Below are 128085 nucleotides of genomic sequence, written 5' to 3'. Positions count from 1 at the left end.
TGTTTGGAATCTTTGTTTGGACTTTATTAGGCGGCAACACACAAAGAGAAACAACCGTATTCTAACCATGGTGGTCAGTAGAAAACTTGTTGAAGGCCGTTGGTATGGTATGCTTCCTTGCTTTGTTCCGGTTTTTCCTTGCAACTCAGATCAGAATATTTTACGCCACAATCCCTAGGTAGAAATTAACCCGCAATAAATAATTAATAACTGCGTTAAATTCTTAGTCTCAGCATGAATGGTCCCTTTTTACTTGGTAAAGATATTAGTAAAAATATTACATTAAAAAGAATACTTTAAAATCAAAGATGGTTTTTTCTTTTACCCTATGTTTGTTTATTTACACATATTGAACAGAAGAAAATAGAAAGGAGAGGAAATAAAAAACTATATATAAATATTATTTTTTTTCTTATACCAGTTGTTTGGTAAGAAAAACAAAAAATGAGAATAGTTATTTTTAAGTTTAAGTTCATGGATTAGCTAAGCTATATAAGAAATTAAGATAAGCATTGCTTCATCTTAACGTCCTCTCCTTTTCTTTTTACCTCTTTCCCTCTATTTTCTTTTACTTTTATGTTCTCTTTATCCGTCATGGAATTCTAAGGCTTTGGGAATGAGATTTTGAGGTTACATAGAATCAAATTGTATGTTTTTTTATTCTTAATGTGATATATATATATATATATATATATATATATATATATATATATGTTTCATATCTTAGTCTAGTAAACCTAATGATTTTTATATTATATCAAATTAGTATGATTTTTACGATAACAATATTATATGAGTTAAAGGATTTTCATTTTTAATTGAGAACTCATTTTGGTTAAATTTCGTAACTTTCATGATGTGATGGATGAATTTTTGTAAATAATTCAAAAATTACTTTGATGAAAGGTCTTTAACTAAAATTAATTAAAAAATCACTTTAGTTAATTAGTTCTTTACTTGATAAAAAATTTAAAAGAATATACATAATTATAAATAATAATGTTTAATTGAGAAGCTACAATTAATCTAAAAAGTTGTTACTTTTAATCATAATATTATCTTACTGAATTTGAGAACGAGAACAAATTTAAGAAGTTAATTTGAAATCTAAAATAATAATTAATTTAACATAATAATTGGATAACCAACTAGACATCATAATTACGAAAAGAGAGTAGAATTACGTATTTAATTATTATTGTTTAAGTCATTATATTTTTATTTGTTATTTATTTAATCTTTTTTATTTATTAATTATTTTGCTATTTATTGTTACTTTTATCTTCTTCTTTTTGCTTTATTTCTTTTGTTGGTTTAAAACCTTCCCCTGTATTTCTAACACCTAATTTTACACTTTTATAAAAGTTATTATGAGTGAAGTTCTTGTATCAGATTTCTTGGAAAACGACTTAGGTTAACTAGAAATCCATAAATGAAATGCATGTGGAGCGAATTGATGGATGAAAGAGTTGTATTACTCATCAAGTATAGCATAGGTAATTAATTGTATTTCCAAAATGGTTTTGAAATATTACTTTGACTCGATTAAGTGGTTGTGTAACACTCTTCTTAGGATGTCACTTCTAAACTATAAAACCTTCAATAACTTAAAAAGAAAAAAACATCTAATACCATCACTAAATATTGAACAACAAAAAAAAAACTTTATTTAATCGTTATAAAAGAATTTAAAACCATTCGTAAACAACTTTAATCTGATTCCAAAATTTCATACTTTTTCAAAATTGCAATTAAAAAACATAAACTATTGTTCCAAATTCATTTCAAAATTCCCCAAAAAATTTCTCAACTTGCATCCTCATTCTAAGCATCTCCAACATCATTTGTAACAACATCTTTTTTCGTATAACAACATGAGTTATATGATCATTGAACAAACACAAACAAATAAGAGTGAGTTAACCAGTAAAACAATACAAGATAATAAACAATAACCATACTCACCTACACTACTCAAATAACCAATTCCATCTCAAAAAATAAAACTGCATCCATGAAATTCACCAAATCCTATTATCACCAAGTAATATTCAACCAATATGTCTCTTCCTCTCCGTAACCTATCGTCACTTTGTCTACTCACCAAATAACAAACTCGACACAAAGTAACATAACCTCAAAACAACACAGCCTAGCACAAAGTAGAAAGATAACACGACAACATAGCATAACAACATGGCTACTTACTAAAACAATATCGCAATGCACTAAAACAACATGACAATGTATTAAACAACTCCACATTGTACTCAAGCATCATGGCATCATATAAAACACCATGACATCATATTCGAAAAAACACGACAACATAAAATCACAACACGACAACAATACAAAACAACATGGTTTTGATCAAGGAGCATGGTTAACACTTAGAATAGCCCAGATTATGGTAAAACAATACGATTCAAGCCTAAAAGTAGGGTTCAACATTGATTAGCACAGATAAAAAAATAAAACAACATAGTTTCAATGTAGACAACTCGATTTCTAACCCTGACATCATGGTTCCTATATAGAAACTAAACACATTAAATTTTAAACATATGTTTTAAACTTGAAACAACATAACTTAAATGAAGCACAACTCGGTTTTTGACTATATACCTGCTCTACACCATATCTAACACCACAGATCAGACAACAAAACCCACATACTACTGATAGCATTTATCATAAAGTCAAGAAGTATATTCCAAAATTTCCACAATAGTCATACATCATGTAATAATTCATATACCTACGAAAAATACATTCTAATGCAATAAACCATATTGCCACGTCAACTTTACCCCAAGAAAGTTATCAAGACCCAAAAGAACATTAACTGGTTTAATTAAAATCATAAAAGGATCCCCCCACATACACTTATCCATGGACCACAATGCATCCTTCCTAATGGCATACCCCTTAGTTATGAACAAGCACTTTGAAGAGGAGTTGAAGTCATATGTGGAAGATGGGCCGCCTAGACTCTCTCTCTTAGGCTATCTTGGGCCATAATGAAGCTTCTAGTAGAGTGAGAATAATTTTGGGCCTTGTATTTTAGGCCAAGTAGTATATGATTTAATTGGGCTTTGTATTATGGGCTTAGTGATGTAGGATATATTTTGGGCCTTGTATCTTTGGGCCAAGTAGAATAGGGTTAAGACCACTCAAGTCAACAAAAGGCCAAGGCCCAATGTTGACCAAAGTGGGACATGAATTTTGGGTTTGTTAACCAAGGTTTCATTTAACTTGGTGGACAAGGAGGGGTGGGCCATCCATGTCGTGTGTCACCTTCCCTTTGGAGAGTTTTTCCTCATAGTTAATGACCACATGTCACTCTAGGAATGGAGAGGACTCTAGAGTAACCTAAGTGGCCTCCTCTAGCCACCTTTCGCCAAAAGTTGGCTCAACCTCTCTCCAAGAGTTGGCTCAACCTCTCTTAGAGAATCATCAACATCACCTTTATCACCATAAACCGCAAAAAACTGTGAGCTTAGTTGTCATTTCTACTAACTTTCGCAAATACTCACCCTTCACCATGGCTTTCTCTTCTAGCTTTGGCCCAATCTAGCTAAGGAGATTGCCATGACTTCCTAAACCAATCACGAACCAAAGAAAGCATGGTACACCACAACATTTCACAATACACACATTAACAGAAAATTAACAAGATGAAACGAGAGCATTCACCCCAAAAATTTCTTAATAACACAATAATTACAAAATTGATTAACGTGAAATAAACCATGCTCCACGAACATTTCATGACAACACCAAAGCATCATCACTAACAAAAGAATATTCCAACATCATGTAAAATAAAAGGAAGACAACTCAGATTGTAATATAACAACATGGTTTGCTGTAACATACACAACTAATGCAACCATCAACACATAAAACAAGTATAAGGATAACTCCTCTTACCTTGGTTTCCACTACTTCTTATCCTTGATCAGAAAATGCTCTTCTAAAATAGCCACAAGCTCTCACGAACCTTCAACACGAATACTATTTTTCTCTCACGGAACACTCACATTTCTACCTCTTTTTCACAATTTCTAGGGTTTCTATCTCAATATATCTTAAATAAAAGGCATGTCTAACCCTAATTCGAGAGTGTCTAGGTTTATCCCTTAAGCCTTGGTAAAGCTCATTATTACAAAATAAACACAAAATAAAATATATTTTTAATTCTGATTAATCCCTAAATTAGATATTCCATTTCAATTTTTCCTTAGCTACCTTAATTTCTGATCACAAATCTAAGAAATGTCACGTTCATACATTAACTTTCCCTTCCTAGGTTTCCTTAGGTTCAAATAATATAAATAAATAAAAGAAAAAAAACATTTTTTATGCACACAACAAGAATCAAACACATGACCTCTAACCCATAACAAAAAACTCTAACCAACTATTCTACACTTTGCTTCTATATAACTTATCTTTTCTTATTTTAATTAAAGACATCCTTCCCCACCACTTTTCTAGGTATTTTATTTTTCTTAGGTCTTACGGGTTGTTTATTTTGAAACAACTTCAATATATTCAATTTGGATCTAATTAATGGAAATGTTAAATAAATTTTATTTAAGTAAACATGCGATCACTTGGATCCAAGCTTTAATGGATTTTATCGTGTAAATAGCTTGCGAATTTATGAGCTTCTAACTCTAACAAGCTTGCATATTTTTATAGATTTGAGCTTTAACGAGTAATTTACAAATATTTGTGGATTTAAGCTTTAACCAATAGCTTGTTAATGTTTGTGGATTCGAGCTTTATAAATATGTGTCATGGTTAAACACTCAAGTAGTTGATGGATATGTGTCCATCTGAACTTAGTGAACATGTGTAATGGGTAAATGCTAAAGTAGTTGGCATATGTGTGTTTATTCGAGCTTAGTAAATATGTGTTATGGAAAACACTCAAGTAGTTGACGAATGTGTCATTATCTAAGCTTTATAAATATACATTATGAGTGACCACTCAAGTAGATAATAAATGTTTGTCCATTCAAACTTAGTGAATATGGATTATGGGTGAATGCTTAAATAGCTAGAGAATGTGTGACCTTCCGAGCCTAGTGTGTCCATCTGATGGCAATTCCCCTAGCCATGGCTAAACAGATTCAAGAAGAGTTGGAGTCATCTGTGGAAGGTGGACTTATGCTCTTATCATCATGTGTAAGACCCCAGGAAAAGGTGGTAATTATGGAATAATGTGGTTACGAGACTTAGACCTTATTTTTTGTTAATTGGTGTTTGATTATTAGATGTTTTCTAGAATTATAATTATTATGTTTATTATTATTATTGATTAGGTGAAACACATGATTGATATGTTGTTATTTAGATGATTTCTGTGGTATGTGTCAGAGCGGTGCAACGAAATGGTTAGTGTGTACAACAAACCAAGAGGGGGTGAATTGGTTTCTTATCACAAATCGTTCTTATAATAGTTTTCTCATAAATATAAAATTTTCCTTAAAACAATTTAAACAAATATAAAGAGTAAGGAAGAGAGAAAATTGCACAGATAATTTTTATACTAGTTTGGATCATAAAGATCCTACATCCAGTTGTTAATCCAAGGATCTTTCCCTTGCTGTTGTCACCATATGTGACATAACCTTGTTCTTTCTTTTGGAAGTATGTAAATTTCTTGATATCACCTTTCATGTGCCTTGAGCAACCATTATCAAGGTACCACATGGACTTCCTGAATTTAGAACTCATCTGCAAAATAAAAAGAGAACAAACTATTTTAGGTACCCAATCATTAGGTCCTTTGGGTTAGTTAGACAAATATTTTAAATTATTTTATAACCCAAGTAAGTTTTCCACAAGGAATACCATAATGTTTTATCTTGCATTTATTTGATGTATGATCCTTATTCATGCAATAGAAACAAGTAGCAACATTTGGTTTCCTATTATTTTTAGTTCCATGTTCTACCCAAATTTTATGGGTTCTATTATTTTTAATTTTATAATTATAGTCACAATAGTAATTCCGATTATATCTAGAAACATATTTTATTTTATTTTTATAATTATAATTATATTTAGGAATATTTTAAATTTTATTACCATAATTACAATTGTAGTAATTATAATTATTTTTTGGAACATGTTTAACAACCTTTTTTATTTTTGAATTATTTCTACATTCAGCGTTGGTTGTTTTATTTAGAGACATCTTTTTATTTAAATAAGAAATACATTTTTCATTTTTAGCATATTTACCTTTCTCATAATATAAAATTTTATTTTTCAAATCTTTATTTTCTTCATGAACTTTTTCATGATTTGATTTGAATTCTTTAATTTCTAATGAGCATTATCTAATTTCTTTGATTCAAATACTAATTCCTTATATGTGTCAAACAATTCACTTTCACTATAATATGAAATTTCAGAGTCGCTAGAGATACTTATTTGATTTTCCGAGATGTCATCACCAGCCATTAGACAGGCTTGCTCATCATAGTTGTTTGAGCTTGTTGTAGAATCATTATCTTTCTCCCAAGAAATATATTCCTTCTTTTTCTTGAAGAACTTCTTTTGGCCTCTTTCTTCACCCTTCTTTGAATTTGGAGAATTTGCCTTCATGTGTCAGTTTTTACCGTAGTCATAACAATGATAATTTCGCGAAGATTCCTTGTTTTCCTTCTTTTTACCTTTGAATCTTCTTCTTCCTTTGAGCTTTATGAACTTATTAAATTTCTTAACAAAGAGACTCATTTTTCTCATCTTCTTCAGAGTCTTCTTCTTCTTTGAAACTTTTATCAAGATTTGCTTTAAACGTCAAAGTCTTTTTCTTTCTTTTTGTCTTCATCCTCATTCAATCTCCCAGGATTTTTCTCCACACTAACCCGTCAATTTATGATTCAATTTGATTATGAGGTATTAGGAAGAAATTGGAATTTAATAATTTTGATTCATCAAGATACGAACTGTTGATTCAAATATGTTCTATTTGTCATGTCTAATTGATGTGTTCTTTACTAATGATTGTCAAAAATCTTGAACCAAATAAATTTTTATATTATTGGTTTTTTACACATTCATACAATAATCTCAAAAACATTGGATAAAGTAACATATAAGACAATAAAATCATTAAATGTCACAATATGATTATTTGAATGAAAAGAGTTTTTTTTATAGAATGTGCCTCATTCAAACTTTGCTCAAAAAATTTCTCGTTAGACATAAAAGCTAAGGTAAGAAAAAAACGTACATCATTTTTATTCATAATTCAACTATAGCACATTGTCATAACATTTATGGTCAAAGAACAATTTTATCTAAACCACTTAGTGAGTGTCAAATATTTTTATAAAATTTGGTTCAAGTTTCTTAAGGTTACTTATGAGGCTCTCAAGAATCTATGAGTTGTCTCCCAATGAGAAAGCTTTAAGTTTAATGAAAACACACAAAAAAAATCATACAAAAAAACTCGTCTACACTAAAACCAATAAGAACTTAAAGGATCTATATAAAGTACAAAATAATCTGAGAGATATGGAATACAAGAATTGAGTATTATTCCATGTAGTAGAATAATGTGTGTGTGCGCGTGTGTGTGTATATATATATATATATTAAAGGGTTAAATATGCTTTTAGTCCTTCAACTATCAAGCGATTTTGTTTTTCGTCCCTATTTCAAACTTTGTACGATTTGATCCCTCTCCTTAAAGAAATCATAATTTTTGGTCCTCCAAAACTAACACCGTTAAATTTAATCTGACGTGGCTAACGGTGTGCCACATATGATACCAGCTTTTACAGTAATCTTGTGCCACTATTCACCACCCTCTTCTCCTTCTCTCCTCCTCCATCACCACCTTCCCCTTCAACTTCGTCCTCACGCAAGCCCGCTACCACCAACCTCTCGCGCAAGCCGCCGTCGCCAACCATGAGGCGGCGAACGCTGGTCCCGCCGGCACCATGAAATTTGCAACAAAAAACGCTACCGTGTTTGGGTCCTAAGAAATTCATACTCTGGTTCAGTGCACGCCAGATCTATCAAGCGAAGATTGCAGTGAGTGTTTGGGTGATATTATGAAAGATATTTCTTTGTGTTGTCTCGAAAGGATCGGTGGAATGGTTCTATATCCCAGCTGCACTTTGATGTTTGGGTCCAGTTTTATGCCTTTCACGAATTGGTTTCAGTGTCATATATCGGATGGTGTAGTTGGAATCATATCCATAATTGACTCTCGCTTAAAGGTTTGGTGTACCAATCCCATTTACATTTGACAATGCAAAATATTAACAATGGTATCATAACTATCTGATTCATCCAGCAATAAAAGAAATCTTATATTATTTCTTTCATCACTTCCTTTTTAGATTATGAAACAATGGACACTCTGTATCTTTTTACCTCTCTTTACTGAAAGAATAAAACGTAGTAATGTGGATATTTTGATGTGAAAATTTTATGTTAGTAGCAAACTGGCAATTCTCAAAAGTACAGGTTTTACATTCTGAAAATTTCTTTGTTCAAATGTATGCAGAGAAAATACATTTTAGTATATGTTTATTCACTCAGAATGATCATTTTATGCTTGCAACCTCTGTAAATATTAGTCATTATTTACAACAATAAATATTTTATATCAACATAATAACAAAAACTAAGATAGAAGAAAATAGTAAAATCAAATACAGCCTACAAATATTACTGATTTCCAAACCATTTTCTTTCTATTACTCTTAATTTTTTATCACATATCTGCAGGGATTGCATCATTGAGAAATTGTCAGAATAGGGAAGGAAGAACCTTGTAACAACTATCAAACTGCAGAGACATGATTGCTCTTTCTATTTTAGAGTAGTTATTGTAACAGCTATCAAACTGCAGGACAAACACTTTTTTCTTTTTCGATAAAAAACTATTACAAAACTTAGTAGCAGTATCTCTTTGCTTCACAATTGACGATTCCTAAGTAATTTATGTATACTTATATATTTTTACTACATTAAAAATTATTAAGATACAATATAACAAAATGAGTATATATATATATATATATATATATATATATATATATATTGCTATATTGAAAGAATTTATTTGAGAATTTGAAAGATAGTATCAGAAAATAGGGATTAATGATGTTTAAATCAGTCTAAGGAAAATGTGTATATATTAAATGCCTTTTAACCTGTCTTTACACTTCCATCTTAAGTCTAAAACTTTTATTTAAAAGGTTTCTTTCTCAGTGCTTCAAAAACCTTTCATGCCCTTTTCTTTTCCCTTAACCCCCTGGCAATAAATTTCCCTTTTTTTCAGATTTTCTCCCTGAGGTATGATAAAGATCACCTTAAAAATCGAGGTAGTAACGTCTCTGTCTCACCACCTTGTTTTTATCATCTTCTTCAACTCTCTTTATTACATTCCAATTAATACCATGAAATAAAGACAGTTTCATTCCGCAAAATTGATAGAAAAAACGGTGCAATTTCTCCCTTCTATGTACTTATACCTCTTGTAAAAAACAGCTAACGAAGAAATATATATATATATATATATATATATATATATATATATATATATATATATATATATATATATATATATATATATATATATATATATGGGTTAAAAATGTAGACGGAGAGAACGAGAATGAGAGGCTTTCCGGAGAGGTGGTGGAGGGCAACGGAGGTCGCCGAAGGGCGGTGGAGGACAACGGGGCTGAGGTGAAACGCCGAGGCAGAGGTGGTGGTGTCACGGGTGGAGGTCGAGAGAGGGAGGAGAGTCGTTAGTCAGCTCAGACTATTTTTAGAGATTTTCAATTTTTACCATGACAGAAACGTGACATACCGTTAGCCACGTCAGATTAAATTTAACGGTGTTAGTTTTGGAAGACCAAAAATTATGATTTCTTTAAGGAGAGGGATCAAATCGTATAAAGTTTGAAATAGGGACGAAAAACAAAATCGCTTGATAGTTGAGGGACTAAAAACATATTTAACCCTATATTAAACAAGTTATCTTAAAGATAATTAATTATTATACTACAAAATAATATCAATATCTTAAAAGATAACAAAATTATTATATAGTAAGATATTATCTTTAAAGTTTTCAAAAATATATCAGAATCTAATAATCAATTAATATATTATAAGACACTATCAGAAAATATCTTTAAAATATTTTATAATATTTTTAATAGATTTTCTTAATATCTTGAAAGATAATACAAAAACCACAAAGAGACACTAATTAATGTTTATTATTTTTATTTCATTAAATGTCAAAATATAAGGGTTGAATCACACAACATATACTTTCACCTAGAGCCTACCCTTGTCGGTCTGACTACGGTTCAGTTTCCAGTTCCCCAGTATTTTAGCATGTTCCAAATATTTAATTTTGAGACTACGTTCGAGTCTTCAGAGTAAGCTATACACTTTTTGTTATTGTACTTGTACAACATGGTTGACTGTTTCTAAAGCCTTGGATTGATATAAAACACATCGTAACACTTTGTCAAACTCCTTCAATCAAAGGTCTAGAAACTGCCCTTACATGTTGCGCCAGTACAGCAGTTGAATATAGATTTTCCCGGTTGTTCATATTTGTACCACTGGGATTTTACATTGCATAAACATTTCACCAAGAAAGCATCCCAGCACTACCCAAAACCAAAGACATGAAAAATTCTTCCAACGCTGTAATATCACACAACATTCTTATTATCAACTGTCCCAATCCTTCTGCACTTCTCATTCCCTCTTCACAAATCGTCCCTGCAAAATGTACCAATATGAAATTCATTTTACTAGAGTTTAGCATGACCACAATGGGATTAACAAGTTCTGATATTGTAAACCCACTTTTTACGGACAAACATGCAAACAAGAATTATACCAAAAATGTTTGTTTATAGTAATTGCAACGCATCATCTGATCTAATCTTACAAAACACGCTGACCCAAATAAATCTCACCAAATATGAAAATGTGTTTGACAGAAAGTGATGACAGCATTTCTAGTCTTCTACTACTGCCCGTTCACTCACAAAAAATCATTAATCGCAGCTCATTCTTGACCGTACCAAAGCTAGTAAATAAATGACATTATTTTCAAAAAGTATAAAATACATATGAATAACGGTAAGTTCGTTCAATATCACATTAGACATATGCTTTTAGATTTTACTCATGTATTTGGATTCTGCTTATAAGCTTCCTGATTATGATACTAGATCTCAGGATTTTATTTGGTGGGGCAAAATTTCTTATTCTAGAGTTATAAAAGTAGATTTGTTCTACTTTTGTTATAGGATTGTTTCACAGTGAGTTTTTATTTGTTGTCCCCACTTTCTTTTATATTGTTCATCTTTTATATTTGCAATGACAAAATAGTTGGGCTAACAAAGTTAGAAAAAGTTATAGTTAACAGGATTGAAGGATCAAGCAAAGTATGTGGTTTGCTTCAACTTGATCAAATTTGCATTTTTATTCACAAAAGGATGTGCTCACTACTATATGAGATCCAGATCACTAATGCTAGTACTGTTAGACTTATAGGCTACTGACAGCAAGATATTTCTAATCCTGAGCACTATGAAGTGTAGTTGAAGTATTTCACGGGGTGGCACGATGTCGACTTACCACCGTGTAATGACAATGACATTACCACAAACCATCGTAGGGCACGTGAACTTAATGTAGAACCATTGTGAGTGAGTCCAACATCAACTTTGTAATGATCGAATGCCTAAGACATTATAAAAATGAGTATAGGGAATAGTACCTTCATCCTGGGCCGTTTCTCAGCATTGAGCTTGCGAACTTCATAACGGATCTTCTTGGAGAAGAGTCGGCTTTGCCTCTTCTCTTTGTATCTCTGAACACTTGCCTCTCTCTGCCCCAACTTCCAACCGTTTTCTTCCTTCACATTCGTCTTGTTACCCCCACAATCTTCAGTAACATTCCATGTGTTCCCAACCACACCATTCCCCCAACCATCCCATGCAACCTGTTCAAAAACCAACTCATCAATTTAATTACTAGAACAATTTCTCTGGCCCATGTATCAATTCGTGGCCACCATCTACCTTTCTGAGGTTTAATATCTATTCACTAATGATGATTGATAAAAAAATGGCATCAACAGTACTAAATCAGGCAAAAAAAAAAGAAAGAAAGATCAGACAAAAATAAATAAATTGAAATTTTACAAAGACAAAATATAATTATTAAGGAGAGAAAATTACATGGGGGAGGAACGCATTATGAAGGAGGAAACCATTGAGGAAGTCAGGGACAATGTGTGGACCTCCATCCCCCGCGACGTATAGCGAGCCTTTATCAGACCAAGCATTCAATATCCCCTGGTGATCCAGCTTCAAGGACAACAATCCAAAGGACGTTGTCGTCGCCGTCGTCGTTGTCCCCATCATACAATAACTCGTCACCTCCTCCATCGTCTCCTTCTTCTCCTCCACCACCTCCGAATAGCACACCCACCGTTCCTCGCTCCCCTCCTCGCTCTCCCTCCGCCGCATCGCCTTCCTCACTAGCCAATTCCCGGCGTCCTCCTCCGGACACGTACGCGCCGACAGCGACCCCTCTGTAGTCGCCGAGGACGGCGACATCGAATCCTCCTCTAGCAGCCCCGTCAGCGTTGCCCCGCCCTCCGCGCTGAAGAGCAGAGCCACGTTCTGCTCCTCCTGCATGTCATGGTGCTCCGGATGCAGAGGGAAGAGGTTGAGCTGCGGCTGCTGTAGGGCCTTGGGTTTGGGCTTGGGCTGGGACCCCATGTTCTTGGGCTCGGATAGCTGAAGACGCAAGCTGACGAACTTTGGCCTCCGCGTCTTGGTCCGGTTCCCGCGCCGGTGCGGCTTAAGCGAGGAAGAAGACGAAGAGGAGGAGGAAGAAGAGTGATACCGTCTCGTCGGTTTCCGAGTCCTCTTCATAATAGAGGTTGGTTGAATGTTTGGAGAAGAAGGACTGTTCTTGTTGCACATCACTGAATGAATGCGCACACACCAAAACACAAACACTCACTGACGCTCTCTCTTTCTCCGTTGGAGTTTCGGTTTCTCACTCTTGGGAAGGCAAGAAAAAGCGAGCCAAAAGGTAAGGACTTTTTCCAGAGGTGGGACCGGGACGAATGAAGGGATGATGTGACGTGTTTCCCATTGACACGTGGGCACTTATTATTGGCCCCCGCAGTGGATTCTATTGTTATCTGGATTTCGTTTTTGGAAGAGATGAGGAGATAGATTGGGTTTGGAGCGAATTGGTGCAATTGTTAAAAAGTAAAAAGCTTTTCCATCCTTATTGGCACTCTAGATTACTCCCTCCCAACACTCTTGATCAATTCCAATTTTTTCTATTTTAACAATCAAAAGAAGCTCTTAGAAGAGTCTCGATGAACACGTCTACTAAGATAATACCACACACACACACATACACATGAAACTAAGATACGTAAAAGAAATTAAATAAAAATATTCTTGGATTTAAACATATAAAAAAGTTATAATAAAAAAATATTTACTTAAACTTTAAATAATCTGCTTACAAAAGAGAGTGATTTTAATATTCAAGTATTATTCACATGTCTAAAACATTTACTGTTGAAAGAGTGGTAATGATGATTACGTGATGAAATTAGGCTACGTCAAATTATACTTAAATAGGATGTTTATTAAACTATAGTTGTTGAAAAGTTTGGGTTAACATTTACAACATTTAAATTATTGTTTAATGCGGAGATGTTATAATCTCCTGCTGTTTGAACTGTTATCGCTGCCATTATTATAGATATTAAGTTGTTATTGGTGGAGGTGGAGCAGGGGTAAGAGAGAAGTCATGTGATATGAATAATGAAGCATTTGATAAATGAATTTGTTTGCATGCAATTAGGGAGAAAGTGATAAAGAGTTTACAGAGCGAGTGAGGAGGATTTACACGAGAAAGTGCAGGGAGGGTCCCACCATCACACCCTTTCCTCCTTTACCTTTTGGTTTGCCGTGGGTACCCCGCAGCCACCCGTGTACAAAACAACACTTGATATGTGTCACAACACCATTCACAAGTATCTTCCATTGACTTCTCTTATTATTTAATAAACTACACAGTTTTATCATACGTAAATTTACATGCATAGATATTTTTAATTATTTTATTATTATTCAGATCAAATAGGGATTTATAAGCAATAAAAGAAGACCACACCAAATTTATGGCAGAGAAAAGCAAAATAAAAGACATACACTTTCCTAAACCTAGGCAAATAATATTTATCATTAAGCAATTATGGTAAGTAAAAAGTTGAACCTCAATTTTTCTTTTTTAGGTTGACACGAACCTTATTAAGGACAATTAGAATTTTTTGTATGGAAAAAAGCAACACAAATATGTTTTGAGAGTTGTAGACGCATAGTCTTGTGATTTTTTTTTCTTCTTCAAGTCGGAATAAGTTTGATGGAAACATTAAGTTTGATGGGAAGCATAGTCCACTTGGTAATAGTTTAGAGCGATGATCAAGAAGACATATTTTGGCAATATAAGAACACTTAACTAGTGTGTGGTGTGTCATAAAAAGTTAAAGTTATAAGGTTTTGAGGGCTTGGTGATGCAAAATAGTGTTGGGATTGCATATATTTTTTGGATGAAATTTGCCGTTTTGAAGGTGGCGTTTTGCTACTTTGATTTTTTTTTTTTTTGTAATGCTATATATATAATCGGTGTAAGATTTTAGGAATATGGGGTCTTATTTCTGTATTAGATTAATTTTATTTGATTATTAAGCATATGGGTGTTTGGTGATGCGGAGGTGGTATTAGTATTTTGGGCCTGATGATTTGTTTGGTTTCGTGGGAAGACTTTGGTGGGGTGGGTTTTTATCTTATTAGTTTTTTTAGGGTGTTTTTTCCCGTACTATATTTTTTTTCATACACTCCTATAAAAGGTGGAATTCCAAAACTACCTCTCATCAAAATTATAATAAAAAAACACTCCTATAAAAGGTATTTTCCAAAACACTCTATCTATCTTAAGGTATAAAAATGTATTACGAACGAGTGTTTCGAAAAGCAATTTGGATTCAGAAATGTTTTTCGAAATACTCCACCATCTAATCTTTCCGAAAATGTTTTTTTATCCAAAAGTCATTTCTCCTCCTTCGAAAACGAGAACATAGTTATCCCGTTAAAGTTCCTTTCCTCACCATCTTTGTCACATAACTATTGTTTTTGGCTATAGACCTTTTGACGGGAGACATTGTCGTCATGGTAAAAGGAGCTAGACTTTTCAAATTAGTCCATTTTATAAGATTTAACCTTAATCTAGGTTGGGATCAAAAAATAATCCACAAAGTTAAAAAAAAAAATTATTAAAAAAATCCACAAGATTAAATATCCATAAAGTTTTATGGATCAGAGTCGTCCATTGACTTTTCATTTTACCATCAGAAAAATATAATAATAAACTAAAAATTTGGAAATAATTAAATATAAGTCCAAGAACATAAAATTATAATAAATTGTTGATCCATATCATAAATATAAAATAAAATACATTATTCATAGTATACTAAATAAAATAAATTTATTCCAATTTTTTCTTTTAGTCCAATTATTGAGAAAAATGATTCACATTCAAATTGTCAATATCCTCATGCTATCAAATGGAAGAAACATCTTTGCAACTTTGATAGATTTGACAAGAGATCGTGCAACACATATAACAGCTCCTCTAGCAATATGACTCCAAATAGATCTAAAACTATTACCTACTAGATCAACAGAATTAAGAGAAAGAGAGAATTGTGCAACATGTTTCTCAATGATGTTAGCACTTTCTTGAAGACCTCTTGTAAGACCACTATAAGCAAGAGATTTTCTCAGCACAAGTCATGATGTCTATGGGCTCACCAGGAATAAAAGCAGGTGCTTGGCTGCAACAACTACCTCTTCACTACATAGTAAAAGTATTCTAAATAATCAATAGAAACCCATACAAGAATCTTAAACTCACTAAGGAAAAACTATGATTTCAGAATTAAAAGTTTCCCTTCATTTGCAAAATTGATGGATAGTGACTGAGTTCATTATTTCTGGAAACTCTTTCACGAAACTTTCCAAATCTCAAATTTATGTTAATTATTCTTTATATTGCGAGAGTGAACTTTGACTATTTAACCTCTTGTATATGGAATAGATTTCTTATAGGAAAAAGAAATGTATCTCAATATTGCCTTGTTGATTGTTACTGTTCTTTATGTTTCAATTATGTTACGGGTGGATCAACATGAAAAGTTAAATTGTGCCACAATGTTAGATTCTCCTGTGTAGTACATACAACTTATCCATGAAGAAATTTTGAAAACTTGAGGAGGCTTTTGACAGGAATGTGTATATTGTAATTTTTCTTGACAATGTATCCAAGAAACATTTGCTTCTAACTTTAGCCCATATTTTTTACTTTGTTAATTTATATATTTTTCACCCTTGTAATTATTACATTATATCTATATAGAAATATGTTTGAAGTACTCAACTTTAACTCCAATAAATGAATGTTATTTTTGTTTTCAATACTTAAAATGTTAGTTTTTTTTAATGAATGGTTTGGTGTTGAATGAATGGTATTCTAGTGGTTAATTATGTGTTATATAATGAAGTCAATGTCCAACACTATAATGGATTAAACAAGCATCATATTTTAATCAAAACTGATAGATGATTACATACGAATTTATCCGTAAGTAATTACATACAGATTTATCTGTAGATAATTACATACAGATTTATCTGTAAATAATTACATGTAAATTTATTCATATATAATTATCTATAAATTTATCCATATGTAATTACATACGTATATTGCCGTATATAATTACATACAGATTTATATACGAATTTTTTCGTATGTAATTACATACAGATTTTTCTATATGTAATTACATACAGAAAAAGGCATATGTAATTTTACCTACAACTATTTTAGATACGAATTTTTATCCATATGTAATCTGTAGGTAACAATGCATTATATGTGAATTTTAGAGTTTACATACGAATTTTGTCTGTAGGTAATAATGTTTTTTCTTGTAGTGGGTTATACTAATGGCGTAAGTTATACTGTACCCAATGGTATTCAGTTGAACTCTCAAGAAGCAAAAAGGTGTCGAGACAAAGTTTTTGACCAAACTCTCTAAAAGCCTTAAACAAAGATAAAAAACTTATAAAAGAAGAAACATGCTAAACGCTCAAGCCCTAGAAAGCAATATTCCAAAAAACATTTATAACATATTAGACGATACCATGAGCTAAATTCTTTACTTCGTCCAACAATGAAGTTCTTACTCAACAAATGATATCTTAAGGAAAAACTTAAATGATAAACAATACCTCAACGATAGAAAATATAAAATGCACTTTGTTGTTTTGAACAAACATTAAATGTCATAAAATGCTTAACGTTCAAAAACAACAAAAAGTGATAAGAGATAAGACATATTTTTTGCATGCACAATCTACTCTATTTTATACAGATAACCTACTACATGCATTCACTGCTTTATTTGAAATATATCATAAGTGGATGTTTGAGACAAAGAAGACATGCACGAAATATTCTCTTCATAAGAAGAAGTGTATGAAAGAAAGTACAACCTACTTCAAGCAAAATATTGAAAAAGCATGTCTACTCTGATAAGTTGACTTTAACCAACGACTTCTTCACACGTAAGACAAAGAAGACACAAGAATCAAGACCAAGAGCTCAGTCTAACGGATACCTTTTGAAAAAGCCTTTAAAAGGAAGATCATTCAAAGAAAGAATCAAGAGGATAACTTACAATGTAATTGTCAATCCTATGAAAGGCGTTTAGAAGAGAAGCACTGAGAAGCTCAAGAAAAAAGAGAATATCTAAGAAGAGATAAAGAGAAAAGTCAAGCAATACTCAACTGTAATCTTGTTGAAGATTATAGTGGAACCTTTAGTTGATAGTGGAGATTGGACGTAACTTAGTTTGAACGAATCATTATAAAAAATATTTGTGCATTTATTGTTTAATTCTGTTTAAATGCTTCTCTTATTAAACTTATAGTTGTATTTTAGTTTTAAATACAATATTTATTCATACTAAACAATTGTTCATTAAAAAGAAAGCTCTTAAAAAACTATAGTGAATATCCTACATAGTATGAAGAAAAGAATTTGTTGATTAACATCATTTACAAAGTCGAACGTTTAACAACTACCTAAAAAAATTTGTACTCGACGAAAGTGCTATATAAAGAGGGTTGCGAAAAGTTTTCCAAAGACACTATTAAACCACCCGTCCCCCACCACCCCCTTTCTCCCATCCTTTCTAGTGTTTTTCAGGTACTTTAAAAAAATACCTCAAACGTAGGGTCACTGACCTTAACGATGACAGTCGATGAGCTTAGGATCGAAACATTAAGACCCATTGTGGAGTAGATAATGTAAGATTCGGGAAAATAAGGGTTTTAAAAATAAAGTAGTTTTGAGACTTTAAGTTTTTGTTTGGAAATTAGTGTTCCTGAGTGTATATTTTTGTTAGAACATAATTGTTATGTTATTTCTTTATTTTTTAATATTTTTGCCTAAGGGCAAAAGGGTCTTTTATTCTTATGGGTTCGGCTACCGAAAAGCAAATGCATTTTGGTGATATGAGTAGCCAAATCAATCCCTTTAAGTTATCCTTCAACTGTATAGTCCCATACCTATACAGTCTCTAGATCCCTCTCATTCCGGTGTATGTTCGATTCATCCATGTGTCTCTTCCACTGGAAGCCTGCCAGGAGCCGCTCATTGTTTGTGCCCCTTGCACTTCGTGCCTCTTGCACCGGCGACCACTCCCCGCCCTCGTTAGTGCCTGGGTGTCACATTTAGAAACCCTATAAACTCTAAATCAAAGGGTGAAAATAGAGGAAGAGAGGAGATTCACGTTTTGGGAAAAGAAAAGAGAGAGCGATGAAAAACTCTTAGTATAAAGGAAGATTGATGATGTTTTAGGGTTGTAGATAAAGCCTTATGATTGGCCAAGGTATGGGGAAACTTACTTTTGTTTGTTTATTGTTTTATGTTACATGTGTTCTTGGTTATTTTGATTAATAATCCTTGTTTGATATATGTTTATATGATTATGGTTGTACGTTGTTATTATTGGGCAAGGGTTTGTGTATGCATGGGCATAGGGTTTACATAATATTTGTGTTGGGTTTTTCCTATGAATGTATTGTGTATGTTTTGTTGGGTTATCCCAATAGAGGGTTTAATGCTAAGAGAGAACAAAGTTATGATGCTTAGGGATTTCGATGCAAATATATGTTGTAAGTGTTGGGTTATTGGGTTCCCTTCCAATATGGAGAATAGGTCAAATAATGTGGACCATTATGTCTCACTTTGTTTTAGTGGAGATGGGTGAGATTAGTAGGGCGTGTTAGAGTCATTTGAAGATAGGGAAAAGCCAAGTGAGAGAGAAAGGAAGAGAAGAAGTCATTTTCGCATAATATAAAACCTACACTGGTGTTTTCGTCGTTGTGAAGTCGTTCCTTGTTAAATCGGGTTGATTTTTGGACAATGGGTTCCAGAAGTATGATTCTTCATTCTTACGGTTTGGATCGTCAATCGAGAGTCTAGTTTGGGAGAAAACAATCGTGCATCAGCATCTTTGTTTAGAAGAATTTTATGAAATCTGCACTGGTATTTTCGTCATTGTGGAGTCGTTCCCCATTGGTCGGGATGATTTTTGGAAAGTGGATTCCAGATGTATGGTTCTTCATTCTTACCATTCGGATCGTCAATCGGGGGTGTAGTTTGAGAGAAAACAACCTTGTATCAGCAACTCTGTTTTAGAGGATTTTCATCTTCATGATTCTCATTTGTAAGCATTATGCTTAGATAATTTGGCTAATAAAAAATCTATTTAGTGTTTTTATCAGAGACTATTTGCACCCTATTATAACATGTCAATGATTGGATCTGGATGATTCAAGTGATGTATTATATGTGTTTGAGTATGTTTACATGGATATGTGATGGTTGAATGCATGTATGATGTGTTAACTATGTTTCCACGTGATCTAGGGTTGATGTATTTATGTTTGAATTCTTGAATCATGTCTAGGATGTGTTTCGATTCGGCAATAATCGATTATAATTAGTTATAATCGATTATATGTGCGTTGGTTTTGAGTGTGATTTTAGGAATAATTGATTATTTGGGATGATAATTGATTATCCCTTCCTGCATCATGTTTCTGGGTAAATTTCACTAAGATAATCAATTATCTTAAGTGATAATCGATTATCACAATGCATTTTGGTGAAAAATGGTGAGTTTGATGAAGAGTGGACGTGAACCAAGCCAGAGTAGTTGTGGAACATGATGATAATCAGAGTTTAAGGTTAGTGGTTATGGTTAGGGTCAGTTTGACTTGTGGTTGAGAGTGGAGCATGAGTGAGTGTTGGGATGTACCTGAGTATGTAATAGATGAGCATGAGAGTGGAGAATAAGTCTACTTGTTGTACCTCATAAATCTTGGTTATAACTACAGGATAAATGCTTCCTTTTGTCTTGTGTGCAATGGAAAGAGATGATCGGTAGGGGAGGCTACAAATGTTTATTAGGGGAGGCTACAGTCTGTGAGGTATGATACATGAGTGAGATAAACTCTTTCCACTATGATATCATGGTATGGTGATGCTCATGGTGTTGTTCATGACTAGGATAATCATGATGGATGGTGTATTTATGATGATGATCATGGTACTTGAGATGCTTCAAGTTATGTTATGTTGATAGTGATGTTACTATAATGGTTATAGTAAGTAGTTAACATGGGTGCTAATGAGTGGATAAACCAAGGGTCTATGTGTGAGATGGTAGTGATGACATCAATGGTTAGAGATCAAAGATCGATGATCGAAGTTCAAGGATTGGGGATTGAGGTAACAAATAATTCAGTATGATTGAATTGTTTATGTTAGAGGATTATGAATTCCTATTATTATTACTACTATGTATGGGGTGTTGGATTATGGTTGGTATAATCAGTGTGTATGTATCTTGTCGTTCTGATTGTTTTATCGATAGCTTTACCCCATACATGCTTGTGTTTGTATGTTTGCGAATGAAATTATCGGCGATAATTGTGTAATGTGTTATACGTGAGCAGATAATGTTACAGATGTTTCAGAAGCGTGATTGACTCGAGAAAGGATGGGGAATAACCTTGGGATTCATTTAGAGCTATTTTGTTTTACAAGTTAAGACAATATAATTGATGTATTTCATGCGTTTAAATATTTTTTTTTCTCGTTCTACTTTTGAGACACCGTTTAACTGACAAAATCTTGCTGGAACACAAATTCAAAAATGGACAAATACCTCGGATGAGGAGTGATTACCCTTATATCACTAGACGGATTTGGAATTAATATATGTGTGTGCGTGCGCGTGTGTGCGTGTGCGTGCGTGTGTGTGTGTGTGTCCACACGTGTGTGTGCGCTTGTGTGTGTGCGTATGTGTGTGTGCATGTGTGTGGGTGTGTGGGCGTGTTTGTGTGTGAGTGTCTGTGGGTGTGCATGCGAGCGCGCGCGTGTGTGGGTGTGTGCGTGTGTGTTTGTGTGTGTGTGTGCGTGTGTGTGTTTGTAAGTGCGCGTGCGTGTGTGCACGCGTGAGTGTGTGTGCATGTGCTCGTTCATGTGTGTGTGTGTGGGCGTGTGTGGTCAAGTGTTTGTGTGCGCGTGTATGTGTGTACGCGTGTGCATGTGCGCTTTTGTGTGGTTGGATGCGTGTGTGTGAAGGTTTGTGTGTGTGTGTACGTGCGCGTGTGTCTGTATTTCTGGGTGTGTGCGTGTGTGTGTGTGACCGTGTCTATCTGTGCGCTTGTGTGTGTGTGTGCACGTGTGTGTGGATGTGTGTATGTGTGGGTGCGCGTGTGCGTGTGTGTATTTGTGCCCGTGTGTGTGGGTGTTCCTTGTGTGTGTGTGTGTATGAGTGTATGTGCACGCGCGCGTGTGCATGTGTGTATTTGTGTGCGTGTGTATGTATGCATCTGTTTGTGTGCACGCATGCGGGTGTTTTCCCGTGTGTATGTGTTTGAGCATGTGTTTGAGCATGTGTGTGTGCGCGCGCATGCGGGTGTGTGCCTGTGTGTACGTGTTCGAGTGTGTGTATGTGTGTGTTCGTATGTGTGTGTCTACGTGTGTGTATGTATGTTGGTGTGTGTGTGTGTGTGTGTGTGTGTGTTTGAGCGTGTGTAAGTGTTTGGATGTGCACCCGCATGTGTGTGTGTGAGTGTGTGTGTGTGTGTGCGCGCACATGTGTGTTTGAGCATTTGTTTGTGAGCGTGTGTATGTGAGCGTGTGTGTGTGTGCGTGTGTGTTTGTGCGCGTATGTGTGTGTGTGCTCGCATGCCTGTGTGTGTTTGTTTGTATGCGTTTGTGTGTGTGTGTGTATGTGTGTGTGTGTGTTTGCGTGTATGTGTTTGTGTGGGGGCATGTGTATGTGTGTGGGGGCGTGTGTGTGTGTGTGTGTGTATGTGTGTATGTGTAAATGTGCTTGCGTGTGCGTGTGTGTGTCCGCATGGATATGTGTGCTTGTGTGTGTGTGAGTATGTGTGTGTGCGCGCGTTTGTATGTGTGCGCCCGTGTTTGTGCGTATGTGTGTGCGGGTGTGTGTGTGTGCGTGTGTATGTGTGTATGTGCGCGCACGTGTGCTGTGTGTGTGTGATTGCAGTGTGTGTGTGTGTGTGCGTGTGTGTGTGTATGTGCACCTGCGTTTGTGGGTGCGCGTGTGTGTGTGTGTGTCTGTGGGTGGGTTTGGGTGTGGGTGTACAAGTGTGTGTATGTGTGTGCGTGTGTGTGTTTGTGTGTGTGCGTGTGTGTGTGGGCGTGTGCGCGCATGTGTATGCGTGTGAGTATGTATGTGTTGTTGTTTGTGTGTGCGTGTAAGTGTGTGTGCGCGTGTGGGCGTTTGTTTGTGCGCGTTTGTGTATTTGTGCGGGTATGTGTGTTTGGGCATGTGTGTGCGTGCGTGTGTGTGTGTTTGTCCGCGCTTGTGTGTGTGTGTGTGGGTGGGTGTGTGTGTGTGGGTGTGTGGGTGTATGTGTATGAGTGCTCTCTTGTGCGTGTGTGTGTGTACGCGTGGGTGTGTGCGTGTGTGTGTACGTATGTGTGTCTACGTGTTTATGTGTGTGCGGGTGTGTGTTTGAGCGTGTGCATGTGTGCATGCATGTGTGTATGGGCGCACGCGTGTGTCTGTGTCCGCGCATGTGTGTGTGTGTGCGTGTGTGTGTGTATGTGTGTGTGTTCCTGTGTATGGGGGTGTGTGTATGTGGGTGTGGGTGTGGGTGTACGAGTGTGTGTGTGTGTGTGTGTGCATCTGTGTGGGTGTGCGCGTGTGTTTGCATTTTTGTGCGTGTGCATGTGCGTGTGTGTATGTGTGTGTGCATGTGTGTGTGTGCGCGAGTGTATGTGTGTGTGTGTGTGTGTGCGCGCTTGTATGTGTGTGCGTGTTTGTGTGTCTGTATGTGTGTGCGTGTGTGCGACCGCACGTGTGTGTGTGTGTGTGTGTGCGTGCTTGTGCATGTGTGTGTGTCTATGCAAGCGTGTGTGGGTGTGTATTGGTTCGTGTGTATGTGCGCGTGTGTGGGTGTGCGTGCGTTTGTATGCGCATGTGTGTGTGCGTGTATGTTCGCACGCTTGTGTGTGTGTGTTTGTGCGTGGGCGCGTGTGAGTATATATGTGTGGGCGTGTGTGTGAGCATGTCTTTATGTGTGCGTTTGTGTGTGTATGTGTGCATGTGTCTGTGTATGTGTGGGTTTGTGTGTGTGTGTGTTTGTGTGTGTGTCTGCAAGTGTGTAAGTGTGCGTGTATGTGTGTGTGCGTGTGTGTGTGGGTGCGTGTATGAGTATGTGCGCTTCTGTGTGTGCATGTGTGTGTGCCTGTGTGTGGGTGAGCATGTATGTGTGGGCGTTTGTGTGGGCGTTTGTGTGGGAGTGTATGTGGGAGTGTGTGAGCGCGTGTGTGTATGCGTCCGCGCGTGTCTGTGTGCCCATGTGTGTATGCGTGCGAATGTTCGAATGTGTGCGTTTGTGTGTGTGGGCGTGTGTGTATGTGCGTGTGTGTATGTGTGTGTGTCTCTGTGCGCGTATGTTTGTGTGCGCGCGCGTGTCTGTGTACATTTGTGTGTGTGCGTTTGTGTGTGTGTTGTCTGTGTTTGGGCGTGTGGGGGGCGAGGGGGTGGGGGGGCATGTGTGTGGGTGTGTGTATCTGTGCTCGCTTGTGCATGTGTGTGTGCGGGTGGGTGTGTGCGCATGTGTGTGCTCGCATTTATGTGGGTGCGCGTGCGGTTGCTTATGTGTGTGTCTGCGCATGTATGTGTGTCTGTATAGGTGTTTTTGTGGGTGCGCGTCTGTGTGTTTTTGTGCGCATGTGTGCGTGCGTGCGTGCGTGTGTGGGTGTGTGTGTGTGTGTGTACGAGTGTGTGTGTGTGCGTGTGAGACGATGTGCGCGTGTGTGTATATGTGCGCGCGCGTGTGTGTGTGCATATGTGTGCGCGCGTGTCTGTCTGAGCATTTGTTTATGCGTGTTTCTGTGTGTGCACGTGTGTATATGGGCGTGTGTCTGTGCGCGTATGTGTGTGTGCTCGCGTGTCTGTGTGCGTTTGCTTATATGCGTTTGGTCGTGTGTGCGTATGTGTGTCTGTGTGGGGACGTATGTGAATGAGGGGGGGGGGGCGTGTGTGTGGGTGTGTGTATGTGTAAATGTGCTCCCGTGTGCGTGTGTGTCCGCATGGGTATGTGTGCGTGTGTGTGTTTGTGGGGGGGCGTGTGTGTGGGGGCATGTGTATGAGTGTGTGTATGTGTATGTGTGCTCGCGTGTGCGTGTGTGCGTGCGCGTCAGTGTGTGTGTGCGTGTGCACGTGTGTGTGTATATGTGTGCGTGCGCATGAGTGTGAGCATGTTTTTGTGTGTGCGTTTGTGTGTGTCTGTGTTCGTGTATGTCTATGAATGTGTGTGTGTGTGTGTTTATGCATGTGTGTGTGTATGCATGTGTGTAAGTGTGTGTGTGTGTGTCTGCGTGTGTGTGTGCACGTGCGTATGTGTGTGCACGTGTGTGGGTGTGCATGCGTTTGTGTGCGCGTGTGTGTGTGCGTGTGTATGTGTATGTGCGCGCGCATGTGTGTGTGCGCTTGTGTGTGTGTGCTTGTGTGCGTGTGAGTATGGGCGTTTGTGTGTGAGTGTATGTTGGTGTGTGTGCGCGTGTGTGTGTGAGTGTGTGCTTGTGTGAGTATGAGTATGTATGTGTGGGCATTTGTGTGTGAGTGTATGTTGGTGTGTGTGTGCGTGTGTGTGTGTGTGTGTGCCCATGTGTGTGTGTGCGCTTGAGCGTGCATGTGCGTATGTGCGCATTTGTGTGTTTTTTCGTGTGTGTGTGGCGTGTGTGTGTGTGAGTGTATATATGTGTGCGCACGTGTCTGTGTACGTTTGTGTGTATGCGTTTGTGTGTGTGTGTGTGTGTGTGTGTGGGGCGGCGGGGGGGGGGGGGGGGGGGGGGGGGGGGGGGTTGGGGGGTCATGTGTGTGGGTGTGTGTATGAGTATGTGTGCTCGCGTGTGCGTGTGTGTATGAGCGCGGGTCTGTGTTAACGTGTGTGCGCGCGATTGTCTGTGTGCGCGTGCGTGTGCGTATGTGTGTGTCTGCGCGTGTATGTGTGTGCTGGTCCGTGTGTGCGCGCATGTGTGTACATGTGTTTGTGGGTGCGCGTCTGTGTGTGTCCGTGCGTGTGTGTGTGTGTGTGAGTGTGTGTACGCTCGCGTGTGTGTGTGAGTGTGTGCGTGTGTATGCGCGCGTGTGTGTGGGTGTGTGTGTTCGAGTGCGTGTGTGTGTGTGCGTGCGTGTGTGAGGGTGTGTATGTGTTTGTGTATGTGTGCGTGTGTGTGTGTTTGAGCGTTTGTTTGTGCGCGTTTATGTGCGTGTGAGTGTGTGTGTGGGCGTGTGTTTGTGCATGTTTGTTTCTGTGCGCGTATGTGTGTGCTCATGTGTCTGTGTGCGTTTGCTTATATGTGTTTGGTCGTGTGTGTCTGTGTGTCTGTGCGGCGACGTGTGTGTATGGGGGGGGGGGCGTGTGTGTGGGTGTGTGTGTGTGTAAATGTGCTCCAGTGTGCGTGTGTGTGTCCGCATGGGTATGTGTGCGTGTATGTGCGCGCGCGCATATTTGTGTGCATGCGTTTGTATGTGTGCACGTGTGTGTGTGTGTGTGTGTGTTTGAGCCTGTGTGTGCGTGTGTCTAGGAGTATGTGCGTGTGTGTGTGTGTGTTGTTGGGTACGCATGTCTCTGTATCTGCACATGTGTTTGTGCGCGTGTGTGTACGTGTGAGTGTGTGTGTGTGTGTGCGTGTGTGTGTCTGTGTGTGGATGTGGGTGTGGGTGTACGAGTGTGTGTGCGTGTGAGTGTGTGTGTGCGTGTGTATGTGTATCTGCGCGCGCATGTGTGTGTGCGCTTGTGTGTGTATGCTTGTCTGCGTGTGAGTATGGGCGTTTGTGTGTGAGTGTATGTTGGTGTGTGTGCGCGTTTCTGTGAGTGTGTGCTTGTGTGCGTATGAGTATGTATGTGTGGGCGTTTGTGTGTGAGTGTATGTTGGTGTGTGCGTGTGTGTGTGTGCCCATGTGTGTGTGTGCGCTTGTGTGTGCATGTGCGTATGTGCAACATTTGTGTGTTTTTGCGTGTGTGTGGGCGTGTGTTTACGTGTGTGTGTGTGTTTGTGAGCGTATGTATGTGTGCGCGCATGTCTGTGTACGTTTGTGTGTGTGTGTGTGTGTGTCTGTGTGGGGGCGTGTGTGTGTGTGTGGGGGGGGGGGGTCATGTGTGTGGGTGTGTGTATGATTATGTGTGCTCGCGTGTGCGTGTGTGTATGCGCGCGGGTCTGTGTTAGCGTGTGCGCGCGCGATTGTTTGTGTGCGCGTGCGTGTGCGTATGTGTGTGTCTGCGTGTGTATGTGTGTGTTGGTGCGTGTGTGCGCGCGTGTGTGTACGTGTGTTTGTGGGTGCGCGTCTGTGTGTGTCCGTGCGTGTGTGTGTACGCGCGCGTGTGTGTGAGTGTGTGCGTGTGTGTGCGCGTGTGGGTGTGTTTGTTTGAGTGCGTGTGTGTGTGTGTGAGGGTGTGTGTGTTTGTGTATGTGTGCGTGCGTGTGTGTTTGAGCGTTTTTTTGTGCGCGTTTGTGTGTGTGCGCGTGTGTATGTGGGCGTGTGTGTGTGTGCATGTTTGTGTCTGTGCGCGTATGTGTTTGTGCTCGTGTGTTTGTGTGCGTTTGCTTATATGCGTTTGGTCGTGTGTGCGTGTGTGTGTCTATATGGGGACGTGTGTGTATGGGGGGGGGCGTGTGTGTGGGTGTGTGTATGTGTAAATGTGCTCTCGTGTGCGTGTGTGTGTCTGCATGGGTATGTGTGCGTGTGTGTGCGCGCGCATATCTGTATGCGTGCGTTTGTATGTGTGCACGTGTGTGTGTGCGTATTTGTGTGTCTGTGCTTGCATGTGTGTGTGTTTGAGCGTGTGTGTGCGTGTGTCTGGGAGTATGTGCGCGCGCGCGCGTGTGTGTGTGTTGTTGGGTACGCATGTGTGTACGTGTGAGTGTGTGCGTGTGCGTGTCTGTGTGTGGATGTGGGTGTACGAGTGTGTGTGTGTGTGTGTGTGCGCTTGTGTGTGTGTGTGTGTGTGCGTGCGTTCGTGTGTGTGGGACTGCGCGCATGTGTGTGCGTGTGAGTATGTAAGTGTGGGTGTTTGTGTGTGAGTGTATGTGGGTGTGTGTGCGCGCGTGTGTTTGTGCGCGTATGTGTGTTTGCGCATGTGTGTGTGTGTGTGCGTGTGAGTGTGTGTGCGCGTGTGCCTGTGTGCGCGTTTGTTTGTGCGATTTGTGTGTGTGCGCGTGTGTGTACGTTTGTGTGTATGCATTTGTGTGTGTGTCTGTGTGCGTGTGTGTACGTTTGTGTGTATGCATTTGTGTGTGTGTCTGTGTGCGTGTGTGTGTTTGTGTGGGGGTGTGTGGGGGGGCATGTCTATGGGTGTGTGTATGTGCGCTCGCGTGTGCGTGTGTGTGTGCGCGTGAGTGTGTGTGCATGTGTATGTGTGTGTGCGTGCCCGTTTTTGTGTGTGCGCGTGTGTGTACGTATATGTGTGTTTGCGCGTGTATGTGTGCGCGTGTGTGTGTGTACACGTGTGTTTGTGGGTGCGCGTGTTTGTGTGTCCGCACTTGTGTGTGTGTGTGTACTCGTGTGTGTGTGTGTGTGTGTGGGTGTGCGTGTGTGTGTGGGCGTGTGTGTGTGTGTGTGCGCACGTGTGCGTGTGCGTATGTGTGTGTGCGTGTCTATATGTGTGTATGTGTGTGTGTGCGCGCTTGTGTTTGTGTGTGTGTGCGTGTGTACGTGTGTGGGTGTGTTTTTGTGTGTGTGCGTGTGTGTGTGTGTTCGCGTGTGAGCGTGAGTGCGCGCGCGTATTTTTGTGCCTGTTTGTGTGCGCGCTCGTGTGTGTGTGTGCGTGTTTGTGTGCACGCGTGCGTGGGTGTATATATGTGCGCGCGCGGGTGTATTGTGTGTGCGCGTGTGTGTTTAAGAAATAAATGTATTTTAAAGTATGATTTTAGAAATTAACAATTAAAATTATGATTCAATCATTCAGGTAGTTTATATTTTTGGTGATTTTTCACAAGTAGGTCTCATTCTTTCTTATCTTAATTGGGTTTCTATTTTTGAAAATATTTATGCAATTAGGTCTTTGTCTTTAGTTTTGTACTAACATTGTTAAAGAAAATATCATATGTCAACTCGAGGTTTTTTTGAATTTTTAAATTATTTTTATTTTTATTTTAATCATTTAATTTTTATGACAATACTAAATTTCATATATCAACAATAAACTAATGTAAACAATCAAATAATACTTATAGAATAATATTTAAATTTTCTAATTAAAATAACACTTAATAAAGTTAAACTATGGTGATGACCATTTTATCATAAAACACAATAGCCATTTTGTTAGTTATTTCTTTACACATTTCACATTAACAAAACTTTTTGAATTTTTTATTTCAAAAAAAAGTGAAATTTTTCGTCATTAATTTGTTTTTTTTTTTAACTCTTATAAGTATATTTAAAAAACATAATTAACATTTATATAATTAACTAAATATAAATATAAATAAACTTAATTTTGTTAAAAATATTTAATAAAATTATCAGTTTTAATAAAAATATTTGTATATAATTATATACAATTTAAATTTTGTTTGAATTTGGAAATGGACAAAATTGTTTAATTTGTTTTAAAAAATAAGACTAAATTGAGACAAAATAAAAGTATTATGACGAAATTGAAACAAAATAAAAATATAGGGACTAAATTGAGGCAAATGCAATGACAAGTGACATTGTTAGTGTCATATCATACTATCATTATCACGTGGCACAATGTCAGCTTGAAACGTGACAAATTTTTTATTTTTAAAATGAAAATTAAAGAAATGAAAAAATAATTAAAAAAATCACGAGGTGACACGTTGCACCTCTTTAACAATGTTAGTGAACTAACGGCAATTACCTAATTGTTCCAATTTTTCAAAAATAGAGACCCAATTAAGACACAAAACAAGTGAGGGACTTATTTGAGAAAAATCACCGAAAATATAAACTATTTGAACAATTAAACTTAAAAATAAATAAAAAAACATACAATTTAAAATAAAAATAAAAAATGTTATTTTAAATTGTTTTAAATAATTGAAAATAACATTTTTTAAATTTTGTTATTAAAATAATTTTTTTTGTTTGAAATTACATTGACTGTTTTTATTTGTTTAATTTAATTTTAGTTGATTTTTTAAAATATTTCAATTGTATTTGGTTGTGATTTTTTATTTGAAATTTTGTTAATTGTTTTTTTTATGTTTTGTTTGTTTTACTTTGATTTTTTAAAATTTATTATTTGTTATTTTAATTTTTTTTATTTTAAATTTAATACATTTTTTCTTAAATGAATTATGAAATAGCTTTAAGGAAGAATATGTGGAAATACATTTATTCTTTAAATGTATTTTTAAATACATTTCTTCCTTAATGAACTTTCGAAAATTGGTTAAGAGTTTGTCGACTTTCAAAAGTTGGTTAAGAAAAAAAAATATTTTAAACCTTAATTGGCTTATCATTCAACTCTTCACAGATTTTCGAAAACTGGTTTAGGAATAAAATGAGTGCAACATGTTGTTGGGTCTATCGAGGAGGAGGTTTCATGTGGGTTACACAAACATCAGTAACAACTTAGCTAACTATATAAGGTATTGACACCACTCTTTTATCCAAAACCTTAAGACAATGAGTTATTGGGTCTTTCATCTTTATATATTGTTCTATTTTCTCATTTTTATCTAATGTGAAACTTAGACTCACACTTGATACCAAGAGAGAAAAAAAAGTTAAAAAAATAATTAAAATTAAAAGTTATATTTATAATTTTGGAGGTATAGGAAAAAGGAAAAGAGATTGAGGAAGAATCACCCTAAAATCAATCATTCCTTAAAAAAAAAGATTTCAAATATCAATAGATTTTTTGGTTCTCTAGATAGAAACAGGATCACTAAACGGAACAAATAAAATGATTCCGTAAGCGAACAAGATCCAAAATTCCATTGATTTTGCTTCCCATGAAAAGAGGATCCTTCTCCATGCTGGGGCCTCTTCCATGGCTGACCACAAAGCTTCCTCATTATTATCATCAATATTAATAGTACTAAAAATAAGGCCATAAATAAATATAAGTTCGAATAGTTCTGAATGGTTGTTAGATGAATTTGATTTGTTGGCCATGTAATTTTAATTTAAAAAATTATTTTGGAGATTAACAAACATTCGCGTCTCAAGAGATGCAGATTGCTCTAAGATCTCAAGCCATCATCTGCAAAAATCCTTTCCTCTATTATTATATTGTTTATTCGTAAAATTAACAATATATAATAATCTTAATTATTTCTTACCTAATAATAAAATTAAATCATTATGAGTAATCATTTATATATTATTATGAAAATCATAATATGTTTATTGAATTCATGAATTTTTTATACTATAAAATTTGAATAGCTTAAAATAAAAACATTCTGAATAAATTTAAAAATATCACTATAATGAAAGTAACCCTTTAATCGACAAATTAAACTTTAAAACTCATAATCTGCCATCTTTTCTGGAAAAATTGTCCCAGCCTTAGCAAAGCTTCCCTCTTTAGCTTTATCATTGTTAATTAATCTACTTTTTTCGGCGTGCACGCGTGGGTTCATGAACATACATATAGGACATATACAATCATGATAAGAAAATTGTTAAGTAAGAGAAGAAAACAACACTCCACATCATTCACAAAACTACGCATAATGACTAGGCATTTCATCAACTAAAACATTTTTAATGAAGCCATGACACCAAACAACACATAACATAATTAGGTTCTTACACTCTAACGTAAAAGTGCGAAAAACACGCGTGCCTCACTAGATTAAACTTCATCAAAGTTTACTTCGAGGTTAACACTAATTGATATTAACGAGTTTGGTTAATTAATTAATCACACAGAGATGGTACGACTTGGATTGCTAATGGGTCGGTCTCTTAAGCCAAGCATTTTCTTCTCCTTTATAGCTGGATCCTCCAATAGAAGAACCTTGTCCTTGTCTCTCACCCCAACCATATGTAGATATTCATCGTCTCCTCTCTCTTTACCCTTGAACAGAAGCCTTTGCTCTCGGGGCTCAAAACTTGTGACCAATGACAGGATAATTTTCAATTCTCCTGCAAATTATTTCGGAAAAATATATTTGGTGATAAATAAAAACAAAGTAGAACTAATATTATAAAATAAAAACAAATTTTGAAAGATATTCATTTCAAAATTTAGATTTAGACTAATTTAAATCTAATATGTGAGGAAGACTATCAATACAGGATCATTATACTCTTCTGAACCAGTCACCAAAACAAACCATTAGCTTTGATATCACTTATTAAGGAAGAGATTTATCGAGGAGACACAATATCAATGAGATATGAGTCATATCATATAAGGAATTGACACTACTTTTTACTCAAAACCTTAAGATAATGAGTTAATGAGTCTTTCACCTTTATATAATATTCTACTTTCTCATTTCTATCAATTGTGAGACTTGCACTCACACTTAGATTCCATCATCTTAAACCTAATTTATAGCAAAAACTAGAGCCATTTTGAAAAGAGGTGTGGTAGAATAGACATACCAAAAGTTGACGTGGACTCAATAGAAATTTGGTGTGAGTGTGAGACAGTTGACACCGTAATTGTGATCAATCCTTCCCCTGAACTTAGGTTGCTCTCCCTTTTCTGAACAAGCATGCCGCCAGGCCTAAGTTCCCATTGGATTTGACAAATGCCCCTACAATCATTTTCTGTGGGTGTTGCTTTGTTCCCATTTCTAAGCTTGGAGCCGCTTCGGCTGAACCTCATTGACCTCAACATAATCATCTTGCTTAATTTCTTTCTTCCCTATTGCTGTATTCCTTTGAAGAGGTGAAAGAGTAGTAAGAGGAGCTGAATCGGTTATATAATACTAGAAAGCGTGCATATGGACGAAGAAAACATGAATAAAATATAAGTTGGCTTTGTGTTACTAAAAAGCAAGACTTAATTGAACAGAAAAGCCAATGAGTTTGCAACATGTGTAAGATAATGGAGGCATTGGGTTTTTCTGCTGATTTTGAAAATCACTGTGGCACATGGGTGGTGGGTACCCGAGAACACGCTAGCTTGATTAGTGGGCCAAACTCAACAGATTATAATAGCTACTTGCTTCCTTGTCCTTTTTAAGTCGAAATCGAAAGTTTTGTTTGAGGAAAATGATAGTTGTAAGAACTGGGATTTCCTCTAAATTATCACCCACTTCAGATATAACAAAGAGTCTCAATTACCACAATAAATATAATAATTATGAATTTCTGAAATTTATCTCTTCAAATTCTTGACAAACAATTTCCATGTTTCTTTTTCCTAATTAAATTAGATAATGAACATATGATGAAGCCTAAAATTTAAGATTGAATTTGAAAAAAAAAATAATGTACTGAAAACTAAATAAAAAAAAAATCAATGATAGTGAAATGATTACTATTATCATAAAAAATAATGACCTATTATATTAATTAATTACGTAAAAATTGATTGTTTTGAATTTTTTATGTTTATACATTTTATATAAAGTTTAATTACCTTTTGAATGTCATTACTTATTTTATTTTATTCAGTTTAATCGTTAATAACAGATTCAATAAGTCCCACAATTTAAAAAAAATATAACAATATGATTATTTTCTATTTAGTTAGCATTGTAATGTTAACGATAACAAACAAATGTTAATGGTCTAACTCTATGTGAAAGAGAACACTAAAATGATCATTTACGTTTGTTATATTTTTTGGTTTTTTAGGCCTATTTTATGTTTATCATTAATGTACATTTATGTTCGATTACTAAACGTTTGAAGTAAAAGTGACAATTTACATCACATTACATCATGTTTGACGAAAAAAGAAAAAAAGCTTGCATCCAATAAAATTAAAATGAAATGAGTGTTTCTAAGTTTATTTTAATTTTGCATGTGTATGATTTTGATAAAGTTAAGTTGGTGAACAGAGAAATCAAACTTAGGACATATATTGGATCACATGATTACATGAGAAGAAGATTGAGTTTTACATGCATTGAAGCCAAAGGAAGACTGAGTCTAAATTTGAGTTCATCCCAGCTTCAATACATCAACTAATTTTTTTTCTTGGATGACTCAACTTTTGCCCTAAATTTGACTTCTCTACTCATTAACTCTTCTTCAACATTATAAAAAATCTTTCATTTGATACACAACACACCAAAATGAAATCCCCATCTCATTGAGCCTTTTTCATTTTGTGGTAGAAATGAACCAAGTGAGAACCAAGATTTAGTTTTGATTTCAAATGTTATGAAAGTTCAAAAGATGCAAACTTGTTTTACTATTACAACATATTCTTACAATGACAAACATAATATACAAACAAAGTGAAACAATGTTGTCCTAGCCTTGTCTTCTTGTAGATATCCTAGAATGTCCAAATCAACCTCCCTTACACACAAAACAATGTTGGTAGCAAATGTCTACGATGTTAAAATTTAAACTGCATCTAACTTAGAAGTTAAAAAATTACATGCTTGTAGGAATATGAAATTCCTTTGATTCTAGTTTCCAACAAATAAAGAATCAACTCATTTGGAGTTCTATGAAGAAAGTTATGAGCAAAATAGTCAGCAAATGTCACAATTGCCAGAATGTTGTCATCAACGTTTTCTAGGTTTTGTTTTGGTAGTTTTGGCTACTATGTTGTACCTTCTAAATGATCCTAAATGTATTAGGTAACATGTTTACATGTGCTTAGCTTTTTTGAGTCCTTATTGTTTCACATTCAGTCATCATATGTTGTTGGATCATTTTTATTTTCAAATAAATCTATGTTGTCTAGAGTCATGTGTATCTGTTTTATGTCATTTTTTCTTAGTTTAGCTTTTTGAAATAAATAAAAAATATATGTTCATTTTCAAAAATACACCATATAAGTTCTTGAGTGCTTTTATTTTGCATATTTGAGTCCATAATTGTTATTATTTCCTTAACAAGTTCATAGAGATAGGTTTCCATTATATTTTGTGGAGTTTCATAATCTATCTTTTGATTCTAGTAGGTTTCTTTCCATGTTCACTTGGTTTCCTTAATAAAAATTGTGCCTTTTAAAAATTTTCTCGTTTTATAAACTAATTTTGTAACAAAAAAGGATTACTTTAAACGAGAACAATAAAGATAAAGAGTGTAGGGATAAAGAAAGTTGCATAGGTAGTTTTATACTAGTTCAAATGAAAAGACACTACGTCCAATTGTTAATCTCTCTACGGATGGATAAACTAATCACTAAAAATAACAAGAACTAATAGCAAAGAATAGAGTAAAGGTTAGAAAGCACCTCTCTTAAAGACAAAAGAGATGAATAACACTTCCTTTGACACTCAAAAGATGGACAACTTTTCCTTGTCATGGTAGACGTACACAATCACTTAGACACACTCAATGAAAGCACTCATGATGGAACCTTTTTCAAGGAGCTTGATGAAAGTTAAAGAGTAGCTTTGTGGAAGACTAATTGATGAAGGAAGTGCTTGAGTGATGAGTGACTTGGGGAGAGCTTTTGAAGGAGGTTGGACCAACCTTGTGATGGACAAATTTATGAACACCAAAATATGATGTCACAAACTTGTTTTTCAATCGGCAAGTATGACCGAATCGTTCAAGTAATAAACTTGGTAAGACCAAGTATCGTTCTTCCCAAAGGACTCACGGCCTAGTTTAGTTGTGTGGTTCCTTGATTAGCTAAGACTTAAAGACGAAATATTTGGATTTTATATGCAAAAGACGAAAATTAAATATGTATGCATGAAGTTTTGATCAATGGCAAAAAGCAAAAGATAAACACTTTCAATGAAATATATGTATGAATATGTTGTTGGGGGTCAATTTCATCTTATCCACTCTCATATATTTTAGGAATTCAACATTCAAATCATCATTGTTAATGCCACTCTCTAAAGTACCTTTCAAGAAGGCTTCTCCCTAATCACGAGTTCATACAATTCCTAGCATTCCTAATGATCAGTTCATAAGTGCAGGAGCTTAACGACAACCAATATCATATTGGGAGAAATTCCCCGGATCTAGACTTCCCCGTACGCGCCCGTATCGACAAAACCAATAATCATGCATCGAATGAGTTAAACAATGCAAGCATTAAACAAAGAGGAAAAACCCTAACTAATGATGAAAGAAAGCATAGATCTTAAATAAAAGATGTAAAAACAAATTCCATATATGAGAGCTTCAAAAGATTACATTGATTCCCCAACAAACATACAGAGTTTAGTTCACCATATTCATGGTGAACTTAGATGAATTACAATGAAAGAATGAAAGATAAAACCCTAAAAAGGTGAAGAGGAAGCCTCAGCATCCAAGATCCTCCTTCAAAGGGGTGGAAGAGAGAGTGTTTGCTTCGTTCCAGCCAAAGATACCTAACCCTAGGAAACCCTAAAGCTTAAATACCATTCGTAAATTACAAAAAAATTAGGTCCAAGCCCATTAAAGTTCCGCTCAGCGGTAAAATACCGCTCAGCGGTAAGTGCGTGTCTTGTTTTCTCCCCTCAGCGGCCATTTTGCCCCTCAGCGGATCTCCCGTAAGCTCCTGAGTGCCGCTCAGCGGTAAACTGCCGTTGAGCGGTGACTTCGGCTTCTCCTTTTGCACTTTTTGATGTCTTTTCTGATTTCATCTCTCTCCTTCTTCACTTCTTTCACCAAATTCACCTTAAAACCTGCACAAAAACACTGAAATCAAGCATAAACCTGTCCAGCTCTCTTATTTATGAAAATATGCAGAAAAGCATGATTTCAAGCTAGTTTCTAAGTGTAAAGGTTGCTTTTAGTGTCAATTTTAAGCATGAAAATAACAGTTTTTCAACTGTTATCACCTTGCAAGGAAGGAGTTAAGTAGAGTCTTAGAAGATGATGACCAACTTCAAAGTGCTCGAACAACCACACTCTAGATAAAAGTGAATTGAAGCAAATGAGTTGAATGCAGCAAAAAGATGAGTTTGTGAATGAAGCAAAAGTGGAAATGAAGGTGTAGTGTTTGGTGCTAACAAGCCTAGGTAACCAACCTAACTAAGGAAGGAGCCTAGAGGGGACTTAGAAGGACTCAATTAAGGTGACTCTCAAGCAAGAAAGAAGTTGGAGTGATCTCAATAACATATCTTTACTAAGCATCAAAAAATGAGTAATATAAAGGGTCAGGTGCTAAATTTATAATGGATTTGCACGAGCTTCGACCTTTGTTGATCACTAGCCACTTCTTACGGATCATATGCCACGTGGAAACATGTTTTTATGGTGTGTGTGTGTGTACATGTCTGTAAAAGAAGAAGAAGAATGTGACTACTTTAGAAGCTCTATTGGCGTTGGGCGCCCCCAATCATCGCCAAGCACAAGTCTGGTCCACAAGGCAAGTGGTGAAGCACCATGTGGCTTGCGCTGAGCGACTTCAAGTTGCACTGAGTGGTTCTCTACTTGCCAAATTACCTTGATTTGCAATGACTCTTCAATATTCGGTGCCTCCTCTTCTAGTTCTTCTTGCATTCTCCTAACCATTCTAGTAAGAGGTCCATTGGTTGGCCCTATTCCATCATCTCCTCCCTCTTGAGAAGAATTTATCCTCTTCAGCATCATCATTTGTAAAAGAACAAAGGTCAGATATGTTGAAAGTAGTATATACTTCATAGTCCTCAGGAAGATCTAAATGATAAGCATGATTGTTAATCTTCTAAAGAAAGATGGAATAGACCATCTCTCCGAGGACTAAGTTTGGACTTCCTTTGTTTAGGAAATCTTTCTTTCCTAAGATGAAGCCAAACTAAGTCTCCTTCCTTTAGGATCAATTCTTTTCTCCACTTACTTGTTTTTCATATCTCTCAGATTGTTGTTGGATTTGTGTTTTGACCTTCTCATCAAGTTCTTTGATAAATTGAGATTTGAATACCCCTTCCTTATGAACATAGTCAAAAGAAATAAAAAATATATATGAAACCTAAAGCTATGAGAGGATTAAACCCATAAACAACCTCAAAAAGAGATAATTTAATAGTCTTATAGACTACTCTATTGTAAGCAAACTCAATATGGGGAAGGTACTTATCCTAAGACTTGTGATTAGCCTTCAAAGTTGACCTCAACAAAGTAGATAAGATTTTATTAACTACTTCTGTTTTTCCATCCATTTGGGTATGACAAGTGTTGAAAAAGATAACTTAGTCCATAATTTAGACCACAAGGTCCTCCAAAAGTGACTAAGAAATTTGGTATCCCTATCAGAAATTATGGTATGAGGTAAACTATGAAGTTTAACCACATACCTAAATAATAACTTAGCTATATTGCTTGCATCATCTACTTTGTGGTAGGGTATAATTAAAATGAGTAATTTTACTAAAACGATCTACTATCACAAAGATAAAATTAAAACCCCTGGTAGTTCTTGGAAGACCTAGGACAATGTCCATGCTAATATCCTCCCAATGGAATGAAATATTAGGCAAATGAGTATTTAGTCCATGAGGCATTGTTGTAGATTTAGATTGTAAACATGTAATACATCTATAATAATGTCTTTCGACATCTTTCCTCATATGGGTCCAAAATAATTTTTCCTTGTCTACCTCAAATTTCCCCATCAACCCTAATGAATCATTATTTTATACTATTCACTTAGCTTTCTCCATCGAATTTAATTAGTGAATTGTGCTTAATTGTCCAATAATTCCTCATTTTTTTCTAATTGGTTTAATTTGGTCAATAATTCATATTTTAATTAATTTGGATATCTAAGTTTAATTATTCTTATTATTATTTTTAGGGCATTATTTGGGATTATATTTTGGGACATAAAGAGAATTTTCACATCATCAGTTAAATTCCACCCCATCATTTTGTTTCCATTTCATTTGTAATTTCGTTTTTAATGTGTATTTTGGACCAGATTTACATTTGGGCCCACTTTTGAGCAAATTTTGTTGAAGCCCATTTTAGGGGCTGATTTGGCACCTTAGGTTTAGTACCTAAAGGAGGAAAAAACGCTACTCCTCTTCAGATTCTCATATTTTAGCATTGAGACGTTTTCAGCTTCCTATTTTTGGGGTTTTAGGTTTTGTTTTCTTTCCCTTTCAATTACTGAATCAATTTTGTTTCAATTTCAATTGTGTTTCGTCTTTTTGCTTCATTTATGTTTTGTAATTGTAATCTAGTTTAGCTTGCAATGCACTTTAAATTCCATCCCTAAATTCATTGGAGTTTTGTTTTCCATCGTTGTTTGCCTTTTGATTTGCTGTTTGCGTTTTCCATTGCAATGCGTTTTTCCATTTTGTTCTCCAATTGCATTTGGTAGTTGCATTCCCATTTCAAATTTTGCATTTTCGTTCTAGATTTCATGACGTTTTATACTTTGTTTTGTTGTGTTGAACGACTTTTAATGGTAGCTTAAATCTGTTTGGTTCGTCATTAGCAACATTGCATCGTTTCAATGAGGTTTTTGCATTGTCATTGTGTTTTCGCTGTCTTGCCTTGCATAATATGGAATATATATTGTGCTTCTGATTGGGTATATACTTAGTTGCCTAATTTGTGTTTAATCCTCGCTTAGTTGGTTAAATTGTATGGTGCAAAATTGATTGAACGTGTGCATTGCGTTTTCTTAATTCACTTTTATGAAAACATGATTAGTCTTCACTTAGTTGGTTAACTTGTGTTGGATTAGGGGTTACGGGAGTTGGTAATTGTTGTTGATCTGTGATTAGAACAATGCAATTGAGCTAGTGACCAACCTTTAATTAGTGTTTGAATTCATGTTTTAGTTGTTCAATTTCAATTCGCAATTCTGTCCAAAAACCTCCCCAAATTTTGGTCCTTGAGAGACGACTTAAGAGTCATTTTGTAGTATATTGCATTTCTAATTGCTCATTAATTTGACTCGTGTACGACCTCAATGAAATTTGGCACTATTGTCGGGGACAAATGGTTTGGCCTTAGGTTTTGTGTTGTGTTAGTTGTGTGCATATTTTGTTTTGTATTGTGTTGTGTTGTGCTGCAGAACTAGCGTTGAGCGGCAGGGGTCGAGTGGCGTTGGGCGGCAAGCGTGAATAGTGTTAGGTTTTGTATAATTAATTGGCATTTTTCATTTCGATAGCTAGAGGTCTTATTTTTTGTTGAAATTGGGTGTGTGTTGTTCTTTTGGTCCATATTTTGATAGAAAAATCCCAGAAGCACTTGTAGTAGTCCCAGTTCTGTTTTGTGAAAATCGGGTCGGTCAAAACTTCGTGCCAACGTAACTTTTGCTCACGATGTCAGAATTGGACGTATTATATATGCTTTTTGGGTAGAAAAATACGAGTAATCCATTCCAGCTTGCTATGCTAGTTGCCCCCGCCTCCAATCCAAACATAGTTCATTTTCTATTTCTTTTTTATTTTTGAAGTTTTATTTTTCCCGTTTTTCATACTTTCTTGCATTGGTTCACATGGTTATACTTTGAATTTTGATTTAAAATCTTTTGTGCTATCTTTTCATGATTTTAGGATGTTGCTCACAAAATTTCAGCTTATTTGGATAAGATTTTCATATACTTGCAGGGAGAACAATATGGCCCAACCTTAACCTCGTGAGAGGACTCTCAGGGAGATGGCTGCACCTGATTTCACATATGAAAGCTTGTGCATCCAATATCCTGATGAGGACGTGTCGTATGTTTTCAAAACTAGACTGATCCATTTGTTGCCCAAGTTTCATGGTCTTGTAGGTGAATGCCTACACAAACATCTGAAGGAGTTCCACATAGTTTGTTTGACAATGAAGCCTCCAGATGTTCTTGAATATCACATCTTCCTGAAGGTGTTTCCACATTCATTAAAGGGCGTGACAAAGGATTGGCTGTAGTACCTTCCGCCTAGGTCAATCACGAGTTGGGATGATCTTAGGAGATTGTTTTTGGAGAAATTCTTCCTGGCATCGAGGACCATGGCTATAAGGAAAGACATTTCTAGGATTAGGCAGCTCGATGGTGAAAACTTGTACAAGTACTGAGGAAAAGATTTAAGAAGCTATGTGCAAGCTCCCTATACCACCATATTTCTGAGCAACTCCTTCTTCAATACTTTTATGAAGGTTTGAACAACATGAAGATGAGTATCATTGATGTTTCCAGTGGTAGAGCCCTTGGTGACATGACACCTGCTGAAGTTAGACATTTTATTGAGAAGATGACTTCTAACTCCCAACAATTCAGCACAAGGAATGATGTTATTGTTGTTAAGGGAGTTCATGATGTGGGTGTTGGTTCTTCATTCGCAAATAGGAAGATAAAGAGCAAGCTTGATGCTCTTGTCAATTTGGTGATTCAACTTGTTGGGAATCAGAATCAGAAGTCTGCAACTGTTTCACGTTTATGTGGTATTTGCCCTTCTAGTGACCATTACACTAATGCATGTCCATCTTTGCAGCAACATGTTGGCCCAGATGCTCCTCAAACTTATATTGCAAACATTTACAACAACAGGCAGTCACAACCACAACAACAGCAAAACTATGACCTCTCCAGTAACAAATACAACTCAGGTGGAGGAATCACCCTAATCTAAGATGGTCCAATGCTTCGCAATAGCAACATCAGCAACTTTCACCACCACCACCAGTCTAGAATATTACTGGTTCGAGTAGACCGTATATGCCTCCACCATTCCAGCAATACTAGAGACCACAATAGCAGCATGATATGCCTACACCACTAGTGCAGTTAGGGGAAACGACAGCGGTTATTTTCACCTATAGGCAGCGGTTCCTGAACCGAGGCATATCCAGGCGAGGTAAAATGTGGTAGACTTTTGGCCTCGGTTCAGAACTGAGGCATAAAAGGGTAGGATATTTCTTGGTTCAAAGTTACCCGAAGCAATAAGGTTTTTTATTTTTATTTTTCGTAGGAGTTTATACATCGGTTCGCTTTGAACCGAGGCAGTTTGTCCCTGTATGTAAGTTCAAACCCTTTGTTAATTCTGAAGATATATTTAATTTGGATTTCAGTGATGATATTATGTTTTAATTTATATGTAAAAAATATTACTCATAACCATGACATCCCAAAAATTGGGATAACCTCCACTTCGCGGTCTCAAACCTGCAAAGAAGATACAACAGAGAATATCAAAAAATGCAACGATCGGAAACCTAATTCGCAAATCTCAAATCGCAAAATCAAGAAAAGAAGATCAAAAGCCTCCAATCTGTACCTCGAATCTGCAAAGAAGAAATAGAATCCCAACCCAATTTCGAAATCAAAGAAGAAACCCAAAATTCGCAAACCCTAACCCCCAAATTGCAAGAACAATTTGCAAGCACAAAAACCCCAACTTTAGGCCACCCATCTGTAGAGAAGTACAGAAACCCAGAATCCCAAAATCAAAAACCCTTGCCGTGAAATCGCCTCCCTCCTTGCGAGACCGAACCAACAACGAGAAGAGAAAGAGAGTCTCCCCTCCCTGTGAAAACCGCGTCTGAACGGGAAAAGAAAGATGGGAAGAAGAGAGCCTCCCCTCTCTTGTCAAAGACGAACTCAAAACAGAAAAAGGAAAAGGAAGAAGAACGGTTAGTGCACCACTGCGAGTCACCACGAACGAACGTCGCCTGGTCGCGCCATCTCCCCAACGTTGTCTTCATCACCACGAGGCCATTACACGAGCCAGAGATAACCCCCAAGATTGGGTGGTCCGCAAAAAGAAGAATAAGAAACCAAAATTAGGGAAGAAAAAATAACATGAAGGCCAAGGGTTTCCAAAGTTCTGATGGCTCTTGGGAGGAAACAAAGAAGATTACATAGGGTTAAAGAGATCCAGAAAAGTCCTACTACCTCGACTCTTAGCTTGACCGGTGCCTAAACATTTCAATAATGCCATTTTCAAAATTTAATTTACCCTATATGCCTCGGTTAGGCGTCCACCCAAAGCCTAAAGACCATATATGCCTCGGTTTCAAGCAACCGAGGTCGTATCTAATTATATTATACTAATTTAAAAGGTAGTATCTCAGAGGAAGCAAGTTTTTAGCAGGCATATATGCCTCGGTGACTGCAAGAACTGAAGCAGTAGCTTCTTTAGTCATTTCTTTAGTCATTTCACATTGTATGTAAGACCAACGCTACCGTACTCTTTGAGGGTAGCCCCTTATTAAGGACTTCTGCTACCTGTAGTTGTGGGTCTGTCAACACTAACCAGCTTTTAATATAAATGACCTACAATCCCACAAATATTGTTATGGCATAAGCTAAAAAAACACTTTATATGCTTCTTTAAGTATTTTTAAAAGCAAACTAAAAAAAAATCAATTTTATTTTTCATAGATTAAATTTAACTTGTACCCAAATTAAAAACTACTTGTTAAATAAATTAAGAAAAAAAATCACAAATAGATTCATCCTTGGTTTATTTTTAATTTATAAAGAATGTTTGTATTTTAATTACAAATATAATGTTTTTTAATTAAGGAAAAAAATCACAAATTGAATTTTTTGATTACTAGTTAAAACTTATTAAAAGTTAAAATAGATGAAATAAATTGAATAAATAGGAGGTAAGAGACATAATTCTATAATTTTAATAAATTTTAACCCAAAAAAGTTCAATTGATGAGAGAGTATGTGTAAGATAAGATATGAGTAACATTTCTTGGGTGGCCTTTTTGTTATGAATAGCAATTATGAATTGCTCGTACGTAAGCACTAAGTACAAACTAAAAAGCACCAAAAGTTGGTAATGGTCACAGGCATTAGGTGGAGGAAACAAAAGCCGAGCTCTAGGGTCAAAATACATTCTCCAAGCAGCAGGGTATAGCAGAGGTGTTAGTCGAAAAGCTTGAGTTATAGGCCCCGGCTTTTTGTGATAACCGAGTTAGTACCTCTGTCTCTCAAAACGTGACAGTTGAAAGAGGGGTTATATGCTTCGGTTAGCCCTAGAAAAATCGAAGCAGTATGGGTTTTAGGTTGCGGGTATCTGGGAACCGACACATATAGAGTGGTCAGAATTACAGGATTGCCACCGCGTTTTGATACGCTTCGGTTTTGGTGAAACCAAAGCGTAATGTACGAGTTTGAATCCCCTTTTTTTACTAGTGCACCAACAACTCCTCAACCTTCTAAGCCTCCATTGGAGGAGTTAGTCAGGCAGATGACTATGCAAAATATGCAATTCCAACAAGAGACTAGAGCTTCGACTTAGAGCCTAACAAATCAGATGGGGCAGATGGTCACACAGCTAAATCAAGCACAATCACAAAATTTGGACATATTGCCTTCTCAGACAGTGCAAAATCCTAGAAGTGAAAATGTCAGTGTCATCTAGGTTTACGCTTATTGTTTGAATTTAAATAATGTTTTTAATTGTTTTAAAATAATTAATAGTTTTAGCGAAAATTTATTGAGCACTTAGAACATTTTACATTATTATTTAATCATAAATCGTAATTTCCATATTAAAACCAAATTAAGAATATTTTATAACTTATTGGTAGTTTAAAATTCTTTAATTTAATTATTAAGTTTCACAAGTGTATCATATGTTTAGTCGAACTCTCTAAAGTCGAGCTCATCTAGGTTGAACTCTCTAGGCTGACCTTCATTATGTCAAGTTTTCCAGGACAACTTCTCCAGGCCGAGCTCTACTAGGCCGGCCTCCCCAGGTTATCCTCCTCAGATTGTCCTCCTTAGGTTGAACTCCTTCAATCGAGCTTCAACACAGAGTTTCAGGATCAAGCTCTTTTAGGTCAATCTCCAAGACCGATCATTCTCGAGCAAAACCTCTTTGATTGCTCATGACCGATCAGTCATAGCATGGTTGATCAGTCTTAGTATGGTTAGAACTAAACAACATGGTTGACTAATGAGAGCATGGCCAGATTAACAATAGTAATGACAAATTAACCTTTTAATGTAGATTAATGTCTGATTTAACTGTCACTAGGCCGACAAAAAATAAAGATCCATTCATAATTACTATATATATAAAAGTCTCATAAATGACTTTAAATCACATACACATAATATGCATTGTTAATCAAACCATTATCTATTAATTTTAGTATCAAAATATATTTTGTAACAATCTAAAGAGAGCTTAAACAATGTTGACACTAAAAACGGAGTAACTAAAGACCCAAATCCCGTCCGACACACGAAACTGAGCGGATAAAGACCTAGAGTTCGCCTAATCTATAGTACAACAATGATAATGGAAAACTTCAACTCCTAAGAAGTTTTAACTTCATCTGAGAATACACACTTCAACTTCTAAGAATACAGTAAAGTCAGAAATGTAAAGTTGCATTTTGCATATCATAATTTGCGCACTCACACAGCGAGATATTCTTTATAAACAAAGGAACGCTAGAAAAATTCATTGCGAATAAACTTAGTATAAATATATAGGAAACATTAATATATATTTTTAAAATTTATATATTTTAACCGGTCGCTATTTTTGTAAATATTATTAAATAATACCATATATTAATAACACTTTTGGAAAATTAAATAATAGAGAAATATGTTTAAAAGCCATAAATATAATAAAACATAGCATATTACGAATTTATAAATACAATAAAACATAACATATCACGAATTTATCGTCCATACAATAACAACTTTAATATCATCATTTAGACGGTTCCAAATTTGAAAATACTGGTCTGGACCTCCTTCATACAACAAACTCGTAAGGATAAAATGTCTAGCATAAGTAAATGAACAAGATGTCATTGGAAAGGAAAAGTGAAGCAGGAAAGGAATTTGAGATGCCAGTGCAAATGTATTGCATTGAACTTAACCGGCAATATGTATAAAATGGTAGACATATGTATCAATAAGATTGTCGGGAAAAAATAATAAATCAGGAATCTTCATTAAGAAAATCATTGCCGCATCGTCTAGACATACTATGTTTGATAATGTTGACGACTTAGGAAAAAGGTTTATCTCAAGGCTTGTTCCTGGTCACAACTACAAGTATATCGCAAATTCACTATTGTCATCACAGCCAGTATTAAGCTACAAATTAAACTCAACTTTGAAGCAAACATCAACTTCAAGAACGCAGCATTTTTCCATTGCACACTATTCTACTTCAGCCAAATAGTCATCAATTTCAGCTGGTGTCAATACCCTGCACCATAAACACACTATTATTAAGTTAACCAGTTAAATAATTGAAGTATACAAGGATGATAAGTCTGAGGTCCAGATAGGTTGAGATGCAGATAACTTGGATTGGAAGCCTCGTTTTTGTGATGCAATTTCCATGTACTTTGAAGTACTCGTAATTTATCAATTGAGACGGAACAGACCAAAATCCCAAAAATCAACTCAATTGGATTACAGTAACAAGAGGAAGCAAGGTTCATATAACATAATATGGAAGGTGAAAAGCAAACTAGGTAATATTTTAGGAACACATACGCACCTGAACTTTTTATCAGCACCAATTATGCCAATTTCAATATTTTTCCCTGAGATCTGTCCCTCAAACCTGAGAAACACCCACAAAAGAAAGCAGAAGAGAAAAGTTGAGAATGTTTTAGGTTCTTCGTTAAGAAATAAAGAACACAAACCAAACAACTTCCGCATGCAAAGGAAGGTACTTCCTTTCACACAGGGTATTCCCTGGTTACACAGCCAAAGACACCATTTTCAAAAGCTACCCTAACTCCTCCCTAAAGGCAACAATATAAAGACTTTCTCAGAAAGCTCTCCCCCCAAAACAACTAACTACACAACTACCTTTTATTTTTGAATCTCCTTCCATAATACACATTCCATTTTCTCTCATTATTTCCCTGCCTAACGGAACGTTTCAAAAGACTAAACAAAGATCGCATGTTTGTTTGAAAGAACACAAAAAAAGGTACTTCCTTTCACACAGGGTATTCCCTGGTCACACAGCCAAAGACTCCATTTTCAAAAACTACCCTAACTCCTTCCTAAAGGAAACAATATAAAGACTTTCTCAGAAAGCTCTCCCCCAAAACAACTAACTACACAACTACCTTTTATTTTTGAATCTCCTTCCTTAATACACATTCCACTTTCTCTCAATATTTCCCTGCCTAACGGAACATTTCAAAAGACTAAACAAAGATCACATGAATATAGAGCATATCGCAATAAAAAACAATAGAATGAAAACTATCAATGTTTTTAATGCAATAAACTTCGTAGATAACTTGCAATAATAAAAAAGACATGATGATGGTTTGGAGGAATGTGCCGTAGGTAATTGTCAAGTCAAGTCAAGACCAATAAGCCAATCTTAGATGGGTTTTCCTCCTCCAAACTATAATTATGAGACACAAGCTATTATGCACTGCTATTTGTTGTAGCAGAATAACATTGGACCAAAAAGAGATGAAAATGACGCAAAAAGGTAAAATAACTATTGCACCTCCTAATCAACAGTAATCGTTAAACATGTCATTTTCACTATGGTTTTCAAATTTTAGTGCATAAACTTGTATATTATGTTCTCCTACCCTTCCTTCAGAGTCAATATTGCTGTGTGGACTGCATCATCAAGCTCCATATCATCTGTGTACCTATAAGTGGACAATCAAGTCAGCCATACAAATGATATATATATAACTTCTCAAGCGTGCATTCCCAAGAAGACTTCAGCTACTACGGTTTAGAAGTCCTTTTAAGATATCAGTAGCTACCCTCAGCCATTTCAGCATATTTAAAGGATTTCTTAGCTCTCATTATGTGACTTGAGTATCTCTACAGATATTAATCATTATGCAGTCCAAAAACAAATATAGATGCATTCCACACATTTTTTGCTTTGAGTAATTTGATGAAAAGCTTACCTCTTCTCAAGAAAAGTCTTTGCATTAGATACATTTTTCCCCATTGCAGAAGCTTTCCAAGAAAAATATGAACCTGACGGATCTACCTAGAGAAAAAATTACATCAATTCACGACCTTAAATTATTTATTTCCTTAAAATTCACAGTAATTTAGAACGAGTTCAGAATTGTAGCAATATAGACAACCAATGCTCATATTTGAAATTGAACACTCATAATCAGTGAGCAACTTTCAATTATTTGAAGAGAAACTAATTCAGGTGTAGTAAAAAATTTATGCACTTGAATACAAAAATTTTCATGATCAAATATCTTCAAAGAATCTAAGGAGCACTCATTCATTTCACCATCGAGTGAGGTTCTGTCTAGACTTGCTACATGCAAGCGATGGTCATTTACCAGGTTGTAAATGTTAATACGTAAAGAGTTACATCAGAAAAAGAATATCAACAGACCTGGTATAATTGTGGCCCATTATCATCAAACCCAGCAACTAGAAGCGACACTCCAAAAGGCCTAACACCACTATCGGAACCAAAACAGAAATGTCAGAATTAAAAGCATTATAAAGGGTAGAAATGGTAAGTAAATGTAGTTGGGTGCATACAGAGAGACAATCAGAGGATCAAACTAAGTTTTGTGCATTTAGAAAGCTGCTTATCAAGGATTCCTCCACTGCAAAAATATGCCTAATTTTTACATGAAATTTCTATATGGATCACAATGTTACCAATTTATCTAACATATGTCTCCAGAGGAAAAGAAAACAAAGCTCTGTAAAGATTAATCCATGCTGGTTCTTTTAGTAAAGATAAAGCTGTTTTAGGCATTTACACTTGTACTTATTCCAAGCTTCCAATATCCAAAGTGTTATAATTTATAATTATGCTCCTGGCTTCCAGAAGCTAATGAAAATAGAGATTTTGGCATACCAGTTCTTCCACATTTAATTACAACAATTAATCCCCCACAACACTGGAATTGAGAATTCTGAAAATTTGAGTTTACTGTAAAATAAACGTCTTAAAGTTAATGAGAATCTGTAGCTAAGAAATTCTGACGAGGGGAGAAGGAAGAAAAAACAAAAAATCAGAGCTAGAAATCACTCATTTAGGATACCAAGTTGTAAATGATTTATATACATGCATAAAATAAACTTATATACTGAGTTGACGAGGTAAATTGCAGTGGTAAGAGTACAGTTTACAAGGAAATAATTACCCAGACTGAGTAAACTCCTGCATTACAGCAGCAACTTCCCTGACAAGTTGAGTCACAGGAATTGGTTCCTGCAAATTTTGATCATATTATCAAATATAGCCCACAATTCACAGATGATCCAACATAAAATATCAAAAGCAAAGAGAAAGAGACAGAAAAGCATATGTATAATATTCATCAAGATCATAAATAGGGAATAATTATATTTTTGTCTGAGACAAACTTCATCAATAACTTAGTACTCAAAACTATCAAACAAAAAAAAGACAGGTGTTTTATGGAAAAGCTAATTATTATTATATGAAAATCAGCAGTAACAGGAATTACAACCTTCAAACAAGAATTACAAAACTCACCGATGGAAGGTTACACACCACTAATAATTCAAGATATTCAGGCTTATAAAATACAGAATTCTAAGACTCACTTACTGGAAAAATGTAGTAGACTAGAACATAAAAAAATGCTGAACTAATTTTTCTCTAATGTCAATCCAGGTCCTCAATCATTAACTATTTGGCAAAAGGTGTCACTAGAAACATTTCTCTTTACTAGTCTACACAAAATCTTCAATAAATGGGCATTATTAAGAACAAAATTTACGTTAGAACTTGAATGTAACACTGAATTTAATAGTAACAGTTCTCCAATCTTAGGGTATTAGTGGCTAGTTTTGGTTAATCCTATTATAATAGATGAATTTATGCAATCAAAACAATTATAGATGGAATCCGTCCTCTGTTTCTCCTCCTAGACATACTTTCATCATAACTAGCTAAGGCATTGCACTGACTGTAGTAGTTTGACCATCTTAATCATACAGAGGATTTTATTTAATATTATTCCTGGAAAAAAATCCTTATATTAGAATTATTTTTTCCCTTCTCAATGTATACAAAAAATAAAAGATTCTAGAATTATTCATGTAGTAAATAAAACATTCATTGCATGAAAAAAGACGCAAACCACCTACAGATGTGTAACCAAGTAACAATCCCTATGATTATAATTCATTAAAATGTCGGGTTTGAAAGTGAAGCACACTATAACTGAATTATATCTTAACTAAGTATATGCAGAACAAGAACTCATACTAAGAAAGAAAAATGTGTTGGAATAGAATCTTGTATACCGTACTTTATATAATCGGTGATACTGCTCGGCCTGTTTCCTGCTTTTTCGAACCAAAACTCGAAAATCGGGACCCATGCCACTGAGCAAAAACCAAATTTAGGTCAAGTAATAAAATATTTGTAATAAAAGTCAAGGACAAATAATTATTTCCATTTACTAAAGATCAACAGAAATAGAAAAAGGTGCAACAAGCCTGCTTATGAAGTTTCAAACACATACTAAACATCATAAAATTAATTATTTCAACAGTATTCTTAGAAAATGTAAAACGTGCACAGAAAGTGAATTTTTACGTTTTCTATATTTCATTTTAAAATGTCCCCAAATATATTTAAAAAGTGAACATTTAATAAACCCCTCGTGTCCTCCCTGACAAAAAAGAAGGTTAATAGTCAAAAGTCTTGCAGATTGAATCCAGTAAAATTCTTTTAATTAGACAATCTATTGAAAACCTACAGTAGTCCACCATTACATTAAAACAATGTGGATTAACAGTCTGCTACATTCAGCTATGCTTTACTAATACTTCTGGCTGTTTAAGTCAGTATTACAAGTAATAGTTAGCTGCTTACAACCAAAACAACATTTTTTCTTGATTTCTCATCTAGTAAGTCCTTAATCAGTTTAAATGTGCTTTTTCAATTTCTATTTCATACATACTTAAGAAAAACATTTCACCAAAATAGTTATGCCATGTTATTATTGTCTCCCACGTTATGTGTAGGTAAATTCAATAGCACCTCATGTTTAAGAACACATTCAAAGCTAATGTGTTGCATGATTATGTGTTAGAGTAGGTATTGAATATATGTAGTTGTATTGGAAAACTAGTGTATGTTGTACAAATGAGATGTTTACTTATTAGCATTAATTACCCAGATATCGCCTTTTCCTTGTACTTTTTGGTGTCCCTTAAGCTCTTTTTATCATATTTTTAGTATATTTAAACATGTAACCACCATCAATATACAATTAATTATTGATGTTACAAAATATGTTTAACTCCAAACTATTTAAATACGTGCAAAGAAACAAACCTATATACGACACCAATATTTGGTGTTAATAACTGAATTTTCTGGACCTGCAATTAAGTACAACGGAGTGTAAATGCACATAATACATCATGAATTAAGTAACTTCACTTTTTTTAATTTATATTGACACATTGCTTGCAAAAACTACATAACAGATTCATTTATCAATAGTCAGACTTTGACACATGCTTAACTATGATATAGCAAGAACACCATTCCACTATGCAAATATTTTCACAGAAAAGTAAAACAAAACAGAGCTATATATTATACTTAGAGTACTTAGAGGATAAGGAAGTGACAGTGTTAAGAGAATATGGGTGTGTTAACACACCCAAAGCATAAAAAGAGGAAGCAACAATTTATCTCTTTTATGTTGAACGGACGGTTGCAGGTTAGCAACTGCAAACCAAACACACTAAATTGCTCTGCATGAAGCAGTCATGTGATTGTTGAAAGCTACTAAGTACAATATCCAGTAAAAGCATATTATTTAGTCACCATGAATATGAAAAATAAATTGTAAACAGAGATAACAAACTGGGTATTGGAGATGTGTGTGTGGGCGTGGGGGGCGTCAGTGTTTGAGTTAAATGGACAAAACGGTGTTCATCTTCAATTTATATTTTCAACGATGAACTATCAAGCAATGTAGCTTATATTTGGATATGAATCACTGAAGGTGTTAAACCCATGTGTAAAACACACAACAGGGACACCCAGAAGGATATTAAAACGTTGGATATTTGCATAGGACAATTTTATAAAAAATTTCCATGAATAGTGAACAAAAATGGATCCAGTAATGGAAATAAACTCACTGATGCTTCATCAACCAAAATAGATGGCAATTTCTTCTCGGTAGCGATGACAACACCATTTGCAGCTGCAAAAATCAAATATCAGATATTCATTTACAACTAGCAAAATATACAGCTTATATTACAGGATCCAAGCCTACAAGACAACAGAAGAATCCACGGAATACGAGAGTAAATAGCACAAACAATAACAGACAGATTTTAGCAACCAAAATGGACCCGAAAATGTAAAATAAGTTTTCTCCAAATTAAGAGAAATAAAAAAAAGTGAAATATCTAACTCTAGGTTCCTCTAAAGCCTACTCAGCCAAAAGAATTCGACATTTCAGATAGCAGTATTCTCACAGAACTGAACTTAAATTCCTTCATCATGTCACAGCCCCTATACTCAAGTATAAGCCTTTATTTGCTTCCCCACCCCTTATAACATAAGTGAAAGGTGCTCCAAAAAATAATGAATTTCAAATTGAAGAGCTAAAGTGAGGGCCATAAACAGATCCAGTCCAGAGGCAGAGATAACAAATCACCTTTAATTCCCAAAGATGTTTGCCCAGACCCAACAGCCGTCAAAGCATGCTCAATCTGAACAAGCTTTCCAGAAGGGCTGTTCCACAACACAACAGAATCATTAGAAATACACATCATAAAATTCTCTTCATAAACAAAAAAATAAATAAATTAAATTAGAAGTTATCAGCAATAGACATACCTAAATGTGGTGAGTGAAAACGAATATTGACTATCCCCCATGATAAATCGCGGGATAATCTGCACTAACAACCTCACTCGCAAGCTACAATCACAAAGCAAATCAATCATTTTATTAACTTGTTATTGAAAATTGAAAATTGAAAATTAGAAACAGTTGAATGGTGGCTTTTCATACCAGCCCTAGTAAAAGAGAGAAAAGAATAATTGTCACAAAAATTAGAATGTGTGCACCTGTGAGGAGAAAAGAAAGGAAGGGAAATGAGCAAGAAAACAGTGAAAATTTTGAGTAAGGTGAACAAACCTGAGGGAGAGAGAAAGAGAAAGTGAGAGAGGTCGCAGGAGTAACGATGTTGTTCGATTATGAAGAGTGTGCTGTGCTGAAGTTGTGAGACAGAAAGAGAGAGAAGGAGTAGGGAGCAAGTATCAAAATTGGGCCTTCTAATTCATCTTTATTTGGGCTTTGTTTCTGTCTATCAAGTGGCAATTGGGATGCTTCTCAATGCACCTCCAAAAGCTTCTTCTGCACTTCCAATTTTTTAAAAAATTCTACAACTTATTTTGATATAAACAAATTAAATTAAGTAAAAAAATTTAGGGAGTTACTCCCTCCACTACCACACACTGCTTCTTGCACCTTCCAATTCATCTTTTGCCTTTCAACAATATATAAACGAATGAATAAACGGACGTCAACATCCGTGTACGGATATCAACATATGTTGAAGAAGAAACGGATGTCGATATTCGTCCTTCAAACTTCTCTCCCCAAGCACAAACACTCATTTTCTTTCTTGAGGCTAGTTTTCATGGAGTTTTTAAGATTTTTAAATTAATTATGTCAAGTGTAACTCTAAAGTAATTATTATAAAATTCAATAAATTTAATATATATGACTGATTAAACCACAATGAGAAATCATTTAACCTGTTGATTTATTCATGATTTAATGATGAATGCTTATGCAATTTTTAAACCTAGTTTTGTTAGAAATAGAAACTGGATCCACGGAACAACAAGAATGTAGCTAGAGAAGAGGATAAAGTGTTTCCACATCTCTCATAGAATAAAGAACGTTTTGCTCCTTCCGCTCTTGAAATTCTAGGAATCATAGATTACTCCCCGGAAGCGTTCTTTGTGTTGCCAATAATACCCATGCATGCAGTTCTGCTTCCTGAATTCATGTTTGCTCTTGACAAATCTCTCCAACAATCGTTTTAAAGGCAAAAGATGGTTGTGGTATATATTTACTGCATATCATTTCATAATCGTATACCCAAACAATTTCTCACCAATCCTTTTCATGACCAGCCTTTCATTTCATATCATCATCTGCAGGAAATCGTAATACCTTCAACGGATCTCGATATCCGTTGAAGACCCATTTCCGTTGAGGTCTCCAATGCTTTCTCTCTTTCGCACACAACATACATAGCAGCACATACCTCGATTTCAAAGTGTTGATGAGACCAAAAGAAGCACCAAGAGAAGCGTATCTGAGGAAGGAAGAGGAGGAGAAAAGGAAGAGGGAAAGAGAGAATTAAAAAGATGAAATGTAGGAGTGGGGTGTGGTGCTGCTGTGGAGTGAAAAGGAGAAGAGATTAGGGTTTGAAGAAAAATTTAAAAAGTAAAAGGAAGAGGAAGAGAGAAGGAAGAGGGAAAGAGAATTAAGAAAATGAAACGTGGGGGTGGGGTGTGGTGCGGTAGGGGAGTGAAAATGGGAAGGCATTTGGTTTTGAAGAAAAAGTAAAAAAGTAAGATAAAAGTAAATATTTACCTAAGGTTACTTTTAGAATTAAGAAAAATTGGAGTGGTGTAGGGAGAAGGGTGTGGTGGTGTAGGGAACAACTGCCAAAAATTTAACCTCTTATCTCTCCTATAAACTCACACACCCACCCACCAGGACACACTCACAAATTTCAAATTTGAAACTCTAGAGTCGTGGCGCTCCAATCCCTTTCTTATTCCTCATTGCACACTTGTTTCGACACATCTTTCTTCATCTTCATATTTGTCCCATTACACACTTTTTTGGATAGTTCTTTTCATTTCTTCTGCACTGAACAAAGGTTGCACAAGGAAGGTTGAAGGGCTACTTGAAGAGGGGTTTCGTGGTCACTGGAGAAAGAGAAAGGAAAGCTTTGCTCATTGTTTCTTGGTCACTTCTTCATTAGTCATGCACAGGTATTTGGTTTTCATTTACATTTATTCAAAATTTGCATAGTATATGAATTGTGTGTTCTGTTTTATTAGTTGTTTGAAAGGCATATGAAAAATTAGTGAAGAATGAGAGTTTTGAAATCTTACGAGGTTTTAATCGAATTTTGAAATTTGTTGAAGTTTTAACCGGCTTAACCAGATTTCAAAAGCCAATTAAGGTCTCGTCAGATTTTGAAATCTAGATAAAGTCTCACCAGATTTTGAAATACGATTAAGGAATTCAACAAATTTCAAAAATTGTTATAGCTTTTATTTGATTTCGAAACCAATTAAAACTTCACCAAATTTAAAAATATGGTGAAGGCTACTTTTTAATTATTTTTTTGTCTAATTTTTTTTATTAATTGTTTATGTTCTTTTTCCTAGCTTTTAATATTTTATTAATTTAGTGTTTTAACATTTTATAATTTTGTTTGTCATAGATATGACCAGAACATGAGGTGCATCTAGATATAAGGGAAAGAGTTCTTTATAGGGTGAAGGGAGAAGGAGATCTATAACATCAGTTTGTAGATGTCAGCCTAAAAGAGTGGATATTGATGTTCATGAGCACCACCACGATGTTATTGAATAGCAGCATCATGTTGTTGAGTAGGAGGAGGATGAGGATGTTGGTCCAGGGTAAGAGGAAATAGGTGGATTTCTAGGAGGTCCACACGATACATCACTCCGGACTCACTATTTGGAGCATGTTACATATGTCTTATGATAGGGTCAAGTTAGTACAATACTTGAATTTTAATGGCAAATGAGAATTTTGAATAAATTTTATATTAATTGTTTTTGTATAGGATTAAGGGAAGTTCAAGTTGATCTCCCATGGTAAAAAAAATAAATAAATTTAGACTATGTTACCAGGAAATTCAACATTTTATATTGAATTTTGGATTGGTTCCTTTATGTGATATTTCCTACTACTATGCTGGTAAAGGTTTGATATTGGCATTCGCTAAGAGATGGAATTTTGAAACAAATAGTTTCCATCGCCCGATGCATGAGATGACCATCACACTAGATAACGTGTCATTATTGCTTCACCTACCTATAATGGGATAATTATGTCCAATCGAGTCATTACATTTTGAAGAAGCTAGGTCTGCTATCATGGAGTTTTTGGGCGTGGACTGTGTGAGAGTTAGAGCTGAGATAAGACAAGCATATGAACCCAAAGTTAAGCTAACACTAGTACAGAATTTGCCTTTCACGTCACCCAATATACGTTCGTCCATGAAAACACCAATGTAAATAATTGACTGGTGGCATTTTCGTAAATAAGTTTGACTTTAGACGTCCGTTGTGGCATTTTCGTAAGCCCAATATTCAAAACCCTCAACTTCCTCAAGCTGTTAATTTTAAAGGAATATATCCACTTATTAGATTCCCTTCTATATCGAGAACCTCTAGCTTCAATCCCTAAATGCTTCGGAATTTCCTCTCCAACGTGTTGAAGGGGAGAGACAAAACCCTAAGCTCCTAAGCACACTGATGAAATTAAAAGCAAAAACGTTTCCAAAGAGAAAACCTTTACTACCTTCGCACGTTCGCCGAACTACGAATCCATAAAAAGGGAATTGAAAGTAACCTCATCCAAAAGATAAAGGTGTCGATTTTGAAATGGTGGAGGAGGTTGGTGTTGGTGAAGATGGCGAGGTAGAAGACAAGGGCAACAAAGAATATTTTCTTTGCGATGACGGGGATGTCGAACACAATGCATAACCCACTGTCATCCCATTTTTCAAACCTTTCGTGTGAAAAAAGTATATATAGTTTACTCAGTTTCAGAAAAAGAAAAAAATGATGTGCCGTTAGCCAAGTCAGCCTAATTTTAACGATGTTGTTTTTGGAGGACGAAAAATTACAGTTTCCTTAAGAACAAAGATCAAAGTGTACCAAAGTTTCAAAAAGAGACTAAATATAAAATTACACGATAGTTGAGGAACTAAAAACATATTTAACCCTATTATATAGACACACACTTAACTTGATTAAATAATATATTAATACTATTAGCACGTTAACTTATCATATATATATATATATATATATATATATATATATATATATATATATAAGTTACTATTATCTTTTATTTTATAAAAGATTACATGGTTAAAAATACTACAAATATTTGAATAAAAAAATATCATAATCATCGCTTAAATCTTGCTACCTATTCAAAGATCTCTCTTCAAGTTTTGATAAAAACAATTTATAATGATTTACTTTAAAATAAACCTCAATTTGACAACGTAAACAAAATAAAAAGTACATAAAGTAAATAATTAAATCAAGATTAAGGATTTTTAAAACATAGAAATCTCTCAATCAAAATAAAGACAAAAACTAAAATGACAGAAAGAAAAAGAAAGAAAGTAAAATTGTAAATTAGGAATTAAAATAACCAATATTGTAATTTAGCAAAAATATAATTTTAGTTTCCTTATTTGTTTTCACCAACTTTCACATGATTAATTATTTTTCCACAAATTACAACACAAAAAAGGTTTACAATTAAATATAGTAAAAATATTAATACTTGCAAGCGCATGTGCAGATAAAATCCGTATAACACGTGTATTTATTATTCACGAGTATTTTAATATTAATTTCTAAACATTTGGGATTTAAGTATTATATTACTTTCTGTTATTCATAAAAAATAAAAATTTAATTTGTATTATTAAATTAAATTTAATTAAAGTTATAATTAATTTATATTTAATTATATTAAATCAATTTATATTTAATTTAATTTATATTATATTTTTTATAATTTTATTTACATTTTATTTTTGAAATTTATAAAATATATATATTTTTGGATAGGTTTAATGTCTCAATAGGTCTCTATTTTTGTTCAGAATTTGAAATAGATCCCTTTATTTTTTTGGCGTCTGAATTAGGTCCTTATTTTTGTTAATTTGATGCAAATAAATCTTTTCCGTCAATTTCATCAAACGGGCGTTAATAAATGTGTGACGTAGCCTTACACGTGTCAATACTGTCCTCAGGCCACGTCACATATTTATTAACGCCGTTTAATGAAATTGACGAAAAAGATTTATTTGCATCAAATTAACAAAAATAAGGACCTAATTCAGACGTTAAAAAATAAAAGGACCTATTTCAAATTCTGAACAAAAATAGGGACCTATTAAAACATTAAACCATATTTGAGGATAGACACTGTTCTTACCAAAACAATAATTAGCAAAGCCTTCCTTCAACTTAAAGAATTGGGTCCTGTGGTGGCAAAAGAAATGAGAAGAAATTTAAACGCGTAACATCATTAACAATCACATTAAAGCACAGAAAGAAAAACTTCAACTTGTTTTTTGTTTTGGCCTAACAAATAAGAAGAAAACTATTTATACACAAAACGTTGGAAGCAACAGGGGGCAGGAAGGGCGGTGGAAAAGAATCCGTCCAATATGAAGATGTGGGTAACCATATGCGATGCTGATTCTTTTTCTGTGATCCAAACTGCTTCATTCATATCCCTCTGATTTTTTCAGACATGAAAATTTTCATCAGTGCCAGCGAAGTCACGTTCAGCTTGTACCCTTTTGGACAAAGTTAACTTTTTTTTTACCGTTATGAAGTTGGAGAACCCAACAAAAAGGGGTTCAGGAAGATCCACTTGTTTCTATGGTCATTATTAGGGGCATAGTAAAGGCCACGTTTGAGTTTTCGTGCTAGTTTATCACTGTAGAAAAAACGGGCTTTTGGCTTGTGGGTGTTTATTTGAAACCTTTCTTATGTGCTGATCGATGGTTAACTGGGTCAAAGATTGGATCTTCTCTAACTTGAGCGTGGTGAGTGGAGAACCGAAAGTGCGATGAGTTTGTAGTGTTCTTCTGCAGAGATCCGAGTGTATGGAGCCTCCTACGGGGTTTTGTGCTTCTTTGTGGAGTTTCGTCCGATTCCTTCCTTATTTCATTGGGCTTCTGCTTCTGGGCAGCATCAAAGGTAAATGACGATGAATCTGTTCTACGTTCTTTTGGATTGTTGTGAGTTTCTTGTTTTAAATTAGTTGAGTTTTAGTAGAAAATTTAGTAATTGAACTTGAGCATATTATAGATGATTTCTAGGTTGTTACTTCATTAAATGAAATAGTAATGGACCATCTGTGCATATATTATTTTTTCTATTTATAGTTGTTTAGTTATTCAGTGATTTTGCTGTGCCGATCAAAAGAAAAAAAAAATTCAGTGATTGTGCTGTGAAATTTATTCAGCTTTCTTTTCCTAAACCAACGGTGGGGAGGTTATGTGGAGCCTGGTGTGGGGTTTTTCACGAGTTGCCTTGTGACCAATGTTTAGTGACAAATTATTGCTTTCATTAAATTAACTTCTGTCAACCACAAGTTGAATTTTGCTTCAAGCATCTCATCTTATGAATAGAAATAATTGAATTTTTTACTTTTGTTACTGATTATTACGAGCTTATTAAGCACAGCAGCACAAGATTTAATATCATGGGAGCACAGAATTTTGAAAGTTGAAAATACAAAGGAATAAATTTAATGGCAGCCAACTATATAATTTTTAAAGGCCAGCTTAGAATTATTTCTAGGCAAAACCGAGGAATTTAAATAGTTTCTGCTCTTGCTTCATTTTCTAGTTTCCATAATGGAATATGTAATAGCTTATTGTATGTCATGCTTCACTAGACTAGAGAAGATTTAGGGTATGGTTCTACATCAGATGTGTGATTGCAAACCTTACTAATCATTGCTCAAACTGTCAATCACTTCAGGTATCCTTTTCTGCCCTTTGATATGCGTAATAATTGCAACTGGGAACACTGCTATCATACTTGTACTTTGGACAGTGCATGCAGTTTGGACATATTATTGCGTTCTGAGGTGCTTTCCTTGACTGCCACTCTTTCAAATTTTAGCTCACTTTACTGTCTGTTATGAAATTGTGATTACTTTCTCATGGCGATTTCTCTAACGGACAGAGCTAAACAATTAGGGCCACTTCTGAAGATTGTTATCTGCCTGTGTGTACTACCAGTGCTGTTGGTTTTGTGCCCGGCTTTTGGTATTCTTGGAAGCGTTCTAGGTGGAGCAGCCTATGGATTTCTTTCACCCATATTTGCTACTTTTGAAGCTGTAGAGGAAGGAAAAGATGACAAGCTTTACCACTGTTTCATTGTATGTTCATTATGTTATATTTCTGCTTTAGATGGTCACTACTACTGTTTTACGGTTATTAATTTCAGAAACTGTACTAAATTGTCAGGATGGTACTTGGAGCACTGTTGAAAAGTCTTGCATGGTTGTAAGGGATGTAAAAGACGTTGCTTTCCATTCATACTTCTCGGTTATGGATGACCTGCTACAGAGAGGACCTCCAAATGCAAAATATTATGAGATCAGGTTTACATGTCTCTCTATTTTGTTTATTTTGATGTCATTGTGCTGTCTGACCTGGAGGCCACGGGTTCAAAACCTGGAAACAACCTCTGCATTTTCTAGGGGTTAAGACTGCATACAGATACCCTCCTTGACCCTACTCAGTTGGAAACAATCTCTACACATTGGTTGAAGCTGCATACAGATACTTTAAAGCTTTTCAAGTTTTAAATCTTAGTTGTGTAGATAGTATGTTATGAACGTGAGTGCTAGTTATTTTACTTTGAAACTAAAGGAGCTGGGTTGAAACAAATGAAAAAAAAAAATATCAATATTCCCTCAAGTAGGTCGTTGGATTTCCTGTAGATTGCTATCTTTCAAAAACTTAACTCTTAAAATCACAGAGGGCACAACTCTTCTGTATGTCATACCAAATAGTGATGATTAGGTTGTTTTAATCTTTAATCATTTGCATTCCGAACTTATTAGCGTTCTTGAGCATATTACTGAAAATAATGACAGAAGACATTGATCTTGGATGGAATCTTAAAGAATGGTAATTATTTTTGCGAATATCTTCTGGTTCCAGTGACATTTCAGTAAAAAGTAGAAGTCAAAGTACAGAAAAATCTCAATTAATTGTTTTTCCAAAATTTTCTATTTTTTGGTTCAAACAATACTTGGCGAACCAGATAACACTAATTGTAAACTATGTTATTTTTTCTTATGTATTTTATGTGCCAGTTGTATCTTTAGTTTCTGGTAGATTTATCATGAGAATATTCATCTGTAAATTGAAAAAGAAAAGTGATTGAATTGGTGGTTTTTAAAATATAAAAGCAATAGAGAATGTAACCATGAAAGGTAATTCTAGATAACCAGTCATAATATGCCAAGTATGATGGCTGACAAGATTAGTGCTATACTATTATTTTTTTTTTAATTTTTTCTGCTTTAGTGCAGGCTGTTTTATATTCCTGGTGCTTTAATAGCTGCAGTTATTGGAATTGTGGTTGATGTGCCAATTATATCATTTGTTGCCCTATGCAAAGGTCCATACATGCTTTTTAAGGGGTGGCATAGACTGTTTCATGACCTCATTGGCCGTGAAGGCCCTTTCCTGGAGACAATATGTGTGCCTCTGGCAGGTCTTGCTATCCTTCTCTGGCCATTGGCTGTGGGCGGGGCAGTTCTGGCATCCATATTAGCAAGTTTCTTTCTTGGTGCATATGCAGGGATTATTGCTTATCAGGTCAGTCCTCATATTTTTTCTCTACTGAGATGTACTATACTACTATTGTTATTATAGCTGTTAGAAATAGTGGATATAAGGATTAATTAGATTGATTCTATATTTTTGTTATTAGTTTAAAATAGGGTAGCTGAATGAATGTATTATAATTATGACCTCAATCTTAGAAAGTGGATTTAGATTTAACATCAATCTTACACAACCATCTTGTAAGGTGGGTTTACACACTTCTATACCATAATTTGGTTATATTTCTAGTTAAAGTGAGATTTCCAATATACCCTCTTCAAATTTTACTAGATTAGATTCTATTAAATCTTAGAAAATGGGTTTAGCCTTAACCTTTCAAAACTTATTTGTTATATGTAGATCAACTTTACAAAGTATAGTCATTTTTTTTTTTCACATTGCCACCTACATACTTCTGAAGAGGTTACTGAGTCCCTCATTAAAGAAGTTTAAGGCTTCACGGATTTTCTTTTCACCAGTCTCAGAAGGAGATCACATTTTTACGAGAGAATTTTGGACTGATCTCTTTAAACAGTCAGAAACCAGTCTAAAACTCAGCTCTGCCTATCATTCACTGTTGGATGTTCAATTGGGCATACTGAAATTGTCAGTTTATGAAATTCTTTACAGGTTTTAAACATAACCAGTGGACAGGGCTTAGTTAGTTGGGTTGAGTTCTCTTACATTGCTAACCACCATATTTCCGTGAAATGTTTCCTGTATGACCACATATGGAAGAGACCCTTCCTTATTGCTCAAATGTGCAGAAGATGTATCAACAGTAGAAGTTAACCAGTTGATGGCATGGCTGAAAGAACAGTAGTGTTAGATGTCAAATCATATTTGGTGCTGATTCATAAGAAAATGAAGCAGTACAGTGATAAGAATAGAAGGGATGTGAAGGGACTTGAATAATGAGAGGGAAAATAATTTTTTTATTAATTACTAGAGATGAATACAAAAAAATAGAGGATGAGTTGGAGAGCCTGATTTTCCTCTCTTAGGATCTCATTTATAATGACATTAGAAGTTCAGATACAACGAAGAGAGGAAATAGAAAATGATAAGAAAGGTTATTTTAATGGGTATAACATAAAAACAACAACTTTTAAATGTGTCATGCTTTGAACAAATATATTAAGTCCGAGGAATCCTCTCAAAGATTTTGTTGACTCATCTACAAGTTGATCATTTGATTTGACAAACTTAGTGCAAATTTCTTTGGAAAATAACTTTTCTCAAATAATAGTCAAACTGAGTTGACAATGACAGTCAATCTTTATATGTTTAGTCCTTTCATGGAACACTGGATTAGAAACAATGTAGAAAGCATCGTTCTTATCACAATACATTTTCATTTGTTAAATCTAACGTAAAGCTAATTCTTGGAAGAATTGTTTTACCCATATAAGTGCACAAGTGAGAAATGCCAACATAAATACAAAAATAGAGAATGAATTGGAGACTTGATTTTCCTCTCTTAGGATCTCATATTTATAATGACAGAAGTTCAAATACAATGAATGAGTGGAAAGAGAAAAGGATAAGGTTATATCTAGAAACTGGTTATAACACAAAACACAACAACTTTTCAACAAATTCTATCTAGGATGATCGGGCAATTACATTTTGTTTTACGCTTTTTGAAGGGATAATATTAGCTTTAATGATAACACATTATCTTGTAATAGAGTGCTTGTCTACAGGAAACCTGCCAATCAACATCACAATGCCCAAAGATTTGGGTATTCCCTTTATCTTAATAAAGTATATCTTGTCCTAGAGCCGTTTTTAAGTACATTGTAATTCGGATGACAACATTCCAAATATCAATACAAGAATTTTGCATACACTGACTCACAACTTCAACTACAAAGACAAATTCGGTCAAGTATTTGTAAGATAAATCAATTTTTTAACCAGCTTCTATATCTTTATAGATTAGAGAAAGCTTCTCTATCTATTTTGCCATTAATTTCTTATTTGAACCTAAGGACTATCCACTAATTTACAATCAATCATATATGTCTCATTTTGGATGTCTAGAGCATATTTCCTGAGAAATCTCAAAACCTTGGATTGGGCTACTTTTGTGCCCAAAAACTAATTGAGACTTCCAAGATCCTTGTTCTAAAAGTGATTGCCTAGGTATTCATTTTATTGAAATATTCTAGAAACATCATTCTCTTCAATGACAATGTCATCAACTTGCATATTGTATGCACTTTCTAGGGAAGGTGTGACTAGAAAACAAAATTATTTATCTCACAACATTTCAAACTTTTTAAAATAAAAGAGAAAGAGGCATAGTACGAATCCCTAATGTGTATTGAGCACATAGGGTTATGCATGTATAAATAGGAAAACAAAAGGATATGGGCCTAAGTCCATTACATCTAACACTCTCCTTTAAGCTGATGCATATAATCGTATGTACCAAGCTTGTTACAAATATAATCAATTTTAAGTCTCTGTAAAGACTTAATGAAAATATTTGCTAATTGATCACGAGTTAATGAAGTCTTGATGTCTACAAATATAATATTTTCTTGAATAAAATGATAATCAATCTTAATGTATTTGGTTTTTTCATAAAAGACGGGATTAGAGCTAATATGAAGAGCAATTTGATTATCACATATTAGTGTCATTTGAGTGACATCTCTAAATTGCAATTCTTTAAGTAATTGTTTAGGCCAAATATGTTCACAAGTGGCTCAGGCCGTAGCTCTATATTTTTCTTCTCCACTAGATCTTGCCACAACATTTTGTTTCTTGCTCTTCCAAGAAATCAAGTTATCATCAATGGAAACATAATATCTAGAAGAGGATCTTCTATCTGAAAGAGATCTTGTCTAATAAATGACAAGCAATTTTAGTATGATTATTGTGACCATATACCAAACCTTTTTCAGGAGTTCCTTTAATGTACTTTAATATACAAATATACAAATGACTGCATTCCAATGATCTACAGTTGGAGAATTAAGAAATTGACTCACCATACTGAATGAAAAAGAAATATCAAGGCGTGTAACTGTAAGATAGTTCAACTTTCCAACTAATCTTCTATACTTTAGGAGATTTGAGAGTGGCTTCCTTTGGTTACGTAAGAGTTTAACATTAAGATCCATGAGTTTGTTAACAAACTTTGAATTCATCAACTTAGTTTTCTCCAAAATATCCAATGCATACCTCCTTTGAGAAATAAAAATTCCATTATTGGATTGTGCTACCTCAATACAATGTTATCGATATCGGATAACAGAAAATCAAAGACCCCAAAATTCCTTTATGAAATTATAGCAGAAACCATATCGGGTTTTGGCGAAAGCATTGCAGTCAAAAGAAATATAATATATGCATATAGATAATTAAAAAAAGAAAAATATAATTGTAGTATTGTTAGTGACAACTACAGTGGAATGAATCATGGAAGGCAAAATGAATGCGCTTGAAAGGTGGGCCAACGAACAGGATAAGGCAATGACAAAAGTGAGAGGAAATATTCAAGAAATGAGAGAAGATATCCAAGAAATGAAAGAAATGATGTGGAAATCCAAGAATCCTGAGAGGGGCTCAAAAGCAAGTGAGAAATTTGTTTATAGAGCAAGAAAGGGAAGGGGGGAGAAACTTCTTCAAGACATCATGAAAGGAAAGAAAGAGGTAAAGATAGGTATGGATGCTGAGAAAGATAGTCTACAAGACATCAATAAAGCAAAGAATAAGGCAATGACAAAAGTGAGAGGAAATATTCAAGAAATGAGAGAAGATATCCAAGAAATGAAAGAAATGATGCGGAAATCCAAGAATCAGGAGAGGGGCTCAAAAGCAAGTGAGAAATTTGTTTAAAGAGCAAGAAAGGGAAGAGAGATAAACTTCTTCAAGACATCTTGAAAGGAAATAAAGAGGTAAAGACGGGTATGGATGCTAAGAAAGACAGTCTACAAGACATCAAGAAAGCAAAGAAACCTTCAGATGTAGGAGAAAATTCAATCAATTGGGAGAAGAAAAGAGAAAAGGATGCCATTGACAATAATGGACCTAGGAAGGGTGAGGAAGAACCATTTTTCCCATGGGTGGAAAGAGAGGAGTTGTCTGCATTTGAAGGGACTGACACCCAAGGTCAAACAACAAGGGCAACAAATGTTTTTGAAGTTCATAACATCAAAGGATCAACAAAAGTACACCCAACCGTCAATAACAACGAAGAAAATGTAGTCCAGGGGTTCAAGATTTGGCAACAAATATGCAAGAACCTTTTGCGGGAAGATCTTGAAACAACTCTACTAAGGATAGTTGAAAGGAACAAAAGAAGCATGCTATTTGAGAGTTTGGCAGTAGCATAGATTGGGAGTGTGGAAATTTTATGTGAGAGTTTGACAGTAGAGGGAAGTTTTACTTTGAATCATTCAAATTTTGTTCAATCTTCATTTCATTTTCCTTGAACTGGATTTAGTAACTGTGAAATAGTAGAGAAGATTAGGAGAAATCTCCCTTATGTGTTTAGCATACACATAGGGTAGTTTATTTATAATGTAAGATAAGGGTTAAACCCTAAATACAGAATGGGCTAAGCCCAATTAACATAAACACACAACTTAACATCTAACACTCCCCCTCAAGCTGGAGCATATAAATCATATGTTCCAAGCTTGTTACAAAGATAGTCAATTTTAGGTCCTCGTAAGGACTTGGTGAATATGTCTGCCAACTGGTTGCTTGAGTTAACGAACTCAGTCTTGATATCTCCGGATATGATTTTTTCTCTAATAAAATGACAATCAACTTCAATGTGCTTGGTTCTCTCATGGAAGACAGGGTTAGAGCTAATATGAAGAGCAGCTTGATTATCACATATAAGTGTCATGTGAGTGATATCTCCAAATTTCAACTCACTAAGTAATTGTTTAAGCCACACAAGCTCACAAGTAGCAGATGCCATAGCTCTATATTCTGCTTCTGCGCTGGACCTTGCCACAACACTTTGCTTCTTACTTTTCCAAGATATCAGGTTGCCACCAATAGAGACACAATATCCAGAAGTAGACCTCCTATCAGAAGGGGAACCAGCCCAATCAGCATCTGAATAGCAAACGATTTTTGCATCGTTGTTAGGGCCATATAGCAAACCTTTTCCAGGTGATCCTTTAATATACTTCAGTATGCGAACAACTGCATCCCAATGGTCTTCACATGGGGAGTTTAGAAATTGACTTACCACACTAACTGCGAAGGAAATGTCAGGACGCGTTACAGTAAGATAGTTTAATTTACCAACTAATCTTCTGTACTGTTCAGGATCTGAGAAAGGCTCTCCCTGATTTGGTAGGAGTTTGATGTTAGGGTCCATAGGTGTCTCAACAGATTTACAGTTCATTAACCTTATTTCCTCCAAGATGTCTAACGCATACTTCCTCTGAGATATGACAATACCATCATTTGATTGTGCTACTTCAATACCCAAAAAGTATCGGAGTTTGCCAAGATCTTTGGTTTGAAAATGGTGACAAAGGTGTTGTTTCATCTGAGAGATGCCGAGATAGTCACTTCCTGTGAGAACAATATCATTGACATACACTATTAAGTAAATACATCCAGCACTTGAGTGGCGATAGAACACTGAATGATCCGCTTCACAGCGAGACATACCAAATTGTTGAACAACACAACTGAATTTACCAAACCAGGCCCGAGGAGACTGTTTTAGGCCATATAAGGATTTGCGAAGACGACATACCAATCCAGATGACTCCCCCTGAGCAACAAAGCCAGGCGGTTGCTCCATATAAATTTCTTCATGCAAATCACCATTTAGGAAAGCATTTTTGACATCAAGTTGGTAAAGAGGCCATTGTCGAAGAGCGGCCATGGCAATGAATATGCGAACAGAGGTCATTTTTGCCACTGGAGAAAAAGTATCACCATAATCCAAACAAAAAATCTGTGTAGCCTTTGGCAACCAGTCGAGCTTTCAGACGATCAATTGTGCCATCAGGGCCAACCTTGATAGCATACACCCACCTGCAACCAACAACAGACTTTCCAGATGGTAATTGGACAAGCTCCCAAGTCCCACTTTTCTGTAAAGCACTTAATTCATCCAGCATAACTTGACGCCAGCCAGGATGAGTTAGGCATCACCCACAAATTTAGGAATTGACAAAGAAGAAATGGATGAGAGACAAGTGTAAAAAGATGGAGATAATTTGTGGTAACTAGGAACAGTATAATGGGGGGAAGGGTTACGGGTAGAGCGTATACCTTTACGGAGGGCAATAGGCAAGTCAGACTCATTTGCTGGAGTCGGATGAGGCACAGGAGGCGGCACTGGAAGTGAGTCATGAGGGAGACAATTGCGGCGACTATAAACTTGAAGGGGTGGTGGTGAAGGACGATCCTGTGGTGAATGAGAGTCTAAAGAAGGAGGAGACAAAATGGGTGGAGCATCACCAGGAGGATCACAAATAAGAGGAATATCAACAGTAACAGGGAGAGGTACAGAACTAGAAGATAGATGTGTAAAGTAAAAAGAAGATTCATCAAAAGTGACATCAGCAGAGATAAAATGACGATTGAGGGAAGGGGAAAAACATTTATAGCCCTTTTGTGACCGTGAAAATCCTAAGAAGACACATTTGTGAGACCTAGGAGATAACTTATCAAGACCAGGACTAAAATCATGAACATAACATGTAGACCCAAAAACTCTAAGAGGTAATGGATGTAGAGGGTCTTGAGGAAATAAGATAGAATGAGGGATTTTGTTATCTAGGACGAAAGATGGCATGCGGTTAATAAGATAACATGCCGTGAGAACAGCATCACCCTAAAAACGTGAGGGTACTTGACCATGAATGAGAAGGGTACGAGTTGTTTCAATAAGGTGTCTATTCTTGCGCTCAGCCACCCCATTTTGTTGAGGGGTATAGGCACATGAGGTTTGGTGAAGAATGCCATGAGAAGCCATGAAATGTTTAAACGGTTGAGAAAGGTATTCACGGCCATTATCATTGCGTAAAGTGCGAATAGAAACCCCAAACTGAGTTTTTATTTCATTGAAAAAAGATTGAAAAATAGAAAAACAACTCAGAACGATTCTTCATGAGAAACAACCAAGTACATCTGGAATAGTCATCAATAAGGTAACAAAATACTGAAATCCTAAAGTTGACTTAACACGACTAGGTCCCAAATATCAGAATGAACCAATGAAAAGGGGGATGACGCTCGTTGTGAAACACTACGAGGAAAGGAACTACGAGTATGTTTACCTAACTGACAAGACTCACACGACAAACATTGATAATTTCGACAGACTCGGAACAAGTTGCTTGCAGTTTGGCAAGACTAGGATGACCTAACTGAGCATGAAGAAGGGATGGTGACTCCATGATTACGCCAGCATGTGGAGAAGGGCTGAGATGATATAGGCCATGAGACTCACATCCTGTGCCAATCATGTGTTTCGAACTCAGGTCTTGCAACCAAACAGAATCTTTGGTAAATGAAATAACACAATTAAGGGAACGAGTTAGACGACTTACGGACAATAAGTTAAAAGGAGACTCAGGGACATAAAGGACATTATCAATGGATATGGACGGAAAAATATGAACAGTACCAATACCATGAGATGAGACTCTAGACCCATCAGCCATCGTTACCGAGGGTAAATTATCCGGACATGACAAGGAAGAAAACAAGTACTTGTTACCAGTGATATGATCAGTGGCTCCTGAGTCAAGGACCCAAGATCCGAGAGAGTGAGTCAGACCAACAAAAGGAGTACCTGTGCGTATAACAGAAGCAGATGTAGTGGAACTAGAGTGCTGACGGTCCTCATACCATCTGAGAAATTCCTGAAAGAGTACAGGGTTATTTATGGTATTTGATGAAGTAGAATGGTCTGCAGACGGTGATCGGGGAGGACGTCCATGAAGCGCGTAACATCTATCAATTTTGTGGCCTAGCTTGCCACAGTGGTCACATTTTGGACGTCCTTTACTTGGCTGGCGAGACCGACTCCGATCATCAAGTTGGACAGCCATGGAGAGGGAGAAATCCTTAAAAAATCCAAAGTGCTCCGATTGACGCAACGACAAACAGATCCAGAAAGAGGACGAGGAGGCGAGCAAGACGGTACTGGTCGGCTGCGGATCTCGCCGGCGACGCATCGGCACTCGCGGCGGGAAGCGGCGGATCTGGTGACCTTTGCGGCGGCGCGTGGAGGCGCGTGGGTGGTCCGTTCACCGCAATATTTGTACCACGGTGGTCGCCCGGCCGAGACGATCCCTATGGTGTGGTCGTCGATCGATTCTGGAACTCCGGTGACGGTGGCGACGGCGGTGGCGGTGGCGGTGGCGGCAGCAGCGGCAACGACGGCGGCGATGGGTAGCGGAGACTGAGGAACTGGCTGGAACAAAACCTAAGCTCTAGATACCATATGAAATAGTAGAGAAGATTAGGAGAAATTTCACTTATGTGTTTAGCATACACATAGGGTAGTTTATTTATAATGAAAGATAAGGGTTAAACCCTAAATACAGAATGGGCTAAGCCCAATTAACATAAACACACAACTTAACATCTAACAGTAACGATATGTGGTCGAAGAAAGATTTTCGTTTTCAACCACTCTCTAGTTATATTGTTAAATCCAGTTTTGTTGGTCCCTTTATTCCTTTTATCTCTACTTTGGAGCCCTTGTTTGATAATTCTTGGGTTCATTATGTTGTGGGAGATGTGCATAGTGGAGCTGCTGCCAAAAGTGTTGTTGCTACAATAACTGATGAAGCCAAAGATGAAATTTTGAGGGTTTCACAAAAAATTGTGCTAAAAGATCCAGGAAGAGTGGAAGTCATTGGAGAAGGATTTATTGGATTCAATATTTGTCAGAGTTTATGAATCGAGAATAGATTTTTTGGGGGCGGTAATTATTGGAGTAGAGGGAACACCTTATCATGATGGCCTTTTCTTTGTTGATGTTTTCTTCCGAAGCAACTATTCCACTATACCCCCGGAAGTCCACTACCACTCTTGTGGGCTTCGGCTCAACCCAAAATTATATAGTTTTGGAAAAGTTTGCCTTAGTTTAGCTAGCATCGGGTCTAGCCATGAGACTGAGAAGTGGCAACCAGGTGTTTCAACAATTTTACAAGTTCAGGTCTTTATACAGGGTCTAATCCTAAATTTAGAGCCATACTATAATGAGCCTAGATTTGCCCATCTAATGGGTTCTAAAGAGGGTGTTTTTAATTCTTTGCATTACAATGAGAACACATTCATTCTATCATTGAGGACAATGATGTATATCATGAGAAGACCTCCGAAATTTTTTGAAGACTTTGTGGCTAGACAATTCTCCATGGAAGACAAGAAAATAGGTGTATCGTCAAAGAATGTGACATCAACAGATATATAATATCTCTTGGTGTAGGGAGAATAACATTTATACCTTTTTGAAGATGAGAGTATCCCAAGAAAACACACATAATAGTATCTCTTGGTTATTATTTCCTTTCGTACTGATCTTCTTCTGTTGTTTCCATTTATTGTGTGAATAAAATGAAATCTGTTTCCTATCCCCCAAACCTGTCTGCTGGTTTCCTAGCTGTCTCACTGTCTTTCTGTGTTCTCTGAAATGCAGGAGTCTTCTTTTAAGCTCGGTCTTTCATATGTTGTTGCAGCTTTGGCCATTTATGATGAATACAGCAATGATATTCTTGACATGCCAGAAGGAACCTGCTTCCCTAGGTCTTTTTCTGCTCCCATGCTTCTATCACTGTTACTACAGTCAATGCTTTTTATATTTTTCTTATGCAATTGATCTCTGATGATAGGCCTCAGTTTCACAAAGAAGTTGATTCATCACAACGAGCATCTAATTCAATTTCCATCTCAAGACCTAGCTCCTTCCAAAAGGCCCCTTCTCGCACGACTTCAATGAAGAACATTGTTGAGCTGAAATCATTTGAGGTATTCTTTGTAATATCTTGTGTCGAATGATGTGACTTAAGATATCATCTTGTCTTCCTTGAATGTGATCATGTTTTTCAGCTTGATGGTCCGTACAAAATAATTTGTTCATGAATTGTGTAGTTGTTCGATGCCTTATTCAAGGAATGTTGCCGAGTTGGAGAAAAAATGGTTTCTGAAGGTTTAATTACAAGAAAAGACATAGAAGAAGCCAGATCTGGTGAAGGGAGTAGAGTTATTAGTATTGGTTTGCCAGCATATTGCTTAGTTCAAGGACTCTTGCGCTCTGCAAAATTCAATTCCATGGGCATATTTATTAGTAAGTGGAACCCTTCGAGCAGTTCTTGTTATTTTCCCCCAGCTCCTTTCTTTCTTCTTTCTTTTTTCTTTTTAAACTTCTAAGACTTCTACACTTTTCCTTACCCTTTTCTCTTTTTGATATTTTTTTCTTTAAACCATTTTGTTTACTTGCCTCATGTAGGTGATGATACTGAACTAACTACCACAAACAGACCAAGAGAGAAATTCTTTGACTGGTTCCTTAACCCCCTTTTGATCATTAAAGAGCAAATCAAAGCTGAAAATCTTTCTGCCTCAGAAGAGGACTACCTCTGCAAGTTAGTTCTCTTGATTGGTGATGCAGAGAGACTGAAAAATTCTATCAATGCTCCAGCCCCTGAATCCGAAGTCAAACGTGCAGAACTTGAGGCATTGGCTAGAAGGTACTTAATATACCAAAAAACTTGGTTAATGTGAATTTGGGCAAGCACTTACAAACTTACCATGCATAGTATTTTGTGATTGAATGATTTTGAAAAATTGTTTTATTCTCTTAATGTATAATATATTTTCTCTTAGTATAAATCAAACTTTTTGAATATTTTAAAAATCAACGTATGAATCTTAATGTCTTCAAATGCTACCAGCATCTAACTTCTCCATAAAACATTTCACAAATTTCTAAGGGTTTTTATTGTAAAGCAGTAATCAAGTTCTTATAACGTGAAAAACTTTCATGTCAAGATTTCACAAATTTCAATGTTACATTTTGTTGGCTTTTAAAGCCCAAAATACTTTACAGTGATGGACCTTGCCATTTTTCTGATGATGCTTTTACTTCAGATAGGTTTCGTTCCAATGATCCATGTCAAGAATTTCTCTCATTTTTGTTTCCGTTCTGAAACACAGATTACAAGGGATCACCAAATCCATGTCAAGGTTCCCAACCTTCAAGCGACGCTTCGATGATCTTGTAAAATCGTTATCTGATGATCAGAAACTTGGAGGTCCAATAATGGCCAGATCAAAGAGTGCCTTTGCTCGGTTGGTTAGTTTAAAATCTTTCAAGGGGACAAGAAACGGCTCTTCTCACGGATCAAACGTGGTACGAGACATAGAAAATGATAACAATATCGTGTAATTGACAAATTTAATCTCATAGGTATAACCTTGAATCCATCTTTAGATAGAAATATGAGTGTAATTGACAATAATTGTGAGTTAATTCCTATATATGATAAGACAAATTTATATTATTAACCCCAGAAATCATATTAGATATGATTTTTTTGAAGTTGTTGTAAACAAAAGCACGATGATAGCATAAAATTTGTAAAATTCTCTTGTATAGAAAATTTTTGCTAATTATAATTTCTGACCCTGTATATGTGCAAATTCGAGCAGAAACCAGCGTCAAAGGATTTAACTGTAGACCCGCGTTACATTGTCATTGTGGCTTGCTGTACTTCTCGTCAGATCAATGATTCCAGTGGGAAACTTACCTAGAATTGAACATTCTCTCCCAGGCTTGTTCAAAATTGGTAGATCTCAAGGACATTTTGTGTTGCTTGAATTTCAGTTTAACGTGATTTTTAAATATTACGATATATATATATATATATATCATCGTTGTGAAGTCGTTCACCATTGGATTGAATTGATTTTTAAATGGTGGGTTCCAAATGTATGGTTCTTTATTTTCATCGTTCGGATCATCAGTAAGAGGTCTAATTTGGGAGAAAACAGCCTCAAATTAGCAGCTTTGTTTTTGGAGAATTTTATAAAATCTGCATTGGTGTTTTCGTTGTTGTGAAATCGTTCACCGTTGGATTGGGCTGATTTTTGGACAGTGAGTTCCAGACGTATGGTTTTTCATTTTGACTGTTCAGAGATTTCAACTCCTGGCCCATGGGTTGACCTTAACCCCTTTTAAAATCAAGCTCCAATTTTCTAGCTCCCTTAATAGGGGGTTTTTTAAAAGCCCCAACCTCTAAAGCCCCACATAAAGTGGGTTGGGGTAGGGTTAGGATGGGGCTAGCCCCCAAACTAAATTAATTCACTTTTAATGTTTTTTAGTTATTTCTTTTATTTACTTTACAAGTTCAATAATTTTCAAAATTTACATGATATTTAACATCTTTTTAATTAAATATAAATGTATAAATATTGATTTTATAAAAACTTATTTAAAATAATTTTTTAATTATAAGTATATTTTAAATATATAATTTTATTATTTTGGAAAGTTGAAAAAGAAAATTTTATTATTATTTTTATTTAAAAGAAAATGAAAAAAATTTCAAAAAATAAATTATAAAAGTAACACAGTTGAAATTCGATTTTTCAATAATCGGTATCTATATAAATATTTGAAATATTAATTATGGATAGATTTTAAATTCAAATCTACTGATTGGATAAATTTTTAATATCGGTGTAAAATTTTTATTTTTTATAGTTTGTCATATAAAATTCTTTTGTTGAATGTTTTGTATAGATATATATACATTAAAAAATTAAACCACAAACTTTGTAAAGTTTAAAATTAATTTCACGTAATAAAAACTAACTTTTTAGTGAAAATTCTTGTTAGACAAAATTCTTATAAATATCATATATGTTAGTATACAAGATCTAGATGTAATCCTAGTGGTTATAAAATCATTTTTTTTCTAACCTTTTAGATTAAATTAATATTTTAAAATCATATTTATCTTTATCCAACAAAGATCGTTTTTATTGAATTATTTATCATAATTGAGCCGATTGTAATAAAAAATAATTAAATAATAGATACAATATTTTTAAATAAATATAATGTTATAATTTATAATACTAAAATTAAAATTATTATTATATTTAATTATTAACATATAAAATAAATAAAAATTATAAAAATTATAATAATAAATAAATTACATCAATGTCTCTTAATAAGAAACTAATAAAAAAGACAAATGAATATAATATAAAATATATGAAAAAGACATAAAAATATATAAATTAATGTAAATGACTAAATAATACGTTTCATAAAAAATTTTTAAAAGAATTATATAACTTTGTAAATAATAACTATTAATTTTATTAAATTTGGAAAATTAAAAAAGTTAAAAAGTTATTAAGTCAAAATTTTAACATGTTCACACCAATTAAAAATAATGTAATTTTGATCACAAATCTTAATCGAATGATATTGATTTAAACTAGTGACAAAATAGATTACCATCTATAAATAAATTCGTTAGTCCATCAAAATTTTACATATTAAATTAAATTTTTTAACTTTTAAACTTATTTTATGTGATATCTCTGAACCGTCAAATTTACAAACCAAAATTAAGAAACCAAAATTAAGATGAAAAAATTATCAAAACAAAATTTGAAAATTAAGAAATAATTGTATAAAAGCATTATTATTAAACTAATTAATATAGAAACAGTTATGAAGTAGAAAAATAATTTTATTGATAAAAAAATATAATTATACATGAATCAACTATGGTTATAAGTTATTACTAACAAAGATAAAATGAAAGCTGGATAAAAAATACATATGATTTGTGGTTACTTGTATGATGATATTATGTTTCTAGACGTTAAATTTTGTAAAAAGAAAAGCCCATGGGCTGGCCCTGACCTATAGGGCTTTAGGGGTTTTTAGCCCTGTGGGCTTTTTTAATAAAGAGTTTTTTTGGCCCTGTGGGCTTTTTTGGCCCCAACCCACATGGGCTAGGGCCAAATCTTATTAAAGGGGCTCATTTGACAGCTCTAATTCTCTCCCAGGCTTGTTCAAAATTGGTAGATCTCAAGGACATTTTGTGTTGCTTGAATTTCAGTTTAACGTGATTTTTAAATATTACGATATATGTATATATCATCGTTGTGAAGTCGTTCACCATTGGATTGAGTTGATTTTTAAATGGTGGGTTCCAAATGTATGATTCTTTATTTTGACCGTTCGGATCATCAGTAAGAGGTCTAATTTGGGAGAAAACAGCCTCAAATTAGCAGCTCTGTTTTTGGAGAATTTTATAAAATCTGCATTGGTGTTTTCGTTGTTGTGAAATCGTTCACCGTTGGATTGGGCTGATTTTTGGACAGTGAGTTCCAGACGTATGGTTTTTCATTTTGACTGTTCAGATTGTTAATCAGAGGTCCAGCTGAGAGAAAACAACCTTGCATCAATAAATCTATTTTGGAGAATTTTCACTTTCTTGGTTCTCATTTGTAAGCATTATGCTTAGTTAGTTTGGCTTATTAAAATCCTTATTATGTGTTTTTATCGGAGACTCTTTTCACCCTATAGGGGGTATAACATATCAATGATTGGATCTAGATGTATAATATGTGTTTGAGTATGTTTGCATGGGTATGTGATGCTTGAATGCATGTATGATGTGTTAACTATGTTTCCACATGATATAGGATTGATGTATATATGTTTGAATGCTTACATCATGTCCATGATGTGTTTCGATTCGACAATAATCGATTATCATTAGTTATAATTGATTGTCTACGCGTTGGTTTTGAGTGTGAATTTGTTCTACGTGATGTTTTTGGATAAATTTCACTTAGATAATCGATTATTTAAGTGATAATTGATTATCATAGTGCATTTTGGTGAAAAATGATGGATTTGATGAAAATGGACGTGAACCAAGTTTGAGGAGCTGTGAAACATGATGATAGTTAGAGATTGAGCGTTTAGGATCAGTTTGACTTGTGGTTGAGAGTGGAGCATGAGTGAGTGTTGGATGTACCTGAGTATGTGATTGATGAGCATGAGAGTGGAGGATAAGTCTACTTGTTGTACCTCGTAAATTCTGGTTCTATCTGCTGATAGGTGCTTCTTTTTACCTTGTATACATTTGAAGGAGATGATCTATACAGGAGGCTACATATGTCCTGTAGGGGAGGCTACAAGTGGGCTGTAAGAGCGACTATAGTCGGTGAGGTAGGGTATAGGATTGAGACGGACTCTTTCCACTATGATATTATGGTACGGTGATGCTCATGGTATTATTCATGACTAAGATAGTCATGATGGTGGTGTATCTATGATGATGATCATGGTACTTGAGATACTTTAGGTTATGTTATATTGATAGCGGTGTTACTATAATGGTTACCATAAGTAGTTAGCATGAGTGCTAATGAGTAGATAGACCAAGGATATAGATGTGAGATGTTAGGGATGACATCAAGGGTTAGAGACCAAGGATCGATGATCGAAGTTCAAGAAAATTGGATGTTGTGCTTGTTGTTTGAAAGCTGAGATAAATCCAATTTTGAGTTTTGGAATAAGTTTTGAACCACATCCACTTTTGCTAGATTTTTGTGTGAATTGATGTTGCAGAATAGTACTTGCCAAGAGATATCATGTTGGTAACATATTAGTTGGTGGGGATCTCCAATTTTCTCCAAGCTGGATTTCCAAAACCTTCAAATGAGTAGATTTTGCACATTGGTACATTATCAATGTGACTAGTTAATGAAGAGAAAAGCATTCATGTGCATTGCATAAAGAGATCAAGCAGAGAGAATCCTTAATGATTTAGAAACACTAGTGTAGGGAGAGAGTTTAAATTCGAGCTATGATTTTTTTTTTGTGCGAACAAGAATCAATTTTGAATTGTGCTGATATGTTTACTATTTCTCTTGTTTCTTTGGAATTTGGTGTAGTTAAATTACAGTACTGCATGGAAAAGGAATTCTTTCTTGAATGACAACTAGATACAGTAGTGAAATCAAGGAATTAGGAGACCAAAGCTACTCAGAATTAAAGAGAATGCATGTGAATTTCTGCACAAGATTTGTCTGTGGCAGTAGAGTTATTCACTTTCTTGTAAAAGGCCATCATACCAAGTGTTGTGGAAGAGTCTTTGGTATTCTTTTAATTCTTGGCAAGTTTCTTTGCGTGGTTTGAATTTGACATGATCCAGACGAAGAGTATCTCTTTTTTGGAGGATGTGACTCTCATTATCGATAATTTGCAGGATTTAAAACATTTAGATTCATCTCACTGTAATTCTAAGATATATCTTAATTTTTTTGACATCCAAGAAGCTCGTCTTGTAGAGGAAATGAAAATAGCCTCTAAATAGGCTAATATACTTGATGAAATGAAAGGTTCTAATTATGAGTTAATACTAAATCATCAAAAGTAAGATTCCTAAAAAATACTAATAAGTTTTAAAAGCTTTTTGTAGTTAATATGTCAAGAAATTTGATTATTGAGCTTTAGTTTCTTTTTTGGTATTGCATTGATTTACTTTTTTCTATTTATGTAGTTATTTAATTTTTTTTATAATTGGTAATTTTGTCTATATGTGCGATATATTTTTATCATAAGTTTGATGTGATTTCTCATAATTTTTTTTTGTTTTTTTTATAATAAAAATTTTATGTTATGATAATAATGTCTAGTATAAGTGCTTATTTAGAATCAATATTAATTGAAATGTTCATAAAATACTTTTATGAAAGAAAAACATCTATGAATAAAAATGTAAAGTCTTCAATTATGGGTTAGGAAAAGAAATAAAAGAGAGTATGAATATAATAACTCAAGATTACGAGATAGGTATTGACAAAATGATTTTACCATAAAAGAGAGCCCTTTGTGCAAGAAAAGACTTATTTCGTATCAATAAACGTAAAATATACATAGCACTAAATGTTCCAAGTTGTACATGTTAATAAAAAAGATTACAAGTGAGTTAATAAAAAAGATTACAAGTGAGTTAATAGAAAAGATTACTAAGTGAGTTAATAACCGTACCTATAAATTTATAACAAGAATCTTGTAAAAGATTATTACTATTTAAAAGCATATTATCTATATATAGGTTTTCGTACTCACAAATAAGATGATAAACGACATACTGTACTATAAAACACTATACTATATCTAAAACTCGAAAATGACAAATTAAAAAGCAGAAATAATACCCTTAGTTACTAAAATTTATATCTTAATTTCCAATCTTTCCTTCCCCTTTAACAATAACGTTAAAGTAAGTCATTTTCATTCATTCGGTTTGGTTGATCAGCTTAACCTAATTCACTTTTTATTAATTAAAAGTTTGTAGTTCAATTAGATCTATCACAAATTTGTCAATTAATAGATTAACTTACTTACAAATATTTTATTTTATAATTTATTTTATATATTTATTTTAATATAATGAGAGTAGATTAACTTAATTTATTTTCTTATAATAGTGTTTACTAATTATCTAAATATTATTATAAAGGTAGTATTCAAGTACAAACATATATAACATGATAAACAAATAAATTGAACATTCACATTATTCAAATCTTATTGAATAACATTATAGTATTTAGAAATATCAAAAACCTATATAATTAAAAGCAGTAAATAATTATAATAAAAGAACATATAAAAAATATTAAAAATATAAAGATAATAGTTGAAAATTAAAGTATCATCATATATAATTTCACAAACAAATAAATTAGACATTGAAATTATTTGAACAATACTGAATAATATTCTAATATATAAAAATATCAAATTGTGAATATATATATATATATATATATATATATATAATTTAAATAGTAAATAATTATAATAAAAAAATTTATAAAACATTATAAAAAAGTTAATAAAGTTAATAGGTTACAAAATCAATCCATTTTTAACTTACTTGAATCTTATTAACCCATGAATTAAGTGAATGGTATCCAGTTCAACCCACATTTAAAAAAAGACACTAAAATTTTTTAGAACTCAACTGTTATGAAAAAAAAAGATTGAAAATTGTGTATATTATTTCATTATAAAGAGAGAGTACAGTTAATATATATATATATATATATATATATATATATATATATATATATATATATATATATATATATATATAGATAGTTGTTTAAAACAATATAAAAACAGAATATAAATATATGAACATAAATACACAGATATGAACGAAAAATAAATTAAATCCAATATCTCCGTCAAGTTGCAGCATATATATCTTTAATGCTCAACTTGGACAACAAAGATTGAAATTGTGCTGATGCAAAGCTTTAGTATGAATGTCTGCAAGTTGGGCTGAAGTAGAAATGGGCAAGAACTTAATTACACCAGCTTGAACTTTATCCCTTATGAGATAACAATCAATTTCAATATGTTTTGTCCTCTCATGCATGACTGGATTTTGCGCAATTTGCATAGCAGATTGATTGTCACAAAACAGAGGAACTGGTTGTGGTAGAGGCTGTTTCAAATCATGGAGCAAATACAAAAAAACCATTGAATTTCACATGTTGTGGAAGCTAAGGCTCTATATTCTGCTTCGATTGATGATCTAGATATAGTACCTTGCTTCTTGGATTTCCAACTAATTAAGGATGCACCACAGAACACATTAAAACCAGTCACCGACCTTCTAGTGTCAAGGCAAGCAGCCCAATCAAAATCACTAAAAGCCTTGAGATCATGTTCTTTGTTGGAGGGAAAAAATAATCCTTGTCCTGGATTGTTCTTGATATATCTCAGGATCCTTATTGTTGTTGCATAGTGATCTTCTAAAGGATTGGAAAGAAATTGACTCAGGGTACTAACAACAAAACATAAATATGGTCTTGTGTTGGTTAGATATAATAACCTGCCAAGAAGTCTTCTATAGGCATGCACATCTGAATAGGGTTTCCTTTCTGTCTTGGAAAATTTTGTGTCTGGCTGTATGGGAGTAGAAACAGGTTGACATCCCAACAACCCTACATCTTCTAGTAACTCTAAAGCATACTTCCTTTGTGACAAATTAATGCCCTGTTAAGATCTTGTAATTTCTAAGCCCAGAAAATACTTGAGTTGGCCTAAGTATTTAATCTTGAACTTTGCATTCAATAGAGCCTTCATAGTCTGAATTTCCTGGATGTCATCACCTGTCAAGACTATATCATCTACATAAACAAGTAAGATGGTGATATGAGCAGAATCACTTTTGACAAAAAGTGAATAATCTGATTTTGATTGTATGTAGCCCAAAGAAAGTAAAGTAGTTGTCAACTTGTAATTCCATTGTCTAGAGGCTTTCTTGAGTCCATATAAAGACTTCAATAACTTGCAAACTTGCCCTGGTTTTTCTGTTTTGTAGCCAAGAGGAAGAGACATGTATACTTCTTCATCTAGATCCCCATGTAAAAAAGCATTATTTACATCTAGTTGATGTAAATACCAATGTTTGTAAGTTGTTAAAGCCAGAATCAATCTTACTGTTGTGAGTTTGACAACAGGTGAAAAAATCTCAAAGTAATCTAAGCCTTGTTGTTGTGTGTAGCCTTTGGCTACTAACCTTGCCTTGTATCGCTCAATACTCCCATCAGCATGCCTCTTTATTTTGTATACCCATTTACATTCAATAGTTTGCTTTCCATAAGGTAGATCAGTCAAAACCCAAGTTTTGGAATTTTCTAAAGCTGCAATTTCTTGATCCATGGCATTTCTCCAACAATCATGTTTGATGGCTTGGTTATAGGTTTTAGGTTCACTAACTTGGGAAAGATTAAGGACATATGATTTATGAAGAGATGATAATGCATCATATGAGAGATATGAAGAGATAGGATATAAGGTACTATGGATGACTGAGTGACGAAAGAAGTAGATAACATGTTGCAATGATAGTCCTACAGATAAGATGATTTATGTTTTGGCCTGATTGATTTCCTTTGTGGAGTAGCAGTGGCAGGTTGAACAGAAACAGGTTGAGAAGAAAAAATAACAGGGTCTGAAACAATAGAAGGAGGAGATGTAGGTGGTAAAGAGAGTTGATCAGTAACTTCTGATAAAAGAGGTGATGGAGAGGAAATGATTTTGGTGACAAAATCTAAGGAATTTTGTGTATCAATAGGTGAGTGTTTGTCACTAGTAAGAAAAGGAAATATGTTTTCATAAAATACTACATTCCTTGATAGAAAAATCTCCTTAGAGTTTAAATCTAACAAAAGGTAACATTTCACTCCTTTTTTAAAACCAAGTAAAACACATTTTCTTGCACGAGGTTGAAATTTTGTTCTATGAGCTTGAAGAGTTGAAGCATAGCAAAGTGAGCCAAAAACTCGTAAGTAAGTAATGTTAGGTTTAACATTGTGTAACAACTGAGATGGAGAAAAATATGCCAAAACTTTGGAAGGTAAAATATTAATGAGTTACACAGCATAACGAACAACAAAAGACTAGAAAATTATGAGCAAAAGGGATTGAAACATTAAAGATCTAGCAACATTGAGAATGTGTTAATGTTTTCTCCCAACAACTCCATTTTGTTGAGGTGTTTCAACACAAGATAATTGATGTTGTATCCCTTTTTGTCTATAAAAATTTGTCATTGCAAACTCATTACCATTATCTGATCTAACAACTTTTACATCAATGCCAAATTGTGTTTTGATATAAGAAACAAAGCCAATAAGTTGTGATCTTGTATCTGACTTACTTGCCATCAATTTAATCCATGTGTATCTAGACACATCCACTATAGTTTAGAAATATTTGAAATCATCAACAGAAGAAGTACAATAGGGCCCCCAAATATCAACATGAATTAAATCAAAAGGAGCTTTTGAAACAATAGTACTTAATTGAAAAGACAATTTGCTTTGCTTAGAATAGTGACAAGTATCACAAGGAGTGTATTTTGTATAAGGTAAAGTGGCATACATGGTGCGTAATTTGATATAACAAGAATAAGAAGGATGCTCTAGTCTAGAGTGCCAAATATCTATAGAGTTGGGTCTTATTGTAGAACAGACAATAGAATTATCAGGAGTAATAGAAGCTGGTGAACCAAGGGGTGTGGATGCAGGAATTATCATGATATACAAGTCATCTCTTTCTTCAACTTTCCTAATCATCTGTAGGGTTGACTTGTCCTGTATTTCACATGAAAATTCAGAAATGGTAATTTTACGAGATAGAGATTTAGTTAACTTTGTGACCGAAATAATATTGACTGAAAAATTAGGAACAAACAAGACATTATGTAAAGTAATGTGTGAGCTAAGAAAAACTATGCCAGAATAATGAGCAAATGAAGAGTTCTTGTTGGGTAATGATACTGTAATTGGTGAGATTCTATGATAATAAATAAAATGAGACAAAGAACTAGATATATGATCAATAACACCTGTGTCTAGAATCCATTGGGAATAGACATTACCTTGATCCTAAGAAGAAGTGGAAACATAATAAGAACTCACTAGATCGGTAGAATGTGTGGCTATGGGATTAGATTGAGGAAGAAGTCTCGATAGACCATGAATTTGCTCTTGAGAAAGTCCCAAAGTTGAGGAATGTGACTGCGCCTGAGAATTAGTAGAAGAAGGAACAACTACAAAAGCCATTGAATTTCACAACCTCAAATTGGACAAAAATTTCACAACCCGAATCTCCAAAAAATCCTTCAGATGTTATGAGAAAAGAAAGGATGAAAATTGTGTATATTATTCCATTATAATGGAGATAGTATATATATATATATATATATATATATATATAATACTATATTAGAAAGTGAGTTTTTAAGGCTAACTCAATTCCACAAAACTAGCTTGTAAGGTAAGGTTTGCACCTCACTTATATATTATAAATTGACATTTTCTCTAGTCGATGTGGGACTTCCAACATTAACCTTACTCAAATTCACAGGGAGTCAAATTGGATCATATGTTAAAACTTATTTTTAACATCTTCAATTTTTGTGTTTGTTTTATCTTTGCATTCATTTTTTTTCGTTTATTTACTCTAAAATTTTCAAAATTTTTATCATTTATTTTTCTTTTTACAAATTTTCTTACCTTTGTTTATTGTTAGTTATTTCTTCGTTTTATTCTTTACAATATCTTATTTGAAGTATCTTTTGAAAACTTTTTAACTTAAATCATTTATAAATATTAGTAATATGAAATAGAGTTTTATTCAAAACTAATAGTACTAAATATTTTAAAATTTTAATAAAAGTAAAAGATGAAGTCTGTATTATTATCATTACAGAAAATTAAATATGTTGTCTAGGGTGTTGATGTAATGTATTTTGTCGATCTATTTTTAGCCTATGTATAAGAACTTGTATATTTAAATTGAAAATCATAAATATTTAAATAAATAAATTCATAACATTTATTTATTTTGATGTATGAAATTTATATCCGTCAAATTTTCATCGAAAACACATATATCTTGAAATACCAAGTGGAGTTAGGTGGAATCTCTTATTATATTTATGACTTCATTGTTGAGTTTCAGTCATCACCGAAAGTAGCTTATTATAACTTTTGGTCGTTAATTTAAGTCTTAATTTCCATTTACTGTTTTTATCAACATTAGTAGGAGTTACTATGCAGAATAGACAATTTATTCAATAGGATCCAAAATTCATAATCAAAGTCCTTATCTTATCCCTTGAACTCGAGAATTAGAATTGCAAATTAACCATTTACCCCGCTAATCAAACAAAAAAATAGCATTAAATCATGAAATAAAACAAAAATAAAAATAAATAAAATTTTATTTCCTGGGTGTTGTAAATTACTATTGATTAAAGTAATAAAAATATATTGTTTGGGTAGTTTTTTTAAATTAGAATTTCAAGTATTTGTGAGATTAAATTTGATTATTTCAAATTTCATTAACAAAAAGAAAAAAATTTAAATTTTGCTATATTTTGCCATTTCAAGGTAGAATTTTGTGGATTTTTTTTGGACTGAAAGATAAATTTTCGAATTTGATATTATAATTGAAATACTTTATTCTTACAAGAAAATGAAAATTCATTAAGTTGTATTATCTACATACAACATATGAAAAATCAAACAATTTAAAATAAATACTATTCACATTTAATGTAAATACAAATAGAAATAGAAATAACATTGCAAGAAATATGATTCATAAAAATATAACATGATTTTGTGAAACAAACACTCTAAACAGTTCACCCTAGCCTTAAGAGAGCTACTTAACCAGCACTAATAGTGTTGAAAGGTTGTAGCTTTACAGGCTTGAACCTTCAAATATACCCTGATAAATCATTCATCGTGTTATAACTTCCATTTGAATTTCAATTGCAACTAGCTTAGTTGACCATAAGATTATCCCTTGGCAAACAACAAGCAAATTAGAACCAACTTATTTTCAGCACATTCTTCCGTTAAAGTTGCTGATAAGTGCGCTGATAATGAAGAATCAAAAGTATATGAAATGAAAACCTGAAATAAAGCTTTGATCGCAAGGAAAAACAATGTTCTGAACTGTAGATTGAAAAACATAAGTCCACTACAGCAGTTCGTAGCAGATACTTAATTCAGTAAAAGTCCCATTAAGGATCCACCACAATTATCAACTTTCCATTTTGTGGCTTCCTCAAGAAAAATATTTCACCAACCACAGTACAAAATCTAACCTCAACCCTTTCGTCAAGACTTAAAAATTACGACATAGTTGAATGCTCTTACACGAATGTCTGCATTATCTTAATTTAGACAGATCAATTGACCAAACCCCAGGCCAATAGGCTAGAATTTGGCAAATAAAAAAGTCATCACCTAAGCATTTGAGCATTAATCTATTCCATTTCAATCATAATACAACAACATTAAGGTTGACTGCAAGCAAGCAGAACACTACTCAGACAAAACCAGAACTTAATAAGCCATTTATCATGTTAATTAACAGAAAACCAGAACCAGATATCTAATCACACAAAGAAACATCCGTCAATTGCTAACTTAACCAACCAAAGCAATCTTCTAACCGGTGCAAAACTTTTACAAAATCCTGCAACCGCAGATTCCACCGGAAGCTCAATCCAGTGAAAATAAGTTCCATCGGTAAACATGAATCTTCTTCCACAAGAAAATCATACCCCATCAAATTCACCATTGACACATTCACTAATTTGAACAAACCCGTGATCTAAATCAAACCACGCCATGTTAGAATAGATTTCAAACATGTTTAATTCGAAATGCTCCAAACTCAAGTTTGAAAAGTAACCTAAGTTTCATAACCTATTTAGTTATTTTCAAAACTCATACACACACTTACATTTTACATTACACCAAGTTCCCAGTAATGCAAAACCAAGTTCCTACTACATCCTCAGTTTGCAAAATGAAAACATTCCAAAATTAAGTTTGCCAACTTTATCCCAAACCTATAAAATGCGGCCTAATCAGATCGTACATTATCCAAGCTATAACCCAAACACTTCTCGTTTGGGTCCCCAATGAAATAAATTATTCACAACACTAATAACCAAACACAAGGCAGACAAAATAAACTGTCAGTAAATATTTCTTTCTTCCTTTCGTTTTGAAAACATATAAAGAGAGAAAACACACTAAAATATTTCTCTCCAATCCCTACTTGCTTACCCCATCGCCGATTCAAGCAACAACATATTAAAAAGGAACCATTTTTCATATAAAACAACTGACATTATTATGATTTCAGTGAGTGAAGGCATAGATAGCAGTGGAGATATAAAGCACGAGAGCGGAAGAGACCAAGACGACCATGGCGGTGACAGCGTGCACGGCGGCCTTGCTACCGCAGGAGAGCACACCGAGGCGGATCTGGATGACGTTGACCATGGACAACACCAGGAAGAGGCAGCCCATGACGGACCCAATGGCGGAGCCCAGCATGCCCAGCCTCAGGGCCTTCAGATTGATGTGGGCCCGGAAGGCCTCGTCTGTGTCCTTGCTGTTGAGCAAGTTGAGCGCCAGCTTGAGCCCCTGCGCCACCAGCGAGGACCACAGGAAGAAGCTAAACGACACCACTTCGAAGACGAGGAGCTTCTTGGCCATGTCGATGCCGGCGTCGCACGCCGAACGGCTCTCCAGGCTGCGCTGCCCCGGCGTGGTGAGGGAGAGCCCGACAAACACGGCGATGGTGAAGAGGGAATTCACGTTGACCAAGCCGTCCAAGGCCGTGACATGGACGCTCGTGGTGGAGGAGGAGGAAGAAGAAGACACCCTTCTGGTCATTCCATCGTTCGGGTAAAACTCCTTTGGGTACTGCTCCGATCTGCGTCAACCAAATCGAAGGAAACAAAATTAAAAAAACATTAATTTTTTGGATTAGAAATTGAAGCGATTAAGAGAATAATATGGTGGTGAGTAAAATGTGTATGGAGAGAGAGAACAGATAGATACTCGTCCATTGGGAATCAATGCCGGTGGAGAAAGAGGTGGCTTGGGTTTTAGGGTTAACGGAAATTGTTTGCTTAGCTGAGAGGGAGATGCTTTGGTTTTCAGTGTCTGGTTGTCTTCTTAGCTTTGCTTTGTTTGCTTTGCTTTTGGACTGCTTTGAAAACGAAAGGTATTTGCAAGAAATTTGAAAAAGAAATGAGAGCGTGTTTAATAGAAACACGTCAAATTAACGAGTCTTCATTTGTAATCTTTACCAAAAAGCAGCTAAAAGACATGGGATGAAGGCATGTGTACCCAGTTTCTATTACTTAAAAATGTATAATTTTATAAAAATAATACTAAAAAAATAAAATAATAGAATTTAAAATATATACTTAGAAAAATAACATTAAAGAAATATATATGATTTTTTAGAATAATAGTAAAATAATATATAAAAATTACATTTAAGGAAAAAAGTTATATAGTTGTTTTATAAGAAAGAAAAAATATTTTATTTATTAAAATACAAAAAAATTATAGTTAAGAAAATAACAAAAAATAATTGCGTTAAAAACACGGGAGTTCATCGTTTGGTTTCACATTAAATTAACTTGTTCGTCCTTCTTGCTTCGCGTTTGTGTGCTTGGTATGGATTGTAAAGAAGAGTTGAGGTTGTTGGTAGGTAGTGCACTAGTGCAAAAAATGATACTCAGCCGTTGTTTTCAATAATCGATATCGTTTCTATAATCAAAAGGTAGGGTTTTTAACATTGGTTATGAATTGAAAAAAAAAGTTAATATTTTGTTTGGTTAAAAAAATTGAATCATTAAACCAAAAATAAAAAATTTTTAAAAAAATGAATATTTGATTTTGTTTCTACTAAAATTCGAGATCTTTCTTTCTGATTTAAAATAATTATTTAATTTTAAGGGTTTTTTTTCTTCAGTTTTAGTGAGAATCAATTATCCATCCATGGAATAAGGGTATTCGAGGTCATACATGGTTTTTATAGTGCAATTGTAGACCTAGAAATGCAGGCTTAATTGATTATGGGCTTGGATAATCGATTATGGAAGCACATAATCAATTATCCTTACAAGATAACCGATTAGTAAATTGTTAAGCTAAATAAGAATAAAGCATACATGTATCATATATTGATATAGAATAAGGATTAAATGAAAGCAAAGCACTAGACAAAATTGTCATAACAAAGGAAGGACCATTTGAACAACCTCACTCAAGTCAGACCATCTAGAAGGCGTGAAAATATGTTTCATCTCACCCACAAGAACAAATTTTAGGAGAAATAAATGGTGGTGTTAGAACGAGATCTTCCTTCGAAAAAGAAGTTGTAATCACTATGGTATCTCGGATTGAACAATATAGAAAAGAAATTGTTAGACGGAGATTGGATTACAACCATCGAAGAAGACTTGAATCAATTTACCATAAATGATATCTAGATTTTAGCATCGCCTTTATTTGATTAAAGTGTCATTGGAATAAGATGGGTCATCAAGAATAACATGAACTGTATAGCATAAGCCAATTAAGTGTTAGAAGATACATTTTCTTAGTTGCATTCAATACATAAAACACACCTCTTAAGCACATCGTGCAAAAGCCTAAGGATAGTCATCCAAAACAATGTGTCTAATCATCCTTTATAGTATGGAAAATGATAAATGAGTAGACTTTACTTAATGCATCAATCAGAATTCATATAGCATATAGAGACAAACGTCGAATACTCATCATCTAAACAATGTCACACTTCACATCGTCTAAGAGAGACCGTTTATAAACAATTGTATACATGTTTAAGCAACGTCTAGAAGAAAACTTCTATGACTCATCATCTATGATGACGACATCATCTATAGACATGTCATCTAAGACAAAAATAGGATACATCCTTCCACATCATCCACAATCATACAGAGTTCATTAAATGAGCAATGATTAGTTATTTCAAAATCCTGACAACTACAATTCCAAGATTCCACCTTTATCCCTCACCTTATAACCGCCAAATCAAACACTCATCGTGCTTCTTAAGTTATCAAACCCTTCTCCCGACATTTGACTCCTAAAACCTAAAATCACCAGAAACCAGTCTACAATCATGGTTGCTCATCCTTGGGAAATCCTTATCATTGATGAAGTATTCATTAATGTTAGAAGAGCATCCTTCATCAATCACACCAAAGACAAAGCAATTAGAATATACCTAGAACACTAGGTAGATCTAAAAGACCTAAGAGTTCATGGATATGACATTCTTCTAGATGCGTACCATTGCGACATTCATCGCTTCTTTGAATGAGATTCTCTCATCCTTCTTGAACTTATTCCTCAATTTTTTACCAACATGGAACTTAGAGAAGAAGAGATTGTCTCAAAGGTACTAGGTCAAGAAGTCTTGGTTAACACTGCAACTATTGTGAATGCGATTAATTAAGCCAAAGTAAACAACTGTTACTATGATGGCTAGGATAAAATGTATGAAGATGAGGAAACTATTTCGAAAGTGTTTGATTGAAGTCATACCCGAATCAAATTAATATGCAATTTAAAGTGTAGTATATACTAGGAAGTGACTATTAAGTCGTCTCTTAAGGACCAAATGTGGTTTAGGCAATAGGTTAAATATGTAGTGGGGGATTGTGGGCAGTTTACTAATTATAATTAACAACTAATACACTAACTAAAACACAAATTAAAGACAGATTTGGTCATTAGCCCAGTTACAATACTTTCAATCCTTGATTAACAATAAATTAAACATTGCTCTCACCCTATTCCAACACCAATCAACCAACTAAGTGAAGATTAATTAAGTTTTCCTAAAAATGAATTAAGCAAACAAATTGCACATGATTAATCGATTCTGCATCATAGGTTAATCAACTAAGCGAAAATTAAATCCCCAATTAGTCCACTAAGCGTCTACTAATTGCAAGTGCATAAACAACTTAAACATGATGTAAGGCTAGGCAACACAATTACAATAATAGTTCATAAACCTCATGGAAACATTGCAACCTCACTAATCACCAACCTAAACAAATTTAAGCTATCATTAAAATGAGTTCAACATTGTAAAAGCGAATTCTAATCAGCACAACAAAAATGATTGCAAATATGAAATTGAAAATGGATGTAAAGAGGTGAAAAAGGAACCTAGAAAACACAAATGAAATTTAAAATGAATTGCAAACTCAAGAACACAAAACGTAAATGATGTTGTGCAAAATGTAAAAGCTAAAAACGATATTGAAATGCAAAACCAAACTGTAATTAATACTGCAAATGAGTTCAGAACAAGGATAATATGGATAAACATAAATGAAAATAAAACCTAAATTGAAGAGCACTTCTTGTTCACGTCCAAAGCTTCTAAAACGAAATAAGAGAATGAGAATGTGTCCCTTGGTGGCTGCTACCTGGGCACACTAAACTTGGTCAACCCCTAAAATGGGCTTCTACCCAAAATGACCAAAAATGGCCCAATAACTAAATATGGTCCAAAAATACACTAAAAGCGAAATTATAATTAATTTAAACTAAAATGCTGATGTGGAGAGTGGAGAATGACATGACTACTCTCTTAATGTCCCACCAAAGTATGGTTCCAAAGTTTCCCCTGAAAATGATGACGAAAATAAGTAAGCTCAAATAATTCAAGTTAATTAAAATATGAATTACTTGTCAAATTAAGCCTAAATATCAAAATTGAGGAAATATTGGTCAAATTAAGCACAATTCTTTAATTAAATCTAATACAAGAATATAAGTGAATAGAAGAAAATATTGACTTATCAAAATAAACCACACTTAGTCTTTTGCACTCTTAGACAAAATCAAGACGTAAATCAAGGAACAAATCAAAGAACGTCAAGAGAGTGACACAACCTCAGGACAGAGAAACAAAAGACACACAAGTAAATAAACAGATTTACACAATCTTCAATGAATTTGGAAAAAGAAAAGGAGTAGGCAACATCCAACACACAAAGAATAAGAGAAACTAGATACTCATGGTAATCATCTAAGCAATTCCAAACATGGCAAAATAATCAATTAGCTCAAAAGGTGAATCAAAAGCTATAGAACCTCACAGATGCACTATCGCTATATCTCTCAAGTGTCTAGGGTAAACAATTTCAACTCAATGCACTCAAGAAAGCAAGCAACAAATAGACTTGGCAAGCCTCTAATATCAACACTCAAAACATATGCATGTTCAATTCAAAAGGTATTTTCATGGTTGTAATGGGGCCAAGGACAAGGGAGGATAAAATATAGATGAGAAGCTACAAACCAAAAGAAATAGAGAGTAATGAAGAACAAATGAAAGTACAATCAAATCACACCTAAAACCTCTAATTCAATCATCTTCTTGACTCCATTATTAAAAAAAATATATTTTTCTCTTTTGATTTTTTTCTATATTTTCTTGTCTTATCTTTTTTTTTTCGAACACAACTGTAAGAGACAAGATACACAACATATTTATAAAACTAACAAGCAGAAGAACCAATTAGCCGATTCAATTAGCTAACATATTCATAAGTCTTATTGACTAATGGTTTAAAAAGGAAAATAATGAAGTTTTAATGATTGATTAAAATAATCAATATTTTATTATTTTTGATTTGATATCGAATGATAATTATTTGTTTGTTTTTGTAATCTATTAATTTAATGGAATCAATAATGGGTCCACTAAGTAAGATATTTGATAGGGATAAATGAATAAAGTTAGGTAGAGAATGAGAATAGTTGTTGCGTTTAGTGTCAGGTTGATTTATGATTGAGAATGGAGAATAAGTGAGTATTAAGGGGTACCTCAGTAGGTGATTGATGAGCATGAGAGTAGATGATAAGTTTTACTAGTTGTACCTAATAAATCCTGATGCTATCTGCAGATAGGTGTTTCATTTTTGCCTTATATGCATCGGAAGAGTTATTCGGGTGTGAAGCCCTCCTTATGTAGGGTTGAAGGTGTCCTTCTTGTCCTTGTATGACATGATTACATGTTCCTTAACTGAATTACAGAACTACTCGAATGTATTTGTATGGAGAATCTATAGATTGGGTTATAGGAGCAACAACAATTAGGGTACAAGAGTAAGATTGACTCTTTCCATTATGATGTTTATGGTTTGGTGATGTAACTAGACTCAATGTAAGTGAAATTTATGACTTAGAAAGAATTAGGCTATACACATTTACATCCTATTTAATTTAATTATATTATGATAATAAAACTTCGAAGACGTTGCTCACATACTTGTTCAATACAAAACATGTAAAATTTGTTAGTTTTTATTTTTCACAAAAAAATTTGATAACATTTTGAAATTGATAAATAATCAATTAAAAGACTAAATTACTGTGACAAGTTAGGTTTGCAAGGAGATCATTAAATTAATTAAAAATATATAAAATTTGAAGTTGAAGAAGAGTATTTAAAAGAAGAAATTTGATTAAATAAATTATAAATTTATATAACAACACATATTGTATAGCAAAAATTTCCTTAATTTAGTTCTTATTGATAAGAATAAAATATTGTACTAACATAATATACTTATATATTTTATAAGAAAATAATGAATAAAAAATGATAAGACGAATTCTATTTTTACATTTGATGATTAAATTACACCAAATTTCAAATATAAAATTTAAACTAATTTTCAAAATTAAAAAAATTAATTTTAGTAATTTTCAATACGGTTAAATATAAATAAGTTTTTATTTATTATAATCTAAGTGTAAAATCCAACTTTGGGTGGAGACGGTGTGCAAAACTCAAAGTCGACCAGAACCCGCATGACGGTGTGCAAAACTCAAAGTCGACCAGCTATGATAACCCCGCATGACGAGGGTTACTTGAGAAAACAGTAAAAGAGAGTACCCAAAGCCTCTTTTCATTCATCCACCTTACACATAAAATACAACACACAAAATCCTCGTATTACTCTGATTTCTTCAATTTCTTACTTAACTGTATACAATCGACAAAACGTGACACGGTGAAAAGATCTTAGTTTTGCACCCTCTTCTGTTTCACAGTAAGTTACGCCATGCTTGCTTTTTTGTTTTTCTTTTCTTCCCAGAAAAGTTTTTCTCTTTGGAGAACGCAAACAAGTACTTGTTTAGATCTTTTGATTCATCTTCTACTCTTTGGCAACTACGGTCTCTCTGTGGGGAAACCTTTATATATATTTGTATTTATTTATTTATATTGTTGTGTGTGTGAGAGAGTGAGCTAGAGTTTTATAAGTTTTTCTGGTCAAAGTGATTTTTGTCACGGTCTCTTTAGATTTTAGGATTAGGTTAACGAACATGAGATTGTGGTAGTCTTCTAATAGAAGCAGAGTGTGAGTGTATCTTGGAAGATTGTGGAGTGTAGCGGGCTTTAGACGCTAAAGTCCATTGTTGAACAAAATGACTATGGAGTTTGTGGATTTGGTAATTTGTGATAATACAAGTCTAGAAAGTGAAATAAAATTGAATAGTTTAGTTTTTAGCAGCTAGACCTTTTAATGGTTAAGCAGGGCTTCGTTATTGTATGAGGTTGATGTTTAGGGTTTTGGTAATTTCCTTTTCTAGTTAAATTTCGCAATTGATATCGAGAGGGATTGAAAGATCCCTTATCCTTCAATTTCCTTGTGTTATCTTTGTTTAAACGAAATTATTCTTCGCTAAAAATTATAGATTAAAATCTCTCCTCAACATCAACATTTTTTATTCCATTTCTATTTGTCTCGGGCTTATTACTAAGTACATGACTGCAACAACGAACTGCATTTTTTAATTGTGCAGTATAGATTTGAATACATAAATGCATTAAAATTTGGGTCAGGTCAAACTTTCTGCCTTGATCTGCACAAATGCAGATATGGACACTGTTTTCTCAACTTCCTTTATTTAAGTGATGAGCAAATGATTTTTCCCGGGATAACTATGTCATATGTTTTCCAAAGGAAATTTGACACAAATATACTCTGAACATTTCTAATTCATCCATCATACCGCTACTTATATCATTTCAATGTCAACGCCATGAAGTTGCAAATACAGAGTAATCTCTTCCCTTTTCATTTACTCACTTTTAAGAAAGAGAAACTGAATCATGCATATTACGTAATAAAACTGTTCCTAATTAGTAACATGTTTTGGCAAATCACTGTAAGGCTTGGAGAATATTTTGCTATTTTTTGGTCATGTGGATCCAAAATCAATTATGGATTTAAGCAATGTTATCAAACCCACGAGTTGACTCGCAAACTCATGAGTTTAGGAGTTTGGTCACTATTCATGAGTTCACTAGTTTGCAAACTCGTTTTCTAATAGACTCGGAGTAGACTTGCTCAAACTTGGTTGACTCATAGTAGACTTTTTAAGAATAGGTAAAATTTGTAAACCTTCTTTATTTTGAAAATTTCATTATCTATTGTTGTGTAATTATTTCTAAAATGACATCATTGAAAATTTCGTAGTTATGAACAAGTTTGGAAAATAATTGATGAGAGGTGGAATAATCAGCTTCATAGGCCTTTTGCACGCGGCTACATATTACCTTAACCCTTACTTGCACTACAAACCTAATTTTAGAAATGTTGATGTGGAGGTAAAAGAAGGGTTGTATATTTGCATGAAAAGATTGGTCAAAGATGTTGCAGAAAGGACAAAAATTAATTTGCAAGAACTCACGCGAGTCGTTGGAGGGTTAGTGCGAAACCTTGAACGAAACTCAAAAAGGGAGTCAAGTTTCGGTGAACGAGAATCGGAGGGGGAGGAAGGAGAGCTTGGAAGAAGAATTGGAGGATGACAGAATCGAGCTAGGTGAAACGAAGGGAATTAACCCACTTTCGAAGGTTTGGACCCAATGGGATGGGTCGCGAAGGCGGAATAGTTTTTTGAGATGCAGCGAGTTGCGGAAAGGGAGAAACTGCAACTAGCCTTTATCTGTATGGAAGGCAATGTCAATTATTGTTTTAGATTCTGGAAAACTAAGGTCACAAATCCGTCTTGGGAGGATCTATGAGAAGCATTAGTTTGGAGGTTTGGAGGAAGAGACAAGGAATCGTGTTTGAGAAGCTAGCGGCCATGCAACAAAAGGGCACAGTGGAGGACTATGTCCAAGAATTCGAAATGCTAGTGGCCCAAACGAAAGGGGTGACGGAGGAGCAACTTATGAGATATATTTTCGCAGGGCTACAGAACGACATTCGTAGCCAGATCAGGCTACACAATCCCAAAGAGTTACTAACAACAATGGAAGTGGCATGGGATGTGGAAGAAGTCAACAAGAACCTAAGAACGAGGAATGGGTCGACTAACAAAAACAGTCAACTGTGGGGAAGGTATCAAGGGGGGACAGGGACAGTTGCAATAAGAACCCATCGGAGAGTATAAGTATAGTGAAGGAGGGGAAGGTGGAGCAGCAATGTCCAAGACAGGAAGTAACTCCTTTGGTGAAACGAGAGGCAAAGGGGTAAGAAACTTACCTTACCCAGAGTACATCAAAAGGAGGAAGGACGGAAGATGCTTCCACTGTGGAGGGCTGTATAGTCCAAGACATCAATTTCTTGAGAGGAGTATGCGGGTGACTATACTAGAAGACAAGGAAGAGGAGGAAGTGCAGAAAGAAGAGGAAAAAGAGCAAAAGCACATGGAGCTATCATCTTTTTCCTCAGGGGGTCTCACACAACCTAAGACAATGAAATTACAAGGATGGGTCAATGGAAGGAAGGTGTTAGTGCTGGTAGATAGTGGAGCCAGCCACAACTTTATAGTCTAGAAGATGGTGGCGCCTAATGGAAGAGACACAACCATATAGGGTATGTCTGTGGGATGGACAGAGGAAGAAGACACAGGGCTATTGTAATGGAGTGATGGTGAGCCTGGATGAACTAGAGGTGAAGGAAAGGTTTTATCTGTTTCAACTGGGTGGAGTTGATCTCATTTTGGGTGTTGCTTAGCTACCTACCCTAGGAGAAGTCATGATTAACTAGGGGACTTTGACAGTGGGGTTCAAGCAAGGAGGAAAAGAGGTATTCTGTACCTCAAACTCAAAATGTGAATGACATTTTTCCTCCACCTCTTATCACTTATCAGCCTTAGAGACAATCTCAAACTCAGAACACTAAAGATCCTTAAGACTCAAATCCTCCTCCATTAGATCCCCAGACCATGGATCATTCATCCTCCTCGCCTTCTCTTGACTCAGATGATAATTTACCCATTGCTCTTTGGAAAGGTATTCGCTTTACTTGTAATCCATATACTATTTATAATTTTGAGTTATCATCGTTTGTCTCCTTCCTATTTCTCATTTGTTTCCTCCTTATCCTCCCTTAAGGTTCCTAATAATATTCATGAGGCACTTGACATCCTGGATGGCGACAAGCCATGGTTGATGAAATGCAGGAACTTGAACATAATGGCACTTTGTCCCTCTTCCTTTTGCTAAGAAGCCTGTTAGTTGTAGATAGGTCTATGTTATTAAACTTGGTCCTACTGGTGAAATTGATCGTCTCAAAGTCCGTCTAGTAGTTAAGGGGTATACTCAAGTTTATGGCCTTGAATATTGTGATACTTTTTCTCCTTTGCTAACCAAACCCATGTCAATAAGCTGCAAATTAATTCTTTTCCTTTTTGTAACATCTTTAACCAATTTTCTCATGCATATATACAATCCCTCATTGCAAGATCATTATTTCTAAAATAGGTTCATAGTGCTAGTAGGGTTTAAGGTAATAGGTAGCTGCATGCTAAGACTTGTGAAGCTGATTATTCCACCTCTACTCAATGATTTTCCAAACATGTTCATAGTTATGAAAATACCACCAATTATAATTAGTGAATAAATAGTTTAAATTTAATGTTTTCTTAATATTATTAAAGTTGCTCTTGATCTTCTCTGTAGTGCAATCCATTTCCTTATATATGAAACTCTTTGTGGGTTTTATATTTGAATATACTAATTGAAGGACCACTGTAAGAATTCTAGCAGCTTTCAGACATGATTACATTCTACCAAAATTGGCTATCTGATACAATATTCTCAAGTTTACTCCCCTTTTGTGAAGTTCCAAACTTGCTTGTTTCCCACTCTGGAGCTAAAATAGCCCACAATGATGCTTTCAATTCATAAAGCAAGCTAGAGTAAAATAAGTCATGGCAAATCTAGTCATACGAAACCTTATGAAGTTTCTTCCCTTTTATAAACTATTTCAGCATGCTAATTTGCACTATTCTACCATAAATGCAAGTGGTGATCCTTCTCCTCTTCTTGATAGTAATTTGATGGACCATTGTGGGTTTTATATCTAAATCCGTCAATTGAAGCAACTGAAGCTTACCATGACAAACACATGGCATGCAAATGGAGAAGACACAATGGTTGATCAAAGATTGCGAAACAATGACCGAAGATTGTGAAATAGTGGTGTTTGGAGAAAGACACATGATGGCCTTAGAAGATATGATGTGGTTTTATGAGAAGATGTGATACGATTGTTGATGAAGATATGAGTTGCATAGCAAGAGATCATGAACATGAGAAGGAGATCTCGAGCATGAGAGTCGAATGTCCAATGATAAAAACGAGGTGACTTGTTCACTTGAACATAGTCCCACAAGTCTACTTTGAATTAATTGACTTTTCTCTAAGTTTAATTCAATTCCACCAAAAAACGAGTTTGCACACAAGTCAACTTGGATAAGATGAGTAAACTCATGATTTTGAGTTGACCCTAGAGTTTGATAACCATTGGCTAGAAAAAAAATCATAACTTAAGGTGTGATAGAGCATTAAAGGTTTACGAAAGGAGAAAAAGAAATTAGCGGGAAGGGCTGTTGGCAGTTAGAATAGTATTGTATAGAAGGGGAGGGAATACTATAAATAGGGAATATACTTGTACAGGGGGTCAGTGTTGATTTATGAATTTTTAGACTGGAACATTGTCTAGGGGAGGGATGAAGGCTTCCTTTGGTGTAATTCTTGATTGACTAATTCATTCTTACAGCAATAATATTCATTCTTTTGCTGTCTTTGTGTATGTTTGAGTGAGGGGAGAGTGTCGATATACTTCTTGTACAAAGAAGTCTATCAAGGTGGTTGCAGGTGTGTCATTTTTTTCAAATTTGTAGCTTTTAATCATGACTGAGCTGGCACATACAGGCTTTAGAATTTTAGGTAGAGAAGAAATATAATCAGGTGTGTGATCTTGTCTAACCTTGACGGGAGCCATGACTATCCATTCGTAACTCTTCTACTTGGAAAATGGGTAGTCAAGTCACAGCGTAGATGTCAGCATTTATGATGGAATTTGTCCTCTGACTGGTTAATTATATACTATTAATTCATGGTTTTTCAAACCTATGGCGGGAGTATCAATTGAATAAAAGGCTTCTAAGCTGAAATATACAAAAAAAATTCCCTACACTTTTGAAGAGCTGAGAAAGAAAATGAAAAGCTCAATTAAATTTGTCAGACTTCTGGTCAGATAACAAACCTAAAATAAGCAACTTCCTTTGCTGTCCTTTTGATTGTGTTGTTCCTAGGATTTAGAAGCTCAATTTTTATTCTTTCTTTCATTTAATATATCACAAAAACCATGCATTGGAAGTTCTTGTAAATCTTTTAGTTGCTTGTAATATGTTCCATGTCATTTTTGCATCCCCAAAAGGAAATGGAGTGATGGATGAACTGGGATAGAGTTATGGTTGGATAAATTATGATACAATAGTTTTAGCCATTTAATCTTGCTTTGGGACAATTATTATCTAGTGTTTGTTTGGTTGTACTTATTTTAAGGAAAAATCATTTTTTATTTTTCTCTTCCATCTTCTTGAGAGTTTTCTAAAAAATAAAGTGCTTTTTTTTCTCTCTCTAAATAATACCAATACCCAGCCAAACCCATGTCTGTATAATACTCATACTCTAGACACATTATATATGAGATCGACTCAATTTCCTTAAACTGTAACTCATTTTACTGTTCTTCACTTTCTCCCTTCCCTTTCTCCTTTGCCTTGGTCGTTCAAAGAAACTGTCACTCTGGTTCAGCCTAAAGTAGTTTTCTGAAAAGCCTGTAGATAATTCAGTTATATCTTTTTGTAATCTAAATAAATATGAAATATGTCCATGCTGAGGTTTATTCTCTATTTTTTTCTCTTAATTTGTTGGACACACTGTGGGGGGAATTGGTAATGCATCAGCTAACTCATAAGCGCTGAATATTATATATTTTGTACTATGAATATTTGAAATTGCTTTTCTTAATGACACAATAGGCAGACTTTTATGGATTTTCTGGTGGTGGATTCGGACAAGGCAAATGAAACTGAGCGTTGCTGTCTAGAAGAGAGTACAAGTATATTTAAAGGAGTTGAAATCCAAGAGCCTTATGTGGGCATGGAATTTGATTCCGAAGTAGCTGCTAGAAAATTTTATGTTGATTATGCCAGACGGGTTGGATTTGTTGTACGCATAATGCAAAGGCGACGTTCTGGAATTGATGGGAGGACTCTTGCTCGCCGGCTTGGATGTAACAAACAAGGATTCTCACCAAATACCAAGGGGGCATTCGGACCAGAGAAAAAGCCAAGACCTAGTGCCCGTGAAGGTTGCAAGGCCACTATCTTGGTAAAGTTAGAAAAATCTGGAAAATGGGTTGTCACCAGATTTATAAAGGACCACAACCATCCTCTAATTGCTACTGCTAATGGATTCGGCACAGTGGTGAGCTTTCTGCTTGTTTAAATTATTCTGTTTTATTCATTGTGCATTAGGTAACAACTTATTTCATACGATTATCAAGTGATAATATTCTTTTATTTTTAGTTTACCTTTTGGGGGTATGGTATGTGAATTGTGCATGTAAGACCTTTGGAAACTGCTGATAACATTAATTGCTTAATAGTCATTTCAATATATTTTGTTTATATCAGTCAGAATTTGAGACATTGGTGTTCACTAGTTTGTAAGACTTTTTATTTGGATTTTTGCATAAATGGAGTCACAACAACTGTTTTTGCAGAATTGCTAAATTCTATAAATGAGACGAAAATAATGAATTTATCAGGAGTACTTTTCCTGGTGTCTTTTATTTGTAACGACCACTGATTTTGTATTATGTAGGTGGGGAATATATATGAAATTTTTATTAATAGTCAGATTTAGGGAATATCGTATGTGAAGAAGACTTCTAGAAGCACTGATAAGGAGAGTAGAGCAGATGCTAGATAGGGAGGGTAGTCTTAGCACTAGAGGTAAAGGGAGACTGTCAAAAACTATAGGTGAAATCAGAAAGGATATAGAGGGTACTGACTTGTCTACAAAAACATGATTTCCTAGAGCATTATGCATTATTTGATCCAATGATCATATGGCTGACCCCACCTAAGGGAAAAAAGCTTATTGGTTGTAATCAGCAGTAATCAAATATAGACAATTGAATCATGACAGTATCCTTTTTTCCAAAATCTAATGTACTTTATGCACTTGAAAAGGAGGTTATGTTCAATAACAATTGTTGTCTGATACCAAGTTTTTAATTAATTACTTAAGATGGTTGGGTACAAACAAAGTCCCACATTGGGTAAAATAAGAGATAGACATGAATTTATATACACATAAGATACCTCCATTGGTAGGGGGCCTTTTGGAGTGGTACCAAAAGCAAATTCATGAAGGCTTGACCTGAGGCAGACAATATCTTACCAGTGTGGAGATCTTATGTGTGTGTTGAACCTCCCTACAAATGGTATCAGAGTCGATGGTTTGTCTTGGTGACCGGCTCAGACGAGTATATTGATCCCTATACCGAAAGTCTTCCTGGCAAAAGGGTATTCAGGTAAGCGAGTTCCGTTAAGATACAACGGTTGGAAAGGGCTACTCGTGGTATTGGTTAGTTGGGAATGCTTTCGCTAGGGAGGGAGTGTACCTATGTGGGAGGGACTCACCCTTGAGGGGGAGATTGTTGGGTATCCAAGTGTGAGTCCAAGTTACACATTAGATAGAAATAAGAAAGTAGAGATGAAAGACTCATTAACCCATTGCCTTAATGTTTTGGGTAGAGAGTGGTGTCGATCCCTTATATAGTTGGCTTAGATGTTATTGGTGTTTGTGTAACCCACAGGGAACCTCCTCCTCGATAGACTCAACAAAGATGTCATGTTCAGTTCCTAGGCTTTCTGTTCAATTCAACCTTGAGATGACAGTGAAAGAATTAGACATTAGATCAAGCCGGAATTTCTGATTTCAAAGGTGATAGAAATTTTTAAGCAAAGGAAAATGATCTAATTGAAGTCCTGTGATGTATTACCTAGGACAACTTTTCACGAAGATCAATAATGGAAATATTGCCAATAGTATTGGACATGAGCGAGATGATAATTGCAGATCACTTACTAAAAGGTTTTATTTTGTATGAGAAAAGGGTAAAAGGGGAAAATGATGCTGTTGTGACTAATAACTGAATAACTGTTTGTACAGGGGTGGCCAGCTACCTAACAGAATAGTAGCAAGAATATGAGGAGGGAGTTGGGATATATTGGACATGTACTCCGAATATACCTCCAAAGTGTAATTTTTTCATCCTATTGGCTACTGGTTAGCTATAAAAGATTTGTGTTCAATCCTTTCTTGAGTTCTTACCCAAATCTGTGTTGGGTCTTACCAATGACTAGGGACAACCAGCGGTTCTCAGTTAAAGCTAGGCTGCCAGTACCATGTGAACTAAAAGATAGTTTAGAAAGGCCTTGTTCCTGTTGTTTTATTGTGTTGAAAGATCGTGGTTTTTGTATGTGTAGTGAATGTTCATATTTATTGTTGGGGTTAGATGTGCAAGGAGTCAGAGATTGCTCATCTATCTAGTGAACACAGTAACAAAGGAAGGTAAATTGTCAAATAAGAAAGTTAACAAAGCTATACTGCATCTCTCTCCAAATTTCATTATTTAAAAAGCCGAGGATTGAATAATTCTCTTGCAAAGTAATGGATGTAGTTATGGAATTAAAGGTAACATTTGGTGCTTTATTGCAATACAATGGATGCTAAGTAAATATAATTATAAAATTTTTTTCTGTATTTTGGTGCAAAACATATGAACACAACATTTTGTTTCTTTCCTAGTTTTGTTTTGTTGGGTTTGTTTTTTATTTTATCTTCAATGTCCTATTCCAATGGTCCTTGATGTTTGGATCAACACCATTTCAATCTATATATATATATATATATATATATATATATATATATATATATATATATATATATATATATATATATATATATATATATATATATATATATATATATATATTTATATATATATATATATATATTTATTTATTTATTTTTTTCTCTTCTTGTAGGGTGATAAAGATAAGAAAATTTCAGAACTTACAATGGAGGTGGAACACCAAGATCAACTTTGTCTTGCATATCGAGAAAAACTGCTCAGCTTCATAAAAAATGTTGAGGAGGAGACACGTGAACTATCCACAAAAGTTCAACTCGTTGTTGAAAATGTAAGGAGAGCTGAATCAGAATTGAAAAAATGTTCACAGAACGTAAAGCCTTGGTGCTTAACCTGATTGTATAAATGAGAACGAGTATAGTAAATAATTTCACTACGTACAGGTCTCCTTTATTTTTGCATCGAAATCTGTTAAAGTTCGAAAGAGGACAGGGAAAGATGTGAGTACCATACACCTGTTGCGTTATGCAAGGATTATTGAGGGAATGAAACCGTAAGGCTCCATAGTGATCAAACTTTTGCAGAAGAAATGGAGTAAGCTAGCTACCTATCTATCACTGCATCCTTTGAAAAGGTTCAAAATTTTCCACTTTAGAGTAATGACTATACATTCTATTAGTTAATATCTTTCCTTTTAGGCGTCTTAGAAATCAAGATTTTCATCAAGTCCTTCTTTGGGTCCTACCCAAATTAAAGTAAAACTTCTCTAGCTTTACGGAATAAAGTAATGAATATCATTGTTAGGTTAGGTAAGGGTCAAAACACAAATAAATTATATGCTCAATCTTTTTCTGTTTAGCATTGTTTAAATATTTTAATGTGATTGAGATTTTGCTAACGCCGCAAATGATTAATTAATTGTACGGCTATTTTTCTTAATGATCAGACTGAATTGTAGGCCCTAAAAGTATAATTGGTTTAAAGTAGATGGAAAAACAACACTAAGCTATAGTCCCACTTTCTTCACCATTACTCCTGAAAAACAGCATTCCACCTTTAAAATATATTTATTAGCGAATTTGCGTTAGCTCAGGTGTGGTAAGAGTACTTAAAGAGTTTGTAAATAACTGAATAATTAGTGGAAGCTAAAAATAATTAGCTTACAACTAAAGATCATTAACATGGTATATTTGGTTATAAATGCTTCGCCAAATTCTCCATTGAAGTAATATAAATATCATATGACAAAATTGTTCATATGATGTTTTCATATAGATTTCAAATTTCTTTCATGGATAAAACTATTTTGGAACAATTACAATTATAATTATAAATGAAAGACAAAACTAGATCCAACATAAATCAATAAATAAATAAGTTCTACTTAATTCATTATTTTTTATTCAAATTAAAAAGTTAATTAAATAATAAAATAATTTTAAAAATGTGTAGCACACTTTAAAAAAACTACCAAACCCTACGGACAAAATTGTTATAAATATGAACAATATAAACAATTAAATAACTATATGACAGATTTTGTTGCTATATAATTGTTTAATTAGCAGACAATTTTGAATATGAGAGCAAATATAAAGTTAAAAATTCAATAAGAAAAAAACAGTCAAATCAGAGTTTTAAATTTTTTAAATAAAAGAGTTAAGATTGACCAAAGTAAGATTTAAAATATGAATAAAGATAACCAAGTATGAATGATAACACATTGGAGATTGATCCCACTTGCCTTTCAAATGTAATTTTCTTTTATCAAGGTAAACAAGTTCAATCAAATTCAATTGTTCAATTAATTAATGATTTGTGAAATTGATTTTAACTTGATTTCTCGATGATAAAGTAACGAAGATTAATTGGATTCTTTAGTAAGGTTTGTCAAGCATCCAACATTAAAGTAAAGACTTAAAACTAACTTGGTAGGTCTTAACCCATTCTCAGTTATACGTTATAGCATAATTTTTTATCTAGATTTTAAATATTAAAAGGGTTTTTCAACTACAAATAAAATTATGATTTCATATATGAGGCCAAACAAGCAATAAGAAAAAAGTAAAAATAATTAACTAAAAGGATATGCAAACTCTAAAATTGGGGAGGTTTGAATAGAGTTTGAAAACTTTTCGCAATTAGTCCTAGACGCTCTTTGCAGGGTTAGACAGTTTACAAATAGTGTTGAAAACTTAAAGATTTCTGAAAGCGTTTAAAAACACAACAAAAGATAGAAAAGATGAAAGCTTGTTTTTATATTGGTTCACTCAACCTGAGTTACGTCCAGTTCTCTTTCACTAGTTGGAAAAAAAAAGTTTCTATGATGACTTATTAAGATAGGTGAAATCCACTTGTCATAATACACTGATCGATGAAATTTTCGTAATAAAAGTAGCATGTATTATGACAGGTAAAAGCCACCTATCATAGTAAATTGAGCACAGTAGCAAAATTGTTATTAGGATAAAAAACTATTGTGACAGGTTTTAGAATACCTATCATAGTAAGACTCTACTATGATTGTTGGTTCCTTACCATTCATAATAGGTGTAAATCCCTAATTACAATCTTCCTTTAGTTCATTTGAAACTTTCAGTTCATTTTCGAAGCACCTCTCTCTTATTTGTTTTCACACACACTCTTGGGAGCCATTGTCTCCACGCTACTGATGCCACACCTCCATGTCGTTGATGCCATCGCTTCCATGCTGTCGATGCCATCGCCTCTCCACATCCTTAATACCGTTGCGTTGTCGTCTTCCACATGCCATGGACGAAACATGCTGCTTTAAGGTAGCGTTTACTGAACTCCACAATATTTTCTATTTCTCCCTTTCAATCACAACAACAGTTTGATTAGGCACGCAATTTTCATTTTGTCCATGATAGTGTTTTAAGAAATAGTAGATACCCTTTTTATTACTGTAGTTTGTGGGAATAGGCACTAATAGTTTCATGTTGGTTATTCCATTTAGAGTTTGGGGTTATGGCTTGAAAATGGTAACATTGCGGTTGAAAATTTTATGTCCTTCAAATTGAACAATTGTCAATTGATCATCACACCACATAAGGGAATGATTTGTCTCTCTTTTGTAGAAGCAAAATTTTTTTTCACTTCCTATTGGCACTAACCATCTCCAAGGACGTATAATTTGTTTGATGATATTATTACCTTGCATTATTTTTTTTCCAGTTGATGAGGATTTACCTACATTTTGACTTATTTGGTGTTGGAAATTGCCTAAATAACTTGTTCTTTTCTTTGCAGGTTGGATTATAATTGTATAGGCAGTAACTCCTGTAACCCTTCTATAATCGAGGTTGGTCAGATTCTTTGTTCTTCATTGTTAGTTTCAAAAGTGAGAATTATAAAGGGGGAGGTGTTGAATTTATAGGTGATTCAACACCCTTCCACAATATAAGCATTCGTTGATCCTCAGGCAAATCAAATGGATCAAGAGTCAAGTGTCCATCACGTTTTTCATGGGCTTAGCCATATGTAGGAAGCAAAATAATTGTGCAAAGCTAGAAGCTCCTCGTAGGCCACTAGGCGCAAATCCTCCTTTATTGGGCGCTGGCTGATCCGCAAGCCAAAAAGAAGTCTTCATGTATCATGCACTGAGCGAGCTTCTCCTTGCGCTGAGCGATCAATAACTACCAATTGAGCTGGATATACAAGGCTTTGATGTCCTTTGGTGCTTCCTCATCAAACTTTTCTTACATTCTCTTGATCATCCCTCTTGTAAGAGGTGCCTTAGTCGACCTTATTCCATTAGTTTTCTTCTCTTCATGCAATCTTCTTTACATAAACAACTTCAAGAAAGATTTGTTACTCTTAAGCATCGACTTTGATGTAGAAATGTAGCCTTTTATACGAGGTTATATGTTATGTTACTTTTGCAGAGATATTTGTGCTGTTTGTATGGAATGGATAGACATAAAGTACTGAAGAAGCATTCCCCAAATGTCATCGAATCTTTTATCATTCTTTTGAATCAACACAAAATATTTGAATAAAACATTTGTCCTTTATGGATATGCACAAATAAAGAGAAACAACACAATAGACAAAAGTAATATTCATAGATTTGGATTTAAGACGTTAAATTTTAATTATAGCATTTTGCGTAGTCCTTGTACCATAACGTTTATGCTAGTATGTTTATCAAATTGTTAAGAGTAGTCTATATTGTTTGCGTTTAGGATGTAGTTTATATTGTTTGCGTTTAGGATATTATCTAGACATAGATATTTTTAGTGCATTATCCTAGATGGTCATGTTGATAAACATTATTTCATCAAATGCTTTTGTTAAATTTCAAAATAAAGAGTTCCTAAACGATTTTTTCTTAAAATATATATCAAAAGTGCTTAAAATGGTCAAATATTGTTTTCTAATAGAACATATTTAATAAAAGTTTTTTTAGAAAATAATGATCTATATCACATCTAATTTGAGCACGTTGATCTAAAGTGTTATAAAATCAGTTAGATTATATTTAAGATAGACTTTAAGTTATAATTATTCTATCTATTGATCTTAATAGCAAGAAGCTAAACAACTTGAACTCAAACCACTTATTAATCTCAAAATTACTAAGTTTACATCAACATCATTTATATATATATATATATATATATATATATATATATATATATATATATATATATATATATATATTTTGAAAAATATACCATGATGGAAAAGGTGGTATACTAGTATGTGAGCCGAAAGATATTGAGATAATGGTAATTTGGGATTGTCACTATTAAAATAGCTAGTGTGTGTGTGCATAAATAAAGGGAATAGTATGTGACCAGTGTCCCTTAGCATTAAAGGAGTTATTAATATAAAGTTTGAAAGAATGTGGGGTTATGCTGTTTTTAAGGACATGATGCAAAAGGAAGAGCAAGAATCGAATCTAAAACTTTTTGCATCCAGCAGTTCTATTCTATTAAGTCAATATCATTCACTTGTGAATAAAGTTACTTTCTTTTATATAATAGATGTTCCCATCCCCAAACACTACAGCAAAGTATATTGCTTGAGCATGGAATCGTTCTTTTGAAACATATTATTCTCAATATCTTTGTTTTTCGGTTTGTGGATGAATCTTCATCGTTTCAACTCCATCAATCTTTAGTATTGTCTTCCTAAAAGCTCCATTATTGGATTTTATTCTTTCTTTCATTTTTAATATTAGATTATTGAGATGCAGCATGATATATTTTGTATTGTGTTTTGGTTTTATATTTGTAAAATTATTCTACAATTTTTTTGAAGATTTTTTTGAAACAAGAGAAATGATCTTATTAGTGTTAATTTTTGAAAGGTATATCTTATGGAATTGGATCCTATATAAATTTTTAGTTTGGTAGATCCGTAGTTAAAAAAGCCACTCTTTTACGATTAGGATATTCATTCAAAATAAAAATCCAATCTTTGAAATACAGAATACCCCTTTTCGAAAACAATTCCCGAGATGAGAAAATAAAAGATAAAAATGCTTGATAACTTTGTTGAGAATATGTTCCACTATTTGATTCTAGTTTTCTTATTATTTCATGTTATGAAGATTAAAAAAATGTAAGAGAAAGATTATGTTTAAAATCAGATTTTTAATTTCGTAAGATATTTTTGTAATTTTTGAAAAGTTTTGAAGCATAAACTTAGGATCATCTGTTCATTCTGAAAATTATGTTTATTATTAATAGCTAGATTTGAGTAACAATATTAAAGAAAATGAAATATTCGAAAGAAAAATATTAGAGCTTGAGATTCCTTTGGGAGGAAACTAATGGTATTGGAATATGTCATTCAAAACAAGACATTACCACATGGAAAAAATAATTGCCTAATTGTTTTTACCCTAAATATAATATTCCAAATGTTTCCATTAAGTATGTTAATGTAAGAAAAAAAAAATACCATTCCCCTGCCATTTAATCCGCATAATATATTCTTTAACATTTGCTTTACATCATTGTATTTATTAAGCTTTATTACAGCTAATGATTAGTATATATGCTTTTCATGTTCGTAATTTTAAATTTATTTAAGAATTTTGCAAAAGAAAATAATTAAAAATTAAGAAAAAGAATATAATGAAATATATTATTACTATTGTTAAATAATGAAAAAGCATAGATTTTAAAGAAAAATAAAGTAGAATGAAAATGTCGTAATAACGGTGAATAAGAAGTTGATTTTATTATATAAATAAAAGAGGCTAAAGAAATACAAATTTTGATATTGAAAAATATGTTTATAAACTATTAATTTAATTTATCGTGTCAAAATCTAAATTTACAAACATAAAATTTATGGATCCCACTCCTAAACTGAGTCTATAAATTGACGAACTCACTTTAAAAAGACTAAAATAACTATCTAAACTATTAACGAACTAATCTAAAGTCAAGAATAACATTAAAAGCATTCTTCTCTAATGAATAATGAAAAGAATATTTTGATATAGATTTTTTTACAACATTTTAATATAATACATATGTTATGTTTTCATTGATTCATTATTTATTTTTTACTGATTTGACATATTCTAAATACAATACAAAAAATGATACGTATATTGTGTTTGTTATAAAAAATCTATATCAACAAATAATTGTTCATTAACAATATCATGTGATAGAAAATGATATGGCCATGTGCTGAAATATCATTGTTTCTTCTAATAAATCTCAGTTTATTTGTAGAAATATATTTTACTGAGAACATTAATTAAAATTTTAGGATTTAATATTGTTAACGAAGAGGATTGCTGACAAAGTATGATTAAATTAAGAGCGAAAATCATTGTAAGATTGGGGTTATTAAATTCTCTAATGTTGAATAAATTTAATAAGACTACCGAGTCGAAAGAGAAATAAAACAGCGAAAAAGGAATATAAAATCTTAAATTTTTTGAATTAAAAGAAAGTCAATAGATTTAAATGAAAAATTTGTACAAAAATAATTAATATGATATAAAAAGTCGACGTCAAACACAATTTAAATATTTTTTCTCCTTTCAGCCTCTAATACGCCTTTTAAGTACAAGTGGTGATAGAGTTCTACGCTCCAAAATGGGAAATGTCTCGGATGCAAGACGAATCATCGGTTCCCTTAAGCACTTCATTGGAAATGAACCCTTATTTTCCTTAGACCTCAATTGAGGGCTTATGTTCCTATCACATCCAATAGTTCAACATCACTTAGAAATCGAAGTCAAGTGTAGTTTAAATACGACTTCTCCTTCCACCCTCTAAGGTGCCTTTTAAGGACAAATCCATGACATACAATACTCCAAAGTGAAAAATACCTTGGATATATGATGATTGACTTAATGATGTCTCTTGACTACTTAGAATTGGAACATGAAAGAAGTATTTAAACTTCCTTAAACCTATATATATATATATATATATATATATATATATATATATATATATATATATATATAAAGAGGATTCTTATTTTCAATGTCACATTTATTTTTCAACTTTACTCTTTAAATATTTTTTAAATTCAAATAACTATTTTATCAATATGATCTTTTAAATGATTGTTTGTTTACATTTAGCTATTTTTTATTCATCCATATTTTTAAAAGTTAACTATTTTTTAATTAAAAATTACTACAAAATAAATAAAAACGGCTTACAATTAGAGGTAGCTCAAGGTTTAGGAAGCCTAATGCAAACTTAAGAATGAAACATGTTATTTAAAATTTATTTTTGGAGGTCTTTTTTATGCAAAATTATCTATTAAATTGTTGTAATTAATTCATTTGACTTTTATACTATCCTCCAATTTCAAGTTGTGTTCCTTTCTTATTTCATTAGAGATTTCATCTCCATTAGTTTTAAATACAAGAGCTTTCCGTACTAAACGATTATTCATTAAAAAGACAAGCTCTTACAAACACTATAGTAAATATTTTATGTAACACGAAGAAAAGAATTCATTGAGCGTTTAACAACTACTTGAAGAATCTTGTACTCCCCCGTTCTAGTGTTTTTCAGGTACTTAAGTTTGTATAAGAGCTAACCTCGTGGGATTAGTTCTTAGCAAGACTTGAGGATACAATCTTAAAGAATGGAAAAAGAAGGATATGTCGTCAACTGCCCTCCCTCTTCAAGGGTGAGAAGTTCGACTATTAGATGCAAACAATGATAGCATTTTTTGAAACATGTCATATCGACATGTGAGACATCGTAGAAAATGACAACTATATATACATTAATAAAGAAGGAGAGTCACTCTAAAAATTCAAATGAAGTGACCAGCAGAAGCAACACTACCTGTTAAATTCCAAAGTTCGCAACTCTCTAATGTGCGTCCTCTCCAAAGAAGAATATAGAAAGGTTGACGGTTACCAAGGAGCCAAAGGATGTGGGATACCTTGCTCGTAACCCACGAAGGATCGAATGGAGTAAAGAGAAATAAGTTAAGCCTCTTGACCAGACAGTACGAGCTGCTGAGATGCTGGAAAATGAAAACATCCAAAGCATTGTTAGTAGATTCCAAACGATCTTAAATGAGCTTAAATCCCTAGGAAGGTCATATGACAACTTTAGTCATATTGATAAAATCCTACAAAGTCTTCCCAGACAATAGAGATCACAGGTCACAACTCTTAAAATGTTAAAAAGAATCTTGACGGAATGAGCTTAAAAGAGCTAGTCAGGATTTTGAAAGCACATGAGCTCGAACTCCTACAAGATGGTCCCGTAAAAAAAGAGAAGAGTATTGCGCTTAAATTCGTCAAGAGGACGCCCACCAAGGCTCTCAAAACTTATGAATCCTTTGAGGAGTCTGACGATCAACAAGACTTCATGAACGATAATAAAGAAGAAGATCACTCTTTCATTATGAGAAAGATTCATTCCCTGTGGAGGAAAAGAAGAGGCACAATGTTCAAGAGTAAACGCTTCAGATCTGGCTCTAAGAACAATCTAAAGGATAGACGATTGGAAGATACAACTATTTGCTTTAAGTGCAACAAACCTGGACATTTCAGATCAAAATGTCACAAGATTGAAAAGATGAAAAAGAAGGGAGTCAGACCTAAATATGAAAGGAAGAAGATGTTGATGAGCATTTGGGAAGACCTGGACACATCTCACGAGGATGAAGATGTCAAAGTATGCGTTGTGGCAGGAAATGCTAAGAGTACATCAAATGACTCAAATGACGAGCTCTACAATAAAAATTGATATTACTGATGACCAAAATCTATCGGTAATGCGTAAAATCTGTCGGTAAATTAAAATTATTGAAGGATTACCAATGGTCAAATGTTTGTCGGTAAAACTATCATAGGTAAATTTTACCGAGGGACTTTTTGTTCCATCAATAAATCTGTCAGTAATTATGGATGGAAAAATCTGTCGGTAAATTTTTCGATAATTACCGATGGAAAGCTCTGTCGATAATTATCGACAACAAATTTGTCGGTAAATTCGTTAGTAAAATATCGCGATTTGGTTCATGTTCTTCCTTGTTCTCCTCCTTCGTCTTTTAGGGTTTTTTCAGATTCAACTTTTAGGGTTTTTTCATCATCGATAAATACTTCACAGTAACCATTTTAATAAGCGCCTAAGAGGGAACATAAGTCCTGCTACATGTCACTGTTGTCATTTTGACCGTTTGCAACCAAGGATGTAGAGGATCTTTGTTTGTTCAAGATTTCCATGAAAGCTTTCAGTGGTACGATTCGAAATGCTACGAGGATGACGCGATGTTTGGAGAAGAAATGAGATGGTGGTTGGGTCGCGCTTGATGCAACAAAGGGGATTTGTTGGTGGTTGTTGCAGGTTTCTTATGGTTGCTTCTGGTGCTCTTGCAAGATTTTGCTTACTGATGTCTGGTAATGGCTTAGAGCATATGAGAAAAGGAAGATAAAACAGAAGAACGAAAAGAACAAGAAAAAGAAGAGAGAGAAGAGGAAATAGGGGGTTTCCCTCATTCTACTCGTGTGAGAGAGTAAAATACTAAGTGGTTCACAGAGAGCGAGGAAAAATGGGCTGGAAATTTCCCGTTGTTTTTACCAACAAATTTTTTCGTCGATAAATGAAACATGTTTTACCGACAGATTCTTCTGTTGATAATGCGTATTTCACTTTCCGAAATATTCGTTCATAGAAAAATGTCGTTGATAAGTGAAAAATGGGCAGGAAAGTTTCTGCTTATTTTTCTATTCCATTACCGACGGGTTTACTAATAGACTTTTTCGTCTGTAAGTGACATTCTCATTATCTACGGACTACCGACGAATTTTTCCATCGATAAGTGACATACGCATTACTTTCAGATTTACTAACAAATATTTTCATCGGCAAGTAAACTTCAACATCTGTCGGTAGTGAAAATATACCAACAAATATATATTCGTCAGTAAAAGTTCGTCGATAATTTTGATCATTTTTGTGACCTTTACTCAGTTAGAAATGCATACTATGAATTGTTATCATATTTATCCAAACTGTCTAACACATATAGGGATCTATCCAAACAAAGTAGAGAGCTTCTTGTACAAAGAAATAACTTAACAGAGGAAGTAAGTTCATTTAGGGATAATGTGAAGTTACTACAACAAAACGTTAGTAATCTTAAGGAAGAGATGAATGCCTCAGAATAGAAAAAAGAGAAAACTTGGTTGCAGAATAAAAAGTTTGTGAACTATAACTCTAAACAAAAGTGTTAAACACATAAAATCCCTTAGGCATGAAAATGATACCCTTACTCTGATATTGTATAGAATTGTTGAAGGGAATGTTAGGTTAAATCGTCTATTAAAAGAGAGTAGACACCCTTATGACAAACCAGGTTTAGGTTCATTAACAAAACCAAACACACTAGGTTCATTAAGTCAAATGTTGATACATTATCTTCTGAAAAGAAGAAAATGTATGCATCTAACAAACCAAGACCCAATTCGGTATGTGTACGTAAGAGTCAAATAATTCCTCTTGTAGATATGCTTAATGATCGAAAAGAGAACCTTATCATGGTATCTAGACAATGGCTGCTCACATTACATGACGAGAGAAAATTGTATGTTCCTAAATCGAAGGAGCAAGAAAGTAGAATCAATCATGTTTGGAGGAAACCAAAAAGGAAAGGTCATAGGAATGGGAAAGATAGGTACAAACCTATCCCCCTTCATTGATAACGTTATATTAGTATATGACCTCAAACATAATGTGCTTAGCATAAGTCAGTTATGAGACAATGGATATAATGTTATTTTTGAAAAAGGCCAATGTATGGTATTAGATAAGAGGAGTGGCTAGAAATTATCCTGTATTTATAATATTGAGTATTGGTTTTGATATAATTCTTGCTATCCTAGTCAGTTCGTATGCCATCTGTAAGGGTGTTCTGTTTTTGCATGTGAGCCTATTAAGTGTGTGTGTGTGTGTGTATATATATATGTAAAGTGTGAATGGAGAAGAGTATAGAAAATGAGTAGTGTTTTTGTAGGTAGCGTGATGAAAGGAAATAGGAAACCTAGATGTGAGGGGTGAGTGTGTACTCACATAAACATAGTGGAGGGAGAACAAAAGGTAGGTTGGAGGAATGAAATAATAGGAATCCCTTCAACTAAGGTTGTTGAAGGAAGACTAGATGTAGGCTTGGCTGAACCAATATATATTGTTGTGTTGATCTTTCCATCCTTTCTCCTTTATTGTTGATCCATATAATTATTTTATTCATTTCAAGAAAACTCAAGGATTTTGTAAAGTTTTTCAAAAGAACAATTTTTTAAAGAAAAATCCAATTCACCCCGCTCTTGGCTTGAGATATAAGACATCATTTTTCTAACAATTGCCACTAGAGAGAATTCGAAAAATTACTCGAATTTTAATCGGTTAGGTTTTCTGTATAATCGATTAAAAAGTTCCTGATGACTAGTATATCTCAAACCTTTGGAGAAGGGTGCATCCATAAATAGGCCACAACTATTTGCGGGTGAGAGTTACCCTTTCTGGAAAATCATGAAGAAGATTTTCTTGGAATCAATTGACAAGGGTGTATGGGGTGCAATTATCAACGGTCCCTTTTATGGAAAATGGTAAGATAAAGGGTAAGGACTTTTCTGAGTGCACCTTAGACGCTATGATGTAAAAGCTAAGAATATAATCTCTTATGTAGTAATAATTGACGAGTTCTACAAAATATCCACTTGCACAATGGCTAAAGACATGTGGGACGTGCTTGAGATTACACATGAAGGAACATATGAGGTGAAGAGAGCAAGAAAGAATTCTCTCTCATCAAAGAGTATGAGATGTTGAGGATGAAGGCTGGTGAGACTATCTTTGATGTTCAAAAGAGGTTCAAACATATTGTCAACCACCTTCTTGGTTTGGGAAAGATCTTTGATAAAGAAGATATCAATATCAAGATCCTAATGAGTCTTAACAAAAGCTGGCAGCCAAAAGTTACTACCATTTTAGAATCCAGATATTTAACATCTATGAACATGGCAACGCTGTTTAGAAAACTGAGGAAGCATGAGTTATAACTTCAAAAATTGAGAGAGGAAGAAGAAAGTGAACAGAAGCACACTATAGCTCTCAAAGCAGCACACAGAACAACTTCAAGAAAGCATACTAAGGAACCTGATTCAGAATATGAAATTCCAGAGTTGGAAGCAATGAACGTGATGGTAAAAAGATTCTCAAGGTTTATGAAATCTAGAAATAAATCTATTTCTGATTTTGCAGGCAACTCAAGAGGAAACAGGAAGAGAAGCAAAGCTACTATACCAACATACTATGAATGTGGAAAAGCAGGCCACATCAAACCTGAATGCCTTATCCTAAAGATGAAGAAAAAGCTAGATGATAGGACAGGTTAAGACAACAAAAAGAAAAGGTAGAAAAAAACCTATATTGTTTGGGAGGACAGTGACTTAAACTGCTCTTCAAGTGATGATGATGAAAGCTTAGAAGAAGAGATAAATCTGTTACTGATGGCTGGTTCAGTGTGTTCTGACAATTGTGAACACCTCACAATCTTACCTTGAGCATATTGTCAGCAATTGCAGCAACCTAGTGTGTTTGAATATTCTATTTTAATGCATCAATTATACAAATATCTTATGGGCATGACTACTTCCTCTTGGAAGCAGAATCCAAGAAATTAGAAAAGCACAAAGACGATAATCTCTCTTCATGCCACCAGTTTTGTATAGAGATTAGTCCCTTGGTTGGTTTGGATCCCTTAGACAATCTTGATACATTAAGAATTTGTGAAGACCGACAATCCCTCGATGATTTTTTTCTCCTCTTGGAAAAAACCTCGCAATAGAGAACCAAACTTCCTTTGTTAACTTTATATCTTTCCCTTTCACTCTTGAGAACATTTTTCCATTACTGATCTTCAGATTTGAGAAGAAGACTCTCACAAGGTTAGGGTACCAAGGGTTTGCCATTTGCGTAAATGTTTTTAATCCTTGATGTTGAAAATAGAATGGCTTAATTTCTCACACCAAGAGGAGGGTGAATTGGTGAAATGTAAAAAGAAAGTTTTCTTTAAATCTTTTTCGCAAAGTGGATGCCTTTAAAACTTTCTTGAAACGCAAGGAAAAATATTTGTTTATGCAGCGGAAATATAATCGATTTAATGCAGTAGGCAGTCGACTGAATAAAAAGTGTAGGGATAGTAAGATCAAACAATGGGTTTTTATACTGGTTCGGCCAAGCCTACATCCAGTGTCCTTCCAACCACAGGAAGCCAATGCACTATAATGATCAAGGTTTTTACAACAAGGTTTTTATAGCGAGCTCACGTAAAAAATATAAAACACTTCTCTAACCCTCTAATCAAAATATAGGCATATATAAAACAGACTAGCAATATGAATCCCCTCTCCTGCAGTCCAACCCTTTGAGCCACCCTCAAAGTCAAGAACGCAACACGCTCTTCTTCCTGTAATCACAACAGGGAAACCTCAAACCAATATTTACAAGATTGTAGCCTCTGATCTTTCAGTAACACCCAAATGTGCAGATATGATCAGCCTTTGTAAGTGCAGTTAACTTTCTCTTCAAGAGTTCACAAGTAGATGATCACCACGGTCACTTCTTGTTTCTTGGAGCTCTTTCATTTTTCTCTGTAAGAATGCACTTTCTGCAAAATATCACAAAACTGTTAGAATCACAAAAGTTCATACAGATATCAAGTTTGCGTCAGTTTATAGATTTTCACAATTCAGACACATTTTAATCGACTTAGCTACTAATGCAGTCAAATGTAACAATTCAGTCAAAGCAGTTAGAAGCAATCAATGCAGTTAATTGAATGTGCAATTAATGCAATCGAATCATAATAAATGCTTGGTCAACATATATAAAAATATAGCCGTTGTAACATTTAACACAAACATTAACAGAATTTCAAAAATGTAACATACTTAGTCGAATGCAAGTTGCATATAATCGACTATGTAACAAAGTTAAAGAAGGTTTTGAAAAAACTTCTTCTTTGAAAATCCTCACAGCACACTTTGAACAAGTTTGTGCAAAGCCACGAGTTTTAATCGACTGACTCCACAATGAAGTAGACTAAAAACTGTTGTTTTTCCACACAATAAAAAGTTCAACATAAGTGCTTGTGGTTTTCTTTCTATAAAACATCAGACATGCATTCACCAATAAAATCAATTATATAGCACAGTGAAATGCAATGTATCAACACAATGATGTTCTCCATGCATTAAACAGATTTGTACATTGATTAAGACATGTAGCATGTAAGCAATAGAACATGTAACACATAAACATCACATGTGTTATTAATTATGTTGTCATCATCAAAAACCAAAAGCTCTGAGATTGTAAGTTCAGCTAAACCAGTGTTATTCCTATCAACAATCTCAACAATCTTCCCCTTTTTTGATGATGCACAACCATGATTAATAAACAACAATGTTGTACAAATCCAATCATATCATGTCAAAATGTATCAGTGCAAATGATTAGCAAATATATCAGATCATGTATCACAACTTCAAGGTTTGATCTTCCTAGAGTAAATTTTGATAAATTATTCATCAAGTAATCAATTTTCTCTATGGCGTAGGAGTAGGCTTCTCTCCTTTTTTGATTTGAATGCTCCTATGGCGTGATGTTAGTAGGTTGGATAGTGGAGCCCACTTCTAGTTATAGAAATTAAAATAGAGAAGGGTTTTGTGTGTGGCCTCAAATTCTATAAGAAAGAAATTTAATTATTTTGCAATGTAAGTGGTGGTAGGGTTTATGTTGGTGAGAATGTGAGAAAAAAAGAGAAAGGCAATCAATTAATGAGACGTGAGTATAGATGGCAAGGAGAGATATTTTTCCTTAGTTGGTTTAAATTGGGGTCTGTTAAAGAATGGGATGAGTGAATAAGAGTGGGTTCCATATCACTTAGTTGAGAAAGGAAGCATAATGCATTTTGTTGATGATTTGTGAGTTTTAGGAAAACTCGTGATATTCGAAACCAGGTACGAGGAATTTTGTTCTTTGTGTAAGGTGGATCTATGACCACCATTCCCTTCCTTTGCACTAATTATATTTATATATTTGATGGATGATAATTGCTCATATAAGTTTTGGATGTTAGTTGAAGATTAGTGAACACGTGAAATCCTCTTGTGTTTTACTGGCTCTATGTTGTTTGGTATTTAAGAGAAATACTAGTCTTATTGTGGTCTTATACCATGAGCTTGGTTGGTAATACATGTAATATGAATATGTATTGAACTGTGATGCGAATACGAAACTATGATATTTTCTTGTACCATTGTCAGTCGTGTGCGCTTTTCTTATTGAGCTACGATAAAGGTGTTCAGTCTTGTGTGTAGAGACAAAGATTTGAGTGTCACCCTTCCTCCTACATAAGGACTTGAGAGGGTTGGATGTGTCGCCCAAAGGCTTGGGCTCCTATTCAGTATAGTGCAGCGATGCGCGTAGTATCGATGTTTTTATTCATTAGTCGTTAATAAGTCGGGGATATAGATTTGAAGTTGCGATGGAAGACGACTCAAATCACCCTGTTAGTGAAAACTGACTATGACGACACAATAGAAGAAAAAAACATTAGTTTATGATTGATTTGGTTGGGATGTTAATTCTGTGATGAAATATGTTTATGACTATATTATTATGTGTTTGAAATGATTACTGTATATTGTATGTTATGATATTTCTGGTTGCTCACCTTTTCATTTTTGTGGTTATGGTTTCCACCTATGATGATCGTACACTAGTGCAAAAACAGCGTACAACGTCGAATATTTTTGGCTTTTAACGACGTATTCTTGTTCGATGTTATATCATGAGATGTAATTTTGACGTCGAACACCCACCGTACGACGTTACTCTTTTATATCCACGTCTATTGTATAGAGTTCGACGTCTAATATTTGAATAACTAGTTATATTTAAGGGAAGATTTGGCATCAAATGTAAGGTGAGGGGACATAAAGTTGATGTCAAGGACAAAGATGTATGACGTAACGTTGAGGTCGATTTATGTAGGGCGACGTTACTTGTTATTTATAAACACGTCGAATATTAAAGTGTTTGACGTCTAATATTTGAATAAATATTTATATTTAAAGCAAAATTTGGCGTCAAAAGGAAGGGGATTGACGTAACTTTGACGTTGAAGTAAACCGATCGACATCATGTTTTATTGATATATACGTTGAGTAGCAGAGAATCGACGTCTAAGATTTGAATAAATATTTATATTTAAATGAAGATTTGACGTCGTACATGGTGTTACATATCAAACTTAATATTTTATGTAAAAGAGATATTTTGAGATTTTTGTTTTGAACAGACGATGTTTATAGTTATGATTTTGCTTTCGCATTATAATCAAATAAAGTTTGATTAACTGAAATGAATGTTTTGTAGAATTGTTTAAAAAAATTATACTTGTGACATCTTGTTGAGGGTGTTACATCCTACCACAACTCTCATCTCTCAAATTGAGTTAGTGAACTTCAATCAGGCTCTAGAAGATAACTCTTGGTTGAAGCCATGAAAGAAGGGTTGGATCAATTCAAGAAAAATGAGGTATAAGACTCGTTGAGTTACCTCATGGAAAGCATGTAGTCAGAGCATTGTTTTGAATATTCGACTTCAGAATTTTTGACATCCATTGGTAAAAAAAAAGGTTTAAGACATACATGAATTTGATGGTTTCAAAGGAAACAAAATGACTCCACAAAAATAAAATAATAAAACAGAACAAAAAAATAATCAAAAGCAATACATTACAAAGTTTCAAAAAAACCTAGTTGCATAGTGTTGCATCATGCACAAAAAAATCATGACAAATTATCAGCATAAATAACCATCATGTACATATGTTTGTCAATGTAAAAAAGATACTTTATTTGGAATTTTTTTCATGAATGGTTATCAAATCGCTTTCATTCCAAAATACAAAAGATCAACATACATCTAGGTTTCCTCTTTCAAGTTAGTTAGGTTTTCTCTCACATATTGAGGTTCTGTCACCTCGATCCCTACACCAAGTTTCCAATATCTTATTTCTCTCTCATTTTGGGTTTCAACACCCTGATCCTTGCCAAAAGGTTCTGACACCTTATTCCTCTTGCATATAAAGCATTTGACAGCCTGGTCACTACCAGAGTTTTGACAACTTGTCTATTTTCTCCTTAAATTAAGATCATCTCATTAGGGGTGACCCTAAGTCCAATTTCGCTTGACACTTATAAGCCTAGTTTTCGGGCACCCCAAACCTAGTTTTGTTTGGCACCCCTAAGCCTAGTTTTGTCTGGCACCCTAAGTCCAGTTTCGCCTAGCAACTATAAACCCAATTTGTGTGGCATCCTAAGCCCAGTTTTGTCTAACACCCTAGGTTTAGTTTATTTAGCACCTATAAGCTCAATTTATCTGGCACCCTAAGCCTAGTTTTATCTAGCACCCTAAGCCTAGTTTTATCTAGCACCCTAAGTTCAGTTTCGCTTGACACCTATAAATCCAGTTTGTTTGGCACCTCAAGCCTAGTTTCGTCTAGCACTTGTATATATCGAAAAATGGTCGAAACGAGGTTTTTTTCATTATAGATCCATACATTCATGGATTTAGCATCATGCACCATGCATCGCTAACATCCAATAGGAATTTATGATACATACACAAGTAACATCACGAATTCAATGCAAATCAATTCAAAAAGTGCATCACTGAAAAAAAATCAGAAATTAAAAAAAAAACGAAAAAAAGAAAGTGAACAAGGGTCTAACACGAATTCCACCCCCACATTCATGCATCACACATTCATCACCATGACATACCATGCATTTCTAGAGGGATGACCATAAAACACAATTCAAAGAAGAAAATTCAAAATTATAGGAAAAATCAATTAAAACAAATACGCATTACTGAAATGCCAAGAAATTTCAACATCGATAGGGATGATGCACCCTCCACTAGGTTTACTCCTTTTAAGCAAAATACATAGGGTTGGTACACCTTTTAAGCAAAATTCAAAGGTGATACACCCTCCACGAGGTTCACACACCTCTTAAGCGAAATCCATAGGGTTGGTACACCGCTTAAGCTAAATTTATACGGTTCATGCACCTTTTCAGCAAAATCCACATGATTCCTATACCATCTCATTAGATTAATAATCTACAAGACACTCTGTGAGGTAATCTTTGTCCTTCTCTTTGAACCCGAACAAAATTAATGTCTTTATCTTTATTTAGCATTTACTATGATAACATAAAAACTCTAATGCTCATGTTATCTAACAAAATCTAAATACAGAGGGGCAACTGTCAACACCAAATTTCGTTCGGGTAAGTCAATAAAAATAAAAATATAAAAAAATAAAAATTAATGGTGGGTAAAAAATGTATATAATTTTCAAAAATTAATTTAGCCCAAGAGCCCAAGAGTTTTATATCTTCGTCCCCTCTTTGCTTTTCATACCCTTCACAAGACACATCACTAGAAAATATTTTTTAAATATTGATTTCTAGATAAAGGTATGATTTTAATATGGTAATAATTTGAATCAATATTATGCCAATAATTATAAGCAATATTCCTGATGATAATTATAAATAATATCTTGGTATTATACTATATTTTATTGCGTGAGTTTCTTTTAAAAGAGAAAGACATGATCCTAAAAATTGACAAAGTTTCGGAAAATAATAATAATCAATATCTTAAATATTATTTGATTTGATTAATTTGAAATATATTGCAAGACCATTTCTTTCCCTGTTTTGTTCATTGTCAATTAATTCACAATTAAAGCAAGATAACCATATCATTGCAATATGTGTATATAAATACGCACCCTAACGTAGAAGGAAAAGGGACGGGAAAAATACAGATAGGTATGCAAAAATAATAGATATAGAAACATAGAAAGAGAGGAAAAAGTATAAAGAAGGATAAGTTCTCACGTAAAAGGGCTTTGTCAACAACAAGAGGAAACTAAGGAAGAATTAAGAGAGTACTAAAAGTTGAGAAGGTATGTCACGTCTACACCTTTATTTCTATTTTGATTGTACTTTTACATTTTTCTTCTAAGGACATTATTTTTATTACACAGAAATAACTTGTTCTTTTTCAAATCATAAAAAGAAGGTCTTCCTACATTTCTTTTGGTATTTGTTAGATCCCTCACGTCATGTGATATTTCTAAATTTTCTTAAAAAATATGAAATAAACAATTCCCAAAAATAAAGAATATTTTTTATTACATATTTTTATATTTTAAAAATAATAATAAATCATAAAGTAAATGAAAAAAATGTTTTCACATTTATAAAAATATGAGCACTCGTGTGATCGTTCGCATCGTTCTAGTGCTTATTTCTTTTCTAAATAATTAAATATTATTTTAAAAGTATAAGTACTTGTCCTCCTATTACATATTTCTTTCCCTTTTCCGACCATTTTAAAATACCAAAAATTACAAAAAATCTTCAAAATATGAAAAAAAAGTCAACATTGTTAAACAAACTTTTTTCTAAATGATTTCTCAACCTGAATGAGAATACATAGGAATGAGATCAATCCTTATCGGACCCATAAAAAAAAACATTTTTATTTCTTTATTTATTTTTGGGGAAAACTAAATATTTAGGAAAATCACGTCAACTTTATACAATTAATTAAAGGTACTACTTTTGGGCAAGCGCAATAGGTATTAATACCTTTCTAACGCGTAACCGATTCCCGAACCTAAAATCCAGTTTTCGTAGACCATGTCTTATTTTACAGTTTTCCATAATTTTTCCAAAATAAATTATGGTGGCGACTCCCAAAATATTTTTTTCTTAAACTCGTTTATTTTCGGTTCGATGTCCCGTCGCGATCCCGTTTGTGACAGTCGGCCTAGGTCAGATTTTAAGACAAGTTGTTTTAAATGGAAAATTTAATCAGACTCTGTTGGACCAATGGATGGGCTGACTCATGCCAAAGGTTAAGATGAAATAAAAATTGAGACATTCCAAATCCAGAAAAAGGTCGAGAAGACTTCTTCTCTAGTACAAGCTACATTTTTTCTAAAGGCTATGACAAAACATTATACCTTTGCAAAGTATACTTGAGTTTGACTTCTCACCAAAAGGCTACCTGTTGTACATGAAGTCAACCTCTACATGTAATGTTCATCTCTCAAGAAAATCTATAAATAGAGAGACGCTTGAAGAGATGATAATTGGAAGAATAATATACTGAAATCGTGAACACTCAAACAAGGTTATTGTGCTCATAAATCATCTAAAGCTAAATTTTCTAAGAGAGAAAAACCTTAACAAAATCTCAAATTTCTTTGTATTGTTTCTATCCTCTCTTTGAGAGTCATCAATCTATATTTTCTCATAACACTAATTGTGTTCTACATTCTGAAGAGAATTAAGACACTTGGTGTTTAGCTCAGTTGAGTTAAACATTCTAGACGTATTGTCTATGGTTAGATCAAAAGTGGTTAGAATACTTGTATACCAGGAGTGGTTAAACTCGGACTACTCATATTGATTAGGTGAACTAAGAGCGGTAAGAATACTCATTGTAAACCTAGAGGGGTAAAACTCATTGATTAAGTGAAACTTCTGGAAGATTAGTGGAACCCCTTAAAAGTTCTTAAAGGAGAATTGGACATAGCTCAGGTTAAGTGAACTAGTATAAATTTTTTGTTTTATCTCTGTGTCTTTAAAAGTTTTCTTAACGCTCCTTTTAAACACCATCGTCTGAACATATCTTTTTCTATCAATCCTTTGAAAACCTATCTGACACCATTTGTGAAAACTTTTAAAACCTCTCTCCTCTAATGTTTTCTTATGTTTTAAATTTTTGATCTTGAACTAGGAATTAGAGCTTTTCTTCAAATTTCAACTTAAAGGATGCCTTTAATTCATTAATTTTTCCTTTAAAATATTCTTAAATTTGGAGCTCCATCTTCTACCAGGCATGCCAACTTAAGGATTCATCATTTCTTCATTGTTGTTGAACCAAAATAACCTTGAAGTCACCACAAACAGATAGAGTCATGCATAACACTTGAGTCCTCATGTATTGTAATGGTCATTGTAAGTATGCCATTTCAATTGTGGGAAACAGATAAACACTAAGTCACTTACTCAACTAAGAATCATTTCACACATATATATTGTTTAATCATAAGCATAACTACTTCGTAATGAAATTTGGGGAAGATATGTTTATACTCAATATTTTCCCAATAATGATATATGTTGATTGTGAAGTCGTTTTTCCATAAAATTTATTCTTATTAACCTTTCAAATATAATATAGAGGAGGTATAGATACAAGCTTTAGGGACTACAGCTTTGAAGCCTCTGCTTGAGACTTCTTGAGACATTTCTCCAGTAATGCATACCTGTTTTGGGATAGTAGGTGGGGTGCATCACTAAGCGTTAATTGTTGCTTAGTTACTACCATTTAATTTGGCCATAAAATAGATAATAAAACAATGATAAATAACAATCTATGTACTTGTAAGATTTTAATAATGGTAAAAAACAAACTTGTCAAAATTCATCCGACCGAGATGCACTAAACTACATGTAATCCTCCCTAGTGATCCGATACTTCAAATACAGACTATCACCTTTTCACTTTTCAAACACATATTCCTAAGTCAAGAAAGTCTTAAAGCCCCTCAACATGGGAACTATAACAGATAAGACCTTCTTTGAAACTAAATCAGCGTTTGAAATGTCAAAATTTTACTCTAGATAAGAAACATATGACTCAATAAATTAATTAAAAATTTTGACTATTCATTTTAATCGATTATTTGTCGGTTTAATCAATTAATACAAAAGAAAAAAAATCAATTAAAATTGAACTTGTTCTTAAAGCAAATATTATATAACCTTTTTTAGTTAAATTTGTTTCTAGTGGGTATTTTTATTGAATTTGTTGTCTTCACGTGTGGAACATCAGAAAGGATAAAGACAAATAACATCATTCATTCTTAGTTTGTTTTGGTTTTTTTTCTAATCCATTCTAGAACCAGTTTTAAAACATTCCTTTGAGTGCTTACTTATTTGTGTGACTTATTTTTAGATTGTCTTTTCTTTTGGAATTTTATTTGTCTTGTCTCGTCTACATTCATTTTGAGATTAGCTTTTCAATTTGAGTTTTTGTTATTTTACTCCTTTGATCAATTGAGAGGATCACATTTTTTATTGTGTGTTTCTTTTTTAGTTTCACTAACATCTCAAGTAGCATTCTAAAGGTAGGAGGAATTGGATGAAGATTCTGTCCTAGTGAGTTTATGGAAGGGAGGGTACCAAGAGAGACTTTGGAGTAGAACAAAGAAACCTAACACTTGAAGAGTGAAGCAAAAGGGCACATTGGAAAACAAGATAGCTTTTGTTTATTTCGTGTAGCTTGTATCATAGAACATTTGTGTAATTTTGCTATATTGTGTTGTAATTTTTTGTTCATTTCTTCTATGCTTTGGTATTTTGAAAAATTTCCTTTGGTGAAATCCTATCTTTTTAACTAGAAGTGAAAAGGTGTCAAAGGGTTCCAAGTGTTACGTGCACTTTCACATAAGATTTGCCTAACTAGTGAATTGTTTTTACCATTCTTTTTGCATTAGTTTATTCTTGCAATTCTTTGTTTCCAATCTAGATAGACCTTCCTTTGGTCTCTTGGAACACTCTACACACCCTAATAGGAATTCTTTTTTGGAAGGTTTTTACTTAGAAACTTTGGTGAAAGCAATATACGGAAACTCGGGCAAAAAAAACATGATTACTAAGCTTGACTACTTGTGACTCACCTCACTTTTCTAGGAGCTACTTGAAATACTTTCAAACTTAGCTTCTTTTTAGAAATCCTCCACCAAAAAGAAAAATCACTTATGAAAATTTTAACATTTATAATTCTGAATTTTTTGAAAATCATTATAAAAATATTTCTAAATTCACAACATCATGAGTGATCATTCATATCATTTTAGTTTGCATGATATTTTTTAGGATCATAATAACTTATATCATACTTATAGTCATGGTGTGTTGTATTTGAGAGTTGAAATTCCTCATTTTGGTAGAAAAATTGATCTAGTGTCATATTTAGCTTAGGAGAAAAAGATAGAAAGACTTTGTCCATTCATTGTTAGGTGTATCATATGGTTAGGTTGTGCACTTCTAAGTTTGTAGGACATACATGTGAGTGGTGGAACCAAAGACAAGTTGGTGTTGAAAGTGGATGAAAATATCCAATTAGAGATTGACATGATTTAACAGCATGTATGAGGAGAAAGTTTGTTGCACCTTATCTTTAGAAAAATCAAAAGCTTAAACAGGAAATAAGAGAACACTTTGAGAGAGGTCGAGAATTTATAAGAAGTTAAAAAGAGATCCTTTGTAGGGAAATGGAGTTTAGAGAGAAAGTACAAAAGATATTGAGGGATAAAGAGAGAAAAGAGATTTAAAGAAGGAAAAAGGAATAACTACAACTAGAGAGAAGATCAAGAGATGGGAGCAAAAGATAAATAAGTTGTAAAGAGCTAGAGAAGAGGAAATTCTAAGAGTTAGAGCTTAAGAAGCTTAAAGAGTTAGATACTAGGAAGCTAGAAGAGAGAAGGAGGAGAAGGAAATGAGGAACTTTAAAGAGCAAGAAAGAAGAGAAAGGGGGGGAAAGAGAAAAGAGCGAAAAAGTAGTGCTTCAGAGAAAAGAGAAAGAGGAAAAATAAAATCCTACTCAAGTAGGGAGTGCTATTGAAGGCACCTCTAACTCCCCCATAATAATTAAAAGGTTTAATGTCTCAATAGGTCCCTATTTTTGTTCAGAATTTAAAATAGGTCCCTTTATTTTTTGGCGTCTCAATTAGGTTCTTATTTTTGTTAATTTGATGCAAATAAATCCTTTCCGTCAATTTCATCAAACGGCGTTAATGAATGTGTGACGTGGCCTTACACGTGTCAATACTGTCCTCAGGCCACGTCACACATTCATTAACGCCGTTTGATGAAATTGACGGAAAGGATTTATTTGTATCAAATTAACAAAAATAAGGACCCAATTGAGACGCCAAAAAATAAAGGGACCTATTTCAAATTCTAAACAAAAATAGGGACCTATTGAGACATTAAACCTAATTAAAACAGAGATTTTAAAGCGAGTTTTTCAATCTTTGAACTATTCTCGTTTCATTGATGACTTTCATTTCTTAATCCAATCTTTATTGTGGAAATTTTTTTTAACTCCATTCTCATTCCTCATTAGTTTGAACTCCTCATTAAAATTTCTAGCATTACACTTTGAGTTGATGTTGCCTAATAGGTTACAATTAACCGAAAGTGGAAAAATACATTTTTGTGAAGTGCGCCTTCTTACACTTTAAGAAAAACATTGCAATAATAAAATAATGCATTCTTTCATTTTCTTCATTCACATATATTTTGTTTGTGTTACACAAATTTATTCAATTTTTTTTATTGATCTTATAGATGGATTTTTGATCTAGGAGTAGATCAAAAGCCAAAAGTTGTGGTTTTTAATAAACATTTCCAATCTAAAGACAAATATTTTTCAAGAGAGAGGGAATGATGGAAATTCATCCAAGGAACTACAACATGTAACACTGTAAATAGGTGTATTTTAGGTCTTCGTATTTGTGTTAAGTAGAATTTATTTTCATTTGGGCATTGTATTTTGGCCTCACATTATAGAATAAATTTTTGGGTTGTGTATTTTGGCCACTTACTGTAGGAATTCTTCTTTATTAATTGATTATGTGTTAAGTAGGGTAGTTGTTTGGGTTTGAAAAATAAGTTCTTGTGTGGAAAGATATATATAGTAAGAGAGATAGGGTTTTATTTGGGCTATCTTGGACCCCAAGGAACCTATAACACTTTCTTAGAGAGCTCTTGCTTGCATTTTGCACATGTGACAATATGGAAAGCATGAGCATGACAATTTACCAGTCACACATGAGGCATGACTTGTTAAGACAAGATCATCTATAAAACTAAACTATCTAAACGTCCTCATATGTTTTGATTAACAAACAACTATAAATGAAATAAGCATATGACAAAGTGCTATATTTGGGAAATAATATAGTTCGAAGATAAGCATTTTTATGAAAAATATGAAATCTAAATATTTTAAGAAAAGCTCTAGTAAATGCACTAATATATGAGTAGATGCACTACTAAAAAATTTTCTCACAAAATGTGTCAATGTGTTATATGAGAGTCTTGCTAAATGTTCTTTTGTTGTACTTTGCTAAATAATGCTAGACGAGCTCTCACTATAAGGTACAAAATGATGTTTTTGGTAAATATGCTAAAAGATATAAACATTGTTCCAAAAGCATGTGTTGAAAGATATCTTACTAAACATATTCTTGAACCAAACGAATAATCACTAAACAAAGCGATGTTAATAAAAGCCTTGCATAAGCTAAATGATACCTTATACTACACGACATTTTCATCCAACAATGAAACAATTATGAATTGCTTGGTATCTCTACTAT

General features: G+C 34.2%; 6 protein-coding genes across 9 annotated transcripts; 2 read left to right on the top strand and 4 right to left on the bottom strand.

Moving 5' to 3' along the window:
• Positions 1-10252: 10252 nt before the first annotated feature.
• LOC124837780 (CCT motif family protein) lies at positions 10253-13104 on the bottom strand. Its single transcript, XM_047313243.2, has 3 exons — positions 12261-13104; positions 11798-12022; positions 10253-10788 (listed from the first exon to the last, which is right to left on the bottom strand). The coding sequence occupies exons 1-3, from the start codon at positions 13011-13013 to the stop codon at positions 10765-10767; spliced, it is 1002 nt and encodes a 333-aa protein (XP_047169199.2). The 5' UTR covers positions 13014-13104; the 3' UTR covers positions 10253-10764.
• An 18336-nt stretch (positions 13105-31440) lies between these two features.
• Positions 31441-32739, bottom strand: LOC124845103 (BAG family molecular chaperone regulator 2-like). The gene is made up of 2 exons (XM_088115384.1): positions 32339-32739; positions 31441-31873 (listed from the first exon to the last, which is right to left on the bottom strand). The coding sequence occupies exons 1-2, from the start codon at positions 32580-32582 to the stop codon at positions 31650-31652; spliced, it is 468 nt and encodes a 155-aa protein (XP_087971510.1). The 5' UTR covers positions 32583-32739; the 3' UTR covers positions 31441-31649.
• Positions 32740-45644: 12905 nt separating this feature from the next.
• Positions 45645-52969, bottom strand: LOC148197683 (proteasome subunit alpha type-2-A). Of its 3 annotated transcripts, XM_088116286.1 has the most exons (13): positions 52852-52911; positions 52726-52781; positions 52549-52632; positions 52367-52443; positions 51840-51904; positions 51019-51065; positions 49985-50060; positions 48848-48915; positions 48082-48151; positions 47627-47712; positions 47294-47356; positions 46228-46293; positions 45645-45930 (listed from the first exon to the last, which is right to left on the bottom strand). In XM_088116286.1, the coding sequence occupies exons 3-13, from the start codon at positions 52587-52589 to the stop codon at positions 45882-45884; spliced, it is 708 nt and encodes a 235-aa protein (XP_087972412.1). In that variant the 5' UTR covers positions 52590-52632; positions 52726-52781; positions 52852-52911; the 3' UTR covers positions 45645-45881. The 3 variants fall into 3 exon arrangements, with proteins under 3 accessions (XP_087972412.1, XP_087972411.1, XP_087972413.1); XM_088116285.1 differs by lacking the exon at positions 52726-52781 and having other exon boundaries at positions 52852-52969; XM_088116287.1 differs by lacking the exons at positions 49985-50060; positions 51019-51065; positions 52726-52781 and having other exon boundaries at positions 52852-52969.
• Positions 52970-58113: 5144 nt separating this feature from the next.
• LOC124823631 (putative membrane protein At3g27390) lies at positions 58114-73042 on the top strand. Its single transcript, XM_088091745.1, has 10 exons — positions 58114-58736; positions 59526-59634; positions 59733-59928; positions 60017-60153; positions 61093-61381; positions 71040-71146; positions 71233-71368; positions 71492-71687; positions 71850-72090; positions 72557-73042. The coding sequence occupies exons 1-10, from the start codon at positions 58643-58645 to the stop codon at positions 72786-72788; spliced, it is 1737 nt and encodes a 578-aa protein (XP_087947871.1). The 5' UTR covers positions 58114-58642; the 3' UTR covers positions 72789-73042.
• Positions 73043-85960: 12918 nt separating this feature from the next.
• On the bottom strand, positions 85961-87052 carry LOC148197682 (uncharacterized). The gene is made up of 2 exons (XM_088115417.1): positions 86849-87052; positions 85961-86720 (listed from the first exon to the last, which is right to left on the bottom strand). Exons 1-2 carry the CDS (start codon positions 86854-86856, stop codon positions 86141-86143), a joined length of 588 nt encoding a protein of 195 aa, XP_087971543.1. The 5' UTR covers positions 86857-87052; the 3' UTR covers positions 85961-86140.
• Positions 87053-92624: 5572 nt separating this feature from the next.
• Positions 92625-102666, top strand: LOC148197681 (protein FAR1-RELATED SEQUENCE 8-like). 2 transcript variants are annotated; one of them, XM_088116522.1, is made up of 4 exons: positions 92625-92913; positions 97150-97460; positions 99149-99596; positions 102230-102666. In XM_088116522.1, exons 2-4 carry the CDS (start codon positions 97348-97350, stop codon positions 102449-102451), a joined length of 783 nt encoding a protein of 260 aa, XP_087972648.1. In that variant the 5' UTR covers positions 92625-92913; positions 97150-97347; the 3' UTR covers positions 102452-102666. The 2 variants fall into 2 exon arrangements, with proteins under 2 accessions (XP_087972648.1, XP_087972647.1); XM_088116521.1 differs by lacking the exon at positions 97150-97460.
• The last annotated feature ends 25419 nt before the right edge of the window (positions 102667-128085 follow it).

Source organism: Vigna umbellata, chromosome 5 (genome assembly GCF_029865625.1).
Source record: "Vigna umbellata cultivar VRB3 chromosome 5, Vumbellata_1.0, whole genome shotgun sequence".
Taxonomy (NCBI): domain Eukaryota; kingdom Viridiplantae; phylum Streptophyta; class Magnoliopsida; order Fabales; family Fabaceae; genus Vigna; species Vigna umbellata.
Note: the sequence above shows the minus strand (reverse complement) of the source record. Positions and strands in the feature narration are given on the sequence as shown.

Excerpts from the sequence above, each read along its gene's own strand:
- LOC124837780 (XM_047313243.2), bottom strand. The coding sequence starts at position 13,013 with ATGTGCAACAAGAACAGTCCTTCTTCTCCAAACATTCAACCAACCTCT. Across the intron at positions 12,023-12,260 it reads ATAATGCGTTCCTCCCCCAT|GTTGCATGGGATGGTTGGGG; the intron begins GTAATTTTCTCT and ends GTTTTTGAACAG. Across the intron at positions 10,789-11,797 it reads AGAAACGGCCCAGGATGAAG|GGACGATTTGTGAAGAGGGA; the intron begins GTACTATTCCCT and ends TACATTTTGCAG.
- LOC124845103 (XM_088115384.1), bottom strand. The coding sequence starts at position 32,582 with ATGATTATGTTGAGGTCAATGAGGTTCAGCCGAAGCGGCTCCAAGCTT. Across the intron at positions 31,874-32,338 it reads TGAGTCCACGTCAACTTTTG|GAGAATTGAAAATTATCCTG; the intron begins GTATGTCTATTC and ends AATAATTTGCAG.
- LOC148197683 (XM_088116285.1), bottom strand. The coding sequence starts at position 52,589 with ATGGGGGATAGTCAATATTCGTTTTCACTCACCACATTTAG. Across the intron at positions 50,061-51,018 it reads AATATTGGTGTCGTATATAG|TGGCATGGGTCCCGATTTTC; the intron begins GTTTGTTTCTTT and ends GTTTTTGCTCAG. Across the intron at positions 46,294-47,293 it reads ATATTGACTCTGAAGGAAGG|GTTTGAGGGACAGATCTCAG; the intron begins GTAGGAGAACAT and ends GGTGTTTCTCAG.
- LOC124823631 (XM_088091745.1), top strand. The coding sequence starts at position 58,643 with ATGGAGCCTCCTACGGGGTTTTGTGCTTCTTTGTGGAGTTTCGTCCGA. Across the intron at positions 59,635-59,732 it reads ACATATTATTGCGTTCTGAG|AGCTAAACAATTAGGGCCAC; the intron begins GTGCTTTCCTTG and ends TCTAACGGACAG. Across the intron at positions 71,688-71,849 it reads TTCCATGGGCATATTTATTA|GTGATGATACTGAACTAACT; the intron begins GTAAGTGGAACC and ends TGCCTCATGTAG.
- LOC148197681 (XM_088116522.1), top strand. The coding sequence starts at position 97,348 with ATGAGAAGATGTGATACGATTGTTGATGAAGATATGAGTTGCATAGCA. Across the intron at positions 97,461-99,148 it reads TGTCCAATGATAAAAACGAG|GCAGACTTTTATGGATTTTC; the intron begins GTGACTTGTTCA and ends ATGACACAATAG. Across the intron at positions 99,597-102,229 it reads CTAATGGATTCGGCACAGTG|GGTGATAAAGATAAGAAAAT; the intron begins GTGAGCTTTCTG and ends CTCTTCTTGTAG.